The sequence below is a fragment of the Conger conger genome, chromosome 7 (genome assembly GCF_963514075.1).
Source record: "Conger conger chromosome 7, fConCon1.1, whole genome shotgun sequence".
NCBI lineage: Eukaryota > Metazoa > Chordata > Actinopteri > Anguilliformes > Congridae > Conger > Conger conger.
Genome location: NC_083766.1, coordinates 7201758 through 7305760, shown reverse-complemented (window position 1 = coordinate 7305760; position 104003 = coordinate 7201758). Strand labels below are relative to the sequence as shown.

Here is a 104003-nt window from a genome sequence, read left to right as displayed (position 1 = left end):
AATAATGAATATGTATTCACTTTTAGTAACAATTCTTTTTGTTATTGAAAATTGGAATTTTGATATTACAGTTTTTTACAATCGTTTTCACACTTGTCTCAATACCATGTTCACTTAACACATTCACCATATCATTAGACTGTGTGAACTAAACTGTGGATTTTTGCATTGCTTTCATACTAAAGGCATTCAATCACCACTTCTTCCAAAATTCATGAATACCTCTCTCAGTCAGTGTTCACTACCAGCAAAAGTTTGTACAAATACAGCAGATTTTGCAGACTCTGTTCCAAACAGTTAACTTTCAGTTCAAAACCCAATAAAATTCTGATCATTGTGAAAGGAAATAGGAAGAGAGGAAGAGGAGGTCGCGGAAGATCAAGAACAATTGTGTCTGATGAAATCAGAGCCACAGTCATTGATCATGTGGTAAATCATGGTCTGTCCCTGAGGGAAGCAGGTTGAGGGTTCAACCAAACTTGCCTAGATCCACAGTGGCTTCAATTGTGAGGATTTCCAGGCAAACCAACAGGTACTATACAGTATTTAGCGGTTACCTCACACAGTCACACAGGGGGAAGGGGAATAATGTTTACGCCTCAACAGGAGGACACAATAGTTGGGATGGTCATTGTCAACAACAGCATCAGGCTAAGAGAAATATGCAACGACATATTTCCAAACACTGGCAGTGTATACACTACAACCATTTCAAGAGTGCTAGAAGAGACATCAGATCAGGATGAAACAGTTGTACACTGTCCCCTTTGACAGGAATTCTGAGGGTGTCAAGGAACTCAGATACCAATATGACGTTTATGAAGGTATATGTGAAGGTTTAGGACCACCACCCACATGAACAGATGTCACTTCTAGATGCAATGGCTGCTGGGTGTATGGACATAACAGTGGAACACATCCAGGGCTGGAAAAGGCACGCAAAGAGATGTTTTCCTCGGTATATAGCAAAAGATAACATTCGGAATGATGTTGATGAAAATCTATGGCCAAATGCAGAGGGCAGGATGGATGGGCCAGGCCAACAGTAGACTTCTGATACTGATAGGCAGACAATATATGTGCGAATTACTGTATATAGTGAAAATATTGCTTTTTGGTATGTATTTGTTATTGATTGTAATGTATTTTGAGTAATTGATTGTATTGTCTTTTTCTTTTCTGACAGTATATTGCATTGTGAGAACAAACGTCAAAATACTGTAAACCCTCTGAAGAATACTATTGCTTTTGTGATGTTTCTTTATCATATATTGTTTTACATTACACAGTAAAAATAGTTATTCTGGGTTTCCAATATAGTAAAACATTAATTCATTTACAGTTTACTGTAAATTTACCACACTCAGTCATGACATCTATTGTGAGAGGCAAACCAACAGATCAAAAGTTTCTTTAGCTACTTGGTTTGAAATATTTGTGGATGCAAAATAGAGGAAAGGGAAACACATAATATATGTATTTAGCAATGCTCCAAGTTGTTTGTGTTTTGTAGTTCATTCAACATTGAGTGACAAAGTAGTCTTATGGGAGAAAGCATGTGCTATAGTTATGGCAGCAAGAGTCACTTTTGGGTGAAATATTAAGTGTTTTGGTGGTTGAAGTGCATTTTGCACCAAATGTTAACTGATGTGCTCAGGTGTGTGTTTCAAAAGCACATTGTGTGAAGAGTTTTGAAAAAGTGGGCATGGTATTGAGACAAGTGTGAAAACAATTGTAAAAAACTGTAAGGAAGTAGGAATATTTGTTTCTTGATGAATAAAACTACTCAAGAATATTGGCACCCCCCATCATTGAAAAACAGGTAAAGATTGACAGCTCACTCAATCTAGGGGTCTTTCAACATGAACTTGGTGAAAACAAACATTTGCAGGCATTTGGGCACTTTGCCTGTGATACCATGGTCTTGCCAGTTTAACCTTTACGCCTTGTGAAATCTGAGCTGATTGTCTGCTTCTGTGCCAGACAAATGCATTAAGGCTGAACTGACTTTGGAGAGCAGAAGCATCTCCTGCATTTCACATTAAAAACACGTAACTATTGTAAACAACATTTAACTAATGAGTTAGGAATGTGGTAAGAATGGCAGGGCAAATGAAATCAGTGCTAATGGATAAATGAGAAGTGAAGTGACTGTGTGGGATGGAAAACCAGGACCAGACGGAGAACACAAGCTACACCCAACCTACAACACGGAAAAATAACACACGTAAACAAATACAATACATGTCAAAGGGGAACTGGGGAAACATAAACAAAAGGACGGGGATCCGGGAACCGGCAGGTATGACAGCCTTGACATTATCTACTACTGCGCTCATGCCAAGTCACCAGCCCTTGGCTCTAATTCATCTGTTCCTCCCTAGCTGCTTTCCCACCACACAACCTAATTATATCAAGCATTTTTCTCCAAACTCAGAACTCTGGTCTTCAGGCATGCTACTAATTTTCTTTCTTCTCAGCAACTCAGTTACTTTTAAGCTCTTTGCATTCAAGAATATGATTCTGATTACTCATACAGGAGGATAAGCAGCATATATGATCACTTATACAAAAGATATACACTCAGTGAACACTTTATTAGGTAGACCTGTACATCAGTCTGTTACAGTTTTTTACAATCGTTTTCACACTTGTCTCAATACCATGTCCACTTTTTCAAAACACTTAACACATTCACCATATCATTAGACTATGTGAACTAAACTGTGGATATTTTTGCATTGCTTTCATACTAAAGGCATTCAATCACCACTTCTTCCAAAATTCATGAATACCTCTCTCAGTCAGTGTTCACTACCAGCAAAAGTTTGTACAAATACAGCAAATTTTGCAGACTCTGTTCAAAACAGTTAACTTTCAGTTCAAAACCCAATAAAATTCTGATCATTGTGAAAGGAAATATGCTGCATTTTGGCAGAAAAATGAAACTATATGCTTGAAATACGTAAGACAGATCATTCTGATTTGAGCAGAAAGTTTATTCAGTTTATTCAATTTTTTTGTTTGCAGCCTTGTTACCATCTATACAAAAGTGATCATACTTGCATTGAAATGTGCATGTATATAGGGTAAATATAGATAGAGTTGCAGCTATTACTGCTGTATATGTACTGTTGAAACACCTGGCTGTCATTTCAGTGAACAACCTACCCAGGTGTTTGTTGTTTGTGCCCCGTTACCACATATACAAAAGGGGCCACCTTTGGATTGGCATTTGCATTTTTTAGCCATGGTGGGGAAAATGGATGCAGCCAGAGGCAAAAGAAGAAGACGTCGTGGAAGAGCAAGAACAGTTGTGTCTGATGAAATCACAGCCACAGTCATTGATCATGTGGTAAATCATGGTCTGTCCCTGAGGGAAGCAGGTTGAGGGTTCAACCAAACTTGCCTAGATCCACAGTGGCTTCAATAATGAGGATTTTCAGGCAAACCAACAGGTACTATACAGTATTTACAGCATTCTGACTGAAGGAGTGCAATTGATGTGTATATTACAGCAGTACTGTGATTTGAGAAGTCTCCAGAAAAAGCAGATGTTTCAGTGCACATTTGTCTTTGACTCACTACAGGACCCAGCGGTTACCTCACACAGTCACACAGGGGGAAGGGGAAGAATGTTTACGCCTCAACAGGAGGATACAATAGTTGGGATGGTCATTGTCAACAACAGCATGCAACAACATAATTGCAGACAAGAACATATTTCCAAACATTGACAGTGTAAGCACTACAACCATTTCAAGAGTGCTACAGAAACATCAGATCAGGATGAAACAGTTGTACACTGTCCCCTTTGAAAGGAACTCTGAGGGTGTCAAGGAACTCAGGTACCAATAAGAAGTTTATGAAGGTGTAGGAACTACAACTTCCACATTCCCACAGGACAATTCCACGACGTCCACCCCGCATGACATCTAGCTTGGTTCAGCCAATCCCGTAATGGCGGGAGCAATAAACTTTCCCATATAAGAGCAAGACACGTTCTTGGGATCTCCTCTTCTGCTTTTTCTCTTCCCTTTCTTCATTCCCTTCCTCGACGCACCCTTTTTGGCCATTCGCTTCAGCTCATCTGCTCCGAGACTCGGACAGAGGCTGAATGCTGCACAGCGCACTACCAGGCCTACGGACACACCTAGTTACCCCGCAGTAACTCCGTGGCCTATAGCGAGTGGAAACTGGTGTACGCGGAATGCTACATCAGTTTACTCCTGCAAAGCTCACCAACGAACAACAGCAACAAACTTTTCCACCCGGAAAAAGGACAAGCGAACATCCTTCCAGCAACCGAGTGGACCAGACGACAACGTGCGGCTAAGACGCCCCAGCCTGCGCATCTCTCCAGTACATTCACATTACCATCGCTGCTTCTACAAGGACAGCACGTCTTTTGGATCCAGCAATGCGTATGGACTCAGTAAGACAACAAACATTCAGGCATAGCCAGTGTTTAGATTAGTCTAGTTGTTTTTGTGAATCTGTGTTTCCATATTTGCCGTCTTATCATTGGAATGTATTTTGTTAGCTATATATGTACGTGAATTGATTCGCCGTCTTTTGGGCATATATAGAGTAAACTACGCAAGTAGTCTTCTCACAGCTAACTAACACACCGACTTTACTTTCCTTTGTTCAAGTGACACTCACGCTTACGCGCGCCCACACACACACACACACACACTCACTCACATACCCAACTAAATTTCCTTACTAACTTCCCGTTAGTTTATCTGTTCTGTGTTTTACGTGAGACGGGTGCGTGGGGGTTGGACCCAAAATGCACGACTCAGAAACAATAGTAATATAAAGACCCCTCAGGGCTTTATTCGGGACGAATCCCAGGAGAGTAGTCAACACAAGCAAAGTCCATACACGTAGATCCAACCAAACAAATACAAAACAAACAAAAAGCACGGTGCCGAGGGAAGAGGCAATCTCGTAGTCGGTAGGCGTGCAGGGAGGTCCGGTAGCAGGAGAGCTGTCAGCGGGGCAGATGAACAGACGGACGGCAGGCAGAGGCGTAGTCGTGGACGAAGCGGGAGTCGAAACCATGAAACAATCAGCGGGGCAAAAGTACAAAAAAAACGGTAGGCGGGGACGTAGTCAAGAAACAAAACGAAGGTCACAAAACAGAAATCAATAGTCGATGGTCAGTAAACAGGCGTGGATCGTAACGTGTAATCAAACAGTAAATAATGCTCAAGAGTTGCGTGGTAAACAGAGGCAGACAATTTCGCAGTGAACAGTTGCGCGACTGGGCTATAAATGCAGGTGTAGACAGGTGTAGACAATTAGTTAGAGCGTAGCAAGGAAATGGAAAACAGGTGCGATGGATGACAAGTTAAACAAGGAGATTAGTAATCGTTAGTAATAAACCTATCCTGCCCTAGCATTAGTAAATTAGTAAATGACATGCACGAGAAACGTAAGGTAACATGAACACATGATTAGTCTTGTTAGTTTCTACCCAATCCTGATCTAGCGTTAGTAGTTTTAGTAAATAGACAAATAGAAACATTAGGGGAGTGAAGGACAGAACGAGAGAGAGAGAGAGAGAGAAAAGGCGGAACGCAAGGTTTGCGGAAAAACATGTAAAAGTGTATGCATAACAACGACCAGTAAACGTAACAATAAACATGCATCGAAACATAACACAAAGCGAAACTAAGACGATAATCACTCAACATAACCAGGTAATATAATCGTAACGAAACATAACTAGACATGACGAGAAAACAAATCGTAACAAGAAATAAACGAAACAACATGACGAACCTAGACTAACATAATACATGATAAGACACTACGTGACTAAGACAACACGAATAAACATAAATCAACATAAAACATGGTGAGACAGACCTGAAACGTGACAGGACCCCCCCCTTAACGACCGACTCCTGGCGGTCCTTGGAATTTATCAGGGTGGTCACGATGGAAGTCTCTGATGAGCGATTTGTCCAGAATGAGACTGGGAGCGACCCAGGAATGCTCCTCAGGGCCATAGCCCTCCCAGTCAACCAAGTATTGCACCCCACGGCCTCTCTTACGAATGTTCAAGAGTTTCTTAACAGTGAATGCAGGGTGGTTGTCAATAATGCGGGGGGGAGGTGGTGGGGGATCCGGGGGACATATGGGGTGAGAGGATACAGGCTTAATACATGAGAATCTTAAGGGAAGCAGGGAGTGACAGTTTAACAGAGGAAGGGTTGATGATTCTATGGATTTTAAAGGGACCAATAGTGGACAGCCAGACGGAGTCACCGGGTTTGTAGGCCGGAGCTGGAGTGCGGTGGCGATCAGCAAAACGCCGATTACGATCTGCCGTGCTTAGCAGCACGGCCTTGGCATCCCTCCAAACCTTGGAGCACCGTTTCATGTGGATGGCGAGGGAGGGAACAGCGATCTCGGCTTCCTGGTCAGGAAACAGTGGAGGTTGGTAGCCCAAGGAGACCTCAAACGGAGATTTCCCGGTGGCGGCGCAGGGTAAGGTGTTGTGTGCGTATTCCACCCAGGTTAGCATCTTGCTCCAGCCGGCTGGATTCTTTGCCGATACGCAGCGTAGAGCGGCCCCCAGGTCCTGATTGGCCCTCTCCGTTTGGCCATTGGACTGAGGGTGGTAGCCCGAAGAGAGGCTAGCTGTGGCCCCGAGGGCCACGCAGAATGCCTTCCAAACTTGGGAGATGAATTGGGGGCCGCGGTCAGAAACGATGTCCGAGGGAAGTCCGTGAATGCGGAATACTTCTCTCACCAGAACCTCTGCGGTCTCTTGGGCGGTGGGCAATCCAGCCAGGGGGATGAAGTGTGCCGCTTTGCTGAATCGGTCCACCACAGTGAGGATGGTGGTGTTACCTTCGGAAGGGGGAAGTCCGGTAACAAAGTCCACGCCGATGTGGCTCCAGGGTCGGCTGGGCACAGGCAGAGGTTGGAGTAAACCAGCAGGGGCTTGGTGGGAGGCCTTGCTTCTGGCACAGGTGGTACATGCCTTGATGAAGCGCCTGGTGTCAGGGATCATGGAGCTCCACCAGAATCTCCTCTTCAGCACCGCCAAGGTGCGGGTAAAGCCGGGGTGGCAGGAAAGGAGGGATGAATGGGCCCATTGCAGCACCTGTGTCCAAGCGGCTGCGGGAACGTATAGGCGTAATCCGGGGTTGGGCCTAGGATCGGGTTCATCCCGTAGAGCCCTCTGGATCACCGACTCGATCTTCCAGGTGACGGACCCAACGGTGCAGGAGGCCGGAAGGATGTTCTCTGGAACCTCACGCTCAGGACAGGTGTTAAACTGGCGAGAAAGGGCGTCAGGCTTAACGTTCTTAGAACCCGGGCGGTAGGTGAGTGAGAAGTTGAACCTCCCGAAGAACAGTGCCCATCTGGCCTGTCGGGAGTTCAGCCTCTTGGCTGTCTGGAGGTATGCCAGGTTCTTGTGGTCGGTCCAAACGATGAACGGCTTCTCGGACCCCTCCAGCCAATGTCTCCACTCCTCCAACGCCAGTTTGACTGCTAGCAACGTCATAGTTCCTCTCCGCCGGGGACAGCTTCTTGGAGAAGAAGGCGCAGGGGTGTAGTCGGTTGTCAGCGGCCGCCACCTGAGAGAGCACTGCTCCCACCCCTGTGTCGGAAGCATCCGTCTGGACCACAAACTGGCGGGTGGGGTCGGGGTGTACCAGGATGGGAGCGGAAGAGAACAGTCTCTTGACCTTGGTGAAGGCCGTCTCAGCTTCGGAGCTCCACCGGAATGGCACCACAGGGGACGTGAGTTTGGTTAGAGAAGAGACCACTTGACTATAGGATCTAATGAACCTTCGGTAGAAGTTGGCGAATCCCAAGAAGCGTTGGAGCTGCTTACGTGAGGTGGGTGTGGGCCAGTTGGTAACTGCCAGAATCTTCTTGGGATCCGCCCTGATCCGTCCCCTCTCAAGGATAAACCCCAGGAACTCAACTGTGTCGGAGTGGAAGACGCACTTCTCCGCCTTGACGAATAGTCTGTTCTCCAGGAGTCTCTGTAGGACTTGCCTGACGTGGTATTCATGATCCTTGGCATTGGTGGAGTAGATTAAGATGTCATCCAGGTAGACGAACACATGGCGACCCAACAAGTCCCGAAGAACATCATTCACCAGGGCCTGGAACACAGCAGGAGCATTGGTGAGGCCGAATGGCATGACCAGGTATTCGAAGTGTCCGAGAGAGGTGTTGAAGGCGGTCTTCCATTCATCGCCCTCGCGGATACGGACCAGGTGGTAAGCGTTGCGGAGATCCAACTTGGTGAAGATGGTGGCCTCGTGAAGTGGGTGGAACGCGGAGTCCATCAGGGGCAGAGGATACTTGTTCCTCACCGTGATGTTGTTCAGCTCCCTGTAGTCGATGCACGGGCGTAGGGAGCCATCCTTCTTCTGAACAAAGAAGAATCCCGCACCGACGGGAGAGGAAGAAGGGCGAATTAGTCCGTTAGCCAGGCAGTCACGGATGTATTTCTCCATCGCCTCCCTCTCTGGTCTGGAGACGTTGTATAGGCGACTTGAGGGAAGTGACGAACCAGGGAGGAGCTTGATGGCGCAGTCGTAGGGTCGATGAGGCGGCAAAGACTGAGCTTGTGTCTTGGAAAACACTGTTCCCAGGTCATGGTAAGGAGAGGGGACCCTCTCCAGGGAGGGTTTGGGAGTCTGTGGTAGAGCTGGCACTCCCTCTGCTGGTGGTGGGGCGGAACGCAAGCAGGACAGATGGCACTTCGGATCCCATGCTTGCACTTGGTTAGAACTCCAGTTGATCGTGGGGTTGTGTTTCTGGAGCCAGGGTAATCCCAAGATGAGTTGGTCATTAGGGGACTGGATGACGCGGAACTGGATCATCTCCCGATGGTTCCCAGAAATGATCAGTTGTAAGGGAATGGTGATTTGTGTCATGCGGCAGAAGGTCCTTCCATCCAGCGACCGCGCGTTCTCAGGGTGGGGTAGAGGGAGGGTGGGGATGTTCAGTTCAGACACCAAAACTTCGTCAATGAGATTGGCGTCCGCTCCAGAATCCACCAACGCATTAATCCGGGTCGTTCTGTCGGTCAGAATTAAGAGAGTCGTGAGCGTGGGACGATGGTTGTCTCTGTCAGACCCCTCATGTCTGTCGACAGCTCTCACCTCCACTGGTCTCCTGGTCTTGAAGGAGCACCGAGCCTGGGTGTGACCCGGCCTCCCACAGTAGAAGCACGAACCAGTGGTTCTGCGGCGTGCTCGTTCCTCAGTAGAGATCCTTGTACCGGCCCGGGACAGGTCCATGGGTTCGGATCCCTCAGACTGCTGCTCCTCCAGTCGAGGACTTGGCCCCTGCCTGGGGTAATGGTTGCCAGGAAGGATCGGTCTCTCCGACCGACGTTGTCTGGCACGGTTGTCCAGGCGGATCGTGGTGCGCACGAGCTGGTCGAACTGGGTGATGGGGTCCAGTCGCGCCAACTCGTCCTGGAGCGTCTCACTCAGGCTGGCCAGGAAGAGATTTGCCAACGCCGCATCGTTCCAGCTAGTAGCCGCCGCGAGGGTGCGGAAGTCGATGGAGTGGTCTGCCGCGGTCTTCCGTCCTTGGCGCAGAGCAATCAGTCTCTGGGATGGCTCCTGGTCGCTGGATGCGTGTTGGAAGACCTTCCGAATCTCATCGGCGAAGACTGGGTAAAGAGGAGGGAATGAATCCCCGGACCACACCGCCGTAGCCCAGTCCAACGCCCTCCCCTTGAGTAGCCCCATCACGTAGCCAATCCGACGGTCGTCGCTGTTGTAGGTCTGGGGCTGTTGCCTGAACACGAAGTCGCATTGTAGAAGGAAAGCCTTGCACCTCTCAGGTTCTCCACCAAACCTCTCCGGAGGGGGTTGTTGGGGCTCTCGGAATTGGCAGGTTCCCGTGGGGTTGAGCGCTGGGGATGTGGGTGGGTGGGAAGGCTCCTCCCGTGGTTGTGGTAGGACTGCGACGGCAAGCCTCCTCATCTCCGCACACAGTTCACGAATCTCCAGGTGAAGTTCGGAGATTCCTTGTGAATGCTGCCGGACGATGGCTCCTTGTTCCTGGAGGGCGTGGAACATGGCAGTAGAGTCAGCAGGGTCCATTTTGGCGAAATTGTTCTGAGACGGGTGCGTGGGGGTTGGACCCAAAATGCACGACTCAGAAACAATAGTAATATAAAGACCCCTCAGGGCTTTATTCGGGACGAATCCCAGGAGAGTAGTCAACACAAGCAAAGTCCATACACGTAGATCCAGCCAAACAAATACAAAACAAACAAAAAGCACGGTGCCGAGGGAAGAGGCAATCTCGTAGTCGGTAGGCGTGCAGGGAGGTCCGGTAGCAGGAGAGCTGTCAGCGGGGCAGATGAACAGACGGACGGCAGGCAGAGGCGTAGTCGTGGACGAAGCGGGAGTCGAAACCATGAAACAATCAGCGGGGCAAAAGTACAAAAAAAACGGTAGGCGGGGACGTAGTCAAGAAACAAAACGAAGGTCACAAAACAGAAATCAATAGTCAATGGTCAGTAAACAGGCGTGGATCGTAACGTGTAATCAAACAGTAAATAATGCTCAAGAGTTGCGTGGTAAACAGAGGCAGACAATTTCGCAGTGAACAGTTGCGCGACTGGGCTATAAATGCAGGTGTAGACAGGTGTAGACAATTAGTTAGAGCGTAGCAAGGAAATGGAAAACAGGTGCGATGGATGACAAGTTAAACAAGGAGATTAGTAATCGTTAGTAATAAACCTATCCTGCCCTAGCATTAGTAAATTAGTAAATGACATGCACGAGAAACGTAAGGTAACATGAACACATGATTAGTCTTGTTAGTTTCTACCCAATCCTGATCTAGCGTTAGTAGTTTTAGTAAATAGACAAATAGAAACATTAGGGGAGTGAAGGACAGAACGAGAGAGAGAGAGAGAGAGAGAGAAAAGGCGGAACGCAAGGTTTGCGGAAAAACATGTAAAAGTGTATGCATAACAACGACCAGTAAACGTAACAATAAACATGCATCGAAACATAACACAAAGCGAAACTAAGACGATAATCACTCAACATAACCAGGTAATATAATCGTAACGAAACATAACTAGACATGACGAGAAAACAAATCGTAACAAGAAATAAACTAAACAACATGACGAACCTAGACTAACATAATACATGATAAGACACTACGTGACTAAGACAACACGAATAAACATAAATCAACATAAAACATGGTGAGACAGACCTGTGACATTACGTTTGTTTAATAAATATATTTTATTAAACCCCGGTGTCCGTTTTGGAATCACATAGACATGAGAGCCGAGTTAAAGCAGTCTTTCGAAGAACTTCCAACCTTCAGGTTATCGGTATGTTCAATCATTAATATTGGTTATTTTAATTATTAATTAAAATACTAAATTTGTGGTTGGATATTTCTGATAACAGTAATTTTATGAGACTGATTACTTTTTGCAGTTATACTGCTACATAACATTAACTGGCGCCCCGGTTTCGTAGAGAGTAAAATCCCTACGTTATTTTGGTGCCCTGTGCCAGAACCTTACAGTATTTTGGCGCCCCGTGCGAGGACCTCTACATATTTTGGAGCCTGTGCGAGGACCCCTACAAAGGTATATGTGAAGGTTTAGGACCACCACCCACATGAACAGATGTCAGGGAATGAGACAATCTAGGCGGGGCATGGGAGTGAGGGCTGTCTAACAAATAAACATCAGGTGAGAGACATGAAAGGGTAATAGGACAATAACGAAGGGGAACCAAAAACATGGACTGGATTCACAATGACACACATGTAATACAAACGGCTCCGGACTAGAGAGTAGACAATTGCAGAGAATCAGGAGATGAAGAGATTGAGACAGGCAGGTGCGAATACTTCGCTGAAACTAAGCAAGTAATCAGTGATAGAATAGGGAGGCGGAGTTACAGAACAGAATTGAAACTGGAGATGCGTTAGTAAGTTAGTTAAGTGATTTAAATTACAAATACCCAAAAACTAGTGAATGTTAGTTTGTTAGTTTGACAAACATATTAGTCTGTTAGTATAATTAGTACTGTACAAATTCTATGTTAGTTGGGATTAGAATATAAGTGCTATGTACAAACATGAAATGGAGAGAAAGTAGGAAGTAAGGAATGCAAGATTGGAAGGAAGATTGAACCCCGGAACTACCGTAAACACCCAAATAGTGGGGCACGCAGACAAGGGAGTGACTGGACTAGTAAACATTCAGACTCAGACATCACAGGGGAAGACGAGTGCAAAGACTAATTAATGTAAACAGAACACCAGACATGAATATGAAAAATAATAAATTACAAGACTAAAGATAATAAACAATGATAAACTAACACACAGAACACAGGAACATAACAATAATGAAGCTCATTCAATGATGACTGCGAATAGCAATGTTGACAACATTTCAGAGCCAAATATATTTAACAATTGCAAGCTAGTTCAAAACAATACGACGAGTCGGTCACGAAAATGCAAATCGGCGAAATGACATGGTCATCACTAATCGTTGCAGACCTAGCTATATTTCATCTTTTTTCTTTAACCATACCTGATGCACTGTACTAAACAACCAAAGGTCAGAGGCCAGGATGAAAAACCTCACTGACATCTATTTGGTGTTGATAAGACAGCCAATCAGCAGTAATGTCAGGAACAGGGCAAAAATTTTGTTTATATAGTCGGCACCCAGATAAGGACAGTTTTTCAACACAATTCAAAAACTGTAGAAGGATCTAAATAAGCGACAAATATATTAGTCATTAATATAATACAATAGCTGCCTTTTGTGAATTCACAATTTCATGAATTTGCATAGTCTTTTATGAAAAGTGTTTTCAACGGTTACTGCTGTCTGGTTGGTATTACTTTTCATCTTTAAATTATGACACAATAAATCTAGCTTTGGTGGTCAGCATATGTGCATGTCTACAGTTCATAAAAGTGTTCTGAGAATCTAAGGATTGACAAATACAGGATTGTTGAGACAACAAGGTTTTAGTGTCTGTTTTCCTCCTTGGTTTAGCACGTCTTTCACACTGTTTGGCTGCAACTAACCTTTTGAGAATGTAAGGAGCCATTACAAGTATTTAAATGATCCCTCAGGTTCAGTTTATCTGGTCCTGTTCATTAAACCTCGTCCTGTTTCAAAGCTGATGCAGTCAGCTTGGAATGAGAGAAATGCATACAGAACAGTGATGAATACATATAGAAAGGGCTCCTTGACGTGTGTGTGCTGAAATGAACCGGTTTACTGACAGGAGTCAGACCCTTATCCAGCTGCACATTGATTCTAGGAGTGCAAAATAATAAATGTGAGGAAGCCAAGCAAATGGAGACAATACATCATTCCTCAAACTTTAATTCAAAATTCAATACTACATATCACCTAATTAAAACAATGAGTATTAAATACAGAATGTATCTGAAGATTGTCCAGTGTACTGACAAAAAAGATGTGGCTGGTCCCCCGTTCACAGTTGGTTTAAGTCATCACCTGCAATATAAACACAACAATGTGCATATATATGATCATGACAATCGCATGGCTTGGAGTAGGACTTGACAATCACACTTACCTTTACACATTATATGTTTTTATAAATTGTAGATGTAATATTATTAAATTCAGTATTAAATATTAAATATTAAATTACATATAAATTTTAAATATTACAAAATAAAATTATCAAATACATGGCAATTGAGCATCTGCCAACAAATATAATTCCTACATTGTTAAGATAGCATAGTGTTACAATTTTTGTTGCAGCAACACCAGGGTTGTTCAAACAATGAAAATAAGACAGAAAAGATATTCTGCATGTAAACTTTAAATCAGACTTAAATATAAGAAATGAAGAAATAGGACCAGAAAAATCAGAAAGGTAAAAATGTAACGGTAACATTAGCAAGCTAGTATGAATATCCTGACCAACCAAGCTAGCACGCATGGCTTTGAATCAGTTGTCTTGGAGTAAAATGTAATATGGAATCATTCTTCAATAAATCAGTACTTCTGGAGATGTAATATTGATCCTTGTTAAAACAGCTAGTATGTGTATTAAAAGGCACCTTAAAGTGAGTTTTTCCTATCCCGTATATATGATGTAACATGCATGTCTATTTGCCAGTCAGAATAAGGTATTAATGAATGCCGTGGTATAAATATATGCACATTATATAGCAGGTCTAGTACATTTTGGGACTAAAAGTAGCTGCATATGAAGTTGCAGGTTTTTCAACACAAGCAGCAAATTGTTGGTGGAAAGTTGGCCGCTGATAGTACTGAACTTACCCTGTGCACAGGGGGAGCTGTACTCACTCACAGCTTCATCACCTGACAACCAAGGAATATGTTGCATTAGTAAAGGGTCTTTTCTACCTCACAGATGTCATCCATCATTTACCCAAGTACAGAGCACAAGTACAACAAGGGAAAAAACGGTGTATTTTGTGAAACCAATAGTTTTTCCAAATGATAAACCATGGGGGTCAAATGAAGTGAAAGAATGCCTAAATGCGGGACGTGCATGAAATAGAGCAAATTCGGTCAGGAAACTCTTAATGCAGCCAAGCTTTGGTCAGCCTCAACCAAATGTTCTCATACTGACCAATCACATACACATCACTACATGTTTTCATAATAAATCCATCACATGCACATATCACAACATATTATGAAGACACATTTTCTCACACCTGTGCGCCTGCTTGATTTTTAAGGTGAATGGTGGCCTTATTCTTTTTGTTAAAAATATCCTCTGAAAGCATCCTCAAAGGGTTTCAAACAGAATTGTCAAATCAGTCAGTTGTAAATAATGGTGCACCTCAAGGTGTTTTATCTCCTGTGCTGTTTTCTAGAAATACAAATCATTTTAGTGTTTTATTTGCTTAAAAATAAAGATGATATGGCTCTACATTGTCTTCTTGTTCAACAGGATTCCCATATAGAAACAATATTTGAATTACATCACTGCCCTCCAGAACAGGTATCAGTGATGTGCGTGATAAATGAATGCGGGTAAAACAAAAGAGATGGTTTTCACAAACTGCACCGCATCTGCAGTAGAACTAGGGAACCTGTTGATGGGATAACCAGTTTTTAGATACCTTGGAACAATTTAATATTTTAGGACAATTGGACCTTTATGATTTAATGTTCATGTTTTCATGGCACATGAGTGACATAAATCAAATGATATTGCATTGTTTCCCTTTGGATTTTCATTTTCAATATTGGCATGACCTTGTGAAAATGATAATGCAAAAAAACAACAACAATGCAATTTCATTTCATTCATGTCACGCTTGTGCCACCAAAACATTAAATAATAATGGGCCAATTGAATTATCATTTGCTTTTTGTCATTTTCATGGAATGAAAATGGAATGTGATTGCTGATTTGCATTTTCCTTTTCATGTTGGTGTGGATATGGTCCCATAGAGAGACATATAACAACCTTGTGCTAAAGAACTGAAATGTAATGTAAAAGCTGCTTAAAACATGATCAATAAAAAGGCATTTGAGTACATAGAAATATGTAGCTAAAAACACAAATCTGTTTGAAATATCTGGCAAGACTCAAATTTGCCGGACATTTTATGAAAAAAAACATTTGAGTAAATTTAATTTGAGTGCATGCACACCTTTAATAGGGTTCAGTTTTGCAGTATATGGTGAACTCTCTGATCTATACCAGTGCATCATAGCGGGGGCACTACTGAATTTTGAGTTGAATGGTCCCTTAATCCTGAATGGAGAAATGTGAGAGTAAATTGGAGAGAGCAGGTACTGGTATCTTACTTTTATCATAGTAGTCATAAACCTTCACCACTGCAGGCTTCAGGTTCCTCACTGGTACATCATCGTTTATGGTCAGTGAGTATATCATGGGTGCCATCCTCTTCAGCTGTTAGGACGGCAAAAACATAGAATGTAAGTACTACTGCACTCAGCAGTTGCTGTTGGGGGATGTATTCATTCCAATATCCCCAATTCTGTTGAATTTATTACTGGGATATGACAGGCTTTATTAGAATCACTGACATAAGGGACTATTTAAGTTGAGACCTCCTGCTTGTATTAGGGCTGCACAAAATATTGTATATTTATTTTCAGCAATCTCGCATTTTATTTATACGCTACAGAATAAAAAAAATATATTTTTAGAATGTATTTTGATGCTCACTGATATAAAATGGGATCTTTTGCGGAGGTGTTTTCACTGTGTTCCTCAGAAATATTTACTCAGACGAGAGATTCCTTGGAAATCCCTCAACGGAAGTCTTCGCAAGGCGGCACGGAAGGCATCGCAAAATACATGTTTTGTTGTGAAATGTCAAGCAACAGCAAAATGATTATTCCTCCAGTAAACATTGGACATTTTATCAATGTTTCTCCGAGTTCACGTTTTTAGAATTAGAAACTATAATGGATTTTGTTTGCTGGAGTCTTGCCATGAAAAGCACACTGACAATACCTTCTTGTAGTATGTGGATTTCCAAAATGCAGAGAAGGCAACACACACTTTTGCCACACACATTACAAAATAAAGAATTGTTGCCACTAAAACAATGGCATCTTGGAATAGGTTATACAGAAGGTTTTAACCCTTTTTTAACCCTTTCAAATGGTATATCTTGTTTCGATAGTGAAAATTACACCGTGAAACAGGGAATGATGAGCCAACCAGCAGCTTTACCTAGGGGTGTTAACTGAACCTTCACAAATGCCAGTATCAGTAGAATAGACCACACTGCTGTAGTCTCAGTAGAATAGAGTACACTGTCGCAGTCTCAGTAGAATAGACCACACTGTTGCTGTCTCAGTAGAATAGACCACACTATTGCAGTATCAGTAGAATAGACTACACTGTTGCAGTCTCAGTAGAATAGAGTACACTGTCGCAGTCTCAGTAGAATAGACCACACTGTTGCAGTATCAGTAGAATAGACCACACTATTGCAGTATCAGTAGAATAGAGCACACTGTTGCAGTATCAGTAGAATAGACCACACTGTTGCAGTATCAGTAGAATAGACCACACTGTTGCAGTATCAGTAGAATAGAGTACACTGTTGCAGTATCAGTAGAATAGACCACACTGTTGCAGTATCAGTAGAATAGACCACACTGTTGCAGTATCAGTAGAATAGAGTACACTGTTGCAGTATCAGTAGAATAGACCACACTGTTGCAGTATCAGTAGAATAGACCACACTGTTGCAGTATCAGTAGAATAGACCACACTGTTGCAGTCTCAGTAGAATGGACCACACTGTTGCAGTATCAGTAGAATGGACCACACTGTTGCAGTATCAGTAGAATAGACCACACTGTTGCAGTCTCAGTAGAATAGACCACACTGTTGCAGTCTCAGTAGAATGGACCACACTGTTGCAGTATCAGTAGAATAGACCACACTGTTGCAGTCTCAGTAGAATAGACCACACTGCTCTGCACAAACTCTTGGGTTGCACTCTTACCTCATCCAGATAGATGATCACATGACCTTCTTCCTCTTCAACACGCTTCACAGTGGGACTAGCTTTCAGCTGCAGACATTATGTGCATTAAAGCATAATGATTAAAAATCAGATACTTATTTATTACTCTAATGTCACTGTACAAGCTGTTATTTGGTGTATTTTCTTACTTTAGACCTATTTTTTAGACATCTACTGCTGTAGCCTGTCCTGACTTATGATGCGTTGTGTGTTCAGAGATGCTCTTCTGCAATGTTGTAATGTGTAGTTATATGCGTTACTGTCTCCGTCCTGTCAGCTTTGACCAGTCTGGCCATTCTCCTCTGACGTCTCTCATTAACAAGCGTTTTGGGTTTTTTTTGGTTTTTTTGCACCATTCTTTGCAAACTCTAGAGACTAGTGTGCATGAAAATCCCAGGAGATCAGCAGCTTCTGAGATACTCAAACCACCCTGCCACCAACAATCATTCCACGGTCAAAGTTACTTTCCCCATTCAGATGGTTGATGTAAACATTAACTGAAGCTCCTGACCCGTATCTACATGATTGTATGCATTGCACTGCTGCCACACAATTGACTATTTAGATAATCGCATTAAAAAGTAGGTGTAATAAAGTAAAAATGTTCCGAACAAAGTGCTCGGTGAGTGTATATTCCCAACATTTGTAAAGAGATATTCTGCTTTGTAGAGTTGCTCACCTGTGTGAGTGAGCTTTTATCCAGGAGGAATCCTGACAGAAGACGGATGCTGATGATCACCATGTTAGTTTCCTCCCGCCCACCATTGTACCTGTTGAACAAATTCAGCTGTTTCTTTTCTCTCTGACTTTTGCAAATAGCCAGTAGCTCTAAAATGTATACATGTATACAGTTTATAATAATGCATTATTATACTTTTTATGATTCTTCTTGTTCCTGTTATGATTCGTTATTATACCTTCTATTTATATTCCTATTATTGTCATACGTGTAAAGTTTTATTGACCATTTATTTGTAGTAGATTTAGCTCAATCTTCATCAAATAACAGTTTTCTGTGGACAAGAGATCTGTGTAAGCACATAAAAAATGTTCAACTTGTAGAGCAAGCTATAGCATATACAGTGCATGCTACTCGTAATACACCTTGCTGTTTTCCTACAGGAGATTGCATGCATTTTGTCCATACCAGATGCACACCTCAGCCAGGAACTGGCAGGTCTTACAGTATGGTCTAAATTCAGTCTTTACGTACTGCAAGAACAGAAGTAAACCCCACCTGACAAGTATATCAACTTTGAGAGATGTTTTCTTTGTACTGTTGCAGACCCCTGATGCGCTGGCGTTGATGGTGAAGGAGGAGAAGTCTGGAGGAGGGGGGATATTGTACTGCAGTGAGATCTGAAAGAGAGAAAAACATTTCAGGAAGACAGAAAAGATTAGAACACCCTTTGTGTCACAAGATGACACATCACTGCTGTTTCCTCACTGTTTCAATCACAAGTATGATCTATAGTAGCACTAATCTACACTCCAGTACCAGAGGTGGCAATGTGCCCAGCAGTGATAGCAGCAGAGTAACTGCTCCCACAGAATCCAGTGCTGACCTGAGCAAATGCACAAGCCTCGCCCTCGGCCTTAATACTGTAGACTCCAGGCACCTCCTGCAGCTGCTCCTGCTGGTAGAGCAGTCTATTGTGCTCATCCACACGGAACTGCCTTTTATATCCACCTGTAGAGGTCACCATCACTGTGCTGGCACCTCCCTTACTGTAGGTGGCAGCAGCATACAGCGTCAGAGCCTGCAGGGCCACCACTGTATCCTGATGAGAATAAAAAGAGGGTGGTAAGAAGAAAAGGGGAAAGGATGGAAAGATATATGCAGGCTCACAAAATGAAAAAAACAAAACATTTAAAATGAGAAACTAATAGAAGAGAAATACATGTAAGAGAAAAAAGATGGAGGACCTGTGTGGAGGAGAACCCGCCGTAGGGGTTCTGCTGGTCTGCCAGCCAGCGAACAACAGAGCTGGAGTAGCTCAAGTCAAAGTCAGCAAGGGGAGGTCCAGAGAGGAGTGCTAGGAGCACGTAGGAGGTCATCTCCACTGCTAGAGAGCCTTTTCCAGAAGCCCCAGCACGCTCCCAGTGACGGCCTTTGTCTAAAACAAGAGGCACAGATCATAACACGTCTGTCTATTCATCATTTATTTTATTCACCTTCATTTAACAAGGTAAAGCCCCCCTTTTTTTTTTTAAAGATATTTTTCAGCTTTATTGGACAGTATATAGTATAGAGAGACAGGAAGAACAGGAGCGAGAGAGAGGGGAAGACATGCAACAAATGTCGGACGGTCGGATTCGAACCGCCGAGGTCGCGGCTCACAATGAGCAGGCGGTCAGTGCTCTACAGGCTGCGCCACCGAGACACCCCATCAAGGTAAAGTCTCTTTGAGATAAATAAATCAGCCCACACATTTCACCCCACAAATTCATAATGGTACGACACAGAAACACACTGGCATGTTATACTCCTCATATAAAGTCATGTTCAATATTAAAACAGTTACTAGATTCATGCCTAGATTATAGCATTAGAAACAAAATCAGGGAGATACTCAATTAAAATGGATCTTTTAGATCACATTAGATTGGTCATATTTTTTTGAGCAATTGTGTATAGTTATCCTTGATTTTATCTACAGAAACTTTCAAAGATATTTGTGCAAATCCACTGCTGTACACCTACCTGAACCCATTTATATGAACTGACAACACTGAAAACAAGCTGCAGTTTTTAAGGTGCACGTGTCTCTGACAATGAAACAGTGAAGAGCTGCAACCTGTGGTGTTATAATCTGTGGTGCTAGAAAGTGTTGACTGAGAGAGAGAGGGGCAGATGCCTGTGATAATGGCCACTTCGCCCAAACGGCCAATGAGACGAGTCCTCATTACAATGTCCCCGGCCAGGGTGAAGGTGTAGGAGAGCAGGGCAGTGGCATAAATGTTGTTGATCTGATCTGAGGCCAGTCTCAGACATGACAGGCTCCTGTGCACCATGGGATCCTGACACACAAAAGAGAGGAACTCTCTGTATAAATCAATGGAAAAACATCATGCTTGACTACACTGTAACTCTTATATTTTGCAGCATATACACCTACTGAGCACTTTATTAGGAACCTACACATTCATGCAATCATCTAATCAGCCAATTGTGTGGCATCAGTGCAATGCAAAGAATAATGCAGATACGGGTCAGGAGCTTCAATTAATGTTCACATCAACCATAAGAATTGGGAAACAATTTCATCTCAGTGATTTCGACTGTGGTATGATTGTTGGTGCAAGATGGGCTCAGTATTTCTGTAACTGCTGATCTTCCGGATTTGCGGATCAAAACACCTTGTCGATGAGAGAGGTCAACAGAGAATGGCCAGTTGACAGAAAGCAGCATCTCAGAATGCACAAGATGTCGAACCTTGAGAGAGATGGACTACAACAGCCAAAGACCACGTCAGGTTCTCCTTCTGTCAGCCAAGAACAGAAAGCTGAGGTTGCAATGGGCACAGCCTCACCAAAACTGCACAGTTGAAGACTAGAAAAACGTAGCCTGGTCTGATGAATCTTGATTTGTGCTGTAGGGTCATTTTGGCACCAACAGCATGAATCCATGGACCAAACCTGCCTTGTGTCAACAGTCCAGGTTGGTGGCAGTGGTGTAATGGTGTGGGGAATGTCCTCTTGGCACACTTTGGGCTCGTTAATACCATTAAATCATTGCTTGAATGCCACAGCCTATTTAAGTATTGTTGCTGACCGTGTGTATCCCTTCATGGCCACAATGTACCCATCTTCCAATGGCTACTTCCAGCATGACAATGCACCATGTCACACAGCAAAAGTAATCTCAAACTGGTTTCAACTCATTACAATGAGTTCAGTGTTCTTCAGTGGCCTTCCCAGTCACCAGATCTGAATCCTTTGGGATGTGGTGGAATGGGATATTCGCAGCATGCATGTGCAGCTGACAAATCAGCAGAAATTGTGGGATTCAATCACATCAACATGGAACAGAATCTTCAAACAATGTTTTCAACATTGTGTGCAATCCATGCCACAAAGAATTGAGATTGTTTTGAGAGCGAAGGGAGGCCCTACCCAGTATCAGTATTGTGGTCCTAATAAAGTGCTCAGTGAGAGTATATTCCCATATTCAATTTAAACTGAATTTCATTCAATTTTTATTTTTATTTTAATTCTGAGCTTGAAATTAACACCCACCCAGCCATGGATAAAGTAGTTTTTCTACTTTTGTTTTGCTTTTGTTTTGTTCATTACTTAATGAAACGAGTGAAGCTAACTGTAGCTCCATATTCCTTCCCAATTTGTTGTTTCAACGCAGCCTCTAGTAGCCAGGTCGTTGGAACGAGCAAGGTTGTATTTGAACCAATCAACAATCATGAAGTTTGGAAATTCTCCAAAAATGAAACAACGGCTGGCAAAGTCTTTCGCTATGAAATTACATATCAGATTGTCCACAAATTCATATTCTCAACAAGTATGAACACCAAAACATGGAATTTCTCTTCAGATGTATCCAACAGGATAAACAATTTACTGTATATAGCAATACCACAACTATAAGTAGGATAGGTCCGGTCCATTGTCTCTAGTGGTCAGTTTGCGATGAACGTAACTTTACGTAATCATCATCTCGCCTTTAATAGCCTACCAAAGTAAAGTAAAATAAAATGAGTGAGTTTAAAGTGTCCTTTGATTTGGAAAGGAGCAGGAACGAACAAAATACAACTTTTAGGCAACATCCTCGGATCGAAATACCACATCAAACCCCGACGAAGTAAATGATGACTCGATAGAGTTTAAATCCCTGCACGTTATCTGGCAGTGTCCCGATAAACGTCTCCAACAAAAACAAATGACGTGTGTGTCAGTGTCTTCTGGTGTAACGTAAACTAGGAAGCTATCTAACGTTAACGCAGTGGTTATACATTATTGGAAAAGGGTTGCTTAACTAAGGTTAGTGCAGTGGTGATACATTATTCCTACTTTGATAGTGGAGTGGGGGATACATTATTGATAGCTAACGTTTACAATACCGTTGCGTAGCAGCCAACGTCTGCTGTTGAGCGGAAGAATACATTTACCTTAAAACAAAGTTCCATTAAAAATACATTACTTTAAAGTTTATCTTGTCTTTCTTTTGTGAAATTTGTGAAATAACAACGATATACCACGGTTCTCGTTCCATAACGCTTTAATATAACGCCATTATTTTGAATCCTAAGTTTCTCATTGTTAATGACGTCATGGTGTTAATTAACACCGTAAAACATGTCCTGTGGGAGACGAGGAACATCAAGGTGTACCAAAAAACAACTGTAGACCTGATCAGTCTCCGGAGGAGGTTCCAAAACCTCCTCCAAGACAGCGTGATGTTGGACAATCACATTAACAAGACCCTGGCGAGAGAGAAATGGGGGGTGGACCACTGGAAAGAACTGGTCACATAGTCCACCCGCCCATAAGAGGGGCAAGAGGTCCTCAACACCTGCTCAACCCGAGCAAGATGGACCCCCTTTTTTTTATAATCTTGCCCGTTTTGGGTTGTCTTAAAACTCACCCTTTTGTTTTCCTTTTGTTTTGACATGATTTTTTCTCTCATTTGTTTCATCATTTGTTTCCACACCTTTGTCTAAAGTTAGGTTTCATTTAAATGAGATTTGTTGTCTAGTTTTGAAATGAGTGCCTGTTTTTGTGAAAATCATTATTTTGTGTTATTGAGTGTGTTTTAAAAAAGAAAAAAGATTTTAAATTGTAAAGAAATTCTAATAACCAATAAAGCCACCTAATGACGTAATGGTTTTGTCTTTTCTATCGGTCAGAATCGGTGATACAAATGGGGCAGTATGAGAAGAATATGTACACTGCCGTGAAATGGTATTTGCCCCTTTCCAGATTTCCTGTATTATTTAGTATTTTTCACACAGAATGGTTTCATTGTGTCATTAGACAGAATGTAATATTAGAAAAAGGGAACCTGAATAAAAACGGAACACATTTCAAAAATTACCATTTCATTTCTTTAATTAAAAGTCTTATCAAACACCCAAATCACTCCTGTAAAAGAACCTGCAGGCCTCGCTAGCCTCAACTACATCAGTGTTCATGATATAGAACACTAGATTACAGATACAGTACAGATGTCGTCCAGGTTTGATGGTGTACTCACAGTGCTGTTAGTGCCCAGCTCAAGGAGTGCTGCGGTAACATAGGCTGTCAACATCACCTCATCACTGACTCCACCCTGTAAGTGGACACAACATACCATTGCAAAGACTGGGGAGTTCTGGAGACACAGACATCGAAGGTACTGTATGTATGAAATATGCAGATCCGTGAAGATCGCATCAACATATCCACAGGGGGAGAGAGCTACTGTATAATATGGAAGAGAGCATCCTCTCATTTGTGTGTGTGTGTCTTTTTGTCTGTGCAGCTGCTTATATGTGATTGTGTGTGTGTACATTTCCGTGTATTCTCTTTCAGCTCACCTTCATTCCATTGCTAAAGAGCTTCCCCACAGACTTTATGCAGCCATCTTCTTGTTGCTGTTGGCTGAGCCATACCTTGGCACTGGTAATGTATTTTGGGTCAATGAAGATGTATCGCGTTGCGCCTCCAAAAGACTTCATCACAAATGCAGTGAGCCTGGACACACAGATACAGGTACTGCAAATGTCAGCTTTGAAACCCTGTACTCAGGTGGGAGATAAATGTCAAATTTTGTGTGTGGTGTCTTGCCAGTTAGAGCTTCTTAAAGTGACTTATTATGGTATGTATTGAGTATCAGCAAAATTAGAGAAAGCAACTGCATTGCAATATTGACTTACAGTCCCCTCAAAAAGTATTGGAACAGCAAGGTCAATTCCGTTGTTTTTACTATACACTGAAGACAATTGAATTTGAGGTCAAAATATGGACATGAGATGACAGGTCCAAATTTTAGCTTTTAATTCCCGGTATTTGAATCTTGTTTTGTTAAACATATCACCTTTTGAATCAGACCACCCAATTATTAGGTGAGCAAAAGTATTGGATTGCAACAAAATTCATGAGACAACCCCTAGTAATGACACACATTGCGCTTGCTCATACTGTAATGGTGTTCACTGTGTCTGTGCGCAGGTGAAGAGCGGTGATGGGACTCCCTCCTCTGTGTGAGACTGAGGTGGACACTCAGACTAACCAGGTGTTCCCTGAAGAGTCACGTTCTCCAAAGGCACTGTAGGAGCCATCATTATGCTTGTAGTTCAGCTCCCGCTGATATCCTGCAGAAAACCAAGATTACTGAGAAGCTGGTACCCCCCCCCCCATTTGTATATTGCTACAGAGAAGATAAACATATAATCTCTGTGTGGATGTGCTTAGATGCTGTTAAAGCAATCTGAGCACATTTCCAAGTGAGGCAACCTTGTGATCCCCCCACAATATAATAGCCAGCCAATGAGATACGAGCTCTAGAGCCCAACCATGTCCCTCTCACCACTCTCCAGGAAGGTAATGGCCTTGTTCTTGATCTTCGATGTCAGCTGTCCTGTGGTTTCCAGGTACCTAAGGATATAGATGTTGGGGGCAAAACGCAGCATGTTCTGCTCTCCACAGCCATATGGCATAGCCAACAGGCTGTCCAGATTCTTCATGGCACGGCCCATCAGATCGCCTGTCAGAGTAGGCAGACACCTGGTCAATACATACATTCATATACCAAAATCCCAACAAGTCATCCCGTATCAACCTCAACACACTCGCTCACACCAATATCCATGCAACCCAACACACTGGTATAATTAGAATTGCTTGCCATAAATGCAACAAACTATATTACATCTAAACTAATGTTGGAGGGTCTGGGGGGTTTGGGGAAAGGAAATCTTAATTTATTTTTTCAAAGATTTTTGTCATTAATCTTACGTTCTGTTGTTCAATTTTCCTTAACTTTCTAGTTTGATAGTCTCTCATATAATTGATCTCATGAGGGATATGATAGTATATGTTTTTCCATATATTTTAAAAACAAAATACTTAATAATTACAATTTTTTCCAATGACATTTTTATGTGTTTCGGCCATCAAAATAGAAAGCACGTCATTGAACAATGGGATTTTTTTGGGATACCTAGCAGTCCCCTATCAAAAACCTAGTTTTTAAAGGAAGTTTTAAGGCCAGAGCATCAATGGATTACTAATCCCATATAAAAAAAATAATTCTCTGGAGTATTATTTTATACTTTATCATACTTGGGGTATAATTGAAGTTTAGGTAATTGCACTTCTGTTTGAATAATGTCAGTTTCCTCCTACTTGACAACTCGTAATTCTGAGCCAGACACTGAGCCAGACTTTCCGACTCGTAATTTCGAGTCAACGGACCATTCCAATGTATGTTTCCTAGTTGGAAGGTCATAAATGGGAGGTATCTGGAATTCAATGTTAAGGGTTCAAGTAGTACCACCACCTGCATTTCTTTTGTTTGCTGGTCAGACAGGTGCCCATCCTGAAGTAGAACTTTATTTCAAGTATAAAATGCTGAGAAGGAAGGGAGAGTTTGCTCACCCAGGATGGAAAGAAAGGCTTTGGCAGAACCCTCCACAAAAACTTCTGGCAGCTCCAGAGAAACATCCTTCTCCACAGCTCCCTCTGGTGGAGTGAGAGGCAACATACAGGTAGACAGAATCAAGAGCTCCACCCAGCTTTACAGAAATCACTGCACTCTAAAGCAGTTTGCTGAGAAATAATTCCACAGTCATGTAATTGACGTCTTTAAGGGAATGATTCCATTTTATAAATGGAAAAAATATATTTGAAAAAAGGATTCAAGGATCATTTTTAAACTTCCTGTTTTTTGAAAGAGCATCTTCATGCTACAATAACAATCTAAATTTGTTCTTGATTTGTTCCAGCTTTGCATGGATATTTTTGCAGTTGTAGGAGAGAGGGAAAAGGTGAGACCTTGAGGACACAGCAGTGCATTGTGACTGATGGTCTGTTCAGTGCCCTCAGGCTGAAAAAGAGACACAAATCAGGGCATATTCACAGAATCAGTGCACATCACAAACACACCATGTCTAAAACCTCAACCTCTTTGTCAACAGGATCAATTTTGTAGAAAAAAAAAAATCGAAATAGTTGCCAACATTCTTTCTTAAAGAAAAGTCGTTCATCTGAAGGAGTAGGATCTACTTTAGGATTTAGGATTCTCCATTAACCACAGCGAAAGAGCAACACTCTTTGAAATCCTGCATTTATGATATAGCTGCTATAGCGCCCCCTAAGAGTAACAGGAATTTAAACTTATTTGCTTCTTCTAGTGTCACCTAGAGTATTGCCTGCCAAAATCGACAGGTGTCCACATAAGTATGGACTACATCTGTGTGTTTGGTGAGGATCAGACATTGGGTTCTTGAGCTACAGCTGGGATTGTTCATTGTTATTTTATGATTTGCTCAATTTGGTTGCTCATTAATTCAAATAAATGCAATTTTAAAACGACTTAAAAAGACTCAATTATAGATAGATCATAGATGGCTGTGTGGTGTCTCACCTCCACAAGCAGTGTACGGACAACAGTGTCGATTTGTCCGCTCTCTGGCACGGTGACCACCTGATTGCCACATAGCTCCTCAGTGTTCAGGGCCTCTGCACTTACTGTAATGTTCACCCGACCTTAGAGAGGGTATGATAGAGCCTCATGTAAAGCCACAAATGGAAAGGGGAGCAGTCTTGTGAAAGGGGGGTTAATTAACTGGCTTCATGGATATACATTTCTAACCGACAATTGATTCTTGTGTTATCTTCCTAACTAAAGGTTAAGCCACGTGTAGAACCCACAATAAGCCAACCTGAGGGGGCACTGTGACTCACCCAAAGTGGTGGCGGTGACGATCCAGGTGAAGGTCTCACTCTCCTCACCACAGAGACATCGCTTATACTGGCAGCCATCGCACGGCTGGCTTGTGAACTGTGCCGACTCTCTCAGGCTGACATGCACCTGTGAAACAGGATAAATACAAATGGTAAGAAGGAGAATTGAAGATGAGAACAGTCTGTTAGCCCATTGAGGACACATTCCCGCGCCCTCTTCTCTTCTTCACCAGTGGTAGCTCTTGGCCTGCTGACAGATCTTGATCTGAAATAGCCACTGCAATCCAATTTATTATGAATCCCTTTAAAATATTTTATGAGTCATTGTCCAGACAGGTATATCCATCCATCCATCCATCATCACCCGCTTATCCGGAGTCGGGGTGCGGTGGCAGTAGGCAAAGCCGGGTATTCCAGGCGTCCCTCTCCCCAGCAACGCATTCTAGCTCCTCCTGGGGGATCCTGAGGCGTTCCCTGGCCAGGAGAGATATATAATCTCTCCAGCGGGCTCTGGGTCTCCCTCGGGGTCTCCGCCCAGTTGGACGAGCCCGGAAAACCTCCAAAGGGAGGCGCCCGGGAGGCATCCTGATTAGATGCCCGAACCACCTCAATTGGCTCCTTTCGACGCGAAGGAGCAGCGGCTCTACTCCGAGCTCCCTCCGGATGTCCAAGCTCCTCACCCTATCTCCAAGGCTGAGCCCGGCCACCCTACGGAGGAAGCTCATTTCGGCCGCTTGTATACGCGATCTTGTTCTTTCGGTCACTACCCAAAGCTTGTGACCATAGGTGAGGGTTGGGACGTAGATCGACCAGTAAATCTCACGCTCCCTTCTACCCTCACCAACCCGGAGGGAGCAATCCACCGTTTTCCGGCAGAGAACCATGGCCTCGGACTTGGAGGTGCTGACTCTCATCCCGGCCGCTTCACACTCGGCTGCAAATTGCTCCAGTGCGTGCTGAAGGTCACGGTCCGATGAAGCCAGCAGAACCACATCATCCGCAAAAAGCAGAGATGTGATTCTGAGGTCACCAAACCGGACACTCTCCTCACCTCGGCTGCGCCTTGAGATCCTGTCCATGAATACCACAAACAGGACCGGTGACAAGGGGCAACCTTGGCGGAGTACAACACCCACAGGAAACGTGCTTGACTTTGTGCCGAGAATGCGGACACAGCTCTCACTTTGGTTATACAGGGACCTGATGGTTCGTAACAACGGCCCCGGTACCCCATACTCCCGCAGTGCACCCCACAGGGGTCCCCGGGGGACACGGTCGAAAGCCTTCTCCAAGTCCACAAAGCACATGTGGACTGGATGGGCAAACTCCCATGACCCCGCCAGCAACCCTGCCAAGGTAAAGAGCTGGTCCACTGTTCCACGGCCAGGACGGAAGCCACATTGCTCCTCCTGAATCCGAGGTTCGACCGTCGGTCAGAGCCTCCTTTCCAGTACCCTAGAGTAAGCTTTCCCAGGGAGGCTGAGGAGTGTGATACCCCGATAATTGGAGCACACCCTCCGGTCCCCCTTCTTGAAAATGGGGACCACCACCCCGGTCTGCCACTCTACAGGTACTGTCCCCCACCTCCACGCGACACTGAAGAGGCGTGTCAGCCAAGACAGCCCAACAATGTCCAGAGCCTTCAGCATCTCAGGGCGAATCTCATCTACACCCGGCGACTTGCCACTGAGGAGCTTTTTGACTACCTCAGCAACTTCCGCCAGGGATATAGGTGCAGATTCCCCCGAGTCTTCGGGCTCTGCCTCTTCCACAGAGGACGTGTTGTTCGGGTTCAGTCCCCAGTCCGGGTCAGCAGTTCTCCTCCCCTGCTGAAAACAGCCTGAGACAAGCCCTGCTTTCCCTTTCTGAGTCGTCGGATGGTTTGCCAGAACTTCCTCGAGGCCAACCGAAAGTCCTTCTCCATAGCCTCCCCGAACTCCTCCCATACCTGGGTTTTTGCTTCAGCGACTGCCGAAGCTGCAGCCCTTCTGGCCACCCGGTACCTGTCTGCTGCTTCAGGGGACACCCGGGCCAGCCAAGCCCGAAAGGCCTCCTTCTTCAGCTTGACGGCCTCCCTCACCGCTGGTGTCCACCAGCGGGTTCTTGGGTTGCCGCCCCGACAGGCACCGATGACCTTCTGGCCACAGCTCCTGCTTGCCGCCTCTGCAATGGAGGCTTTGAACATGGCCCACTCGGACTCCATGTCCCCAGCTTCCCCCGGAATGCGTGAGAAGTTCTTCCGGAGGTGGGAGTTGAAGACCTCGCGAACAGAGGCCTCCGCCAGACGTTCCCAGTTCACCCTCACTACACGTTTGGGTTTACCGGGTCTGTCCGGCAGCCTCCCCGGCCACTTGATCCAACTCACCACCAGGTGGTGATCAGTTGACAGCTCTGCTCCTCTCTTCACCCGAGTGTCCAAGACATACGGCCGCAGGTCTGATGATACGACCACAAAGTCGATCATCGATCTTTGGCCTAAGGTGCTCTGGTACCAAGTACACTTATGAGCTACCCTATGCTCGAACATGGTGTTTGTTATCGACAATCCATGACCAGCACAGAAGTCCAATAACAGGTATATCTCACATGCTAATTTAATGTGTCATATTTCCAGAAATAAAGAGAACTTGAACCAAATGACGCAGTATGAAATTTCACATGACTGTTACTCTTAACTAGCAGTTTACAATAGTTTTCTTAATCAATATGAACACCATTGTGTGGTGTAGAGTATATTGCTTGCTGCAACCTATTCTCCAGTGAAGCTGGTTCCTAAATATGGGGCTAAACTTCTCAAAACAAACACGTCCAGTGACGTCACTGAACATGTTTAGCCTGAATCTCCAGTCTGTGTTACCCAGAAGGTAACGGGCACTGAAACTCCACCCTTTAACACAGAGACTGGTGTATGGGCAGCCACCCATGAAGGCGATCACATGACACTTCAACAAAAATACTGTAACGTTAGCATACAGATCTCACGGAACCTACCTTGGCTAGCCTGAGCGATATGAGGAGAGTTCTGACTACAGCAGCAGAAGACTAATACGACTAATGAATAAGTACTAATGAGTGCTAATAAGTATGCAATAAAGTGCTCACTGAGTACATGTACTGCTTTTGTGGGTTTTTTGTTGCTCTTACTGGTCGGGACCGCAGAGGGCCGTGGTATAACCATGGCTGTGCACCGAGCAGTGGCTCACCATGATGCACTTGGAGAGGTAGTTGAAGACTGTGGCCTTCAGTGGGAACATCTCTTCACGGATGACAGAGTATGGCAGCGTCAGGCTCACAAAGAAGGGCTGGAAGGCCGTGAGGATTGTGTTGGTGGCCAGCCCGAATCCTGCGGGAGAGTTGCAGAATCCACTTGCTGCCCATTTGGTAATAGTGTCCGGGATGGTCTGCTCCACTGTTACTCTGCCTGAATCTCTGTAAGAAGAGAGGAGAAGGTGCTGAGCACATCAGGAAATGCTGTCAATTTGTGCTGACTTTCCTTGTCTGTTACGGTGGAAAGCTGGCTACCTTATGCCTGCCGAATTGTGTCACTGTTGTGAAGGGAGTGCAATATGTGGTTAGCTAACCTGAAAAATAGGAGCATTCACATATTTTGTTGAACATTTTTGCCTAGGTAACTCAGTATACAGTAACTAGACTTATGGTTACCTCGCCATGTATAGCATTGCATTACCTGAACAAAAATTTAGAATAGTGATTAAAATTTACCTGAAGAAACAGAATTGAGTATTTACCAAGACCATGGCATTAATTGAAGTAAATAGCACGAGATATGCAGATGATTTAAACACTGGTGAAAATCTATAATCTAATCTGAGTTTTAAAAACCCAAAATACCATATCGTGGGAAATTCTGATATTAGAGAATAGATAATCAATCTATGATAAGGACAAAAGCCATAACAGAAACTTAGTGAAGAAGTGTTGCATATGAAATGTTGAATTAATTACATCTGAATGAGAGTTTTTAAATCACAATTAGATCCAAATGACTTTTAAAATACCATTACTGGAGCATAACCAATCGGAAGAAGACAACAATAAACCATTACATTACATTACAGTCATTTAGCAGACACTGTTATACACAATAAAGTGCAAATAAAGTGCGTTGCGGACCCAAGAGGAAAGTACAGTTCTCAGTCCAAGAGTGAACAGGAAGATTTAAAATAACCTAGAATAAATGGCTGAAAATCAGTAGCTCAAGGCAGTTGTCAGACATATATCCTAGGGTGTATCTATCTATCCAGTGTGTGGCTAAATGCTTTGTAGGACGGATCCCTTGGTTAATGATACACACCCTACTGGTACCAGGTCCCAAATCCAGGTCTCTGGAAAGAACGTGCGAATGGTTTCCTTGGGTTCAATTGCCACTCCGGGACCACCTCCACTTACCCTTATGCGTTTAGCATGAACAGATGGCCTCGGAAAACCTCCTGAAAAGAAGAAAAGAGAAAATAAACAAATAAATACATACAAAATACAAATAAATCTTAACACATTTTCAGCAAATGAAAGTATAATTTTGCCTCATTTTTACAAAGTCAAGAAGCTATGATTAAAAGCTTCTACGATTATCTACAGTCTGTAAGTATTTGGACAGTGGTACAATTTCAGTTTTTAAGGCTCCAAATTAAATAACGAATATGAGGTTACAGTGCAGACTGTCACCTTTAATTTGAGGGTATTTACATCCATATCGGGTGATATGTACAGTCATTACATCCCTTGTTATTAGGGCTGCACGATATGAGAAAAATGTGCAATATGCAATAACGACTTATGATCATTATCGTTCTGATTGACCTCATGAACAATATGACTTATGATAAATACACAAATATGTGCACAGTTCCAATGTCTTCCTGCTTTAGGAACACTGCCAGCATAGACCCCGGACAACGAATAGCCTACACCCACTGAATTAAATATATTAAATACATTATTTTCAAGATGCGCAGTGCAAATAGGTTTCCCACAGGCTTCCTCCTTACAAAAAAGAAATAAATCCAGCCCTGGCGGTAAAAAACATAAAATATAATCTCCTACAATCAGCTGATATGCATTGGTCCTCATGCAAGAACATTTTCATATTCTTAAAATGTATAAACTTATTTACTTAATCACTTGTATGAGTGATTTAACAGAACTTTGCATTCTGCAATTTTCTCTTATTTACATTTTCTTGGGTATGAAAAAACAATTGGGGTCCCAACCTGTCTATTTTGCAAATTTTCGTTTTTTTAATAAATGACAGGACTACTTTTTTAACAAGCACTATTTTGGCCCGTTTAATGCAATTAGTCTGTGTAATCTCCTTTAAAAATGTGTTATATTTATTTTGTCAGCTAGCTCAATGTAAATGTAGGCTACCTGGGGCAAGTACTGGACCAATTAAGGCAAAGCGTAAATTTATATTTATACACTCAGTGAGCAATTTATTAGGTAGATCTGTTCACCAGCTTGTTAATGCAAATATTTAATCAGTCAATCAAGTACATTACATTATTGGCATTTGGCAGACGCTCTTATCCAGAGCGACATACAGTTATTAGACTAATCAGGAGACAGTCCTCCCCTGGGGCAATGCAGGGTTAAGGGCCTTGCTCAAGGGCCCAACAGCTGTGCGGATCTTATTGTGGCTACAACGGGATTAGAACCACCGACCTTGCATATCCCAGTCATTTACCTTAACCACTACGCTACAGGCCGCCCCATGTTATAGTACCATAGCAGCAAGAGGAAAAGCAAAGTTCATCATACCGCTTCGAATCAAATTTTCTTTTGAACCCATAGTGCGTCGCCCCAGCTCCATGGAAAAGCAGGGAACAGGTTTTTTCATGCCTGAGTTGGTCAGGGCTTTAACACCAACTGCCTTCAAGATATGAAAAGTTGAAATATTCATCATTAAATTGACAGAGACAACAAGCAAACAGTAAAAAAACATGTTGTCCCCCAACCCCATGCACTGGCGGCAGCTCTGATTTCATTGGGTGGGGAACCATTATTTGACGGCAAACATTGCTAATATGAACACAATTAAGCTAACCTTCACTGTAGCAGTAGGCTAAGTTGAAGTAGTGAGCTAAAATTGCGCAACACTGTTCTGAAAAAAAAAGTCTTCCAGAACTCTGTGTCCTGTAACCTGGCCAATCTGTTCTTGCTCCTAAATAGTAGTTTGCGTCTTGTAGTGAAGGTTCTGTTGTTCTGTTTGTGAAGTCTTCTGCAGACTGTAGTCACGGTCACATCCACACCTGCCTTCGGTTTCTGATCTGGCGGACAGATTTTTCTGATCTGGCGGACAGATTTTTCTGATCTGGCGGACAGATTTTTTTTGTCATTATGGCAAGAATTCATTGCTCATCAACTGTAGAGGTCATCCTTGGCATATCAGTCCCTTTGTGATTACTGAGGGCATCAGTACTCTCTTCTCAATTATGTTGTTTTGGTAAGCCTATTGCTTCCCGTTTTTTCTTACTTCTCAGCCTCAAAATGGCATCATTGACTTTCACTGGCACAACTCTGGTCCTCATGTTGACAAATGGGTCTCGTATTCCTGCACTAAGGAATTGATTAAACATGCCAGACTAATCTGAAACACCTCTGAAACCATGCACCTCAAATGTTATGGTGCCCTGAAATGGGGACACTATGTATAAAAGGGCTGTAATTCCTACACAGACATGATATGAATGTAAATAACCTGAAATTATACACTTAATCATTAATATTTAATTTTATTTAATCATTCATTTAATTTCAAATCCAATGAGCTGGAATACTGAGCCAAACCAACAGAAATTGTGTCACTGCCAAATACTTCACTGTGAGTGTTGTGTGCACGATGTTTTAATTTCTTAGATGTTAGTACAATTTCCTTATTAATGTTGAGGTACTCACTACAGAAATTGTAACTGTTATGTCCTACTGTCCATTGACAAAAAAAATAATATGAAAAAAAAACTATTAAAATTATTTTTTTAGAGAAGTGCAAGTGATATTTTTCTCAGAGCTGGAACATAATGCGGGTCTGAGAGAGTTAACCCTTTACACTTTGCATCCCCCCTAGAGGGCAATTTCCACCGAATTTGGACTAGTCGTATAAAAGTTTCAATATCTCAAAATATTACTGCACACACGTGGTTGAAGACTTAAATTAAAGAAGAGGTTTGTACCATTCAGAAATGTGAAACAGAACAAATTTCTGAATTACCCATAGAATGAGTGGTCTTGTGTCAGGATCCGTTGTTATTTTAACCTAAAAAAAGGCTTAATGTTTGATGCAAATTTTTAAAGGGTATCCAGAAATGCTGCAAAATAGCAATACCTGCAAAATGGCATTGAGATTGGTTTTGAGATATTGAGGTTCGGAATTTGCCATTTTGAATGAAAGTGCCAACCAATGCAAACATACCCTCAGTGACCATTTTATTAGGTATTTATTAGACTTATTTTTTAGACTTCTGCTGCTGTATCCTATCCACTTAGAGGTTTGGCACATTGTGTGTTCGGAGATGCTCTTCTGCATACCACTGTTATAATGTGTGGTTATTTGCATTACTGTCACCTTCCTGTCAGCTTCGACCAGTCTGGCTCTTCTCCTCTGACCTCTCTCATTAACAATGTGTTAAGCGTTGGCACTGTTGGCTATATCTGATAGCATCGAGTATTTTGCGATTTAATCACGGTTGCAAATCAAGGAAAATGGCTTAAAACAGCTAGTGCAATAATCATTTTAAAGGAAGGTTTTGTGCCCCGCCAATTTTTGGCTCACCAGCTGGCACTGATTCCATGCCATGTATTATCCACCTACATAGCTGGAGATTCATTAAACAACCTCAGATTAAGACACGTAATAGTAATAAGGCAAACAAATGAATTTATATTTCAATATACAGTTGTGATTAAATAAATAGCAGTGCGTTAAAAAAGGGAATAAAGTGCAAATATTTTTTTATAGCTTTTAGTTCAATATTTCAAAAGTAGTGGAAACATTACACATTCAATTCCAAACCAAATCATTCACAAATTTTATCAAGTCTGCGTTATTCTTTTACAGGAAGCAAACAAAAGGAATAATTAAAAAAAATGGCAGTGTTGACATTTTTCTCTTCAAACTCTCTTCAAACTGTATAAACTGGATAATTTTTTCAAGATTTAACATCACTTCAAATTAATGAACTAATATTTAGTTGCATGACCATTGTTTTTAATAACTGCTGTGCATCTGCGTTGCATCGAGTCAACCCACTTCTGGCATATAGAAACAGGTATTTCAGCCCAGAATTAACAAATTCCTGTGAATTTGTGGATTTTGCTTCACAAACTGCATTTTTAATATCACGCCACAAGTTTTCAATGGGGTTGAGGTCAGGGGATTGAGCTGGCCACTCCATTACCTCAATCCTTTTTGTCTGGAACCAAGATGTTGCTTGCTTACTTGTGTGTTTGGGGTTGTCTTGTTGAAACACCCATTTCAGAGGCATTTCCTCTTCAGCATATGGCAACATAATCTCTTCAAGTATTTTGATGTATTCAAATTGATCCATGATCCCTGGTATACGAACCCAACATCTTAGCATGAAAAACATCCCCATGCCATGATTTTTGCGCCACCATGCTTCACTGTCTTCACAGTGTAGTGTGGCTTGAATTCAGTACCCGGGGGTCGTCTGACGTACTGTCGACAACCACTAGACCCGAAAACGATTTTACTCTCATCAGTCCACAGAATGTTACGCCATTTCCCTTAGGGCCAATCGATGTGTTCCTTGGCAAATTGTAACAGATTCTGCACATGCCCTTTATTCAACAGTGGTGCTTTATGGGGGCTTCTTGCTGATAGCTTAGCTTCGATCAAACGTCTTCTGACTGTAACAGCACTTACAGGTAATTGTCATCTTTGATCTTTCTGGAGCTGATGAATGGCTGAATCTTGGCTCGATCCGTTTTAACAGTAGTTGCTCGTTTTCTTCCGCTTGTTTCAGGTTTTTGTTGCCATTTTAAAGCATTTCAGATCATTTTAGCTGAGCATCCTATAATTTGCTGCACTTCTTTATACGTTTTCCCCTCTCAATCAAGTTATTAATCAAATGACGTTGTTCCTCCGGCCAATTTTACTTAGCAATTCAGAAGTATATAAATATATTTTATAACAATGTGTGAAACATTTGCTTCCCTTCTTTAATAAAAGGACAATTAATGACACCTGTTTTTTTCACAGAATAAATGAATTCTCAAATTAAACTCCACACTGCTATTATTTTGAACACGCCCCTTTCAATGAATGATTCAATTACTCAGAACAAGCAGCATGCATGTCATGACAGTTGGTTGTTTTTCTATTACACTACTACATCTACAAGAAAAGTATTTGCATTGCAGAAATATCACTACTACTAATAACAGTGGTTCATCAGGTTACTGATGTTGTACTGCTATTTTCTTGAATATAACTGTCCCATGCATATACAAGCAAGTCATATAATCTTGACAGCACCTGGCTAATGACTTCATACTCAACCTTTGTTTTTATCATGGATGCCGTGATTTTGTTTTAGCAATACAACACTTAATCTGATCCACTAAAAAACTGAGTTGGGCATCGAGTAAATTCATTCAAATTCCAAACCAAACCATTATTAACTGGTTCAGCTGCAGGTGTATTTAGATGCCCAACACGATGCAGGATTCAAGATGCTTACCTCAAAGATGCCGTAGAGATCCGTTGCATGCCTTTCCCGTCGATGGCTGAACCTATGTGGGTGGTAGAACCTATGTGGGTGCCCTAGTGTAAGGGAAAGGCAGGGAGAGGGATCCCTGTCCTGGAGAATACGTGGATAGCCAAGCAACTTCTTGACAGGCAACTTCTCATACACCTGAAACAGTTCAGATAGACAGAAATAGAAAAATGAAAGTGGAAGTGTGATGAAGAAGGAAGGACAAATCATAAGCTGCTTGACTAATGTAAAAAAAATCCAATCACTGTGAAACACATTTTATAATATCATTTTAATAAAATAATGGATGTGGGTTTTTTTTGTCCATGGTTGATGGTTGAGGATGGTTGAACATTCGTAACACAGCATCACAAAGTACATGAAGGGCTTGTCAAAATGTGTATGTAAACATTTCATAAAGGGTAAACTGCCAGCACAACAACAAAGTGCTTTTTAGAGAAGGTGGATCACATTTAAGATTCATGACTGAGGTAGCCATTCTAAATTTGGGCTTCATTATTGTGGCTAACATTCATAATATTCTGCTGTGTGTGCGTCTGTGTGTGAACAGTAAGTGTGCGTATGAGAGATGGGGTTACAAGACCACAACAAAGCAAAAAAAAATGGTAAAAATGGTTCACTCCATAAAAGTGCTGCTTGTGGCACATGATTGCGCATCATGGTCTGGTAACAAATTTGATCCGTGTCAGTGCTGTCTATTGCCAGAAGCCATAGTTGGCACCACCCCTGATCTGCTCGTGGGTGGTTTGCAGTTCCGGAGTGAAAAAGAAGCAGTTGCTGGCAGGCCCATGTTTTGGAGGAGAACCACGGATGGCTTTCGTTCTCCCAAGACAGCAGCAGGGCCGTATGTGAGCATACACAGTTTGCAAATTGGACATTCCAAATTCAGGTGAGACTGGAGATACCCTTTTTCTTTATTTAAAAACAGGACAGTACCCCTGTCCATATGACAATATTGTCTCTTTCTCTGTTGCACAAGCTGAGTCAACATACCCACACAAGGTTAAAAACACAAAGTACACATCCCTTACTGAAATGTATCAGGTCATGGCTATGACTAGGCAGGGCTGTTCAGGGTCTCAGCTCACCTCCTGTGCACTCAGCTCCTTGCCTGGTCTCATGAGAAGGACACTCTGGTCGATGGCCCTCAGGGAGCACAGTGACCCCGGCTGGGCCTGCAGCTCCAAAAACACCTTCCCTCCGGGGAGCTCCTGGGTAGAGGAGAACTGGAGAGACACCTAAAACAGAAAATAAGTTGAGTAATTGGGGGGGGGCACATTACACAACTTCATGCAATATACTTCATGCTGGACTTTTTGCCATCTTGTGCTGTTGCTGCTTGTGTTGCTTCCTGCATTCACAGCAATGGGAAATTGTTCACTTCAGAAAGTATGTTCATGAGTGGCTCAGGCAGTAAAGAAGCCAGGCTCAGCCTGGGCCCTGTAGTCACAGGTTTGTCCTGCCAGGTGTATGGTGGGCCCAAGTTGTGCAGAACCCTCGACTTCCTGTTACATGAGTTTCCAGGTGCCCGCAAGCTCTACTTTGCTTACAATTTCTGTATTGAATGAGTGCATATAGGTACACTTCAGAAGTTATCTTCGATCACCAGCTGTTTGAGGTACTGCTAAATTGCCAGAGGCACAATTACAGTTATTCAAATGCAGGGAGAAAGATAGCCTTGTGGCGAAGATGCTTGATGGGGACATGGAAGATTCATGGTCCAAGCCGCAGTGTAGTCACAATAAGATAAAATATTGGGCCCTTAAGCTCACATTGGCTTCGCCTCATCAACTGTAAGCCCCTTTTAATGAAAGCATCAGCTGTAATGTGATTGATGGGAAAAGACGGGAAAGAAATCTCTTAAGCCTTGGCAGCCATCTAAGTTACAGACATCACCCACCCACACTGTTCACTTTATTACACAGTCAAAAAATTATAAATCAGCAAACAGTGAATGGAAAACACTGTACAGTTGACTGTCTGCATCTGTTTATAAAAATGTATGGCATATTCATGGACTTTCACTCTTTTAAATCTCTTTTTTATTTTACCACTTGAGTCCCATTTCAGTCTTTTTTTATAAGGGAACCCTTGGAGTTTTAGCTGTAGAAGGGGCGTAGTCAAGGCCTTTGGTAGAAGTGCTTTCTGTGGAGCTGCTACACATTCTGATGGTTTATTCCATTCTCACTGGAATTCAGGTACAGTTTACCTTGTTCTTGAAGCACAACTGGATGGGAAAGTCGAAGCTGTCTGCCACAACCTCTCCATCAGGCAGCACTGTGTACACCACCACCTGGGCATAAGGGGCCAGATCTCCTGTCTGCTTCAGGGAGAAAGAAAACTCCCCTCTCTGAACTGGAATGAAAAAGAAAGGGAAATGTTTGTCTCTGGTTTATGAGACGTGATAACCTTTTTTGATATGTGGGCATAGTGGCAAAGTTCTCCCTTGAGCATCTCAGAAATATAATGAGCAATCGTTTCTCAAGGGAACGTCACCTTCTCCTTCATTCAGCATTACTTCAGAACGCCCGTGCTGCACAATGCTCCCTTTGGACAAAACCTGGGTGACAGGAGAGGGGAGTTAGCTGAACTGGACTGAACTGGTTGGCATGTATCAATCATTGTTTTTCTGCCTGCATTATTGAATGTGAAAACAGAAATGTGAAACCAAAAAAGTGAGAGAAAATTCCACACATTCTCTAAAAAGGCATGTGCAGTTAAAGTAATTTGTTATTGGGTACCAAATGTATTAATTGTTTGCTTACAAAAGTTTAGTGTACAAATAGTATGCCAATACTCAGTATGCCAGAATGTGACTATGACACACAAAAAATCCATGACTATGAAATTCAGTTTGCGCCAATTTCTGGACAAATAAGAAACCAAATAAGACATTTTCTTAGTCAGTGGACCATTAGAAATTTATGATCATTAATTGTGTGGGTAGATCACCTAATCCTAAAGAAACACTTTCTCTGCAGTCCAGCCCAAAGAACTCTTTGCCGTTTGGAAAGCAAACCTGTATACAATATGTTAATCTGGCAGTGTAACTTTTGAGGGCAAATAAATGCCATACTTATGCCCCATCCACTGCCATCTGAAAATGATTAATAAATATAAATGGCCACATCAAAATTGAAGGTAATAGGAGTTTTAGTTACTGGAGTTGCGTTCTGAGGGCAGAATTAGATGTGATTGGTTCTTTGAGGTGCCCAATCAAAAAAAGGAGGAGATGAAGTCTGGAGCCAAAATTCAACAAGCCTGGACATCAGCCTTGTATGGCAACAAGGCGGTGTTGGCTCCCAGCAGATTTAGTGTGGTGCTTAGCGTGATAGTCTCTCATGTAGGAGTTTTAAGCTTGTTTGCTGCCTTTTTTCTCTTTGTTTCACTGTCTTAACACGTGATATTTTTCAACTCAGTCCAGGGGCCTCAGAACAAATTTCAGTAACTAAAATCCCTCCTTGCAAAATTTAAAATCAGACAAGAACTCACCAAGTAGAAAAAGCCAAGAGTTTTCTTATCCTTAAGCTCCTCCCCTTGGATGATGTAACGCACCAGGACTTGGTTGTCCTGATCACAAAGAAGTGATTCTTTTGCATGCTTGATACTCAGGAAGCTCTTGCTCTTCGAATAAAATATTGTGGCTACATGGTTTGCTGAGCATGTGCTGTGTATCTGTGTTGACTCTTCATTACAACTCGCCTGTATTCAGTGATGTGGAAGAAGAAGAGAAGATTTACTCACAAAACCTGGATTTGCAAGCAGCCATCTGAACATTGTTTATTTTCACCAACAATGCTGCCCAAAGAGACCAGGAAATATATAATAACTTTGCAGAATATACAATAGGAACAAAAGGCTCAGACTGGGCTGCATTTTTGAAGCTCACTTCCAGGGGCCATGTTCAGAAAACTTCTTATCATTCCACTCAAGAGTATTATTCTAATACCCGCACACTTGACACAATACCATTTTAAAAGCTTGATGTCATTAAATGTTTCTAAACCACTGACCTGATTGCGAAGCAGATTGCCAGCATCAGCTATCTTGGGACTGTTTGTGATTTGGTCTTCGTGACTTTGGAGTCCTCTTGACTACCCCTAACGTTTCAGATTTAGGAGCTGGTTGAGCTACAATGCTTTATGCATTACTCTTTGACCAAAAGCTTAAGAGGCCTAAAGTTAGGACTGATAGGCCCATTATTTTATAATTTGGTTGGTTCATCTTAAGATGTTTCGAAATAAGGCCCCAGGTCTTGTTGAGAGACATTGGCCTCTATTGGCAGCATGGTTGGCTCCAGTCTTTCAGCCACCCATTTCAGTGCAAGTTAATGATACCAATACAGTAGTCAAAATAAAGCCAATAATTTTGTCCAACAAGAACATCCACTCACAATAGGTGTTTTTTCTCACCATGTGCCAGTGTTAAGTGATTGTGTCATTTAGACAATATTTCAATATTTTGTGGACCAATCAGGGACAGCTTGCATCACTGCCTTGTCACTGCACATCACTCAAGGAGGCAGTATCCCATGAGCTTACGTAGACCCGGCCCAGACTTCATGACCTTACAAGAATCCCACCTTTTAGCTACTGCGCAATCTCTGGCTCCAATATCTACAACATGCAATACAAAAACATTGTTTTGAAGCCCATGGAAAGTCACTTGGTGACATCACAGTAACTTTGTCCATGTTCTTTTTTTGTTACATTCTATGAATATGAATGAATACAGTATTCTGCAAAAGTTTTCGGCAGGTGTGAAAAAATGCTGTAAAATAAGAATGCTTTCAATAATAGAAATGTTAAAAATTTATTTTTATCAATTAACAAAATGCATGAACAGAAGAAGTGAATGAACAGAAGAAAAATCTAAATCAAATCAATATTTGGTATGACCACCCTTTGCCTTCAAAACAGCATCAATTCTTCTAGGTATACTTGCACACAGGAAGGAACTCGGCAGGTAGCTTGTTCCAAACATCTTTCAGAACTAGCCACAGTTCTTCTGTGGAATTAGGCAGCCTCAAATGCTTCTGTCTCTTCATGTAATCCCAGACAGACTCGATGATGTTGAGATCAGGGCTCTGTGGGGGCCATACCATCACTTCCAGGACTCCTTGTTCTTCTTTACACTGAAGATAGTTCTTAATGGCATTGGCTGTATTTTTGGGGTCGTTATCCTGCTGCAGCATACATTTGGGCCAATCAGATGCCTCCCTCATGGAATTGCATGATGGATAAGTATCTGCCTATACTTCTCAGCATTGAGAAGACCATTAATTCTGACCAAATCCCCAACTCCATTTTCAGAAATGCAGCCCTAAACTTGCAAGGAACCTCCACCATGCTTCACTGTTGCTTGAAGACACTCATTCTTGTACCGCTCTCCAGCCCTTCGGCAAACAAACTGCCTTCTGCTAGGGCCAAATATTTTTCACTCACCAGTCCAGAGAACCTGATGCCATTTTTCTGCACCCCAGTTGCTGTGTTTTCGTGCACAGTTGAGTTGCTTGGCCTTGTTTCCACATCAGAGGTATGGATTTTTGGCCGCAATTCTTCCATGAAGACCACTTCTGACCAGACTTCTCCGCACAGTAGATGGGCGTACCTGGGCCCCATTGATTTCTGAATTCTGAGTTGATGGCACTGCTGGACATCTTCCGATTGTGAAGGGAAGAAAAGCATGATGTGTCTTTCATCTGCTGCACTATGTTTCCTTGGCTGACCACTGCGTCGACAATCCTCAACGTTGCCAGTTTCTTTGTGCTTCTTCAACAGAGCTTGAACAGCACATCTGGAAACCCCTGTCTGCCTTGAAATTTCTGCCTGGAAGAGACCTTGCTAAAATCATCAGGCCCTACACCCCTGCCAGACCTCTTCGTTCAGCCTCCACAGGCCGCTTGGCACCTCCCCCTCTCCGAACCTCCACCTCACGCTCACGACTACTGTCTGTTCTGGCTCCACGGTGGTGGAACGAACTCCCCGTTGAGGTCAGAACTGTAGAATCTCTCCCCACCTTCAAGTGCAAACTGAAGACGCGCCTCTTCAAGCAGCACCTCTCCCCATCCCTCCCTACCTCCCTGTGAACCTTAATTGTTGTCTTTGTGATTTACGTAGTGTTTCAGTATTTTTAATTGGCTATGGAAGCAGTATTTGGATAGTTAAGTTTGGTCACTTTTGCATTGTTGTTTGTTTATTTGTTGATTTAAAATAAATAAATAAATAGGCCCTGGTCCTTATCTTTGTTGTACGGGTAGCAATTGAAATTGTACTTCCCTCTAGGGTCTTTCAGCGCACTTAGCCCTGGTTATGGGTATGCACTTTGTTGTACATCGCTCTGGATAAGAGCGTCTGCCAAATGCCAAAAATGTAATGTAATGTAAATGCAGTATAACTACCTTGTGTCTTGGTGCTGTGCTCAGTCTTGCCATGGTGTATGACTTCTGACATTAAACTGTCTTCAGCAACCTCACCTTGGAAGCAGAGTTTGGCTGTTCCTCACCCAGTTTTAACCCTCCTACACAGCCGTTTCTGTTTCAGTTAATGATTGTGTTTCAACCTACATATTACATTGATGATTATTAGCTCCTGTTTGGTATAATTGGTTAATAACACCAGACTATATGCCTACAAAATCCCTGACTTTTTGCAAGTGTACCTAGAAGAATTGATGCTGAAGTGTGGTCACACCAAATATTTGATTTGATTTAGATTTTGTTAATTGATAAAAATAAACTATTACCATTTCTATTTTTGAAAGCATTCTTACTTTACAGCATTTTTTCACACCTGCTTAAAACTTTTGCACAGTACTGTACATGTCATTTTGAGGGTCCACACATTCAACTTCAGCCATGAATTGTGTGAGGGTGACAGTACTGGCAGTTTCAGTCACACAGCAGGAAAATATGTGCAAGCAAAAAGATAGAGAGGAAATGGAGTCTTACAATTAGGCGGGCCCTTTCTTCCAACCAACCACTGGTGTCCAGTGAGAAGTGGGCCACACCCTCACTGTCAGTGGTCAATGTCCATGTAGCCCCCTTCGGTCCATGGAGGAAGATGGGCTTGTTGGCAATAGAGGAAGAGAAACCTTTCACAATGATCTGAAAAGTGTAACAAATTCATTTTAGCAAATTTCAACAGCCATAAAGCTATGAAACCAACACAAAATAATAATAATATATTTTATTTAAAGAGTGCTTTTCATGATACTCAAAGATGCTTTACATAAAAAGTGACACAATGATTACAATACAATTAAATGAAATTGGTACAAATGCTACAAATTGCTTATAAATGTTGCCATGTATCAATCATTGCTTTTCTGCTTGTCTTATTCAATGTGAAAACAGAATTGTGACCAAAAAAGTGACCCAGAGACACATTCATCATATACAATTCATATAAACAATTAATTCAAGGGATAGTTCAAATCTGTTTGAATCCATGTTCCACTGCAAAAGAGGAAAATTCTCTAAAAAGGCATTTGCAGTTAAAGCTGTACAGTGTAATTTGTTATCAGCTACCAAATGTATTCATTGTTTGCTTACAAAAGCTTAGTGCCCCAATTGTATGCCAATACTCTGTCAGACTATCACTATCACACACAAAAGAGCCATGACTATGAAATTCAGTTTGTGCCAATTTATGGTCAAATAAGAAACCAAATAAGACATTTTCTTAGTCATTCATCCATTAGAAATTAATGATGATAAATTGTGCATGATGGCCTCAGCAATTCGAAAAATGAAGTTTCTCATGGGAGCTGCATTTTCTCACTGGAAAAGGTGGATGGTTACCTTTCCCTCATAGTTCATTCCTGGCTTGAAAGATGATGGAGTGTCTTGAAACTCAATATCAATTTCTCCTGTGATTATGTTTTTACTGCCAGAGCCTGTCAAAACAACACCTAAAAAGAAACAGTCAGTCATTGTCCTGCTGCTGTCTGGCACCAGAGTATCACTGCACAGAAGATTCTGAATTTGTGTAGAAAACTAACTCCTCCCTTCACTGCCAGTATTTTGAAGTAATTTTAAAGCCATTTCTTAAAAAACAAACAAACACATAAAATCATTTTCTTTGCAGGATGCAATTATTCTATTTAAAAGGAAAAGTCTATAGAAAAATGTTATTGTCTAAAATATTCACACAAAAATACTCTGGGCCAATAAAAAAAACCAAGAAAGATAAAACTCAAAAGCATTTCTGTTCAAGTCCTGTAGCAGCACATGAGAATGTAAGTGTTTTTAGTCATTCTTATAGTTATTTGAATACAGATATTGTTTTGTTTTGTGATATCATCCAATCAGTTTGGTAGGGATTTGTTTTGGTGGAAGATATTTTTTCTCTTGGAGAATGCTTATTCTTTCAACTTAATTAAAATAAAATAAAAACTCAGAAAAAATCACATAACTCCTACCTGTTCCATCTTCCTCCAGCTTGCCAAGCACACCAAGGTTATATTGAGTATTTGGGGAAAGGTGAACCTCGTATGTCACACTGAGAAAGATTATTGCACATCCAGTCTTGTCAGTCTAGGTCAAACAATGGCAGAGGTCAGAAATATTCTGAGCAAAATCATTAGAATCAGGTTCAAAGATGCTAGCTAGTTAACTATGCTGGTGTTGGCTAGATACGTAGGCACATGGCCAGTAAATGAGGGAAGATATCAGTCGACACTGAACAAAAGCAAATGTACTGCTTAATCAGGCACCTGTTAATTGCACAGTTATCACACAGTGTAATACAAAGTTGACATAATTTGGGGGTAACTGGGTAATTGTCTGCTCAGCTGTTCCTGGTCAGCTGTGCGCTTCTCATTGGCCTCCACTGGCTTCCTATTGCCGCACGCATCCGATTCAAGGCCCTAGTGTTGGCATTTCAGGCTGCTAAGGGGACTGCCCCACATTACATACAATCCCTGATCACTCCCTACTCCCCAGCTAGATCACTCCGGTCTGCCAGCTCTGGTCGCCTTACGATTCCCTCTCTACGGGCACCTGGCGGTCGAGCTGCACGTTCACGCCTGTTTTCCGTTCTGGTTCCTCAGTGGTGGAATGACCTGCCTACCACTGTCAGGACAGCAGAATCCCTCCCCCTATTTCGACGCAGACTCAAAACACACCTCTTCAAACTCTACCTTAGTCCCCCCTCCTGATTTACCCCGCCCCCCCCCTTCTGATACCCCTATCCCTGTCTAACCACCCCCCCCCCAAAAAAAAAATAAATAAATAAAAAAATAAAAAAATATTGCACTTATATGACGACTATATGTTTAGAACAGCAGTCCAGGTGTATTTTTCTAGTTCTGGATGTGATGCTTTGACTTGTGGTAGAACCTATGCACTTGTAAGTCGCTTTGGATTAAAAGCGTCTGCCAAATGAATAAAATGTAAAATGTAATGTAAATGTTGGATCATTACTTCATGCACAGGAGATCAACAAGTGATTCTCGATGTGGAATTTGCATTTTAAGTTTGTTGATGTTGTCTCGCAACATGAGAACCAAGGAATGGTCAATGGCCAGTAGAGCAGGCCATCACTGGGTGGAAAAATATGCAAAGAATTTGCTGCACCAAACTCAACTCTTTGCTACATTTTTAAGAAGCAAGAATGCACTGGTGAGCTCAGCAATAGGAAACAACCTGGGAGACCACGGAAGAGCACTGTAGTGGATGACCGAAGGATACTTTCATTTGTGAAGAAAAAAGTCAAAGACTAAAATAAAGAGAAGACTCAGAGCATACCCTCAGAGGACTCACTGCAAGGTAAACCATTGGTAAGCCTCATGAACAGAATGTTGAAAATTGTAGGTCACATTTGAAAAAGTCAATTATTTCTATATGTGAATTTTTAATTCACAAGTAAAAAGGCCAAAAAAAGCCAAATTTCACGTAAACTTGTGGATTTTCTTACGATTTTATGTTAAATACACTCAGTGAGCACTTTATTAGACCTATTTTTTAGACATATGAAGTGTTCTGCTGCTGTAGCCTATCCACTAAGAGGTTTGATAAATTAGGTGTTCAGTGATGCTGTTCTGCATACCACTGCTGTAATGTGTGGGCATTTATATATTGGTATATATTGGTTCATAAAAAAAAGATGGCGGCTACTGTGCACTCCCAAGATTTAACCAGCTAACATGAACATAGCCTATCCATTCCCAAATTAGATTTGGATTGCTAGCTAGTTTTAAAATGTCCTTGGGATATTGGCAAAACATTATTACAACATTTTTCTGACAAGGAAATACCAAACGCAAGCATCCTAATCGCCAGGTCGGACTATTTCCATTTTATTAGGTTTTAGAAAAATGGCACAAATTAAGTGAATTTCTGCAAGTATCACTGGATATGGTTGTAAATACCCTTCTATTAAAGCCGTCAGTCTGCACCCTAACATTGTATTCATTGTTTCATTTCAAATCCAACAGAAATTGTGTCACTGTCCAAATATGTATGGACTGCACTGAATATGCAGTGTTGCCTTAATGTACTTTTCAAAGCAGTTTGGAATGTTTTATTGGAGCAACTTAAAATAGCCTTTACAGGAATTATTAAAGGGATTACACCCTGGTGCTGCACCATTTCACCCTCTGTCCACCAGGTTGTCTGTTGGAGTCTGAGGAATGGGCATGAGTGATCAAGATCAAGATCACATCAAGAAATCTGCTGTTGTTGGGAGTTTTTTGGATGTAATATAAAAACATTTTTAACAATGGTATGACTTCACATCCAATGATGCTGCACTTTCATATTAACTTGGGCCCTTGTGTCATTGTTCTCTTACCCTCGCAGGAGACACGTCCATGCATTGAAGAGACTGAGCACGCCGATACCACCTTGAGTGAGAATTGATGCACACTGTGGCCTTAACAGAACCCAGGACAGGCTTCCCATAGGTGTACCTGGACAACAACAAACAGCCACTGACTAAGACCACAATCCCACTTCATGAGATGAGATACATTTTAATTTTAGTCAAGGCAAATACAGCTTTTCTTACTTACTTCCCACAAATCTTTATTGTTGCGTTTTTGTCTTGGGCAAATATGACATCAGGGAAGAGGACGGTAACCTCAAACTTTGGCAGGACTAAAATATGAAACAGATAAAAACAGGCCTCAGTGGAGTCCAAATATTTCTGTAAAGGGCATGTATTGTAAAAATTCTTATTGTCAAAAATGACCATATAAATACAGTTTATATAAATATCAAGATTACATATTCATATTACATTTCATTCATGGCATTTGGCTATGCGGATCTTATTGTGGCTAGACCAGGGATCGAACCACCAACCTTGTGTGTCCCAGTAATATACCTTAATCACAACAGGCCACCGCCTATAACAAAACAAACTTTTAGAACACTATAATAAAATAATCTGCATAATGCCAGATCTTGTCTTGTCAAGCCAAACCCTGCAATTATATTATACCTAACAATATCCTGGAAAGTTTAAACTATCATATAATAGGATAGCTCAAAATGTGATGTCTTTAGAAAAGTCTCTCTTGCCTTGTCCAGTTTCATTCATTTCGGTTGTTTTTCACTATACCATTTCCTCTTAGAGGCTTCAGCACATTGCTCTGTAAACTGTAATTGTGTTGGTAAGAGAAAAAAAAATTCTGTGACCACATGAATGCATCCTTACCATATTCTATGATCTCAAATGTCTGGGTGGTGATAGCGTCCCTCTTTGTCCTGGCTGAGATGATGTAGTTGCCTTGCTTGGCCTCAGGCGTTGTGGGGTGGGACAGGTCCAGAATTCCAGTGGTGATTGATTGGTTCAACCACTGGGCAATACGATTTGACTTAGGGTCCTGTAAAAGAAGGACAGAGGTATTGCCTAGAGCCTGACGTTCAGACTGGCGTATGCCAAGAAGAGATAGAGATAGCTGAACAGACAGACTAAGTTCTATTTCCCATGTGGTGTGACGGACCCAATGAAATTGCATAGTCAGGATGCCATACCTGCAACTCAATAGCCTGGAACTGCAAAAGGAAAGAATAAAAGAAAAGTCAAACATTTCTTTCCAAGCAGAGTCACAGACACAAATGAATTGTTTTTCTCCATCTTTATTTCACCACTACAAGGAAGCTCATCCTTTGTGACAGGACAGGTACCAGATGTGAAAATTATGCAGTATACAGTTTGTCCAAATTCAGTTGAAAATCTGCTTCAAAACCTCCTTCTCCTTAACCACCACCCCAAACTCTCTCCTTTCAGTCTTTTTTTAGCAATGTAATTAAAAATTTCAAAACACTATCTCTGAGACTGGCCTACTTATATAGTAAGGTTAAACACTTATGACTCGTTTAACGTTTACACACTAACATTGGTGTCTCCCTGCCTCTCTCTTCTCACACACAAAATGATCTCTTACCACTTCCTCATGAGGCAAGAAGCTAGAATCCAGGGAGACAATACGGAACTTGACTGCAGAAAAAAAAAAAAAAAAAAAAAAAACCAGTAAAAGAAAGTCAGCAGTAGGACGGCAAAACACAAAGTCAATTACTGAACACACACATTAAAAAGCACCTATACAGTATTTCTTGAATCATTAATCATACTGAAATCATTTTTTTGTGTCCAATGGTATGTCAGTGGCTGTGGCATTTTTAGTAGTCACTAATGAACTGCGCTCTAAGACAAGCCAGATAGTAAATGAATAGTTGAAATTACTGGTCTGTCCTGGTTTGTAGATGGGCTTGTCTGTCTGTATGATAGTGAAAGAGGAGCTTGGTTTGATCCAGATTTTGGTCTTCTTGCTCAAAGATGTTTTTTCCCCCTTGAGGGAGGCATCAATGGTTGCCACGGTATTAGTGACAACAGAAGGAACCTGGAATTGACAGAGAGGAGGAATGTAAATGAGTGTCTAACCCATTTATCCTAGATTTATCCCGAAGACCAATCTTTCCATTTTATATTCTGACTTAATAGTAATTTTCCCAGATTGACATTTGAATGAAGCACCCAAAAGTGGCTCTTGGAAATGAACAAATACATTTTTAGTTTACTGTAATTAGGCTAAGCGTATCATTGGCTTTAGTTTAGTACAGTTAAGAGTGTTTTTGAGTTCGTCTACTGTAGTTTTAAGTATTGCAGGTTTTAGTTTATTGTAACTTCAACTCACAGTGTTCCGAACGAATGCTTTTGGCATTCTTTGAGGAAGCAACCAAGTGTTTTGAAAGCATAGCTTATGATATTGTATACTTATATTTCCAAAAAGCATCTGATAAGGTACCACATGGCAAACTCATTATCAAAATGAGGACGGTAGGAATTATAGGAGCCATTTCCAAGTGGGTTCGGTATTGGCTACGGGAGAGAACACAAAAAGTTGTTTTTGTAAAAACCTGAGGAAAAGCCTTCGTAGCCTGTTGCTCTTGTAGGACTGGTAGAACTTAGCTAGCTACCTAACTAGCTATATTCTCTCTTATCAAGTAGGCAAGCTTCCAATTACTTACTTAATCCTTCAATTGCTGCAGAAGAAGTTGTTAAGTACTGCAGGATGTAGCAAGTGTCCGAAGCTGCATCCTGTAATACTTACCAACTTCTTCTGCAGCAATTGGAGGATTCATTGGAAGAAGAATCCCCAACCAAGGGGTCCAGGAGGGAAACTAAGCGATGAGTAAGTAAATATCTAGTTAACAAGCTGTACCAAAACGTTGGTTGTGGAAACTTCGTCCAATGAATCCTCTCGGTTAGCTTCGGCTGCCTTGTGCTCCGCTGTCTGTCTCTCTCGCTCACACAATTCTTCCTCTGTAAATTCCGGTTAAAAAATATGTGGTTGTATTTCTTTGTCAAAATCGAAAAGCTTGTCTTCTAACTCTGCAAAGTCAGAGCTGTCCGTCATGTCGCTCTGGCTAGCCAAGTTAGGTTCCGTGCTATTTTTTATGCTAACGTTACCGTATTTTCGTGGGAGTGTTATGTGATTGCCTGGATTGGTGGCTGTCCATAAACCAGTCTCTGTGTTAAAGGGTGGGGTTTGAGCGCCCGTTACCTGGTGGGAAACACAGGCTAGAGATTCCAGCCAAACAGTGATGTCACTGAACGTGTTTGTTTGATAGGTTTTGCCCCATATTTAGGAAACAGCGACACTGTCGGTGTGTAAGGGAGCGGGATCGGTGGACCAAACGCGCCCGAGTTGGGTTCTAAAAGTTACCCCCCAGACGTGAGATAACGACTTATATTTTTGGGGGGCATCCCTAGAGACAAGGGATACGGAGGAAGGGGAAAACGATGAGAGAGAATACATAACTCCCTGGCAATTAGCCAACCAACAGAACAACCTATCAAAACGGTCAAGAAGTCTAATCTGACTGGAGCAAGGAAATAACACACGGCAGAGAAACTCAACCTCACATCCCACTGATTACGGCGGTCTTAAGAGGAGGTGAGTAGGAGATAGGTACACAGACAGAACAGAACAGAAGCCCAGAACCATGGCACTGTGATTTTTAAAATGCCTACACACATCATTTAATCACTTCATCCAAATAAGCTCAACTGAAACAAGCATGACAATCCTCCTATAAGGGAAATTCTGTTGTAGATACCCCTGCCCTCCAAACCCCTCCCCTGCCCTCTTGCAGGCCCAGGTTCAGGTCCTGCAAGAATTCTGACCCATCTGGTAGGGAGGTGTTTCTTGCAAAACACAGAGCAAGGAATTAATATGGACCAGCTAGGGAAGAAGTGAAGTTCATTTAAAAGAAAATCTGAGGTATGATAACAATAGACATACAATAGACAATAGACATACTTCGTGGTCTATTTTTGCCAGACTAATCAGTTGGCCATTATTTTTAATGACATGGCTGAAATAGCTATGCGAAGGATCAGCTAAGTAACAAGTGCAGTTGAAAACCTTATTTTATCATGCGATTGAGGTATATTATTGTGAGACTAATTAAGATGTGTATCTAAACATTTATTTTAGAACTTTATATTCTACATGCATTAATTTTAGAACATTATATTCTGTTTATTCTGGTATATTCCTTGTATTCATATATCTCTCCTGCTGCTGACAAAGAAACCTGACAAAGCCAAGCAATCACTGAAAAATGGTAAATCACCAAACCTGGAAATGTAAACAGCGATGGAACTCTGTCATAATGAATTCCTCCAAGAGAGTAGTATTACTGGGACCTATTTCCAGGGTAAGTGTAAAAGAGAGCGGTCCATTCTGAAGAAGAATGTGGGCACAGACTGTCTCTGTACTGCCCCCTGTTATCTGGGAGGCCACTGTCACAAGATAAATTCTTTAAAAGAATGAAAAATATTAAGTAAAAAAAGATAGAGTATGTGGAATTACATTTACCCATAAAAGGAATGTGTCCACTAATATGCCAGACAAATTAGAAAATTCACATCCTGAGCTTTAGTGGAAGATGGAAGAACATTTTCTTTAAAAAATGCAGGAATGCAGTAAAAGACATTTCCTTTGAATCCTAGTCTGATTTAAATATATTGGAAATATTAAAACAGCCTTAGCCCTACAACATTTGCCTTGCATTTAAGAATAATGCTCTAATGAACATAAAAGACAATTCAATGCACAGTTCTCTTAATTTTATGATTAAATTGACTGAGTAACAACAATAAAAAATATTATACTTACGGTTCATCTGGGTATCTGGAGTCTGCAGCCTGCAGCAGCATGCAGGCAATTAGCAGCAGCCCCAGCATACTGACGAGATCAGATCGGAAAAAAATCTACCAATACGCAGACACTCTGTGTGTCTCACATATGCCTCTTTGTCAGATGAGCCATTGAGGAATAATTCTGAAACAGCAGGATTTATACACAAAGGGAAATGCCCAACTCATGACAGAGCCCCCCCCACACTGCCCTCCCCTGATACACAAACACACACACACACACACAAGCATGTACGCACACACACACACACACACAAACACACAAACACAGACACAAACACACACACACAAACACACACACAGATACAAACACACACACACAGACACAAACACACACACACACACACACACACAAACACACAGACACAAACACACACACACACACACACACACACACACACACACGCCATTTCATCATGCTGCACTCCCTCCTCCTCAAGTCCAAAGTCAGGATTAATTCTAAACCATTTTCTCAACTTGTTTAACTTGAACTGGGTTAAAGTGCTGAACTGACCGATAATCTCAATGCTAGGAAAGGTGGGAGGGGAGATATCCAGGCAGATTTGAAGTATTGCCGTCTGCTCACAGAATTCTATTCACAGTACCTCGCAGTCACACTCGGTAAAATGTGTGGTGTTTAATTTGTTTAGTGACATGTGAATAATGATTATGTATTCACTTTTAGTAACAATTTTTTTGTTATTGAAAATTGGAATTTTGATATTACAGTTTTTTACAATCGTTTTCACACCTGTCTCAATACCATGTTCACTTTTTCAAAACACTTAACACATTCACCATATCATTAGACTGTGTGAACTAAACTGTGGTTTTTTGCATTGCTTTCATACTAAAGGCATTCAATCACCACTTCTTCCAAAATTCATGAATACCTCTCTCAGTCAGTGTTCACTACCAGCAAAAGTTTGTACAAATACAGCAGATTTTGCAGACTCTGTTCCAAACAGTTAACTTTCAGTTCAAAACCCAATAAAATTCTGATCATTGTGAAAGGAAATAGGAAGAGAGGAAGAGGAGGTCGCGGAAGATCAAGAACAGTTGTGTCTGATGAAATCAGAGCCACAGTCATTGATCATGTGGTAAATCATGGTCTGTCCCTGAGGGAAGCAGGTTGAGGGTTCAACCAAACTTGCCTAGATCCACAGTGGCTTCAATTGTGAGGATTTCCAGGCAAACCAACAGGTACTATACAGTATTTAGCGGTTACCTCACACAGTCACACAGGGGGAAGGGGAATAATGTTTACGCCTCAACAGGAGGACACAATAGTTGGGATGGTCATTGTCAACAACAGCATCAGGCTAAGAGAAATATGCAACAACATATTTCCAAACACTGGCAGTGTAAGCACTACAACCATTTCAAGAGTGCTAGAAGAGACATCAGATCAGGATGAAACAGTTGTACACTGTCCCCTTTGACAGGAATTCTGAGGGTGTCAAGGAACTCAGATACCAATATGACGTTTATGAAGGTATATGTGAAGGTTTAGGACCACCACCCACATGAACAGATGTCACTTCTAGATGCAATGGCTGCTGGGTGTATGGACATAACAGTGGAACACATCCAGGGCTGGAAAAGGCACGCAAAGAGATGTTTTCCTCGGTATATAGCAAAAGATAACATTCGGAGTGATGTTGATGAAAATCTATGGCCAAATGCAGAGGGCAGGATGGATGGGCCAGGCCAACAGTAGACTTCTGATACTGATAGGCAGACAATATATGTGCGAATGACTGTATATAGTGAAAATATTGCTTTTTGGTATGTATTTGTTATTGATTGTAATGTATTTTGAGTAATTGATTGTATTGTCTTTTTCTTTTCTGACAGTATATTGCATTGTGAGAACAAACGTCAAAATACTGTAAACCCTCTGAAGAATACTGTTGCTTTTGTGGTTTGTTTCTTTATCATATATTGTTTTACATTACACAGTAAAAATAGTTATTCTGGGTTTCCAATATAGTAAAACATTAATTCATTTACAGTTTACTGTAAATTTACCACACTCAGTCATGACATCTATTGTGAGAGGCAAACCAACAGATCAAAAGTTTCTTTAGCTACTTGGTTTGAAATATTTGTGGATGCAAAAATAGAGGAAAGGGAAACACATAATATATGTATTTAGCAATGCTCCAAGTTGTTTGTGTTTTGTAGTTCATTCAACATTGAGTGACAAAGTAGTCTTATGGGAGAAAGCATGTGCTATAGTTATGGCAGCAAGAGTCACTTTTGGGTGAAATATTAAGTGTTTTGGTGGTTGAAGTGCATTTTGCACCAAATGTTAACTGATGTGCTCAGGTGTGTGTTTCAAAAGCACATTGTGTGAAGAGTTTTGAAAAAGTGGGCATGGTATTGAGACAAGTGTGAAAACAATTGTAAAAAACTGTAAGGAAGTAGGAATATTTGTTTCTTGATAAATAAAACTACTCAAGAATATTGGCACCCCCCATCATTGAAAAACAGGTAAAGATTGACAGCTCACTCAATCTAGGGGTCTTTCAACATGAACTTGGTGAAAACAAACATTTGCAAGCATTTGGGCACTTTGCCTGTGATACCATGGTCTTGCCAGTTTAACCTTTACGCCTTGTGAAATCTGAGCTGATTGTCTGCTTCTGTGCCAGACAAATGCATTAAGGCTGAGCTGACTTTGGAGAGCAGAAGCATCTCCTGGATTTCACATTAAAAACACGTAACTATTGTAAACAACATTTAACTAATGAGTTAGGAATGTGGTAAGAATGGCAGGGCAAATGAAATCAGTGCTAATGGATAAATGAGAAGTGAAGTAACTGTGTGGGATGGAAAACCAGGACCGGACGGAGAACACAAGCTACACCCAACCTACAACGCGGAAAAATAACACACGTAAACAAATACAATACATGTCAAAGGGGAACTGGGGAAACATAAACAAAAGGACGGGGATCCGGGAACCGGCAGGTATGACAGCCTTGACATTATCTACTACTGCGCTCATGCCAAGTCACCAGCCCTTGGCTCTAATTCATCTGTTCCTCCCTAGCTGCTTTCCCACCACACAACCTAATTATATCAAGCATTTTTCTCCAAACTCAGAACTCTGGTCTTCAGGCATGCTACTAATTTTCTTTCTTCTCAGCAACTCAGTTACTTTTAAGCTCTTTGCATTCAAGAATATGATTCTGATTACTTATACAGGAGGATAAGCAGCATATATGATCACTTATACAAAAGATATACACTCAGTGAACACTTTATTAGGTAGACCTGTACATCAGTCTGTTACAGTTTTTTTACAATCGTTTTCACACTTGTCTCAATACCATGTCCACTTTTTCAAAACACTTAACACATTCACCATATCATTAGACTATGTGAACTAAACTGTGGATATTTTTGCATTGCTTTCATACTAAAGGCATTCAATCACCACTTCTTCCAAAATTTATGAATACCTCTCTCAGTCAGTGTTCACTACCAGCAAAAGTTTGTACAAATACAGCAAATTTTGCAGACTCTGTTCAAAACAGTTAACTTTCAGTTCAAAACCCAATAAAATTCTGATCATTGTGAAAGGAAATATGCTGCATTTTGGCAGAAAAATGAAACTATATGCTTGAAATACGTAAGACAGATTTGAGCAGAAAGTTTATTCAGTTTATTCAATTTTTTTGTTTGCAGCCTTGTTACCATCTATACAAAAGTGATCATACTTGCATTGAAATGTGCATGTATATAGGGTAAATATAGATAGAGTTGCAGCTATTACTCCTGTATATGTACTGGTACTGGTTTATGTTTCAGTGAACAACCTACTCAGGTGTTTGTTGTTTGTGCCCCGTTACCACATATACAAAAGGGGCCACCTTTGGATTGGCATTTGCATTTTTTAGCCTTGGTGGGGAAAATGGATGCAGCCAGAGGCAAAAGAAGAAGACGTCGTGGAAGAGCAAGAACAGTTGTGTCTGATGAAATCACAGCCACAGTCATTGATCATGTGGTAAATCATGGTCTGTCCCTGAGGGAAGCAGGTTGAGGGTTCAACCAAACTTGCCTAGATCCACAGTGGCTTCAATAATGAGGATTTTCAGGCAAACCAACAGGTACTATACAGTATTTACAGCATTCTGACTGAAGGAGTTCAATTGATGTGTATATTACAGCAGTACTGTGATTTGAGAAGTCTCCAGAAAAAGCAGATGTATCAGTGCACATTTGTCTTTGACTCACTACAGGACCCAGCGGTTACCTCACACAGTCACACAGGGGGAAGGGGAAGAATGTTTACGCCTCAACAGGAGGATACAATAGTTGGGATGGTCATTGTCAACAACAGCATCAGGCTATGAGAAATATGCAAGAACATAATTGCAGACAAGAACATATTTCCAAACATTGACAGTGTAAGCACTACAACCATTTCAAGAGTGCTACAGAAACATCAGATCAGGATGAAACAGTTGTACACTGTTCCCTTTGAAAGGAACTCTGAGGGTGTCAAGGAACTCAGGTACCAATATGAAGTTTATGAAGGTGTAGGAACTACAACTTCCACATTCCCACAGGACAATTCCACAACGTCCACCCCGCATGACATCTAGCTTGGTTCAGCCAATCCCGTAATGGCGGGAGCAATAAACTTTCCCATATAAGAGCAAGACACGTTCTTGGTATCTCCTCTTCTGCTTCTTCTCTTCCCTTTCTTCATTCCCTTCCTCGACGCACCCTTTTTGGCCATTCGCTTCAGCTCATCTGCTCCGAGACTCGGACAGAGGCTGAATGCTGCACAGCGCACTACCAGGCCTACGGACACACCTAGTTACCTCGCAGTAACTCCGTGGCCTATAGCGAGTGGAAACTGGTGTACGCGGAATGCTACATCAGTTTACTCCTGCAAAGCTCACCAACGAACAACAGCAACAAACAAGCGAACATCCTTCCAGCAACCGAGTGGACCAGACGACAACGCGCGGCTAAGACGCCCCAGCCTGCGCATCTCTCCAGTACATTCACATTACCATCGCCGCTTCTACAAGGACAGCACGTCTTTTGGATCCAGCAATGCGTATGGACTCAGTAAGACAACAAACATTCAGGCATAGCCAGTGTTTAGTTTAGTCTATGTCACGTTTCAGGTCTGTCTCGCCATGTTTTATGTTTATTCATTTGGTATTAGTCTTGTATTGTCTTATCATGTATTATGTTAGTCTAGGTTCGTCATGTTGTTTAGTTATGTTTCGTTACGATTTATTTTCTTGTCATGTTTAGTTATGTCTCGTTACAATTTATTTTCTTGTCATGTCTAGTTATGTTTTCGTACGTTTATATTACCTGGTTATGTTGAGTGATTATCGTCTTAGTTTCGCTTTGTGTCATGTTTTGATTTATGTTTATTGTTACGTTAACTGGTCACGGTTTATGCATACACTTTTACATGTTTATCCGCAAACCTTGCGTTCCGCCTTTTCTCTCTCTCTCTCTCTCTCTCTCTCTCTCTCTTTCTGTCATTCACTCCCTAATTATTTCCATTTGTCTATTTACTAAAACTACTAACGCTAGATCAGGATTGGGTAGAGACTAACAAACTAATCATGTGTTCATGTTACCTTACGTTTCTCGTGCATGTCATCTACTAATTTACTAATGCTAGGGCAGGATAGGTTTATTACTAACGATTACTAATCTCCTTGTTAAACTTGTCATCCATCGCACCTGTTTTCCATTTCCTTGCTACGCTCTAACTAATTGTCTACACCTGTCTGAAATTGTCTGCCTCTGTTTACCACGCAACTCTTGAGCATTTACCACTATTGATTACACGTTACGATCCACGCCTGTTTACCGACCATTGTTTATTGATTTCTGTTTTGTGACCATCGTTTGTTTTTTGACTACGTCCTCGCCTACCGTTTTTGTACTTCTGCTTCGCTGATTGTTTCATGGTTTCGACTCCGGCTTCGCCCACGACTACGCCTCTGCCTGCCGTCCGTCTGTTCATCTGCCCCGCTGACAGCTCTCCTGCTACCGGACCTCCCTGCACGTCTACCGACTACGAGTTTGCCTCTTCCCTCGGCACCGTGCTTTTTGTTTGTTTACTTTTTGTTTGGCTGGATCTACGTGTATGGACTTTGCTTGTGTTGACTACGCTCCTGGGATTTGTCCCGAATAAAGCCCTGAGGGGTCTTTATATTACTATTGTTTCTGAGTCATGCATTTTGGGTCCAACCCCCACGCACCCGTCTCAGAACAATTTCGCCACAATGGACCCTGCTGACTCTACTGCCATGTTCCACGCCCTCCAGGAACAAGGAGCCATCGTCCGGCAGCATTCACAAGGAATCTCCGAACTTCACCTGGAGATTCGTGAACTGTGTGCGGAGATGAAGAGGTTCACCGTCGCAGTCCTGCCACAACCACAGGAGGAGCCTTCCCACCCACCCACATTCCCAGCGCTCAACCCCACGGGAACCTACCACTTCCGAGAGCCCCAACAACCCCCTCCAGAGAGGTTTGGTGGAGAACCTGAGAGGTGCAAGGCTTTCCTACTACAATGCGACTTCGTGTTCAAGCAACAGCCCCAGACCTACAACAGCGACGACCGTCGGATTGGCTACGTGATGGGGCTACTCAAGAGGAGGGCGTTGGACTGGGCTACAGCGGTGTGGTCCGGGGATTCATTCCCTCCTCTTTACCCAGTCTTCGCCGATGAGATTCGGAAGATCTTCCAACACGCATCCAGCGACCAGGAGCCATCCCAGAGACTGATTGCTGAACATCCCCACCCTCCCTCTACCCCACCCTGAGAACGCGCGGTCGCTGGATGGAAGGACTTTCTGCCGCATGACGCACATCACTATTCCCTTACAACTGATCATTTCTGGGAACCATTGGGAGATGATCCAGTTCCGCGTCATCCAGTCCCCTAATGACCAACTCATCTTGGGATTACCCTGGCTCCAGAAACACAACCCCACGATCAACTGGAGTTCTAACCAAGTGCAAGCATGGGATCCTAAGTGCCATCTGTCCTGCTTGCGTTCCGCCCCACCACCAGCAGAGGGAGTGCCAGCTCCACCACAGACCCGCAAGCCCTCCCTGGAGAAGGTTCCCACTCCTTACCATGACCTGGGCACAGTGTTCTCCAAGACACAAGCTCAGTCTTTGCCGCCTCATCGACCCTACGACTGCGCCATCGAGCTCCTTCCTGGTTCGTCACTTCCCTCAAGTCGCCTATACAACGTCTCCAGACCAGAGAGGGAGGCGATGGAGAAATACATCCGTGACTGCCTGGCTAACGGACTAATTCGCCCGTCTTCCTCTCCCGTCGGTGCGGGATTCTTCTTCGTTCAGAAGAAGGATGGCTCCCTACGCCTGTGCATCGACTACAGGGAGCTGAACAACATCACGGTGAGGAACAAGTATCCTCTGCCCCTGATGGACTCCGCCTTCCACCCACTTCACGAGGCCACCATCTTCACCAAGTTGGATCTCCGCAACGCTTACCACCTGGTCCGTATCCGTGAGGGCGATGAATGGAAGACCGCCTTCAACACCTCTCTCGGACACTTTGAATACCTGGTCATGCCATTCGGCCTCACCAATGCTCCTGCTGTCTTCCAGGCTCTGGTTAATGACGTTCTTCGGGACTTGTTGGGCCGCCATGTGTTCGTCTACCTGGATGACATCTTAATTTACTCCAATAATGCCAAGGATCATGAGAACCACGTCAGGCAAGTGCTACAGAGACTTCTAGAGAACAGATTGTTCATCAAGGCGGAGAAGTGCGTCTTCCACTCCGACACAGTTGAGTTCCTTGGATTCATCCTTGAGAGGGGACGGATCAGGGCGGATCCCAAGAAGATTCTGGCGGTCACCGACTGGCCCACACCCACCTCACGTAAGCAACTCCAGCGCTTCTTGGGATTCGCCAACTTCTACCGAAGGTTCATCCGATCCTATAGCCAAGTGGTCTCCCCTCTAACCAAGCTCACGTCCCCTGTGGTGCCATTCCGGTGGAGCCCCGAAGCTGAGACGGCCTTCACCAAGGTCAAGAGACTGTTCTCTTCCGCTCCCATCCTGGTTCACCCCGACCCCACCCACCAGTTTGTGGTTGAGACGGATGCTTCCGACTCGGGGGTGGGAGCTGTGCTCTCTCAGATGGCGGCCGCGGACAACCGACTACACCCCTGCGCTTTCTTCTCCAAGAAGCTGTCCCCGGCGGAGAGGAATTATGATGTCGGAAATCGCGAACTGCTGGCAGTCAAACTGGCGTTGGAGGAGTGGAGACATTGGCTGGAGGGGTCCGAGAAGCCGTTCATCGTTTGGACCGACCACAAGAACCTGGCATACCTCCAGACAGCCAAGAGGCTGAACTCCCGACAGGCCAGATGGGCACTGTTCTTCGGGAGGTTCAACTTCTCACTCACCTACCGCCCGGGTTCTAAGAACGTTAAGCCTGACGCCCTTTCTCGCCAATTTAACACCTGTCCTGAGCGTGAGGTTCCTGAGAACATCCTTCCGGCCTCCTGCACCGTGGGGTCCGTCACCTGGAAGATCGAGTCAGTGATCCAGAGGGCTCTACGGGAGGAACCCGATCCTAGGCCCAACCCCGGATTACGCCTATACGTTCCCTCAGCCACTCGGATACAGGTGCTGCAATGGGCCCATTCATCCCTCCTTTCCTGCCATCCCGGCTTTACCCGCACCTTGGCGGTGCTGAAGCGGAGATTCTGGTGGAGCTCCATGATCCCTGACACCAGGCGCTTCATCAAGGCATGTACCACCTGTGCCAGAAGCAAGGCCTCCCACCAAGCCCCGGCTGGTCTACTCCAACCTCTGCCTGTGCCCAGCCGACCCTGGAGCCACATCGGCGTGGACTTCGTTACCGGACTTCCCCCTTCCGAAGGTAACACCACCATCCTCACTGTGGTGGACCAATTCAGTAAGGCGGCCCACTTCATCCCCCTGCCAGGGTTACCCACTGCCCAAGAGACTGCGGATGTACTTATCAAGGAAGTGTTCCGCATCCATGGAATCCCCTCAGACATTGTATCCGACCGGGGCCCACAATTCATTTCTCAAGTGTGGAAAGCTTTCTACCTGGCCCTCGGTGCCACAGCCAGCCTCTCATCCGGCTACCACCCTCAATCCAATGGGCAGACCGAGAGGGCCAACCAGGATTTGGGAGCCGCCCTACGTTGTGTCTCTGCCCAGAATCCGGCTTCATGGAGCAAGATGCTCACCTGGGTTGAGTATGCGCACAACACCCTTCCATGCGCCGCCACCGGAAAGTCTCCGTTCGAGATCTCTCTAGGCTACCAACCTCCATTGTTTCCCGACCAAGAAGCTGAGATCGCTGTTCCCTCCCTCACCACCCACATGAAACGATGTGCCAAGATTTGGAGGGACGCCAAGGCTGCGCTCTTACGCACGGCAGATCGTAATCGGCGTGTTGCTGATCGCCACCGCACTCCAGCTCCGGCCTACAAACCAGGTGACTCCGTCTGGCTGTCCACTAAGGACATTCCCCTCCAAGCCACTTCCCACAAACTGCAACCCCGCTTTATTGGTCCCTTTAAGATCCACAGAATCATCAATCCTTCCTCTGTAAAATTGTCACTCCCTGCTTCCCTTAAGATTCACCCCACATTCCATGTCTCCTATATTAAGCCTGTATCCTCTCACCCTATATGTACCCTGGATCCCCCACCACCTCCCCCCCGCATTATTGACAACCACCCTGCATTTACTGTTAACAAACTCTTGAACATTCGTAAGAGGGGCCGTGGGGTTCAATACTTGGTTGACTGGGAGGGCTATGGCCCTGAGGAACGTTCCTGGGTCGCTCCCAGTCTCATTCTGGACAAATCACTCATCAGAGACTTCCATCGTGACCACCCTGATAAATTCCAAGGACCGCCAGGAGTCGGTCGTTAAGGGGGGGGTCCTGTCACGTTTCAGGTCTGTCTCGCCATGTTTTATGTTTATTCATTTGGTATTAGTCTTGTATTGTCTTATCATGTATTATGTTAGTCTAGGTTCGTCATGTTGTTTAGTTATGTTTCGTTACGATTTATTTTCTTGTCATGTTTATTTATGTCTCGTTACGATTTATTTTCTTGTCATGTCTAGTTATGTTTTCGTACGTTTATATTACCTGGTTATGTTGAGTGATTATCGTCTTAGTTTCGCTTTGTGTCATGTTTTGATTTATGTTTATTGTTACGTTAACTGGTCACGGTTTATGCATACACTTTTACATGTTTTTCCGCAAACCTCGCGTTCCGCCTTTTCTCTCTCTCTCTCACTCTCTCTCTTTCTGTCATTCACTCCCTAATTGTTTCCATTTGTCTATTTACTAAAACTACTAACGCTAGATCAGGATTGGGTAGAGACTAACAAACTAATCATGTGTTCATGTTACCTTACGTTTCTCGTGCATGTCATCTACTAATTTACTAATGCTAGGGCAGGATAGGTTTATTACTAACGATTACTAATCTCCTTGTTAAACTTATCATCCATCGCACCTGTTTTCCATTTCCTTGCTACGCTCTAACTAATTGTCTACACCTGTCTACACCCGCATTTATAGCCCAGTCGCACAACTGCTCACTGCGAAATTGACTGCCTCTGTTTACCAGGCAACTCTTGAGCATTTACCACTATTACACGTTACGATCCACGCCTGTTTACCGACCATTGTTTATTGATTTCTGTTTTGTGACCATCGTTTGTTTTTTGACTACGTCCTCGCCTACCGTTTTTGTACTTCTGCTTCGCTGATTGTTTCATGGTTTCGACTCCCGCTTCGCCCACGACTACGCCTCTGCCTGCCGTCCGTCTGTTCATCTGCCCCGCTGACAGCTCTCCTGCTACCGGACCTCCCTGCACGTCTACCGACTATGAGTTTGACTTTTTGTTTGGCTGGATCTACGTGTATGGACTTTGCTTGTGTTGACTACGCTCCTGGGATTCGTCCCGAATAAAGCCCTGAGGGGTCTTTATATTTCTATTGTTTCTGAGTCGTGCATTTTGGGTCCAACCCCCACGCACCCGTCTCAGTCTAACTGTTTTTGTGAATCTGTGTTTCCATATTTGCCGTCTTATCATTGGAATGTATTTTGTAGCTATATATGTACGTGAATTGATTCGCCGTCTTTTGCGCATATATAGAGTAAACTACGCAAGTAGTCTTCTCACAGCTAACAATAACTAACACACCCACTTTACTTTCCTTTGTTCAAGTGACACACGCGCTTGCGTGCGCCCGCGCCCACACACACACACACACACACACACACACACACACACACTCACATACCCAACTAAATTTCCTGACTAACTTCCCGTTAGTTTATCTGTTCTGTGTTTTATGTTTGTTTAATAAATATATTTTATTAAACCCCGGTGTCCGTTTTGGAATCACATAGACATGAGAGCCGAGTTAAAGCAGTCTTTCGAAGAACTTCCAACCTTCAGGTTATCGGTATGTTCAATCATTAATATTGGTTATTTTAATTATTAATTAAAATACTAAATTTGTGGTTGGATATTTCTGATAACAGTAATTTTATGAGACTGATTACTTTTTGCAGTTATACTGCTACATAACATTAACTGGCGCCCCGGTTTCGTAGAGAGTAAAATCCCTACGTTATTTTGGTGCCCTGTGCGAGAACCTTACAGTATTTTGGCGCCCCGTGCGAGGACCCCTACATATTTTGGAGCCCGTGCGAGGACCCCTACAAAGGTATATGTGAAGGTTTAGGACCACCACCCACATGAACAGATGTCAGGGAATGAGACAATCTAGGCGGGGCATGGGAGTGAGGGCGGTCTAACAAATAAACATCAGGTGAGAGACATGAAAGGGTAATAGGACAATAACGAGGGGGAAACGAAAACGTGGACTGGATTCACAATGACACGCATGTAATACAAACGGCTCCGGACTAGAGAGTAGACAATTGCAGAGAATCAGGAGATGAAGAGATAGAGACAGACAGGTGCGAATACTTCGCTGAAACTAAGCAAGTAATCAGTGATAGAATAGGGAGGCGGAGTTACAGAACAGAATTGAAACTGGAGATGCGTTAGTAAGTTAGTTAAGTGATTTAAATTACAAATACCCAAAAACTAGGGAATGTTAGTTTGTTAGTTTGACAAACATATTAGCGTGTTATTATAATTAGTACTGTACAAATTCTATGTTAGTTGGGATTAGTATATAAGTGCTATGTACAAACATGAAATGGAGAGAAAGTAGGAAGTAAGGAATGCAAGATTGGAAGGAAGATTGAACCCCGGAACTACCGTAAACACCCAAATAGTGGGGCACGCAGACAAGGGAGTGACTGGACTAGTAAACATTCAGACTCAGACATCACAGGGGAAGACGAGTGCAAAGACTAATTAATGTAAACAGAACACCAGACATGAATATGAAAAATAATCAATTACAAGACTAAAGATAATAAACAATGATAAACTAACACACAGAACACAGGAACATAACAATAATGAAGCTCATTCAGTGATGACTGGGAATAGCAATGTTGACAACGTTTCAGAGCCAAATGTATTTAACAATTGCAAGCTAGTTCAAAACAATACGACGAGTCGGTCACGAAAATGCAAATCGACGAAATTACATGGTCATCACTAATCGTTGCAGCCCTAGCTATATTTCATCTTTTTTCTTTAACCATACCTGATGCACTGTACTAAACAACCAAATGTCAGAGGCCAGGATGAAAAACCTCACTGACATCTATTTGGTGTTGATAAGCCAATCAGCAGTAATGTCAGGAACAGGACAAAAATTTTGTTTATATAGTCGGCACCCAGATAAGGACAGTTTTTCAACACAATTCAAAAACTGTAGAAGGATCTAAATAAGCGACAAATATATTAGTCATTAATATAATACAATAGCTGCCTTTTGTGAATTCACAATTTCATGAATTTGCATAGTCTTTTATGAAAAGTGTTTTCGACGGTTACTGCTGTCTGGTTGGTATTACTTTTCATCTTAAAATTATGACACAATAAATCTAGCTTTGGTGGTCAGCATATGTGCATGTCTACAGTTCATAAAAGTGTTCTGAGAATCTAAGGATTGACAAATACAGGATTGTTGAGACAACAAGGTTTTAGTGTCTGTTTTCCTCCTTGGTTTAGCACGTCTTTCACACTGTTTGGCTGCAACTAACCTTTTGAGAATGTAAGGAGCCATTACAAGTATTTAAATGATCCCTCAGGTTCAGTTTATCTGGTCCTGTTCATTAAACCTCGTCCTGTTTCAAAGCTGATGCAGTCAGCTTGGAATGAGAGAAATGCATACAGAACAGTGATGAATACATATAGAAAGGGCTCTTTGACGTGTGTGTGCTGAAATGAACCGGTTTACTGACAGGAGTCAGACCCTTATCCAGCTGCACATTGATTCTAGGAGTGCAAAATAATAAATGTGAGGAAGCCAAGCAAATGGAGACAGTACATCATTCCTCAAACTTTAATTCAAAATTCAATACTACATATCACCTAATTAAAACAATGAGTATTAAATACAGAATGTATCTGAAGATTGTCCAGTGTACTGACAAAAAAGATGTGGCTGGTCCCCCTTTCACAGTTGGTTTAAGTCATCACCTGCAATATAAACACAACAATGTGCATATATATGATCATGACAATCGCATGGCTTGGAGTAGGACTTGACAATCACACTTACCTTTACACATTATATGTTTTTATAAATTGTAGATGTAATATTATTAAATTCAGTATTAAATATTAAATATTAAATTACATATACATTTTAAATATTACAAAATAAAATTATCAAATACATGGCAATTGAGCATCTGCCAACAAATATAATTCCTACATTGTTAAGATAGCATAGTGTTACAATTTTTGTTGCAGCAACACCAGGGTTGTTCAAACAATGAAAATAAGACAGAAAAGATATTCTGCATGTAAACTTTAAATCAGACTTAAATATAAGAAATGAAGAAATAGGACCAGAAAGATCAGAAACGTAAAAATGTAACGGTAACATTAGCAAGCTAGTATGAATATCCTGACCAACCAAGCTAGCACGCATGGCTTTGAATCAGTTGTCTTGGAGTAAAATGTAATATGGAATCATTCTTCAATAAATCAGTACTTCTGGAGATGTAATATTGATCCTTGTTAAAACAGCTAGTATGTGTATTAAAAGGCACCTTAAAGTGAGTTTTTCCTATCCCGTATATATGATGTAACATGCATGTCTATTTGCCAGTCAGAATAAGGTATTAATGAATGCCGTGGTATAAATATATGCACATTATATAGCAGGTCTAGTACATTTTGGGACTAAAAGTAGCTGCATATGAAGTTGCAGGTTTTTCAACACAAGCAGCAAATTGTTGGTGGAAAGTTGGCCACTGATAGTACTGAACTTACCCTGTGCACAGGGGGAGCTGTACTCACTCACAGCTTCATCACCTGACAACCAAGGAATATGTTGCATTAGTAAAGGGTCTTTTCTACCTCACAGATGTCAACCATCATTTACCCAAGTACAGAGCACAAGTACAACAAGGGAAAAAACGGTGTATTTTGTGAAACCAATAGTTTTTCCAAATGATAAACCATGGGGGTCAAATGAAGTGAAAGAATGCCTAAATGCGGGACGTGCATGAAATAGAGCAAATTCGGTCAGGAAACTCTTAATGCAGCCAAGCTTTGGTCAGCCTCAACCAAATGTTCTCATACTGACCAATCACATACACATCACTACATGTTTTCTTAATAAATCCATCACATGCACATATCACAACATATTATGAAGACACATTTTCTCACACCTGTGCGCCTGCTTGATTTTTAAGGTAAATGGTGGCCTTATTCTTTTTGTTAAAAATATCCTCTGAAAGCATCCTCAAAGGGTTTCAAACAGAATTGTCAAATCAGTCAGTTGTAAATAATGGTGCACCTCAAGGTGTTTTATCTCCTGTGCTGTTTTCTAGAAATACAAATCATTTTAGTGTTTTATTTGCTTAAAAATACAGATGATATGGCTCTACATTGTCTTCTTGTTCAACAGGATGCCCATATAGAAACAATATTTGAATTACATCACTGCCCTCCAGAACAGGTATCAGTATGCGTGATAAATGAATGCGGGTAAAACAAAAGAGATGGTTTTCACAAAAAAATGGCATGTTTTATCAGCTGGCATCTGCAGTAGAACTAGGGAACCTGTTGATGGGATAACCAGTTTTTAGATACCTTGGAACAATTTAATATTTTAGGACAATTGGACCTTTATGATTTAATGTTCATGTTTTCATGGCACATGAGTGACATAAATCAAATGATATTGCATTGTTTCCCTTTGGATTTTCATTTTCAATATTGGCATGACCTTGTGAAAATGATAATGCAAAAAAACAACAACAATGCAATTTCATTTCATTCATGTCACGCTTGTGCCACCAAAACATTAAATAATAATGGGCCAATTGAATTATCATTTGCTTTTTGTCATTTTCATGGAATGAAAATGGAATGTGATTGCTGATTTGCATTTTCCTTTTCATGTTGGTGTGGATATGGTCCCATAGAGAGACATATAACAACCTTGTGCTAAAGAACTGAAATGTAATGTAAAAGCTGCTTAAAACATGATCAATAAAAAGGCATTTGAGTACATAGAAATATGTAGCTAAAAACACAAATCTGTTTGAAATATCTGGCAAGACTCAAATTTGCCGGACATTTTATGAAAAAAAACATTTGAGTAAATTTAATTTGAGTGCATGCACACCTTTAATAGGGTTCAGTTTTGCAGTATATGGTGAACTCTCTGATCTATACCAGTGCATCATAGCGGGGGCACTACTGAATTTTGAGTTGAATGGTCCCTTAATCCTGAATGGAGAAATGTGAGAGTAAATTGGAGAGAGCAGGTACTGGTATCTTACTTTTATCATAGTAGTCATAAACCTTCACCACTGCAGGCTTCAGGTTCCTCACTGGTACATCCTCGTTTATGGTCAGTGAGTATATCATGGGTGCCATCTTCTTCAGCTGTTAGGACGGCAAAAACATAGAATGTAAGTACTACTGCACTCTATTTATGCCATGCTTTTCTCCCAGCAGTTGCTGTTGGGGGATGTATTCATTCCAATATCCCCAATTCTGTTGAATTTATTACTGGGATATGACAGGCTTTATTAGAATCACTGACATAAGGGACTATTTAAGTTGAGACCTCCTGCTTGTATTAGGGCTGCACAAAATATTGTATATTTATTTTCAGCAATCTCGCATTTTATTTATACGCTACAGAAAAAAAATTTTTGGAATGTATTTTGATGCTCACTGATATAAAATGGGATCTTTTGCGGAGGTGTTTTCACTGTGTTCCTCAGAAATATTTACTCAGACGAGAGATTCCTTGGAAATCCCTCAACGGAAGTCTTCGCAAGGCGGCACGGAAGGCATCGCAAAATACATGTTTTGTTGTGAAATGTCAAGCAACAGCAAAATGATTATTCCTCCAGTAAACATTGGACATTTTATCAATGTTTCTCCGAGTTCACGTTTTTAGAATTAGAAACTATAATGGATTTTGTTTGCTGGAGTCTTGCCATGAAAAGCACACTGACAATACCTTCTTGTAGTATGTGGATTTCCAAAATGCAGAGAAGGCAACACACACTTTTGCCACACACATTACAAAATAAAGAATTGTTGCCACTAAAACAATGGCATCTTGGAATAGGTTATACAAAAGGTTTTAACCCTTTTTTAACCCTTTCAAATGGTATATCTTGTTTCGATAGTGAAAATTACACCGTGAAACAGGGAATGATGAGCCAACCAGCAGCTTTACCTAGGGGTGTTAACTGAACCTTCACAAATGCCAGTATCAGTAGAATAGACCACACTGCTGTAGTCTCAGTAGAATAGAGTACACTGTCGCAGTCTCAGTAGAATAGACCACACTGTTGCTGTCTCAGTAGAATAGACCACACTATTGCAGTATCAGTAGAATAGACTACACTGTTGCAGTCTCAGTAGAATAGAGTACACTGTCGCAGTCTCAGTAGAATAGACCACACTGTTGCAGTATCAGTAGAATAGACCACACTATTGCAGTATCAGTAGAATAGAGCACACTGTTGCAGTATCAGTAGAATAGACCACACTGTTGCAGTATCAGTAGAATAGACCACACTGTTGCAGTATCAGTAGAATAGAGTACACTGTTGCAGTATCAGTAGAATAGACCACACTGTTGCAGTATCAGTAGAATAGACCACACTGTTGCAGTATCAGTAGAATAGAGTACACTGTTGCAGTATCAGTAGAATAGACCACACTGTTGCAGTATCAGTAGAATAGACCACACTGTTGCAGTATCAGTAGAATAGACCACACTGTTGCAGTCTCAGTAGAATGGACCACACTGTTGCAGTATCAGTAGAATGGACCACACTGTTGCAGTATCAGTAGAATAGACCACACTGTTGCAGTCTCAGTAGAATAGACCACACTGTTGCAGTCTCAGTAGAATGGACCACACTGTTGCAGTATCAGTAGAATAGACCACACTGTTGCAGTCTCAGTAGAATAGACCACACTGCTCTGCACAAACTCTTGGGTTGCACTCTTACCTCATCCAGATAGATGATCACATGACCTTCTTCCTCTTCAACACGCTTCACAGTGGGACTAGCTTTCAGCTGCAGACATTATGTGCATTAAAGCATAATGATTAAAAATCAGATACTTATTTATTACTCTAATGTCACTGTACAAGCTGTTATTTGGTGTATTTTCTTACTTTAGACCTATTTTTTAGACATCTACTGCTGTAGCCTGTCCTGACTTATGATGCGTTGTGTGTTCAGAGATGCTCTTCTGCAATGTTGTAATGTGTAGTTATATGCGTTACTGTCTCCGTCCTGTCAGCTTTGACCAGTCTGGCCATTCTCCTCTGACGTCTCTCATTAACAAGCGTTTTGGGTTTTTTTTGGTTTTTTTGCACCATTCTTTGCAAACTCTAGAGACTAGTGTGCATGAAAATCCCAGGAGATCAGCAGCTTCTGAGATACTCAAACCACCCTGCCACCAACAATCATTCCACGGTCAAAGTTACTTTCCCCATTCAGATGGTTGATGTAAACATTAACTGAAGCTCCTGACCCGTATCTACATGATTGTATGCATTGCACTGCTGCCACACAATTGACTATTTAGATAATCGCTTTAAAAAGTAGGTGTAATAAAGTAAAAATGTTCCGAACAAAGTGCTCGGTGAGTGTATATTCCCAACATTTGTAAAGAGATATTCTGCTTTGTAGAGTTGCTCACCTGTGTGAGTGAGCTTTTATCCAGGAGGAATCCTGACAGAAGACGGATGCTGATGATCACCATGTTAGTTTCCTCCCGCCCACCATTGTACCTGTTGAACAAATTCAGCTGTTTCTTTTCTCTCTGACTTTTGCAAATAGCCAGTGGCTCTAAAATGTATACATGTATACAGTTTATAATAATGCATTATTATACTTTTTATGATTCTTCTTGTTCCTGTTATGATTCGTTATTATACCTTCTATTTATATTCCAATTATTGTCATATGTGTAAAGTTTTATTGACCATTTATTTGTAGTAGATTTAGCTCAATCTTCATCAAATAACAGTTTTCTGTGGACAAGAGATCTGTGTAAGCACATAAAAAATGTTCAACTTGTAGAGCAAGCTATAGCATATACAGTGCATGCTACTCGTAATACACCTTGCTGTTTTCCTACAGGAGATTGCATGCATTTTGTCCATACCAGATGCACACCTCAGCCAGGAACTGGCAGGTCTTACAGTATGGTCTAAATTCAGTCTTTACGTACTGCAAGAACAGAAGTAAACCCCACCTGACAAGTATATCAACTTTGAGAGATGTTTTCTTTGCACTGTTGCAGACCCCTGATGCGCTGGCGTTGATGGTGAAGGAGGAGAAGTCTGGAGGAGGGGGGATATTGTACTGCAGTGAGATCTGAAAGAGAGAAAAACATTTCAGGAAGACAGAAAAGATTAGAACACCCTTTGTGTCACAAGATGACACATCACTGCTGTTTCCAGACTGTTTCAATCACAAGGATGATCTATAGTAGCACTAATCTACACTCCAGTACCAGAGGTGGCAATGTGCCCAGCAGTGATAGCAGCAGAGTAACTGCTCCCACAGAATCCAGTGCTGACCTGAGCAAATGCACAAGCCTCGCCCTCGGCCTTAATACTGTAGACTCCAGGCACCTCCTGCAGCTGCTCCTGCTGGTAGAGCAGTCTATTGTGCTCATCCACATGGAACTGCCTTTTATATCCACCTGTAGAGGTCACCATCACTGTGCTGGCACCTCCCTTACTGTAGGTGGCAGCAGCATACAGCGTCAGAGCCTGCAGGGCCACCACTGTATCCTGATGAGAATAAAAAGAGGGAGGTAAGAAGAAAAGGGGAAAGGATGGAAAGATATATGCAGGCTCACAAAATGAAAAAAACAAAACATTTAAAATGAGAAACTAATAGAAGAGAAATACATGTAAGAGAAAAAAGATGGAGGACCTGTGTGGAGGAGAACCCGCCGTAGGGGTTCTGCTGGTCTGCCAGCCAGCGAACAACAGAGCTGGAGTAGCTCAAGTCAAAGTCAGCAAGGGGAGGTCCAGAGAGGAGTGCTAGGAGCACGTAGGAGGTCATCTCCACTGCTAGAGAGCCTTTTCCAGAAGCCCCAGCACGCTCCCAGTGACGGCCTTTGTCTAAAACAAGAGGCACAGATCATAACACGTCTGTCTATTCATCATTTATTTTATTAACCTTCATTTAACAAGGTAAAGCCCCCTTTTTTTTTTTAAAGATATTTTTCAGCTTTATTGGACAGTATATAGTATAGAGAGACAGGAAGAACAGGAGCGAGAGAGAGGGGAAGACATGCGACAAATGTCGGACGGTCGGATTCGAACCGCCGAGGTCGCGGCTCACAATGAGCAGGCGGTCAGTGCTCTACAGGCTGCACCACCGAGACACCCCATCAAGGTAAAGTCTCTTTGAAATAAATAAATCAGCCCACACATTTCACCCCACAAATTCATAATGGTACGACACAGAAACACACTGGCATGTTATACTCCTCATATAAAGTCATGTTCAATATTAAAACAGTTACTAGATTCATGCCTAGATTATAGCATTAGAAACAAAATCAGGGAGATACTCAATTAAAATGGATCTTTTAGATCACATTAGATTGGTCATATTTTTTTGTGCAATTGTGTATAGTTATCCTTGATTTTATCTACAGAAACTTTCAAAGATATTTGTGCAAATCCACTGCTGTACACCTACCTGAACCCATTTATATGAACTGACAACACTGAAAACTGAAGAAACAAGCTGCAGTTTTTAAGGTGCACGTGTCTCTGACAATGAAACAGTGAAGAGCTGCAACCTGTGGTGTTATAATCTGTGGTGTTAGAAAGTGTTGACTGAGAGAGAGAGGGGCAGATGCCTGTGATAATGGCCACTTCGCCCAAACGGCCAATGAGACGAGTCCTCATTACAATGTCCCCGGCCAGGGTGAAGGTGTAGGAGAGCAGGGCAGTGGCATAAATGTTGTTGATCTGATCTGAGGCCAGTCTCAGACATGACAGGCTCCTGTGCACCATGGGATCCTGACACACAAAAGAGAGGAACTCTCTGTATAAATCAATGGAAAAACATCATGCTTGACTACACTGTAACTCTTATATTTTGCAGCATATACACCTACTGAGCACTTTATTAGGAACCTACACATTCATGCAATCATCTAATCAGCCAATTGTGTGGCATCAGTGCAATGCAAAGAATAATGCAGATACGGGTCAGGAGCTTCAATTAATGTTCACATCAACCATAAGAATTGGGAAACAATTTCATCTCAGTGATTTCGACTGTGGTATGATTGTTGGTGCAAGATGGGCTCAGTATTTCTGTAACTGCTGATCTTCCGGATTTGCGGATCAAAACACCTTGTCGATGAGAGAGGTCAACAGAGAATGGCCAGTTGACAGAAAGCAGCATCTCAGAATGCACAAGATGTCGAACCTTGAGAGAGATGGACTACAACAGCCAAAGACCACGTCAGGTTCCCCTTCTGTCAGCCAAGAACAGAAAGCTGAGGTTGCAGTGGGCACAGCCTCACCAAAACTGCACAGTTGAAGACTAGAAAAACGTAGCCTGGTCTGATGAATCTTGATTTGTGCTGTAGGGTCATTTTGGCACCAACAGCATGAATCCATGGACCAAACCTGCCTTGTGTCAACAGTCCAGGTTGGTGGCAGTGGTGTAATGGTGTGGGGAATGTCCTCTTGGCACACTTTGGGCTCGTTAATACCATTAAATCATTGCTTGAATGCCACAGCCTATTTAAGTATTGTTGCTGACCGTGTGTATCCCTTCATGGCCACAATGTACCCATCTTCCAATGGCTACTTCCAGCATGACAATGCACCATGTCACACAGCAAAAGTAATCTCAAACTGGTTTCAACTCATTACAATGAGTTCAGTGTTCTTCAGTGGCCTTCCCAGTCACCAGATCTGAATCCTTTGGGATGTGGTGGAATGGGAGATTCGCAGCATGCATGTGCAGCTGACAAATCAGCAGAAATTGTGGGATTCAATCACATCAACATGGAACAGAATCTTCAAACAATGTTTTCAACATTGTGTGCAATCCATGCCACAAAGAATTGAGATTGTTTTGAGAGCGAAGGGAGGCCCTACCCAGTATCAGTATTGTGGTCCTAATAAAGTGCTCAGTGAGAGTATATTCCCATATTCAATTTAAACTGAATTTCATTCAATTTTTATTTTTATTTTAATTCTGAGCTTGAAATTAACACCCACCCAGCCATGGATAAAGTAGCTTTTCTACTTTTGTTTTGCTTTTGTTTTGTTCATTACTTGAAACGAGTGAAGCTAACTGTAGCTCCATATTCCTTCCCAATTTGTTGTTTCAACGCAGCCTCTAGTAGCCAGGTCGTTGGAACGAGCAAGGTTGTATTTGAACCAATCAACAATCATGAAGTTTGGAAATTCTCCAAAAATGAAACAACGGCTGGCAAAGTCTTTCGCTATGAAATGACATATCAGATTGTCCACAAATTCATATTCTCAACAAGTATGAACACCAAAACATGGAATTTCTCTTCAGATGTATCCAACAGGATAAACAATTTACTGTATATAGCAATACCACAACTATAAGTAGGATAGGTCCGGTCCATTGTCTCTAGTGGTCAGTTTGCGATGAACGTAACTTTACGTAATCATCATCTCGCCTTTAATAGCCTACCAAAATAAAGTAAAATAAAATGAGTGAGTTTAAAGTGTCCTTTGATTTGGAAAGGAGCAGGAACGAACAAAATACAACTTTTAGGCAACATCCTCGGATCGAAATACCACATCAAACCCCGACGAAGTAAATGATGACTCGATAGAGTTTAAATCCCTGCACGTTATCTGGCAGTGTCCCGATAAACGTCTCCAACAAAAACAAATGACGTGTGTGTCAGTGTCTTCTGGTGTAACGTAAACTAGGAAGCTATCTAACGTTAACGCAGTGGTTATACATTATTGGAAAGGGGTTGCTTAGCTAAGGTTAGTGCAGTGGTGATACATTATTCCTACTTTGATAGTAGAGTGGGGGATACATTATTGATAGCTAACGTTTACAATACCGTTGCGTAGCAGCCAACGTCTGCTGTTGAGCGGAAGAATACATTTACCTTAAAACATAGTTCCATTAAAAATATATTACTTTAAAGTTTATCTTGTCTTTCTTTTGTGAAATTTGTGAAATAACAACGATATACCACGGTTCTCGTTCCATAACGCTTTAATATAATGCCATTATTTTGAATCCTAAGTTTCTCATTGTTAATGACGCCATGGTGTTAATTAACACCGTAAAACATGTCCTGTGGGAGACGAGGAACATCAAGGTGTACCAAAAAACAACTGTAGACCTGATCAGTCTCCGGAGGAGGTTCCAAAACCTCCTCCAAGACAGCGTGATGTTGGACAATCACATTAACAAGACCCTGGCGAGAGAGAAATGGGGGGTGGACCACTGGAAAGAACTGGTCATAAGAGGGGCAAGAGGTCCTCAACACCTGCTCAACCCGAGCAAGATGGACCCCCTTTTTTTTATAATCTTGCCCGTTTTGGGTTGTCTTAAAACTCACCCTTTTGTTTTCCTTTTGTTTTGACATGATTTTTTCTCTCATTTGTTTCATCATTTGTTTCCACACCTTTGTCTAAAGTTAGGTTTCATTTAAATGAGATTTGTTGTCTAGTTTTGAAATGAGTGCCTGTTTTTGTGAAAATCATTATTTTGTGTTATTGAGTGTGTTTTAAAAAAGAAAAAAGATTTTAAATTGTAAAGAAATTCTAATAACCAATAAAGCCACCTAATGACGTAATGGTTTTGTCTTTTCTATCGGTCAGAATCGGTGATACAAATGGGGCAGTATGAGAAGAATATGTACACTGCCGTGAAATGGTATTTGCCCCTTTCCAGATTTCCTGTATTATTTAGTATTTTTCACACAGAATGGTTTCATTGTGTCATTAGACAGAATGTAATATTAGAAAAAGGGAACCTGAGTAAAAACGGAACACATTTCTAAAATTACCATTTCATTTCTTTCATTAAAAGTCTTATCAAACACCCAAATCACTCCTGTAAAAGAACCTGCAGGCCTCGCTAGCCTCAACTATATCAGTGTTCATGATATAGAACACTAGATTACAGATACAGTACAGATGTCGTCCAGGTTTGATGGTGTACTCACAGTGCTGTTAGTGCCCAGCTCAAGGAGTGCTGCGGTAACATAGGCTGTCAACATCACCTCATCACTGACTCCACCCTGTAAGTGGACACAACATACCATTGCAAAGACTGGGGAGTTCTGGAGACACAGACATCGAAGGTACTGTAAGTATGAAATATGCAGATCCGTGAAGATCGCATGAACATATCCACAGGGGGAGAGCTACTGTATAATATGGAAGAGAGCATCCTCTCATTTATGTGTGTGTGTGTCTTTTTGTCTGTGCAGCTGCTTATATGTGATTGTGTGTGTGTACATTTCCGTGTATTCTCTTTCAGCTCACCTTCATTCCATTGTGAAAGAGCTTCCCCACAGACTTTATGCAGCCATCTTCTTGTTGCTGCTGGCTGAGCCATACCTTGGCACTGGTAATGTATTTTGGGTCAATGAAGATGTATCGCGTTGCGCCTCCAAAAGACTTCATCACAAATGCAGTGAGCCTGGACACACAGATACAGGTACTGCAAATGTCAGCTTTGAAACCCTGTACTCAGGTGGGAGATAAATGTCAAATTTTGTGTGTGGTGTCTTGCCAGTTAGAGCTTCTTAAAGTGACTTATTATGGTATGTATTGAGTATCAGCAAAATTAGAGAAAGCAACTGCATTGCAATATTGACTTACAGTCCCTTCAAAAAGTATTGGAACAGCAGTGTTGTTTTTACTATACACTGAAGACAATTGAATTTGAGGTCAAAATATGGACATGAGATGACAGGTCCAAATTTTAGCTTTTAATTCCCGGTATTTGAATCTTGTTTTGTTAAACATATCACCTTTTGAATCAGACCACCCAATTATTAGGTGAGCAAAAGTATTGGATTGCAACAAAATTCATGAGACAACCCCTAATAATGACACACATTGCGCATGCTCATACTGTAATGGTGTTCACTGTGTCTGTGCGCAGGTGAAGAGCGGTGATGGGACTCCCTCCTCTGTGTGAGACTGAGGTGGACACTGAGACTAACCAGGTGTTCCCTGAAGAGTCACGTTCTCCAAAGGCACTGTAGGAGCCATCATTATGCTTGTAGTTCAGCTCCCGCTGATATCCTGCAGAAAACCAAGATTACTGAGAAGCTGGTACCCCCCCCCCCCCATTTGTATATTGCTACAGAGAAGATAAACATATAATCTCTGTGTGGATGTGCTTAGATGCTGTTAAAGCAATCTGAGCACATTTCCAAGTGAGGCAACCTTGTGATCCCCCCACAATATAATAGCCAGCCAATGAGATACGAGCTCTAGAGCCCAACCATGTCCCTCTCACCACTCTCCAGGAAGGTAATGGCCTTGTTCTTGATCTTCGATGTCAGCTGTTCTGTGGTCTCCAGGTACCTGAGGATATAGATGTTGGGGGCAAAAAGCAGCATGTTCTGTTCTCCACAGCCATATGGCATAGCCAACAGGCTGTCCAGATTCTTCATGGCACGGCCCATCAGATCGCCTGTCAGAGTAGGCAGACACCTGGTCAATACATACATTCATACACCAAAAAATCCCAACAAGTCATCCCGTATCAACCTCAACACACTCGCTCACACCCATATCCATGCAACCCAACACACTGGTATAATTAGAATTGCTTGCCATAAATGCAACAAACTATATTACATCTAAACTAATGTTGGAGGGTCTGGGGGGTTTGGGGAAAGGAAATCTTAATTTATTTTTTCAAAGATTTTTGTCATTAATCTTACGTTCTGTTGTTCAATTTTCCTTAACTTTCTAGTTTGATAGTCTCTCATATAATTGATCTCATGAGGGATATGATAGTATATGTTTTTCCATATATTTTAAAAACAAAATACTTAATAATTACAATTTTTTCCAATGACATTTTTATGTGTTTCGGCCATCAAAATAGAAAGCACGTCATTGAACAATGGGATTTTTTTGGGATACCTAGCAGTCCCCTATCAAAAACCTAGTTTTTAAAGGAAGTTTTAAGGCCAGAGCATCAAAGGATTACTAATCCCATATAAAAAAAATAATTCTCTGGAGTATTATTTTATACTTTATCATACTTGGGGTATAATTGAAGTTTAGGTAATTGCACTTCTGTTTGAATAATGTCAGTTTCCTCCTACTTGACAACTCGTAATTCTGAGCCAGACACTGAGCCAGACTTTCCGACTCGTAATTTCGAGTCAACGGACCATTCCAATGTATGTTTCCTAGTTGGAAGGTCATAAATGGGAGGTATCTGGAATGCAATGTTAAGGGTTCAAGTAGTACCACCACCTGCATTTCGTTTGTTTGCTGGTCAGACAGGTGCCCATCCTGAAGTAGAACTTTATTTCAAGTATAAAATGCTGAGAAGGAAGGGAGAGTTTGCTCACCCAGGATGGAAAGAAAGGCTTTGGCAGAACCCTCCACAAAAACTTCTGGCAGCTCCAGAGAAACATCCTTCTCCACAGCTCCCTCTGGTGGAGTGAGAGGAAACATACAGGTAGACAGAATCAAGAGCTCCACCCAACTTTACAGAAATCACTGCACTCTAAAGCAGTTTGCTGAGAAATAATTCCACAGTCATGTAATTGACGTCTTTAAGGGAATGATTCCATTTTATAAATGGAAAAAATATATTTGAAAAAAGGATTCAAGGATCATTTTTAAACTTCCTGTTTCTTGAAAGAGCATCTTCATGCTACAATAACAATCTAAATTTGTTCTTGATTTGTTCCAGCTTTGCATGGATATTTTTGCAGTTGTAGGAGAGAGGGAAAAGGTGAGACCTTGAGGACACAGCAGTGCATTGTGACTGATGGTCTGTTCAGTGCCCTCAGGCTGAAAAAGAGACACAAATCAGGGCATATTCACAGAATCAGTGCACATCACAAACACACCATGTCTAAAACCTCAACCTCTTTGTCAACAGGATCAATTTTGTAGAAAAAAAAAAATCGAAATAGTTGCCAACATTCTTTCTTAAAGAAAAGTCGTTCATCTGAAGGAGTAGGATCTACTTTAGGATTTAGGATTCTCCATTAACCACAGCGAAAGAGCAACACTCTTTGAAATCCTGCATTTATGATATAGCTGCTATAGCGCCCCCTAAGAGTAACAGGAATTTAAACTTATTTGCTTCTTCTAGTGTCACCTAGAGTATTGCCTGCCAAAATCGACAGGTGTCCACATAAGTATGGACTACATCTGTGTGTTTGGTGAGGATCAGACATTGGGTTCTTGAGCTACAGCTGGGATTGTTCATTGTTTTTTTTTATGATTTGCTCATTTGTATATGTATGTTAAATCCCCTACTATCTAATTTGGTTGCTCATTAATTCAAATAAATGCAATTTTAAAACGACTTAAAAAGACTCAATTATAGACAGATCATAGATGGCTGTGTGGTGTCTCACCTCCACAAGCAGTGTACGGACAACAGTGTCGATTTGTCCGCTCTCTGGCACGGTGACCACCTCATTGCCACATAGCTCCTCAGTGTTCAGGGCCTCTGCACTTACTGTAATGTTCACCCGACCTTAGAGAGGGTATGATAGAGCCTCATGTAAAGCCACAAGGGGAAGGGGAGCAGTCTTGTGAAAGGGGGGTTAATTAACTGGCTATACATTTCTAACCGACAATTGATTCTTGTGTTATCTTCCTAACTAAAGGTTAAGCCACGTGTAGAACCCACAATAAGCCAACCTGAGGGGGCACTGTGACTCACCCAAAGTGGTGGCGGTGACGATCCAGGTGAAGGTCTCACTCTCCTCACCACAGAGACATCGCTTATACTGGCAGCCATCGCACGGCTGGCTTGTGAACTGTACCGACTCTCTCAGGCTGACATGCACCTGTGAAACAGGATAAATACAAATGGTAAGAAGGAGAATTGAAGATGAGAACAGTCTGTTAGCCCATTGAGGACACATTCCCGCGCCCTCTTCTCTTCTTCACCAGTGGTAGCTCTTGGCCTGCTGACAGATCTTGATCTGAAATAGCCACTGCAATCCAATTTATTATGAATCCCTTTAAAAAATGTATTAGTTATTGTCCAGACAAGTATATCTCACATGCTAATTTAATTTGTCATATTTCCAGAAATAAAGAGAACTTGAACCTTATGATACATTATGAAATTTCAAATGACTCTAAACTAGCAGTTTAAAGTAGTTTTTTTCATAAACCATTGTATGGTGTAGAGTATATTGCTAGTTGCAACCTATTCCCCAGTGAAGCTGTTTCCTCAATATGGGGCTAAACTTCTCAAAACAAACATGTCCAGTGACATCACTGAACATGTTTAGCCTGAATCTCCAGTCTGTGTTCCCCAGAAGGTAACGGGCACTGAAACTCCACCCTTGAACACAGAGACTGGTGTATGGGCAGCCACCCATCCAGGCGATCACATGACACTCCAACAAAAATACTGTAATATTAGCATACAGATCTCACGGAACCTACCCTGGCTACCCTGAGTGATATGAGTTCTGACTACAGCAGCAGAAGACTAATATGACTAATGAATAAGTACTAATAAGTGCTAATAACTACATAATAAAGTGCTCACTGAGTATATGTACTGCTTTTGTGGGGTTTTTGTTGCTCTTACTGGTTGGGACCACAGAAGGCCGTGGTATAACCATGGCTGTGCACCGAGCAGTGGCTCACCATGATGCACTTGGAGAGGTAGTTGAAGACTGTGACCTTCAGTGGGAACATCTCTTCACGGATGACAGAGTATGGCAGCGTCAGGCTCACAAAGAAGGGCTGGAAGGCCGTGAGGATTGTGTTGGTGGCCAGCCCGAATCCTGCGGGAGAGTTGCAGAATCCACTTGCTGCCCATTTGGTAATAGTGTCCGGGATGGTTTGCTCCACTTTTACTCTGCCTGAATCTCTGTAAGAAGAGAGGAGAAGGTGCTGAGCACATCAGGAAATGCTGTCAATTTGTGCTGACTTTCCTTGTCTGTTACGGAGGAAAGCTGGCTACCTTATGCCTGCAGAATAGTGTTAGCTCAGCAAAAAAAGACAAATAATTGTGTCACTGTTGTGAAGGGAGTGCAATATGTGGTTAGCTAACCTGAAAAATAGGAGCATTCACATATTTTGGTTGAACATTTTTGCCTCGGTAACTCAGTGACAATATACAGTAACTAGACCTATAGTTACCTAGCCATGTATAGCATTGCATTACCTGAACAGAAATGTTCCGGTAACATTAGCCCAGGCATTCTGGAACTTTGTTCAGGCCAGCGTATTAATTTAGAATAGTGATTAAACTTAACCTGAAGAAACAGAATTGAGTATTGACCAAGACCATGGCATTAACTGAAGTAAATAGCATGAGATATGCAGATGATTTAAACACTGGTGCTAGATTTACTAAGCCTTTTGCGAGTAGTTTCAGGCGCACATATGACACATCCTGTCCCAGAAACATACAACTTATGTATCAAACAGGTGTATGGGCCTGCAAAGCAGTGTGCCTGCCATCTACCTGATTTATCACAAGGTTCACTTCTCTCCTTATTGCATATGTATTAGGGGAGGATTGCATGAATAATGGGTGGAGATATTATAAGTATGGCTGATTATGTATTCCGTTGAATATAAAAAACAACATTGCTCTCCTTTAAATTGTATTCATCATGTGGTGAAAAAGGTAAAACTGCTCTCAGGTCACTGCATGTCAGATTGTGTGGGTGATGTTTGTGTGGGTTGCTGCAGTAATGTAGTGGGGGATACTATCTGTAGAACACGATCAATTCATGATCATGACAGATCAATGACTCAGTTTGTACCATCCAAAGTTTACTCAGCATTGAGAGTGTTCACACTAAAGGTTGTTTCTAAAAAGGGATGTACTTGTACTCAAATTGTACTCCTCGTTGTTCAAAGAATATCTTAAAAAAAACACTTAATAATCTAGTTTACCAATCCATAATTTGGTTTATGTTTTATCCTTTCCTCTATCTAGATTTATTCACATTATTTAACGGACTGGAACATGGGACTGCAACCCAGGAGTGATCAATGAGAAATAAACACTGTCCTGAAAAGTACAAGCCTGTGTTCATATTCCTTATAGTACAAAGTTTTAAAAACCTAAAATACCATATCGTGGGAAAATCTGATATTAGAGAATAGACAATCAATCTATGATAAGGACAAAAGGCATAGCAGAAACTTAGCGAAGAAGTGTTGCATATGAAATGTTGAATTAATTACATCTGAATGAGAGTTTTTAAATCCCAATTAGATCCAAATCCATTACAGAAGCAAAACCAATCGGAAGAAGACAACAATAAACCATTAGATTACATTACAGTCATTTAGCAGACACTGTTATACAGAGTGATGTACAATAAAGTGCAAATAAAGTGCGTTGAGGACCCAAGAGGAAAGTACAGTTCTGAGTCCAAGAGTGAACAGGAAGATTTAAAATAACCTAGAGTAAATGGCTGAAATAGCTCAAGGCAGTTGCAGTTGCCACCCTATCCTAGGGTGTATCTATCTGTCCAGTGTGTGGCTAAATGCTTTGTAGGACGGATCCCTTGGTTAATGATACACACCCTACCGGTACCAGGTCCCAAATCCAGGTCTCTGGAAAGAATGTGCGAATGGTTTCCTTGGGTTCAATTGCCACTCCGGGACCACCTCCACTTCCCCTTGCGAGTATAACATCAGCATGTTGTATTGGAAAACCTTGGGAAAAGAGAAAATAAACAAATAAATACATACAAAATACAAATAAATGTTAACACATTTTCAGCAAATGAAAGTATAATTTTGCCTCATTTTTCCAAAGTCAAGAAGCTATGATTAAAAGCTTCTACAATTATCTTCAGTCTGTAAGTATTTGGACAATGGTACAATTTCAGTTTTTAAGGCTCCAAGTGAAATAATGAATATGAGGTTACAGTGCAGACTGTCACCTTTAATTTGAGGGTATTTACATCCATATCGGGTGATATGTACAGTCATTACATCCCTTGTTATTAGGGCTGCACGATATGAGAAAAATGTGCAATATGCAATAACGACTTATGATCATTATCGTTCTGATTGACCTCATGAACAATATGACTTATGATAAATACACAAATATGTGCACAGTTCCAATGTCTTCCTGCTTTAGGAACACTGCCAGCATAGACCCCGGACAACGAATAGCCTACACCCACTGAATTAAATATATTAAATACATTATTTTCAAGATGCACAGTGCAAATAGGTTTCCCACAGGCTTCCTCCTTACAAAAAAGAAATAAATCCAGCCCTGGCGGTAAAAAACATAAAATATAATCTCCTACAATCAGCTGACATGCATTGGTCCTCATGCAAGAACATTTTCATATTCTTAAAATGTATAAACTTATTTACTTAATCACTTGTATGAGTGATTTAACAGAACTTTGCATTCTGCAATTTTCTCTTATTTACATTTTCTTGGGTATGAAAAAACAATTGCGGTCCCGACCTGTCTATTTAGCAAATTTTAGTTTTTTAATAAATGACAGGACTACTTTTTTAACAAGCACTATTTTGGCCTGTTTAATGCAATTAGTCTGTGTAATCTCCTTTAAAAATGTGTTATATTTATTTTGGCAGCTAGCTCAATGTAAATGTAGGCTACCTGGGGCAAGTACTGGACCAATTAAGGCAAAGCGTAAATTTATATACACTCAGTGAGCAATTTATTAGGTAGATCTTTTCACCAGCTTGTTAATGCAAATATTTAATCAGTCAATCAAGTACATTACATTATTGGCATTTGGCAGACGCTCTTATCCAGAGCGACGTACAGTTATTAGACTAATCAGGAGACAGTCCTCCCCTGGAGCAATGCAGGGTTAAGGGTCTTGCTCAAGGGCCCAATGGCTGTGCAGATCTTATTGTGGCTACAACGGGATTAGAACCACCGACCTTGCATATCCCAGTCATTTACCTTAACCACTACGCTACAGGCCGCCCCATGTTATAGTACCATAGCAGCAAGAGGAAAAGCAAAGTTCATCATACCTCCTCCAAACCCAAATTCTGGCATCAGCCCCATGGGAAAGCAGGGAACAGGTTTTTTCATGTCTGAGTTGGTCAGGGCTTTAACACCAACTGCCTTCAAGATATGAAAAGTTGAAATATTCATCATTAAATTGACAGAGACAACAAGCAAACAGTAAAAAAACATGTTGTCCCCCAACCCCATGCACTGGCGGCAGCTCTGATTTCATTGGGTGGGGAACCATTATTTGACGGCTAACATTGCTAATATGAACACAATTAAGCTAACCTTCACTGTAGCAGTAGGCTAAGTTGAAGTAGTGAGCTAAAATTGCGCAACACTTCTGAAAAAAAAAGTCTTCCAGAACTCTGCGTCCTGTAACCTGACCAATCTGTTCTTGCTCCTAAATAGTAGTTTGCGTCTTGTAGTGAAGGTTCTGTTGTTCTGTTTGTGAAGTCTTCTGCAGACTGTAGTCACGGTCACATCCACACCTGCCTTCGGTTTCTGATCTGGCGGACAGATTTTTCTGATCTGACGGACAGATTTTTCTGATCTGACGGACAGATTTTTCTGATCTGGCGGACAGATTTTTTTTGTCATTATGGCAAGAATTCATTGCTCATCAACTGTCGAGGTCATCCTTGGCATATCAGTCCCTTTGTGATTACTGAGGGCATCAGTACTCTCTTCTCAATTATGTTCTGTTTTGGTAAGCCAATTGCTTCCCGTTTTTTCTTACTTCTCAGCCTCAAAATGGCATCATTGACTTTCATTGGCACAACTCTGGTCCTAATGTTGACAAATGGCTCTCGTATTCCTGCACTAAGGAAGTGATTGAACATGCGAGACTAATCTGAAACACCTCTGAAACCATGCACCTCAAATGTTATGGTGCCCTGAAATGGGGACACTATGTATAAAAGGGCTGTAATTCCTACACAGACATGATATGAATGTAAATAACCTGAAATTATACACTTAATCATTAATATTTAATTTTATTTAATCATTCATTTAATTTCAAATCCAATGAGCTGGAATACTGAGCCAAACCAACAGAAATTGCGTCACTGCCAAATACTTCACTGTGAGTGTTGTGTGCACGATGTTTTAATTTCTTAGATGTTAGTACAATTTCCTTATTAATGTTGAGGTACTCACTACAGATATTGTAACTGTTATGTCCTACTGTCCATTGACAAAAAAAATAATATGAAAAAAAAACTATTAAAATTATTTTTGCAAGTGCAAGTGATATTTTTCTCAGAGCTGGAACATAATGCGGGTCTGAGAGAGTAAACCCTTTACACTTTGCATCCCCCCTAGAGGGCTATTTCCACCGAATTTGGACTAGTCGCATAAAAGTTTCAATATCTCAAAATATTACTGCACACACATGGTTGAAGACTTAAATTAAAGAAGAGGTTTGTACCACAAATTTCTGAATTACCCATAGAATGAGTGGTCTTGTGTCAGGATCCGTTGTTATTTTAACCTAAAAAAAGGCTTAATGTTTGATGCAAATTTTTAAAGGGTATCCAGAAATGCTGCAAAATAGCAATACCTGCAAAATGGCATTGAGATTGGTTTTGAGATATTGAGGTTCGGAATTTGCCATTTTGAATGAAAGTGCCAACCAATGCAAACATACCCTCAGTGACCATTTTATTAGGTATTTATTAGACTTATTTTTTAGACTTCTGCTGCTGTATCCTATCCACTTAGAGGTTTGACACATTGTGTGTTCGGAGATGCTCTTCTGCATACCACTGTTATAATGTGTGGTTATTTGCATTACTGTCACCTTCCTGTCAGCTTCGACCAGTCTGGCTCTTCTCCTCTGACCTCTCTCATTAACAATGTGTTAAGCGTTGGCACTGTTGGCTATATCTGATGGCATCGAGTATTTAGCTATTTAATGACGGTCGCAAATCAAGGAAAATGGCTTAAAACAGCTAGTGTAATAATCATTTTAAAGGAAGGTTTTGTGCCCCGCCAATTTTTGGCTCACCAGCTGGCACTGATTCCATGTCATGTATTATCCACCTACATAGCTGGAGATTCATTAAACAACCTCAGATTAAGACACGTAATAGTAATAAGGCAAACAAATAAGTTTATATTTCAATATACAGTTGTGATTAAATAAATAGCAGTGCGTTAAAAAAGGGAATAAAGTGCAAATGTTTTTTTATAGCTTTTAGTTCAATATTTCAAATGTAGTGGAAACATTACACATTCAATTCCAAACCAAAGCATTCACAAATTTTATCAAGTCTGCGTTATTCTTTTACAGAAAAGGAGAAAAGGAATTTTTTTTTTAAATGGCAGTGTTGACATTTTTCTCTTCAAACTCTCTTCAAACTGTATAAACTGAATAATTTTTTCAAGATTTAACATGACTTCAAATTACTGAACTAATATTTAGTTGCATGACCATTGTTTTTAATAACTGCTGTGCATCTGCGTTGCATCGAGTCAACCCACTTCTGGCCCATAGAAACAGGTATTTCAGCCCAGGATGAACAAATTCCTGTGAATTTGTGGGTTTTGCTTCACAAACTGCATTTTTAATATCACGCCACAAGTTTTCAATGGGGTTGAGGTCGGGGGATTGAGCTGGCCACTCCATTACCTCAATCCTTTTTTTCTGGAACCAAGATGTTGCTCGCTTACTTGTGTGTTTGGGGTCGTTGTCTTGTTGAAACAGCCATTTCAGAGGCATTTCCTCTTCGGCATATGGCAACATAATCTCTTCAAGTATTTTGATGTATTCAAATTGATCCATGATCCCTGGTATACGAACCCAACACCTTAGTGTGAAAAACATCCCCATGCCATGATTTTTGCGCCACCATGCTTCACTGTCTTCACAGTGTACTGTGGCTTGGGGTCGTCTGACGTACTGTCGACAACCACTAGACCCGAAAACAATTTTACTCTCATCAGTCTACAGAATGTTACGCCATTTCTCTTTGGGCCAATCAATGTGTTCCTTGGCAAATTGTAACAGATTCAGCACATGCCCTTTTTTCGACAATGGTGCTTTACGGGGGCTTCTTGCTTTCTTCTTCCAAACCAAACCATTATTAACTGGTTCAGCTGCAGGTGTATTTAGATGCCAAACATGATGCAGGATTCAAAATGCTTACCTCAAAGATGCCGTAGAGATCTGTTTTATGGCTTTCTGGTTCGTGGTAGAGGACATCTGGGTCTCCTGGTGTAAGGGAAAGGCAGGGAGGGGGATCCCTGTCCTGGAGAATATGTGGATAGCCAAGCAACTTCTTGACAGGCAACTTCCCATACACCTGAAAGAGTTCAGATAGACAGAAATAGAAAAATGAAAGTTGAACTGGGATGAGGAAGGAAGGACAAATCATAAGTTGCTTGACTAATGGCAAAAAAATCCAATCACTGTGAAACACATTATATAATATAATTTCAATAAAATAATGGATGTGGGGTTTTTTTGTCCATGGTTGATGGTTGAGGATGGTTGAACATTCATAACACAGCATCACAAAGTACATGAAGGGCTTGTCAAAATGTGTATGTAAACATTTCATGGAGGGTAAACTGCCAGCACAAGAACAAAGTGATTTTTTGAGAAGATGGATCACATTTAAGATTCAAGACTAAGGTAGCCATTCTAAATTTGGGCTTCATTATTGTGGCTAACATTCATAATATTCTGCTGTGTGTGCGTCTGTGTGTGAACAGTAAGTGTGCGTATGAGAGATGGGGTTACCAGGCACCACGACAAAGCAAAAAAAGGTAGTTCACTCCATAAAAGTGCTGCTTGTGGCACATGATTGTGCATCAAGGTCTGGTAACAAATTTGATCCGTGTCAGTGCTGTCTATTGCCAGAAGCCATAGTCGGCACCACCCCTGATCTGCTTGTGGGTGGTTTGCGGTTCCGGAGTGAAAAAGAAGCAGTTGCTGGCAGGCCCATGTTTTGGAGGAGAACCACAGATGGCTTTCGTTCTCCCAAGACAGCAGCAGGGCCGTATGTGAGCATACATAGTTTGCAAATTGGACATTCCAAATTCAGGTGAGACTGGTTTCTTTATTTAAAAACAGGACAGTACCCCTGTCCATATGACAATATTGTCTCTTTCTCTGTTGCACAAGCTGAGTCAACATACCCACACAAGGTTAAAAACACAAAGTACACATCCCTTACTGAAATGTATCAGGTCATGTCTATGACTAGGCAGGGCTGTTCAGGGTCTCAGCTCACCTCCTGTGCACTCAGCTCCTTGCCTGGTCTCATGAGAAGGACACTCTGGTCGATGGCCCTCAGGGAGCACAGTGACCCCGGCTGGGCCTGCAGCTCCAAAAACACCTTCCCTCCGGGGAGCTCCTGGGTGGAAGAGAACTGGAGAGACACCTGAAACAGAACAGAAGTTGAGTAATTGGGGGGGGGGGGGGCACATTACACAGCTTAATGCAATATACTTCATGCTGGACTTTTTGCCATCTTGTGCTGCTGCTGCTTGTGTTGCTTCCTGCATTCACAGCAATGGGAAATTGTTCACTTCAGAAAGTATGTTCATGAGTGGCTCAGGCAGTAAAGAAGCTCAGTCTGGGCCCTATAGTCGCAGGTTTGTCCTGCCAGGTGTATGGTGGGCCCAAGTTGTGCAGAACCCTCAACTTCCTGTTACATGAGTTTCCAGGTGCCCGCAAGCTCTACTTCTCAGAAATACACCAATGTATTTCTGAGAAGAGTATAAACTTTGCTTACAATTTCTGTATTGAACGAGTGCATATAGGTACACTTCAGAAGTTACCTTCGATCACCAGCTGTTTGAGGTACTGCTAAATTGCCAGAGGCACAATTACAGTTATTCAAATGCAGGGAGAAAGATAGCCTTTGTGGCGAAGATGCTTGATGGGGACATGGAAGATTCATGGTCCAAGCCCCAGTGTAGTCACAATAAGATAAAATATTGGGCCCTTAAGCCCACATTGGTTTGCCTAATCAACTGTAAGCCACTTTGGATGAAAGCGTCAGCTGTAATGTGATTGATGGGAGAAGATGGGAAAGAAATCTCTTATGCCTTGGCAGCCATCTAAGTTACAGACATCACCAACCCACACTGTTCACTTTATTACACAGTCAAAAAATTATAAATCAATAACAGCAAACAGTGCATGGTAAACACTGTACAGTTGACTGTCTGCTTCTGTTTATAAAAATGTATGGCATATTCATGGCCTTTCACTCTTTTAAATCTCTTTTTTATTTTACCACTTGAGTCCCATTTCTTTTTTTTAGAAGGGAACCCTTGGAGTTTTAGCTGTTGAAGGGGCGTATTCAAGGCCTTTGGTAGAAGTGCTTTCTGTGGAGCTGCTACACATTCTGATGGTTTATTTCCATTCTCACTGGAATTCAGGTACAGTTTACCTTGTTCTTGAAGCACAACTGGATGGGAAAGTCGAAGCTGTCTGCCACAACCTCTCCATCAGGCAGCACTGTGTACACCACCACCTGGGCATAAGGGGCCAGATCTCCTGTCTGCTTCAGGGAGAAAGAAAACTCCCCTCTCTTAACTGCAATGAAAAAGAAAGGGGAATATTTGTCTCTGGTTTATGAGACGTGATAACCTTTTATGATATGTGGGCATAGTGGCAAAGTTCTCCCTTGAGCATCTCAGAAATATAATGAGCAATCATTTCTCAAGGGAACGTCACCTTCTCCTTCATTCAGCATCACTTCAGAACGCCCGTGCTGCACAATGCTCCCTTTGGACAAAACCTGGGTGACAGGAGAGGGGAAACCAGGAGTTAGCTGAACTGGACTGAACTGGTTGGCATGTATCAATCATTGTTTTTCTGCCTGTATTACTGAATGTGAAAACAGAAATGTGAAACCAAAAAAGTGAGAGAAAATTCCACACATTCTCTAAAAAGGCATGTGCAGTTAAAGTAATTTGTTATCGGGTACCAAATGTATTAATTGTTTGCTTACAAAAGCTTAGTGTACAAATAGTATGCCAATACTCAGTATGCCAGAATGTGACTATGACACACAAAAAATGCATGACTATGAAATTCAGTTTGTGCCAATTTCTGGACAAATAAGAAACCAAATAAGACATTTTCTTAGTCAGTGAACCATTAGAAATGTATGATCATAAATTGTGTGGGTAGATCACCTAAACCTAAAGAAACACTTTCTCTGCAGTCCAGGCCAAAGAACTCATTGCCGTTTGGAAAGCAAACCTGTATACAATATGTTAATCTGGCAGGGCAAATAAATGCCATACTTATGCCCCATCCACTGCCATCTGAAAATGATTAATAAATATAAATGGCCACATCAAAATGGAAGGTAATAAGAGTTTTAGTTACTGGAGTTGCGTTCTGAGGGCAGAATTAGATGTGATTGGTTTGAGGTGCCCAATCAAAAAAAGGAGGAGATGAAGTCAGAAGGTGGAGCCAAAATTCAACAAGCCTGGACATCAGCCTTGTATGGCCTTGTAGGAGAGCACAGTTTTAAGCTTGTTTGCTGCCTTTTTTCTCTTTGTTTCACTGTCTTAACACATGATATTTTTCAACTCAGTCCAGGGGCCTCAGAACACATTTCAGTAACTAAAATCCCTACTTGCAAAATTGAAAATCAGACAAGAACTCACCAAGTAGAAAAAGTCAAGAGTTTTCTTATCCTTAAGCTCCTCCCCTTGGATGATGTAACGCACCAGGATTTGGTTGTCCTGATCACAAGGAAGTGATTCTTTTGCATGCTTGATACTCAGGAAGCTCTTGCTCTTTGAATAAAATATTGTGGCTACATGGTTTGCTGAGCATGTGCTGTGTATTTGTGTTGACTCTTCATTACAACTCGCCTGTATTCAGTGATGTGGAAGAAGAAGAGAAGATTTACTCACAAAACCTGGATTTGCAAGCAGCCATCTGAACATTGTTTATTTTCACCAACAATGCTGCCCAAAGAGACCAGGAAATATATATATATAATAACTTTGCAGAATATACAATAGGAACAAAAGGCTCAGACTGGGCTGCATTTTTGAAGCTCACTTCCAGGGGCCATGTTCAGAAAACTTCTTATCATTCCACTCAAGAGTATTATTCTAATACCCGCACACTTGACACAATACCATTTTAAAAGCTTGATGTCATTAAATGTTTCTAAACCACTGACCTGATTGCGAAGCAGATTGCCAGCATCAGCTATCTTGGGACTGTTTGTGATTTGGTCTTCGTGACTTTGGAGTCCTCTTGACTACCCCTAACGTTTCAGATTTAGGAGCTGGTTGAGCTACAATGCTTTATGCATTACTCTTTGACCAAAAGCTTAAGAGGCTTAAGTTAGGACTGATAGGGCCATTATTTTATAATTTGGTTGGTTCATCTTAAGATGTTTGGAAATAAGGCCCCTTGTTGAGAGACATTGGCCTCTATTGGCTCCAGTCTTTCAGCCACCCATTGCAGTGCAAGTTAATGATACCAATACAGTAGTCAAAATAAAGCCAATAATTTTGTCCCACAAGAACATACACTCACAATAGGTGTTTTTTCTCACCATGTGCCAGTGTTAAGTGATTGTGTCATTTAGACAATATTTCAATATTTTGTGGACCAATCAGGGACAGCTCGCATCACTGCCTTGTCTCTGCACATCACTCAAGGAGGCAGTATCCCATGAGCTTACGTAGACCCGGCCCAGACTTCATGACCTTACAAGAATCCCACCTTTTAGCTACTGCGCAATCTCTGGCTCCAATATCTACAACATGCAATACAAAAACATTGTTTTGAAGCCCATGGAAAGTCAGAGGGTGACGTCACAGTAACTTTGTCCATGTTTTCTTTTTCTGTTACAGTCTATGAATACGAATGAATACAGTACTGTGCAAAAGATTTAGGCAGGTGTGAAGAAATGCTGTAAAACAAGAATGCTTTCAATAATAGAAATGTTAAAAATTGATTTTTATCAATTAACAAAATGCATGAACAGAAGAAGTGAATGAACAGAAGAAAAATCTAAATCAAATCAATATTTGGTATGACCACCCTTTGCCTTCAAAACAGCATCAATTCTTCTTGGTATACTTGCACACAGGAAGGAACTCGGCAGGTAGGTTTTTCCAAACATCTTTCAGAACTTGCCACAGTTCTTCTGTGGATTTAGGCAGCCTCAAATGCTTCTGTAATCCCAGACAGACTCGATGATGTTGAGATCAGGGCTCTGTCGGGGCCATACCATCACTTCCAGGACTCCTTGTTCTTCTTTATGCTGAAGATAGTTCTTAATGACATTGGCTGTATTTCTGGGGTCGTTATCCTGCTGCAGCATGAATTTGGGCCAATCAGATGCCTCCCTGATGGAATTGCATGATGGATAAGTATCTGCCTATACTTCTCAGCATTGAGAAGACCATTAATTCTGACCAAATCCCCAACTCCATTTTCAGAAATGCAGCCCTAAACTTGCAAGGAACCTCCACCATGCTTCACTGTTGCTTGAAGACACTCATTCTTGTACCGCTCTCCAGCCCTTTGGTGAACAAACTGCCTTCTGCTAGGGCCAAATATTTTTCACTCACCAGTCCAGAGAACCTGATGCCATTTTTCTGCACCCCAGTTCCTGTGTTTTCGTGCATAGTTGAGTCGCTTGGCCTTGTTTCCACATCAGAGGTATGGCTTTTTGGCCACAATTCTTCCATGAAGAGCACTTCTGACCAGACTTCTCCACACAGTAGATGGGCGTACCTGGGCCCCATTGATTTCTGCCAATTCTGAGTCGATGGCACTGCTGGACATTTTCCCATTGTGAAAGGAAGTAAGCATGATGTGTCTTTCATCTGCTGCACTATGTTTCCTTGGCTGACCACTGCGTCGACGGTCCTCAACGTTGCCAGTTTCTTTGTGCTTTTTCAACAGAGCTTGAACAGCACATCTGGAAACCCCTGTCTGCCTTGAAATTTCTGCCTGGAATTGACCTTGCTAAAATCATCAGACCCTACACCCCTGCCAGACCTCTTCGTTCAGCCTCCACAGGCCGCTTGGCATCTCCCCCTCTCCGAACCTCCACCTCACGCTCACGACTACTGTCTGTTCTGGCTCCATGGTGGTGGAACGAACTCCCCGTTGAGGTCAGAACTGTAGAATCTCTCCCCACCTTCAAGCGCAAACTGAAGACGCACCTCTTCAAGCAGCACCTCTCCCCATCCCTACCTACCTCCCTGTGAACCTTAATTGTTGTCTTTGTGATTTACGTAGCGTTGCGGTATTTTTAATTGGCTAGGTAAGCAGTATTTGGATAGTTAAGTTTGGTCACTTTTGCTTTGTTGTTTGTTTATTTGTTGATTTAAAATAAATAAATAAATAAATAAATAAATAAGTAGGCCCTGGTCCTTATCTTTGTTGTACGGGTAGCAATTTAAATTGTACTTCCCTCTAGGGTCTTTCAACGCACTTAGCCCTGGTTATGGGTATGCACTTTGTTGTACATCGCTCTGGATAAGAGCGTCTGCCAAATGCCAATAATGTAATGTAATGTAAATGCAGTATAACTACTTTGTGTCTTGGTGCTGTGCTCAGTCTTGCCATGGTGTATGACTTCTGACATTAAACTGTCTTCAGCAACCTCACCTTGGAAGCAGAGTTTGGCTGTTCCTCACCCAGTTTTAACCCTCCTACACAGCCGCTTCTGTTTCAGTTAATGATTGTGTTTCAACCTACATATTACATTGATGATTATTAGCTCCTGTTTGGTATAATTAGTTAATAACACTATATGCCTACAAAATCCCTGACTTTTTGCAAGTGTACCTAGAAGAATTGATGCTGAAGTGTGGTCACACCAAATATTTGATTTGATTTAGATTTTGTTAATTGATAAAAATAAACTATTACCATTTCTATTTTTGAAAGCATTCTTACTTTACAGCATTTCTTCACACCTGCCTAAAACTTTTGCACAGTACTGTACATGTCATTTTGAGGGTCCACACATTCAACTTGTCTTCAGCCATGAATTTTGTGAGGGTGACTGTACTGGCAGTTTCAGTCACACAGCAGGAAAATATGTGCAAGCAAAAAGATAGAGAGGAAATTGAGTCCTACAATTAGGCGGGCACTTTCTTCCAACCAACCACTGGTGTCCAGTGAGAAGTGGGCCACACCCTCACTGTCAGTGGTCAATGTCCATGTAGCCCCCTTCGGTCCATGGAGGAAGATGGGCTTGTTGGCAATAGAGGAAGAGGAACCTTTCATAATGATCTGAAAAGTGTAACAAATTCATTTTAGCAAATTTCAACAGCCATAAAGCTATGAAACCAACACAAAATAATAATAATACATTTTATTTAAAGAGTGCTTTTCATGATACTCAAAGATGCTTTACATAAAAAGTGACACAATGATTACAATAAAATTAAATGAAATTGGTACAAATGCTACACATTGCTTATAAACGTTGCCATGTATCAATCATTGCTTTTCTGCTTTTCTGCTTGTCTTATTCAATGTGAAAACAGAATTGTGACCAAAAAAGTGACCCAGAGACACATTCATCATATACAATTCATGTATACAATTAATTCAAGGGATAGTTCAAATCTGTTAGAATCCATGATCCACTGCAAAAGAGGAAAATTCTCTAAAAAGGCATTTGCAGTTAAAGCTGTACAGTGTAATTTGTTATCAGGTACCAAATGTATTCATTGTTTGCTTACAAAAGCTTAGTGCCCCAATTGTATGCCAATACTCTGTCAGACTATCACTATCACACACAAAAGAGCCATGACTATGAAATTCAGTTTGTGCCAATTTCTGGTCAAATAAGAAACCAAATAAGACATTTTCTTAGTCATTCATCCATTAGAAATTAATGATGATAAATTGTGCATGATGGCCTCAGCAATTCGAAAAATGAAGTTTCTCATGGGAGCTGCATTTTCTCACTGGAAAAGATGGATGTTTACCTTTCCCTCATAGTTCATTCCTGGCTTGAAAGATGATGGAGTGTCTTGAAACTCAATATCAATTTCTCCTGTGATTATGTTTTTACTGCCAGAGCCTGTCAAAACAACACCTAAAAAGAAACAGTCAGTCATTGTCCTGCTGCTGTCTGGCACCAGAGTATCACTGCACAGAAGATTCTGAATTTGTGTAGAAAACTAACTCATCCCTTCACTGCCAGTATTTTGAAGTAATTTTAAAGCCATTTCTTAAAAAACAAACAAACAAACACATCTTTGCAGGATGCAATTATTCTATTTAAAAGGAAAAGTCTATAGAAAAATGTTATTGTCTAAAATATTCACACAAAAATACTCTGGGCCAATAAAAAAAAATCACTGAAACGGGAATAACGTCAAAAAAACCAAGAAAGATAAAACTCAAAAGCATTTCTGTTCACTGCAAGTCCTGTAGCAGCACATGAGAATGTAAGTGTTTTTAGTCATTCTTATAGTTATTTGAATACAGATATTGTTTTGTTTTGTGATATCATCCAATCAGTTTGGTAGGGATTTGTTTTGGTGGAAGATATTTTTTCTCTTGGAGAATGCTTATTCTTTCAACTTAATTAAAATAAAATAAAAACTCAGAAAAAATCACATAACTCCTACCTGTTCCATCTTCCTCCAGCTTGCCAAGCACACCAAGGTTATATTGAGTATTTGGGGAAAGGTGAACCTCGTATGTCACACTGAGAAAGATTGTTGCACATCCAGTCTTGTCAGTCTAGGTCAAACAATGGCAGAGGTCAGGAATATTCTGAGCAAAATCATTAGAATCAGGTTCAAAGATGCTAGCTAGTTAACTATGCTGGTGTTGGCTAGATATGTAGGCACATGGCCAGTAAATGAGGGAAGATATCAGTCGACACTGAACAAAAGCAAATGTACTGCTTAATCAGGCACCTGTTAATTGTACAGTTATCACACAGTGTAATACAAAGTTGACATAATTTGGGGGTAACTGGGTAATTGTCTGCTCAGCTGTTCCTGGTCAGCTGTGCGGTGTTGGATCATTACTTCATGCACAGGAGATCAACAAGTGATTCTCGATGTGGAATTTGCATTTTAAGTTTGTTGATGTTGTCTCGCAACATGAGAACCAAGGAATGGTCAATGGCCAGTAGAGCAGGCCATCACTGGGTGGAAAAATATGCAAAGAATTTGCTGCACCAAACTCAACTCTTTGCTACATTTTTAAGAAGCAAGAATGCACTGGTGAGCTCAGCAATAGGAAACAACCTGGGAGACCACGGAAGAGCACTGTAGTGGATGACCGAAGGATATTTTCATTTGTGAAGAAAAAACCCTTTTCAGCTGTTGAACAGATCAAGAACACTCTCCAGGATATGCAGTAGGCATAAGAGTCAAAGACTAAAATAAAGAGAAGACTCAGAGCATACCCTCAGAGGACTCACTGCAAGGTAAACCATTGGTAAGCCTCATGAACAGAATGTTGAAAATTGTAGGTCACATTTGAAAAAGTCAATTATTTCTATATGTGAATTTTTAATTCACAAGTAAAAAGGCCAAAAAAAGCCAAATTTCACGTAAATGTGAACTTGTGGATTTTCTTACGATTTTATGTTAAATACACTCAGTGAGCACTTTATTAGACCTATTTTTTAGACATATGAAGTGTTCTGCTGCTGTAGCCTATCCACTAAGAGGTTTGATAAATTAGGTGTTCAGTGATGCTGTTCTGCATACCACTGCTGTAATGTGTGGGCATTTATATATTGGTATATATTGGTTCATAAAAAAAAGATGGCGGCTACTGTGCACTCCCAAGATTTAACCAGTTAACATGAACTAGCCTATCCATTCCCAAATTAGATTTGGATTGCTAGCTGGTTTTAAAATGTCCTTGGGATATTGGCAAAACATTATTACAACATTTTTCTGACAAGGAAATACCAAACGCAAGCATCCTAATCGCCAGGTCGGACTATTTCCATTTTATTAGGTTTTAGAAAAATGGCACAAATTAAGTGAATTTCTGCAAGTATCACTGGATATGGCTGTGAATACCCTTCTATTAAAGCCGTCAGTCTGCACCCTAACATTGTATTCATTGTTTCATTTCAAATCCAACAGAAATTGTGTCACTGTCCAAATATGTATGGACTGCACTGAATATGCAGTGTTGCCTTTTAATGTACTTTTCAAAGCAGTTTGGAATGTTTTATTGGAGCAACTTAAAATAGCCTTTACAGGAATTATTAAAGGGATTACACCCTGGTGCAGCACCATTTCACCCTCTGTCCACCAGGTTGTCTGTTGGAGTCTGAGGAATGGGCATGAGTGATCAAGATCAAGATCACATCAAGAAATCTGCTGTTGTTGGGAGTTTTTTGGATGTAATATAACAACATTTTTAACAATGGTATGACTTCACATCCAATGATGCTGCACTTTCATATTAACTTGGGCCCTTGTGTCATTGTTCTCTTACCCTCGCTGGAGACACGTCCATGCATTGAAGAGACTGAGCACGCCGATACCACCTTAAGTGAGAATTGATGCACACTGTGGCCTTAACAGAACCCAGGACAGGCTTCCCATAGGTGTACCTGGACAACAACAAACAGCCACTGACTAAGACCACAATCCCACTTCATGAGATGAGATACATTTTAATTTTAGTCAAGGAAAATACAGCTTTTCTTACTTACTTCCCACAAATCTTTATTGTTGCGTTTTTGTCTTGGGCAAATATGACATCAGGGAAGAGGACGGTAACCTCAAACTTTGGCAGGACTAACATATGAAACAGATAAAAACAGGCCTCAGTGGAGTCCAAATATTTCTGTAAAGGGCATGTATTGTAAAAATTCTTATTGTCAAAAATGACCATATAAATACAGTTTATATAAATATCAAGATTACATATTCATATTACATTTCATTCATGGCATTTGACAGATGCTCTTATCCAGAGCGACATACAGTTGATTAGACTAAGCAGGAGAAAATCCCTTGCTCAAGGGCCCAACAGCTATACGGATCTTATTGTGCTAGACCAACCTTGCGTGTCCCAGTAATATAGCTTAATCACTACGCTACAGGCCACCGCCTATAACAAAACAACAATTTTAGAACGCTATAATAAAATAATCAGCATAATGCCAGATCTTGTCTTGTCAAGCCAAACCCTGCAATTATATTATACCTAACAATATCCTGGAAAGTTTAAACTATCATATAATAGGATAGCTCAAAATGTGATGTCTTTAGAAAAGTCTCCATTGCCTTGTCCAGTTTCATTCATTTTGGTTGTTTTTCACTATACCATTTCGTCTTAGAGGCTTCGGCACATTGCTCTGTAAACTCTAATTGTGTTGGCAAGAGAAAAAATAATTCTGTGACCACATGAATGCATCCTTACCATATTCTATGATCTCAAAGGTCTGGGTGGTGATAGCGTCCCTCTTTGTCCTGGCTGAGATGATGTAGTTGCCTTGCTTGGCCTCAGGCGTTGTGGGGTGGGACAGGTCCAGAATTCCAGTGGTGACTGATTGGTTCAACCACTGGGCAATACGATTTGAATTAGGGTCCTGTAAAAGGGGGACAGAGGTATTGCCTAGAGCCTGAGGTTCAGCCTGGCGTATGCCAAGAAGAGATAGAGATAGCTGAACAGACAGACTAAGTTCTATTTCCCATGTGGTGTGACGGACCCAATGAAATTGCATAGTCAGGATGCCATACCTGCAACTCAATAGCCTGGAACTGCAAAAGGAAAGAATAAAAGAAAAGTCAAACATTTCTTTCCAAGCACAGACACAAATGAATGGTTTTTCTCCATCTTTATTTCACCACTACAAGGAAGCTCATCCTTTGTGACAGGACAGGTACCAGATGTGAAAATTATGCAGTATACAGTTTGTCCAAATTCAGTTGAAAATCTGCTTCAAAACCTCCTTCTCCTTAACCACCACCCCAAACTCTCTCCTTTCAGTCTTTTTTTAGCAATGTAATTCAAAATTTCAAAACACTATCTCTGAGACTGGCCTACTTATATAGTAAGGTTAAACACTTATGACTCGTTTAACGTTTACACACTAACATTGGTGTCTCCCTGCCTCTCTCTTCTCACACACAAAATGATCTCTTACCACTTCCTCATGAGGCAAGAAGCTAGAATCCAGGGAGACAATACGGAACTTGACTGCAGAAAAAAAAAAAGCAGTAAAAGAAAGTCAGCAGTAGGACAGCAAAACACAAAGTCAATTACTGAGCACACACATTAAAAAGCACCTATACAGTATTTCTTGAATCATTAATCATATTGAAATCTTTTTTTTGTGTCCAATGGTATGGCTGTCAGTGGCTGTGGCATTTTTAATAGTCACTAATGAACTGCGCTCTAAGACAAGCCAGATAGTAAATGAATGGTTGAAAATTACTGGTCTGTCCTGGTTTGTAGATGGGCTTGTCTGTCTGTATGATAGTGAAAGAGGAGCTTGGTTTGATCCAGATTTTGGTCTTCTTGCTCAAAGATGTTTTTTCCCCCTTGAGGGAGGCATCAATGGTTGCCACGGTATTAGTGACAACAGAAGGAACCTGGAATTGACAGAGAGGAGGATTGTAAATGAGTGTCTAACCCATTCATCCCAGATTTATCCCAAAGACCAATCTTTCCATTTTATATTCTGACTTAATAGTAATTTTCCCAGATTGACATTTGAATGAAGCACCCAAAAGTTTGCTTTCGCTAAAAACGTGGTGACTCTGCCCTGGCAACTGTCATTTTCCTTTGTACCATTTAAATACATTTTAAAAACTGAAAGAAAAAAAGGCACATTAAATAGCTGTGTTAGAGATACAGTTACAACTACAATACTCATTGAATGTGAAGTGTGAACTATAGTCAGATTATGAATCTATTTTTATTACTCTTTACTGCTCCCCATTGAAGATATCTGAAGTAAAACAAACTTGTGAGAAGTAAATCTGTCACATTCCTGTAACGCTAACCAGTTATGCCAAAATCAGTTTCCCTGGAAGATTTTGTAGCGCACATTACTCTTGGAAATGAACAAATACATTTTTAGTTTACTGTAATTAGGCTAAGCGTATCATTGGCTTTAGTTTAGTACAGTTAAGAGTGTTTTTGAGTTTGTCTACAGTAGTTTTAAGTAGTGCAGGTTTTAGTTTATTGTAACTTCAACTTGTATCTAAACATTTATTTTAGAATGTTATATTCTACATGCATTAATTTTAGAACATTATATTCTGTTTATTCTGGTATATTCCTTGTATTCATATATCTCTCCTGCTGCTGACAAAGAAACCTGACAAAGCCAAGCAATCACTGAAAAATGGTAAATCACCAAACCTGGAAATGTAAACAGCGATGGAACTCTGTCATAATTAATTCCTCCAAGAGAGTGATATTACTGGGACCTATTTCCAGGGTAAGCGTAAAAGAGAGCGGTCCCTTCTGAAGAAGAATGTGGGCACAGACTGTCTCTGTACTGCCCCCTGCTGTCTGGGAGGCCACTGTCACAAGATAAATTCTTTAAAAGAAAGAAAAATATTAAGTCAAAAAAGATAGAGTATGTGGAATTACATTTACCCATAAAAGGAATGTGTCCACTAATATGCCAGACAAATGAGAAAATTCACATCCTGAGCTTTAGTGGAAGATGGAAGAACATTTTCTTTAAAAAATGCAGGAATGCAGTAAAAGACATTTGCTTTGAATCCTAGTCTGATTTAAATATATTGGAAATATTAAAACAGCCTTAGCCCTACAACATTTGCCTTGCAATTAAGAATAATGCTCTAATGAACATAAAAGACAATTCAATGCACAGTTCTCTTAATTTTATGATTAAATTGACTGAGTAACAACAATAAAAAATATTATACTTACGGTTCATCTGGGTATCTGGAGTCTGCAGCCTGCAGCAGCATGCAGGCAATTAGCAGCAGCCCCAGCATACTGACGAGATCAGATCGGAAAAAAATCTACCAATACGCAGACACTCTGTGTGTCTCACATATGCCTCTTTGTCAGATGAGCCATTGAGGAATAATTCTGAAACAGCAGGATTTATACACAAAGGGAAATGCCCAACTCATGACAGAGCCCCCCCCACACTGCCCTCCCCTGATACCCAAACACACACACACACACACAAGCATGTACGCACACACACAAACACACACACACACACACACAGACACAAACACACACCCACACACACACAAACACACACACACAAATACACACACACACAGACACAAACACACACACACACACACACACACAGACACAAACACACACACACAGACACAAACACACACACACACACACACACACCATTTCATCATGCTGCACTCCCTCCTCCTCAAGTCCAAAGTCAGGATTAATTCTAAACCATTTTCTCAACTTGTTTAACTTGAACTGGGTTAAAGTGCTGAACTGACCAATAATCTCAATGCTAGGAAAGGTGGGAGGGGAGATATCCAGGCAGATTTGAAGTATTGCCGTCTGCTCACAGAATTCTATTTACCTCGCAGTCACACTCGATAAAATGTGTGGTGTTTAATTTGTTTAGTGACATGTGAATAATGAATATGTATTCACTTTTAGTAACAATTCTTTTTGTTATTGAAAATTGGAATTTTGATATTACAGTTTTTTACAATCGTTTTCACACTTGTCTCAATACCATGTTCACTTTTTCAAAACACTTAACACATTCACCATATCATTAGACTATGTGAACTAAACTGTGGATTTTTGCATTGCTTTCATACTGAAGGCATTCAATCACCACGTCTTCCAAAATTCATGAATACCTCTCTCAGTCAGTGTTCACTACCAGCAAAAGTTTGTACAAATACAGCAAATTTTGCAGACTCTGTTCCAAACAGTTAACTTTCAGTTCAAAACCCAATAAAATTCTGATCATTGTGAAAGGAAATAGGAAGAGAGGAAGAGGAGGTCGCGGAAGATCAAGAACAGTTGTGTCTGATGAAATCAGAGCCACAGTCATTGATCATGTGGTAAATCATGGTCTGTCCCTGAGGGAAGCAGGTTGAGGGTTCAACCAAACTTGCCTAGATCCACAGTGGCTTCAATTGTGAGGATTTCCAGGCAAACCAACAGGTACTATACAGTATTTAGCGGTTACCTCACACAGTCACACAGGGGGAAGGGGAATAATGTTTACGCCTCAACAGGAGGACACAATAGTTGGGATGGTCATTGTCAACAACAGCATCAGGCTAAGAGAAATATGCAACAACATATTTCCAAACACTGGCAGTGTAAGCACTACAACCATTTCAAGAGTGCTATAAGAAACATCAGATCAGGATGAAACAGTTGTACACTGTCCCCTTTGACAGGAATTCTGAGGGTGTCAAGGAACTCAGATACAAATATGACGTTTATGAAGGTATATGTGGAGGTTTAGGACCACCACCCACATGAACAGATGTCACTTCTAGTTGTAATGGCTGCTGGGTGTATGGACATAACAGTGGAACACATCCAGGGCTGGAAAAGGCACGCAAAGAGATGTTTTCCTCGGTATATAGCAAAAGATAACATTCGGAGTGATGTTGATGAAAATCTATGACCAAATGCAGAGGGCAGGATGGATGGGCCAGGCCAACAGTAGACTTCTGATACTGATAGGCAGACAAAATAAATTACTGTATATAGTGAAAATATTGCTTTTTGGTATGTATTTGTTATTGATTGTAATGTATTTTGAGTAATTGATTGTATTGTCTTTTTCTTTTCTGACAGTATATTGCATTGTGAGACCAAAGTCAAAATACTGTAAACCCTCTGAAGAATACTGTTGCTTTTGTGATTTGTTTCTTTATCATATATTGTTTTACATTACACAGTAAAAATAGTTATTCTGGGTCTCCAATATAGTAAAACATTCATTCATTTACAGTTTACTGTAAATTTACCACACTCAGTCATGACATCTATTGTGAGAGGCAAACCAACAGATCAAAAGTTTCTTTAGCTACTTAGTTTGAAATATTTGTGGATGCAAAAATAGAGGAAAGGGAAACACATAATATATGTATTTAGTAATGCTCCAAGTTGTTTGTGTTTTGTAGTTCATTGAACATTGAGTGACAAAGTAGTCTTATGGGAGAAAGCATGTGCTATAGTTATGGCAGCAAGAGTCACTTTTGGGTGAAATATTAAGTGTTTTGGTGGTTGAAGTGCATTTTGCACCAAATGTTAACTGATGTGCTCAGGTGT

The 104003-nt window shown here is 41.5% G+C and overlaps 2 protein-coding genes across 4 annotated transcripts; both read right to left on the bottom strand.

Annotated features, from left to right (window-relative positions):
- Positions 1-13378: 13378 nt before the first annotated feature.
- On the bottom strand, positions 13379-52992 carry LOC133132463 (alpha-2-macroglobulin-like). Of its 3 annotated transcripts, none has more exons than XM_061247918.1 (36): positions 52834-52992; positions 52294-52474; positions 49893-50049; positions 49594-49646; positions 49181-49201; positions 48861-49029; positions 48214-48298; positions 47994-48111; positions 45622-45736; positions 45002-45111; positions 44150-44305; positions 40693-40902; positions 39697-39760; positions 39410-39555; positions 38289-38438; positions 37165-37338; positions 33224-33335; positions 31761-31896; positions 30649-30874; positions 27446-27572; positions 27126-27247; positions 26534-26585; positions 26138-26221; positions 25068-25244; positions 24771-24852; positions 24076-24232; positions 23754-23828; positions 20404-20566; positions 19472-19662; positions 19111-19326; positions 18783-18904; positions 18225-18315; positions 17525-17593; positions 15843-15948; positions 14333-14374; positions 13379-13531 (listed from the first exon to the last, which is right to left on the bottom strand). In XM_061247918.1, exons 1-36 carry the CDS (start codon positions 52899-52901, stop codon positions 13509-13511), a joined length of 4350 nt encoding a protein of 1449 aa, XP_061103902.1. In that variant the 5' UTR covers positions 52902-52992; the 3' UTR covers positions 13379-13508. The 3 variants fall into 3 exon arrangements, with proteins under 3 accessions (XP_061103902.1, XP_061103903.1, XP_061103904.1); XM_061247919.1 differs by lacking the exon at positions 52294-52474 and adding an exon at positions 50872-50972 and having other exon boundaries at positions 52834-52963; XM_061247920.1 differs by lacking the exons at positions 52294-52474; positions 52834-52992 and adding an exon at positions 50344-50385.
- A 13397-nt stretch (positions 52993-66389) lies between these two features.
- LOC133132372 (alpha-2-macroglobulin-like) lies at positions 66390-101804 on the bottom strand. The gene is made up of 36 exons (XM_061247771.1): positions 101637-101804; positions 101097-101277; positions 100165-100321; positions 99874-99926; positions 99467-99487; positions 99147-99315; positions 98434-98518; positions 98214-98331; positions 96371-96485; positions 95723-95832; positions 94863-95018; positions 91409-91618; positions 90465-90528; positions 90178-90323; positions 89011-89160; positions 87922-88077; positions 84790-84883; positions 83340-83472; positions 81439-81664; positions 80495-80621; positions 80184-80305; positions 79557-79608; positions 79161-79244; positions 78089-78265; positions 77790-77871; positions 77104-77260; positions 76782-76856; positions 73452-73614; positions 72512-72702; positions 72151-72366; positions 71823-71944; positions 71265-71355; positions 70565-70633; positions 68867-68972; positions 67344-67385; positions 66390-66542 (listed from the first exon to the last, which is right to left on the bottom strand). The coding sequence occupies exons 1-36, from the start codon at positions 101702-101704 to the stop codon at positions 66520-66522; spliced, it is 4311 nt and encodes a 1436-aa protein (XP_061103755.1). The 5' UTR covers positions 101705-101804; the 3' UTR covers positions 66390-66519.
- Between the last annotated feature and the right edge of the window lie 2199 nt (positions 101805-104003).

Coding starts and splice junctions, on each gene's coding strand:
- LOC133132463 (XM_061247918.1), bottom strand. CDS start 52,901: ATGCTGGGGCTGCTGCTAATTGCCTGCATGCTGCTGCAGGCTGCAGAC. Junction 49,647..49,892: donor CTACAAACCAGGACAGACCA/GTAATTTCAACT, acceptor TTTTTTCTGCAG/TCAAGTTCCGTATTGTCTCC. Junction 24,853..25,067: donor CATTACCTTCCTGGAGAGTG/GTGAGAGGGACA, acceptor GGTTTTCTGCAG/GATATCAGCGGGAGCTGAAC.
- LOC133132372 (XM_061247771.1), bottom strand. CDS start 101,704: ATGCTGGGGCTGCTGCTAATTGCCTGCATGCTGCTGCAGGCTGCAGAC. Junction 99,927..100,164: donor CTACAAACCAGGACAGACCA/GTAATTTTCAAC, acceptor TTTTTTCTGCAG/TCAAGTTCCGTATTGTCTCC. Junction 91,619..94,862: donor AAGAAAGTGCCCGCCTAATT/GTAGGACTCAAT, acceptor CACTGAATACAG/GCGAGTTGTAATGAAGAGTC.